Source organism: Diadema antillarum, unplaced genomic scaffold (assembly GCF_040938485.1).
Source record: "Diadema antillarum isolate AM-2024a unplaced genomic scaffold, OU_Dant_1.0 seq00001090_RagTag, whole genome shotgun sequence".
Lineage (NCBI taxonomy): Eukaryota > Metazoa > Echinodermata > Echinoidea > Diadematoida > Diadematidae > Diadema > Diadema antillarum.
In genome coordinates this window covers 1-111,940 of record NW_027271909.1, presented here as the reverse complement: position 1 = coordinate 111,940, position 111,940 = coordinate 1, and the positions used below count along the sequence as shown (strand labels likewise).

Genomic DNA, 111,940 nt, shown 5'->3' with positions numbered 1-111,940 from the left:
TTGGGCAGCGATGCACTGATAGCATGCCTTTTTCAGGGCACTCATATGCTCATTTGCTTCTTCATTGTCAATTTGCACATGTAGATGCATAGCAACTTTAAAATCTCAGTGATAAAAATTACGCATAAACATGAGGATGGATGAGTTTAGTGAAATAAAAAAAAAAATGCAAGTAAGTTGTTCCCTGTTTTGCTATTTGACGCATGTGACGATGGGTCCATGGGCAGTGATGGGTTTTTCCTATTGAATATCTGGTGACTATAATGTGGGATAAGCAATAAGTATAGGTGGATATTCATTGAGATGATTATGCGTTCAAAGTGCACGATGCGTGATAAGGGAACATTGACTTGTTACTGCCAATGAAGTGTGATATTCAACACATGAATTCACGGAGAATGATGCACAACTCACCTGTGCTCTATAACGACAATTTATGAGTCACGAGATGTTAAGATATGACGATAGGAAGACTGACGGACAGATAGACAGACAGACAAACAGACAGACAGAGAAGGCAGACAGACGGAGATAAACTATCCTTGCCTATAAAGGATAGCTGGTCAAAAAGTTACAGTCCAGCAGTATCGGCAGGGAGGCGAAATAAAGTACTAGTAATATTATTTGCCTGCGGTACACCGTATAGCCGGCAAAAATTGTCTGGAATCATTAATGAGAATTCTGATGTATGCATTATGCGAATATGAGGCGATGTGGGAATTTCCATGTAATAATTATTCAGAAATGATGCGTCTTGAGTATAGTGGGTTTGGTAGCGATATTCGAGGGCGTGGGGCTTGTCAGCTATTCTAGCTTGCGCCTTCAACACGTTCAGACTTAAATGTTAATGATTTTAATTTAACATGGGTTGGTTTCGGAATAGTGTTGAATGTCCTACAACCATTTCAACGTTATCACTTTAAAACAAATATATATCTACAGAAGCTTTTCGGAGTTAGAGTATTGCGAGGTCAAACGTTTTCCAGAGAATTTTTTGTCTCGAGTTTTTTACCTCTGGTTTTTAACCCTGAGCCGAAGGACATGCAAACCCGTCTGTGTACGTAGATGGAAGAAAGTAACTTGAATAAAATTCACCGCTGGCTTTAGTCTTTGGGCAAGCTGTCCCCGAAGTGAATATACTTTGTAATATGGTATAATGCTTTGTGTGGTTGGCACTATAGGAAGAAAATAAGAGAGCAGATCAGCCTTAGCGCGCGATTGTGTGGGTGTGTGTGTGTGTATGTTTGCAGTTGCCTCTAATGTATGCCACCTGTAGATGGCGCACCAAACGAATCTATCCATAATTTCCGAATGCATGTTAGACACAAAATTAATGTTAGTACAAAGGTTATAATGATAATATAGATACTACTACTACTACTACTACTACTACTACTACTACAAGTAATAATAATAGTAATAATAAGAATAATAATAATAATGATTATAATAACAATAATAATAATAGAATAAACAATGCAATAATTGAGCCATTCTACATGGAAATCTTTGGTAGCTGATTATAACTCATCCAATAGCAATGACAGTAACAAAAAAAAAAACAGGCACGACATTGCGATAACATGAGAGGAAAAGTGTTTTGTGTGTATGTATACGTGTGTGCGTATGCTGTGTGTGTGCATGTATATATATATATATATATATATATATATATATATATACTCTCTTAAAAAAATCGAGTGAAAATATTCACTCTTAAAAGAGTGAATACAAAAAAGAGTGAATTCAGAGTGAAATTGGAGTGAATTTTGAGTGAAAATGTTCATTTTCACTCATTTCGGAGTGACCTCAGGGATCACTCGAAGACTTTGGAGTGATCCTTGACGTCACTCTAAAACGAGTGAAAATGAACATTTTCACTCTAAATTCACTCTTTTTTTGTATTCACTCCTTTAAGAGTGAATATTTTCACTCGATTTTTAGAGAGTATATTTGTGTATGTGTGTGTGTGTGTGTGTGTGTGTGTGTGTGTGTGTGTGTGTGTCTTGCTGTGACTGTTTGTGTTGTGGTTTCTTCATCGGTAACGTTTTTTTTTTTTTTTTTCAGGTGCGCTTATAATTTTCTTATTTTTCTAACCTGGATATAGACCACATCTGAGTGGTCTATTCATAGCAATAAATTCATTAATTTTGTTGGTATTGTTTCCCGTTCATAAATCACTTCATGTCTACTTGCAGGAGATGTGGTCTCAGATTAGAGCAAAAAGTCATGAACTGCACGAAAGTCATGTTTAAAAAAAAGCAACAACAACAAAACATGCAACTCTGCAACAAATGCAAGTGTCACGGCACAACATTGGGGTGACACCCACTGGACAGACGAACAGGAGCCCTGGTGATCATTTGCAGAACTTTGAAAATCCATACGTTAGCACTGAACATCTATATCGTGCACATTAATTACTTCATTTACATTTTTGCTCTAATTCCACTAGTTGAGAGACAATTGGGAACAAAATTTCATCGGAAAGTGGGCCGAAAGACAGGGCAAACAAAACAAATACAATCCGCCATGTAGTTGTCACTGATACACTTCAATATACAGAGTAAGGACTCTGATTGACTCTGAGACCACATCTCCTGCAAGTAGACATGAAGGGATTTATGAATGGGGAAACAATAGCAACAAATATATTTATTGCTGGATATTAACATTCGTGCTCTTAGAACAGCATTGCATTACGATGAGGTTGAGGTTCCTAATACATACCATTCCCATGCCCCCCTCCCCCCCCCCCCCCCCCATAAAAAATCCTTGTTACAGGATTATTAACATGGACATTGTCGACAGCAACATAGATGGTCTTTGGATGTGCGTGCCAGGAACGATCAGGGAGGTCACCTCCCTGGAAAGATACTGTGCAAGAATACTGCAGGGGAGGTTTCATCACGTTCACAGCGTCTTATGTGTTGAGGAAATTGGAAGAACGCTGTATTTTGTTGTGTCCTATTTAAACCTTTATCAATCATCAGGTTTGCCTGCCACCTTCTTCACCACCATGAGAATGACGCGTTGTTATCCCTGACATTTTTTGATACAACATAGGTACGTGTATAGAAATTCGTTTTATCCAATTTGCTATTTTTTATAAAAGCAGCATCTATATGTATATAGATAGGTAGATAGATAGATAGATAGATAGATAGATAGATACACAGGCCTTATTGGTTTATTTCGTCAAAACAAGAGTGGTGTCGAGTGGTTCCTAGAGGCTGAACTCCGTGCCATTAATGTAAATCCTACAAGGAAAGCCATACAATAATTCTTCACATTCAACATTAAATGCAATTAAATCCAGTAGTTTATTTCCATCAAAAATACATGATACAAAGCGGTACATGACTGATTTCGTCAATTGACTTTCATCCAGCTTGAAAGGACAGTTCACTGAACACAGTATGAAAATATGCACGAATGACATTATAGCAAAAAAGGAATAATGCACACTTTGTCGTGGTAACAAAAAAATAAGAAGTAATCATAACGATGGAATAGAGTGTTCCACTATGAAGCCATGCTCGAAGGACCTGCATGGAACACTGGATTGAAAACAACAGCTACACCAATAAATAAAAATATATTCACCGTTGCATAGTAATCACTATGAATCTGATAATAAAAGCATAATCAACAATACTTGTTTTAGAATGCAAATACAAATAATTTTGTATCACAACACAGGTACGTGTATAGAAATTCGTTTGATCCAATTTGGGGTTTTTTTTTATAAAAGCAGCATCTATGGATAGAGAGATAGATAGATAGATAGATAGATAGATAGATAGATAGATAGATAGATAGATAGACAGTCCCTATTGGTTTATTTCGTCAAAACAAGAATGGTGCGAGCAGCATAGAGGTTGAACTACGTGCCATTAATGTAAATCCTACAAAGAAAGCCATGCAATAATTCTTCACATTAAGCATTAAACTCAATTAAATCCTATACTTTATTTCCATTAAAAATGCATGATACAAAGCGGTACATGACAGATTGTGTCAATTGACTTTCATTCAGCTGGAAAGGACAGTTCATAGAACACAATATAGATATATGCACGAATTGCATCATAGCAAATGAAAAGGAACGATGCACACTTTGTCATGGTAACAAAAAAGAAGAAGTAATCATAACGATGTAAAAGAGTGTTCCACTATAAAGCCAATGTCGAAGGACGTGGAATACTGGCGCGAAAATAACAGCAACACCAATATACCACTAAAATGGTAAATGTATCTATGTGCCGTTGCACATTAATCGTTATAAAAATGATGCTGATAATTCAAGCATGATATCAACAATACTTTTTTTTTTAGAATGCATATACAAAAAGTTTTGTAACACAGCAATATCATGCCACAGACACTATTTGGCCGTGTATACCAGGAAAGTGTGACCAAAAGAGAAGACATGCCCGTGGTCATGCAAAACAACAATAACAACAAAAACAAAACACAGAAATAACACAAATGAAGAAAAGTGCACCTGGGCAGTTACTGGAAAACGAAGAACGAGGAAAGATGAGCAAGGTAGAATGGAGAGAAGAAAAGAAGAGGAAAGGAATGGAAGAGGTCTGGTAGTATGTGTACACCCTACACAATCTCAAGGACAGGTGAAAATATGGAGGATTTTTCATAAACAGAACGATTAATTGGTATATGTAGAAAGCAAATATTTTTCAAAATCAAATTTGATAGAAATTAACTTAACAAATTCTTTCAAAGTATCATCTAAGCTATTCCAAAATCTGGGTCCGGAATATACAAATGTACCGTATGTCAAAAAAAAAGTACAACGGAGCCCTCCGCAATGATATCTTTAAAGAGTGAATCAATCTAATGGGGTTTTCTGCAAAATAGAGCTAAGATTTTACATTTCAAGACCTTGAAGTAGCACTTAGACAGGTCGATCATATTGGGTGTTATCAATTCGAAAATCTAATTGTAATTTTTGGGGCGACTTACTGCAGTATGTCCCCAAAAAATTGCAATCAGATTTTCGCATTGATAACACCCAATATGATTAATTTTTTTAAATGCTACTTCTGGGTCTTAAAAAAAATAACATTCTAGCTCTATTTTGCAGAAATTCCAATTCAATTTGGTTAAGCGGTCACAGAGAAATATGTATTGTTGTAAAGCATATCATGAGTCTGATTCTTCCAATTTTAGCAATTCAATGCTCTTGTGTGTGAATAATAGACAGAATTTGGACGGAAGAGATTTCCGATATCCTCCACAAAATTCCTCATTTCTCTTTGACCACTGAAGCAAATCGAATGGGGTTTTCTGTAAGATGTGGGCTATATATGAGTTATAGTTTCATACCCTGAATTTGTATTTAGACTGATTCATTATTTTTAAAGATATCATTGCGGAGGGCCCCCGTTGTAATTTTTTTTTTTTTTTTGGGGGGGGACATGTATTTAGAGTATGTTCAGTTGACATTACTGAAGGATGGAATTTATTGGATTGTCTCATGGGATATATAGGTACGTGGCTATTTACGATAGAATAGAGAGTGAAACGTTTTGGGTAGATGGTCGCAGTTGTAAGTAACCATAAATTGACCAAGTTGAAATAAATCAAATCCTTTATTTTCAGGATTTTATTTTCAAAGAACAAATTATCATTATGTGCTGGAATGTGAAGGCTAGAAACATCTCTGAGCGTCATGTTTTGCAAAAGAAGGAGTTTGTCCAGTAACGTCATAATGTGTATTTCCCCAAGCAAGAATTCAATAATTTGAATACGGTAATACAAAACTTGACCAAAACGTCATCAAAGCAGATAAAGGGAGATATTTCAATCCATTCATTATACATATGTTACATGCAATACTACAAATATCATTAATATTCAATTTCATTCAACCATTCAGTATAAGAACATGCATGCAAACAAGAGTATGGATGTAATCATATAACAAACTGTATACATAATATAGAAAAGACATTTAAAGGTCATGGAACATTGTGAGGCAGGGCTTGTAATGTATCGATAGGGTCCAATAACAAAGTCATATTCTTACACAAATCAAGCGTTATAATTATGCAAACATTTAAACAGTTTTGCACAGACATACCCCACTCACAGATAAGCACAGTTTACAACTAAGCGAAAATCATGAATAAACAGGTCATATTTAAAAACAAATTAAAAAATTATTGTATGAACATCAGTGGCATGGCTACAAAAGCAATCAAAATTTCACTTCTCAAATTCCCATTTTGTTGAATATTTCACCTTTGCATTACTTTGAAACTTGACAAAGTTGAACATACTTTTACATTCTCATTTAAATCAGTTCATACGTCACTTCATTTCAATGCTTGGGTCGTATGTATATTGGTTTATGTAACAATATTTTCCGTCTTGTATTATAAGTATGAAGAGATGAGATGCACTAAAACATATTCTCAAATATACTAGTAACATTACCAATATGAAAATCATACTTATATATCGAAGTATGAAATATAAACAATTCCTGGTAGGGGAGAATTTTATTTTCTTTCAATAAAGGGACTGTGGGAGCATATCGCACAGTGTGCGTTATCATCCGAATGGCTCTTTTTTGAAGCTTTACAAGTTCAGATAGATGAGACGAATGTGAATTACCCCATATGGCATCAAAATATGACAAGTGCAGTGATATTACAGAATTATAAAATAATCTTATAATATTTTGAGAAAGTGTGTATTTCATTCTGGACAATGTCCTGATACTTCTTGAAACCTTCAAAGATACATGTTTGATATTGGCCTTCCATCAAATGAATTCATCTATTGTAACACCAAGAATTTATAGTTGTATTCACACACTGTGTGGAGAATTAAGTTATCTTAAAAATAGGGTCATTTTTCATAGGAGCTTTTCAGTTCCTTGTATAAAATGTTGTATACTTTGGGAGCTTTTTTCTTGATTGAAAAGTAGTTTATTGCTTTGAAACCACAAAACTTAATTTCTTCATCTCTTCTGTTGCTAAAGAAATCAATACTGACAGCTTTTGATCTGAAAAACTGATAACTGTGTCAACAGCAAATAAAGAAAATCGACATACATTAGAACTATACATGAAATCATTACTGTAAACCAAGAACAGGAGAGGCCCCAGTACTGAACCTTGTGGGACACCACATGACAGTTTAATGAATTGGATTCGACACCATCGAACACCGGAAGTTGCTTCCTGCCTAATAAGATGACACGCTTATATGAACACAAACGCCTACAAATTTGATAGACTAGACTTCTTCTAGGGAAGTATAAGAGAACCAATATGTGCCTTACTATATGACCTACAAATATAATTCTATTTCAACATACTATTTACATCAAAAACTAATCACACATACATAATTACAACTGAAAATAAATCAACTGATTTGGGATGTAATGTGCGTGCATGTCAAGTAGACGTGTAATACAATAGTCATTAATATAAAGAAGGGATAAACTTCACATTCATTAACAATTTGGCCTGAACGTAGTTATCAAACTTTATCAATGAATTAGATAATCGTGAATAAAAACTGGAAAGTTGTTGGGAGAACCATACAATACTATGTGTACAGAGCTTTTCTGATGAAATTCATAAACCTTTTACGTTATGAATATAGCGCTCATAAAAACAAATTCAATAACCTTTGAGATCTTCCTACATCAATAAACATACGTTAGTGTTATGCAGATGACATGGTTTTGTTTTATGTAGTGAAAATGATGCCCAGGAAATTGAACCGTGCCGGAATATTGAATTGCATGATGTAAACCGGTGGTTGGGACAAAACCGTCTGATGTTAAACGTTAAAAAACTCAGTTCATGGTAATTGGAACACCAAGAAAACTGTTATCGGAAGATCGGTTGAAATGGAAATTGATATTAATGAATGGATAACGTAACGGAAAACAAGTATTTAGGAGTTTGGATGGATGAACAAATAAGATGGCAAAAACAAGTTGAAGAATGTTGTTTTAAAACAATGCCACACGACAAGCATTGTTGAGACGCCTGCAGAAGTATCTAACAGAAAGCAGTGTTAGAATTTTGGCAAACTCATTAATCCTATACCGTATTCTGATTATTGTTCTTGTGCATGGTCAAATTGCTCACAAAGCCTCAACAATTATGCTACGATCAAACAACACAAGAAAATGACCAGATTGGTAAGGAGAGTGTATCACTTAGTGCCAACCAGCCAGGTGTTTGGAAGGCTGACTATATGCGAGAACTCATTACAGCCCTTGATAACGCACAGTCCTATAGTACACGTAACGCAAGTAATAATGGTCTCATAATTAAAACTCAAGTAGGTAAAAAAAATCGTTTTCACACTATTCTTCATGTCTTTGGAATCGGCTCCCTGCATGCAGAAGTCTGAGGCGCCACCTGAATTCGAACGTTCATGAGAGCATACATCTATTATATCTCACTTGGGGTAGAATTGGGTCATTTTGATATCCCTATTAAGGGTATTCTGTTTCAAATTATATACATTTGTGTATTACAATCATCAACAAAGATTTATTTTGCAGCTTATTTACAACGTTGATATTGTTTTGATATTGCGATGTACAACGGGATGTACTTGATTTGTTATACGTTGTATACCTACGTTGAATTAACTGTTGTACTTTGTTATTCTGTTACGGGGCCCCCAAGCATAACAGTGTATAAACCATTGATGGGGCTACCCTGGGTAAAGAGTACTGAAAAAAAAAAATAAGTGAATAGATAAATAAACCTTTAAACTTTGTAAAACATGTATTGTACCATATTTACTCTAAGCGTAAATGCATTTACAACGTTTGTTTTTTTTTCTGAAAATAAAATGACACTAATATACCAGCAAAGACATCCTCAAAGATATCATCACGGCCCAGTACAAAACATTTATTATACCTATGGAAATACAGCTGTTTATATGGAGACCTCCAGATGATTTTCAGACTTTTACATTAAAACAACTATAAATTTGTTATACTGGGTGTAGAGTTTCAGAATTTGTAGTGATTGAGATGAGGTTATAAGAATGTTTTTCAAATTTCTATAACAAATCACAATGAACGAGGATGAGGACATAATGATTTGGGGCTCAAGGAAGCAGCATAAAAGGGGAAGGTATGCATAAATTCTACACAGAAGAGCCTGTTAAGCAAATATAAATCACACTGCTATACTATTTCTGAAATAATTATTTGTGCTTCCTATGTCGTCATCATCATTGTTCAGTTTGATTTGTTTTGTTGGTGGTTTTTTTTTTTTCAGAGTAAGCCTATTGGTTTCTCTGCTCAAGGACCACAATGAATCCCAGAGATCTCATCATGGAGCTGTCGATTTATGGACTACATCAGGGCCGGCGCAGCGTTTTCAAAAGTGTGGGGGCCCACTTCCGGGTTTTATGAGCTAACAACCAAAAAAAAAAACCAAAACAAAACAAAACAAAAAAAAAAACGTCGGCTCATCTCTTCTCCCCGTCCACTTCCGGGTTTCTTCAGCTGACAAGCAAAAAAGAAAAAAAAAAAGGAAAAGGTCCTCAGCTCATCTCAAAAGGTCCTCAGCTCATTCTCTCTCCTCCCATTTCCGGGTGTTATTAAAAAAAACGGTCTTCAGAGAAAAAAAAAAACAGAACTTTGCCGCCGCCATACTTCAAGATCTCTACCTATTTCTATTTTATTACCACTTACGTACTTCCGGGTAGAAAAAAGTGTGGGGGCCCAAAGTGATGACACCTTATGTATTCCTTTGTATGGGGTGCAAAAAGTGTGGGGGCCCGAGCCCCCACGGCCCCCACGGCTGCACCGGCCATGTACATAATGTGAAATCATGAAAATCGTCTGGACTTCCCCTTTGATAAGTCGCTGCTACCATGCACAATATATTCTTATTACAATGGAATGCCATGGAATGTTTAAAGAGGCAATGCCGTACAATGTTTCGATGTTTGAAAAAAAAAGGAGCACGTTCGAATTATAGGCAACTCGGTGAAAAGTGACCAAAGTTACTCCCACTCCCACGGCAATAAAGAAAACACGCAGTATTGATACCAACGAGTATGCGTGTGTTCGTCAGTGACTTTTGTTCCAGTCGAATGGCAATGATGGCTTTAAAGACACTTTTATTTTGAAGTAATGCTAGGGAATTGAGACAGGAGATATGCCATGGCTCAACAATAGCCGTACGGTGAAAAGGTGTAGGCTTACATGTAGAGGCAGCTTCTACTGGGGATGTGCTCGAAGTTACCCCTGACCCCCTCGGCCCCTTATACAAAACATGTATTATACCATAGTGCATTCTCGTCATTGTATGATTTCTATGTTTTGTTATCATTTCACGGCCTTGCTGAAAAACAGCTTATAGCTGATAGCAGGCTTTTTACCGTGGTTGAATAAATAAATTCAATTCAATTCAATTCAATTCATAGAGCGAATTCAATCATTCCACGCGATGTGCATGCCTTTTGATAGTCGTTCAGGTCTAATTACGGCAAACATACTTTATTTTTCAAGAAATGTAATGGAATCTGTAGATATCTATAGATTTGCCACAATATCTTTGGTGAACAGGGCGACCATTCATAGGTAACCCCTGGGGCTCGAGGTGTCCAAAGTACCGCCTCGTGCAAAATGTGCATTAGGCCTATAATATGCAACGTATGCCAACATAACTGGGTTACGGTTCTTAAAGCGCTGTTATGCTTTTATAAAGCCGTTCCGGCTGTAAAACAAAATAAATACACTTTTGTGCACATCAAAGTTAATATACCATGGAAATGATACAGGAGACATTGCCCTACAATATCATTTCATAAATTTATTATCAGAAATTGTGTACATTTGAAGGCAACCCTGTGGGGGTTGGCCAAATTCATAGCGTTGCCACAGTAATATTTTAAACATGCATCGAACCGACGCATATTTAATTCAATGGTATACATGTCTTTAAAGGGATCGTATAGTTTTGGTTGAGACCTAATTTCAAGTTTCTATAACATTTTCAGTGAGATAATGAGAAACCTGTTATGAAATATGAAAGAGCACGTAATTTCATGAGGAATTCAACGTTTATTTTTTGATGAAAATTGGTTTTGACATGGATGAGATATCCAAAACAGAGCAATTCTAATAAAATGTGGGACCCACATTTTATTACGAACACTTTGTTTTACTTTGCTTTTCGATGTTTCAGTCATTCAAAACCCAAGTTTCATCAAATAACCTTCAAATTCCTCTTAAAATGGTATGCTCTGTACTATTTCATAAGTTGGTATCAAGCAAAAAGTTAAAGGCCCGATTCTCCTCTCCACCAATACTGCACCAGTCCTTTAAAAAATCGTTCCAAGCCCTGTTTTATGAAGAATTTATTAATGATATAGTTGATTTCTATGGTAAGTCTATGGCATGCAGCCTGTGTGGTAAGGAAACTCATAACCATTCCTTCATTTTATTTATTTCCAAATTCTCATAAAAAACCAAAGAACAAAGTGAGAATAATAACATTACATTAGGTAACAGTATACATGTACAAGAAGAAAAAAAAGACGTACATTGGAGAGAAAGAGAGAAAAAAGGAAAAAAGGACATTCTAAGAGAGAAAATGAAGGAGCCCGCAGAGGCCATTGGCCTTTCTACTGCTATTAGAGCAACTGCTATAGTGTGCAGCATGTGGTTACTTGTTCTCATTTCATCACACACATAAATACATGTGAGAAGAATCTTCTGTGCCCCGAGTAATAGTCATTCTCTTTTGTTTATCCTTACTTTTGGTCTTAATTGTACCCGTGCTCCTCATCCTGTTCCCCTCACTAGGCTTTTGTTGGGACCTACACTCAACAAGCTTTCCTTTTTAGTAGGTTCCATCGTATTTCTCTTCGCATCCTTTACTTTGATTGAAAATGACACATCGACCGTTATGTATTACTTTTGTATTCCTATTTCTTCATGTATATATCCAAGCTGGACATTCTGTATTATATTTTGTTATATACCATGTATTTTCCATCGAGAAATACGAAAATAAATTGAAATTGAAATTGAAAATTGAAGTTATATGTTGTGTGCCTACGTTGAATTAATTGTTGTACTTTGTTATTCTGTTACAGGGCCCCCAAGCATAACAGTGTATAAGCCATTGATGGGGCTACCCTGGGTAAAGAGTACTGAAACAAAAAAATAAGTGAATAGATAAATAAACCATTAAACTTTGTAAAACATGTATTGTACCATATTTACTCTAAGCGTACATGCATTTACAAAGTTTTTGTTCTGAAAATAAAATGACACTGAAATATACCAGCACAGACATCCTCAAAGATATCCTCACGGCCCAGTACAAAACATTAAATATACCTATGGAAATACAGCTGTTTATATGGAGACCTCCAGATGATTTTCAGACTTTTACATTGAAACAACTATAAATTTGTTATACTGGGTGTAGAGTTTCAGAATTTGTAGTGAGTGAGATGAGGTTATAAGAATTTTTTCAAATTTCTCTAACAAATCACAATGAACGAGGATGAGGACATAATGATTTGGGGCTCAAGGAAGCAGCATAAAAGGGGAAGGTATGCATAAATTCTACACAGAAGAGCCTGTTAAGCAAATATAAATCACACTGCTATACTATTTCTGAAATAATTATTTGTGCTTCGTATGTCGTTATCATCATTGTTCAGTTTAATTTGTTTTGTTGGTGTTTTTTTTTCAGAGTAAGCCTATTGGTTTCTCTGCTCAAGGACCACAATGAATCAAAGAGATCTCATCATGGAGCTGTCGATTTATGGACTACATCAGGGCCGGCGCAGCGTTTTCAAAAGTGTGGGGCCCACTTCCGGGTTTTATGAGCTAACAAGCAAAAAAAAAAAAAAAAAAAAAAAAGTCGGCTCATCTCTTCTCCCCGTCCACTTCCGGGTTTCTTCAGCTGACAAGCAAAAAAAAAAGAAAAAGAAAAAGGTCCTCAGCTCATCTCTCCCCGTCCACTTCCGGGTTTCTTCAGCTGACAAGCAAGAAAAGAAAAAAAAGGGGGTCCTCAGCTCATCTCAAAAGGTCCTAAGCTCATTTTCTCTGCTCCCATTTCCGGGTGTTATTAAAAAAAAAACGGTCTTCAGAGAAAAAAACATAACCTTGCCGCCGCAATACTTCAAGATCTCTACCTTTTTCTATTTTAGTACCACTTACGTACTTCCGGGTAGAAAAAAGTGTGGGGGCCCAAAGTGATAACACCTTATGTATTCCTTTGTATGGGGCGCAAAAAGTGTGGGGGCCCGAGCCCCCACGGCCCCCACGGCTGCACCGGCCATGTACATGATGTGAAATCATGAAAATCGTCTGGACTTCCCCTTTGATAAGTCGCTGCTACCATGCACAATACATTCTTATTACAATGGAATGCCATGGAATGTTTAAAGAGGCATTGCCGTACAATGTTTCGATGTTTGAAAAAAAAAGGAGCACGTTCGAATTATAGGCAACTCGGTGAAAAGTGACCAAAGTTACTCCCACTCCCACGGCAATAAAGAAAACACGCAGTATTGATACCAACGAGTATGCGTGTGTTCGTCAGTGACTTTTGTTCCAGTCGAATGGCAATGATGGCTTTACAGACACTTTTAATTTCAAGAAATGCTAGGGAATTGAGACAGGAGATATGTCATGGCTCAACAATAGCCGTACGGTGAAAAGGTGTAGGCCTACATGTAGAGGCAGCCTCTACTGGGGATGTGCTCGAAGTTACCCCTGACCCCCTCGGCCCCTTATACAAAACATGCATTATACCATATAGAGCGAATTCAATCATTCCAAGCGATATGCCTACCTTTTGATAGTCGTTCAGGTCCAACTACGGCAAACACGATTTATTTTTCAAGAAATGTAATGGAATCTATAGATATCTATATATGATGATGCTACCCTGGGTAAAGAATACTGAATAGATATATAGATAAATAAACCTTGTTAACTGTTTAAAACATGGGTTATACCACACTTATTCAAAACGCACCGTAGGTAAACATCCCTTTATAAAGGTGGTTTTTTTTCGAACGATAGAATGGCATTGGTATACAAGCGAAGACATGTTCTGCTTTATCTTACATATTAAAAGGGTGCGCATTCAAAGGTAAGCCATGAGACGTGCTCAAAGTTACCTTCACGGCCCGGTACAAAACATTCATTATACCTATGGAAATACAGCTGTTTATGTGCCTTGAAAGAGACCTCCAAATGATTTTCAGATTTTTACGATTAAATAACTAATTGTTTGGTAGATACTTTATTTTCTGCAAATCAATATATACATAGATTGAATAATCGTGAACATGGGAAACATGCAAAGTATATTTGAAACAGAGTCGTTTGACTTGCATAAACAACGATATAAAAGGAAATTAATGATACTACAGTATGCATGTCTATGCAGCTGGGATTACAATAACAATATTATTTAAGAAGTGATAATGCAGAGGGCCGCCATTGTAAGCATTGCTTGAAAAGATGGCCGGCCCGAGGAAAAGGTAGGTATAGGTAAATTGGTATAAACAATACAAATTCTGCTGCGAAGATAGCAGGGGAAAATAAACTCTGATGTGTGATGGTGGTGAATGTGCGTGCGAGTGCTTGAGAGTGCACAGGGGCAGATAGGCTGGGATTTGGAATGATAAAATTGGTTTGCTGGAAGAGGGAATGACTTACGATGTTGCTACTATCGGGAGACCAACATAAGTCATATAAATTATTCGTGCTTAATTCGTATTTGAAGTATACTATGATAAAATATGCTTCTTTAAGTTTGCTTTGAATGAAAACAAGGAGGCACGCTGTTTCAGCTCCTCAGGAAGAGTGTTCCATGTATCCGGACCGTGATGTCTAATCGACTTTTGAGCAAGTAAAAGCTTTGGATTACTTAAATGAAAATCATGGGAACGACGGGTAGGGTATAAGTGAATGTGATCATTAGTTACTAGGGCATTATGGAAAAATGGTGACAAATTTCGAATGTGTTTATACATAGATATAGCAGTTAGGTATGAATGTATATCATGGGCCTTTAGAGTTTTTAGGCGATAAAATATGGGATCAGTGTGAGCCAAAAAATTTGAAAGTGTGCATATTCATACCGAGCACAGAATTTATCAGAATTTATAATAATTTGGTTGAGAATAAGAATGTTTTTCAAAATTTATAACAAATCGCAGTGAACAAGGATGATGACATAGCAGCCTCACCATGAAAATGTATGATTTGGCTCTCAAGGAAGCAGAACCAAAAAAGAAGGATTGCATGCATAAATTCTACACAGAAGAAACTATTAAGCAAGTAGGAATTACACTGCTACATTTCTGAGATAATTATGTGAGCTTCCTCTAATCATCATTGATCAATGTAATTTGTTTTGGATTCTTTTTTCAAAGTAATTCTAGTGGTTTCTCTGCTCAAAGACCACAATGAATTCCAGAAATCTATTCATGGGATGTCGATTTATGGATTACATGATGTAAAAGTATGAGAATCGTCTGGACTTTCCCTTTGATAAGTCGTTGCTACCGTACAGCAAGACATTTTTATTACCATGAAATGCCATGGAAATGATTAAAGAATTAATAAGCATTGCCGTACAATGTTTCGATATTCTAAAAAAGGGAGCACGTTCGAATTATAGGCAACTCGGTGAAAAGTGACCAAAGTTACTCCCACTCCCACGGCAATAAAGAAAACACGCAGTATTGATGCCAACGAGTATGCGTGTGTTCGTCAGTGGCTTTCGTTACAGTCGATTGGCAATGATGGCTTTAAAGACACTTTTATTTTCAAGAAATGCTAGGGGATTGAGACAGGAGATATGCCATGGCTCAACAATAGCCGTAGGGTGAAAAGGTGTAGGCCTACACTGTAAAAACATCGGTGTTAGATTTAACACCACGGGTGTTAAATCTAACACCGATCAAACTTCAATAAAGGACCACACCCACAGGTGTTAAAAATGCGCTGTGATGGTGTTGAAAAGTGTTCACCTGACACTTCGTGGTGTTAATTTGACACTGTACCTGGTGTTATTCTGACACTGTACTGGTGTTAATTAAAAAATGACACCACATGGTGTTGATTTGATATTTGTTGGTGTTAATATCAATGGTTTAACACCCGTCCAGCTTCAATAAGGGACCACACCAGCTGGTGTTACTTTGCTGTAAATCCATTTTCACATTTTTTCAAAAATCTAGTATTTTAATGTAAAATTCTTGATCGTCTTGTTTAAATTAAAAATCAACAAGAAGTGCAGTTACTAAGAAACTCTTCAAAAAACAGTTTCAAATTTGGAAATGACACCCGGAGGTGTTAATTTAACACCATAAATGAGCACCGAAAATTTAACACTAGCTCGGTGTTCACTATTTAACACCGGACTTTTTGCAGTGTACATGTAGAGGCAGCCTCTACTGGGGATGTGCTCGAAGTTACCCCTTACCCCCTCGGCCCCTTATACAAAACATGCATTATACCATAGAGCGAATTCAATCATTCCAAGCGATACGCATACCTTTTGATAGTCGTTCAGGTCCAACTACGGCAAACACGGTTTATTTTTCAAGAAATGTAATGGAATCTATAGATATGTATGATGATGCTACCCTGGGTAAAGAATACTGAATAGATATATAGATTAATAAACCTTTGAACTCAAAGTTTTTAAAACATGGGTTATACCACACTTATTCAAAGCGCACCGTAGGTGGACATGCCTTTATAAAGGTGGGGGGGGGGGGGGTTCGAACGATAATGGCATTGCTATACAAGCGAAGACAATCATGTTCTGCTATATCTTACACATAATATTTAAAAGGGTGCGCATTCAAAGGTAAGCCATAGTAGGAGACGTGCTCAAAGATACCTTCACGGCCGGTATACGAAACATTCATTATACCTATGGAAATACAGCTGTTTATGTGCCTTGAAAGAGACCTCCAAATGATTTTCAGATTTCTGCGATTAAATATCTATGAATTAATCATACCGAGTACAGAATTTATCAGAATTTATAGTGATTTGGTTGAGAATAAGAATGTTTTTCAAAATTTATAACAAATCGCAGTGAACAAGGATGATGACATAGCAGCCTCACCATGAAAATGTATGATTTTGGGCTCAAGGAAGCAGAACCAAAGAAGAAGGATTGCATGCATAAATTCTACACAGAAGAAACTGTTAAGCAAGTAGGAATTACACTGCTACATTTCTGAGATAATTATGTGAGCTTCCTATCTCATCATCATTGTTCAATGTAATTTGTTTTGGATTCTTTTTTCAAAGTAATTCTAGTGGTTTTTCTGCTCAAAGACCACAATGAATTCCAGAAATCTATTCATGCCATGAGGATGTCGATTTACGGATTACATGATGTGAAAGTATGAGAATCGTCTGGACTTTAATTCCCTTTGATAAGTCGTTGCTACCGTACAGCAAGACATTCTTATTACCATGAAATGCCATGGAAATGATTAAAGAAGCATTGCCGTACAATGTTTCGATATTTTTAAAAAAGGGAGCACGTTCGAATTATAGGCAACTCGGTGAAAAGTGACCAAAGTTACTCCCACTCCCACGGCAATAAAGAAAACACGCAGTATTGATACCAACGAGTATGCGTGTGTTCGTCAGTGGCTTTCGTTCCAGTCGAATGGCAATGATGGCTTTATCATAAAGACACTTTTATTTTCAAGAAATGCTAGGGGATTGAGACAGGAGATATGCCATGGTTCAACAATAGCCGTACGGTGAAAAGGTGTAGGCCTACATGTAGAGGCAGCTTCTACTGGGGATGTGCTCGAAGTTACCCCTGACCCCCTCGGCCCCTTATACAAAACATGTATTATACCATAGTGCATTCTCGTCATTGTATGATTTCTATGTTTTGTTATCATTTCACGGCCTTGCTGAAAAACAGCTTATAGCTGATAGCAGGCTTTTTACCGTGGTTGAATAAATAAATTCAATTCAATTCAATTCAATTCATAGAGCGAATTCAATCATTCCACGCGATGTGCATGCCTTTTGATAGTCGTTCAGGTCTAATTACGGCAAACATACTTTATTTTTCAAGAAATGTAATGGAATCTGTAGATATCTATAGATTTGCCACAATATCTTTGGTGAACAGGGCGACCATTCATAGGTAACCCCTGGGGCTCGAGGTGTCCAAAGTACCGCCTCGTGCAAAATGTGCATTAGGCCTATAATATGCAACGTATGCCAACATAACTGGGTTACGGTTCTTAAAGCGCTGTTATGCTTTTATAAAGCCGTTCCGGCTGTAAAACAAAATAAATACACTTTTGTGCACATCAAAGTTAATATACCATGGAAATGATACAGGAGACATTGCCCTACAATATCATTTCATAAATTTATTATCAGAAATTGTGTACATTTGAAGGCAACCCTGTGGGGGTTGGCCAAATTCATAGCGTTGCCACAGTAATATTTTAAACATGCATCGAACCGACGCATATTTAATTCAATGGTATACATGTCTTTAAAGGGATCGTATAGTTTTGGTTGAGACCTAATTTCAAGTTTCTATAACATTTTCAGTGAGATAATGAGAAACCTGTTATGAAATATGAAAGAGCACGTAATTTCATGAGGAATTCAACGTTTATTTTTTGATGAAAATTGGTTTTGACATGGATGAGATATCCAAAACAGAGCAATTCTAATAAAATGTGGGACCCACATTTTATTACGAACACTTTGTTTTACTTTGCTTTTCGATGTTTCAGTCATTCAAAACCCAAGTTTCATCAAATAACCTTCAAATTCCTCTTAAAATGGTATGCTCTGTACTATTTCATAAGTTGGTATCAAGCAAAAAGTTAAAGGCCCGATTCTCCTCTCCACCAATACTGCACCAGTCCTTTAAAAAATCGTTCCAAGCCCTGTTTTATGAAGAATTTATTAATGATATAGTTGATTTCTATGGTAAGTCTATGGCATGCAGCCTGTGTGGTAAGGAAACTCATAACCATTCCTTCATTTTATTTATTTCCAAATTCTCATAAAAAACCAAAGAACAAAGTGAGAATAATAACATTACATTAGGTAACAGTATACATGTACAAGAAGAAAAAAAAGACGTACATTGGAGAGAAAGAGAGAAAAAAGGAAAAAAGGACATTCTAAGAGAGAAAATGAAGGAGCCCGCAGAGGCCATTGGCCTTTCTACTGCTATTAGAGCAACTGCTATAGTGTGCAGCATGTGGTTACTTGTTCTCATTTCATCACACACATAAATACATGTGAGAAGAATCTTCTGTGCCCCGAGTAATAGTCATTCTCTTTTGTTTATCCTTACTTTTGGTCTTAATTGTACCCGTGCTCCTCATCCTGTTCCCCTCACTAGGCTTTTGTTGGGACCTACACTCAACAAGCTTTCCTTTTTAGTAGGTTCCATCGTATTTCTCTTCGCATCCTTTACTTTGATTGAAAATGACACATCGACCGTTATGTATTACTTTTGTATTCCTATTTCTTCATGTATATATCCAAGCTGGACATTCTGTATTATATTTTGTTATATACCATGTATTTTCCATCGAGAAATACGAAAATAAATTGAAATTGAAATTGAAAATTGAAGTTATATGTTGTGTGCCTACGTTGAATTAATTGTTGTACTTTGTTATTCTGTTACAGGGCCCCCAAGCATAACAGTGTATAAGCCATTGATGGGGCTACCCTGGGTAAAGAGTACTGAAACAAAAAAATAAGTGAATAGATAAATAAACCATTAAACTTTGTAAAACATGTATTGTACCATATTTACTCTAAGCGTACATGCATTTACAAAGTTTTTGTTCTGAAAATAAAATGACACTGAAATATACCAGCACAGACATCCTCAAAGATATCCTCACGGCCCAGTACAAAACATTAAATATACCTATGGAAATACAGCTGTTTATATGGAGACCTCCAGATGATTTTCAGACTTTTACATTGAAACAACTATAAATTTGTTATACTGGGTGTAGAGTTTCAGAATTTGTAGTGAGTGAGATGAGGTTATAAGAATTTTTTCAAATTTCTCTAACAAATCACAATGAACGAGGATGAGGACATAATGATTTGGGGCTCAAGGAAGCAGCATAAAAGGGGAAGGTATGCATAAATTCTACACAGAAGAGCCTGTTAAGCAAATATAAATCACACTGCTATACTATTTCTGAAATAATTATTTGTGCTTCGTATGTCGTTATCATCATTGTTCAGTTTAATTTGTTTTGTTGGTGTTTTTTTTTTCAGAGTAAGCCTATTGGTTTCTCTGCTCAAGGACCACAATGAATCAAAGAGATCTCATCATGGAGCTGTCGATTTATGGACTACATCAGGGCCGGCGCAGCGTTTTCAAAAGTGTGGGGCCCACTTCCGGGTTTTATGAGCTAACAAGCAAAAAAAAAAAAAAAAAAAAAAGTCGGCTCATCTCTTCTCCCCGTCCACTTCCGGGTTTCTTCAGCTGACAAGCAAAAAAAAAAGAAAAAGAAAAAGGTCCTCAGCTCATCTCTCCCCGTCCACTTCCGGGTTTCTTCAGCTGACAAGCAAGAAAAGAAAAAAAAGGGGGTCCTCAGCTCATCTCAAAAGGTCCTAAGCTCATTTTCTCTGCTCCCATTTCCGGGTGTTATTAAAAAAAAAAACGGTCTTCAGAGAAAAAAACATAACCTTGCCGCCGCAATACTTCAAGATCTCTACCTTTTTCTATTTTAGTACCACTTACGTACTTCCGGGTAGAAAAAAGTGTGGGGGCCCAAAGTGATAACACCTTATGTATTCCTTTGTATGGGGCGCAAAAAGTGTGGGGGCCCGAGCCCCCACGGCCCCCACGGCTGCACCGGCCATGTACATGATGTGAAATCATGAAAATCGTCTGGACTTCCCCTTTGATAAGTCGCTGCTACCATGCACAATACATTCTTATTACAATGGAATGCCATGGAATGTTTAAAGAGGCATTGCCGTACAATGTTTCGATGTTTGAAAAAAAAAGGAGCACGTTCGAATTATAGGCAACTCGGTGAAAAGTGACCAAAGTTACTCCCACTCCCACGGCAATAAAGAAAACACGCAGTATTGATACCAACGAGTATGCGTGTGTTCGTCAGTGACTTTTGTTCCAGTCGAATGGCAATGATGGCTTTACAGACACTTTTAATTTCAAGAAATGCTAGGGAATTGAGACAGGAGATATGTCATGGCTCAACAATAGCCGTACGGTGAAAAGGTGTAGGCCTACATGTAGAGGCAGCCTCTACTGGGGATGTGCTCGAAGTTACCCCTGACCCCCTCGGCCCCTTATACAAAACATGCATTATACCATATAGAGCGAATTCAATCATTCCAAGCGATATGCCTACCTTTTGATAGTCGTTCAGGTCCAACTACGGCAAACACGATTTATTTTTCAAGAAATGTAATGGAATCTATAGATATCTATATATGATGATGCTACCCTGGGTAAAGAATACTGAATAGATATATAGATAAATAAACCTTGTTAACTGTTTAAAACATGGGTTATACCACACTTATTCAAAACGCACCGTAGGTAAACATCCCTTTATAAAGGTGGTTTTTTTTCGAACGATAGAATGGCATTGGTATACAAGCGAAGACATGTTCTGCTTTATCTTACATATTAAAAGGGTGCGCATTCAAAGGTAAGCCATGAGACGTGCTCAAAGTTACCTTCACGGCCCGGTACAAAACATTCATTATACCTATGGAAATACAGCTGTTTATGTGCCTTGAAAGAGACCTCCAAATGATTTTCAGATTTTTACGATTAAATAACTAATTGTTTGGTAGATACTTTATTTTCTGCAAATCAATATATACATAGATTGAATAATCGTGAACATGGGAAACATGCAAAGTATATTTGAAACAGAGTCGTTTGACTTGCATAAACAACGATATAAAAGGAAATTAATGATACTACAGTATGCATGTCTATGCAGCTGGGATTACAATAACAATATTATTTAAGAAGTGATAATGCAGAGGGCCGCCATTGTAAGCATTGCTTGAAAAGATGGCCGGCCCGAGGAAAAGGTAGGTATAGGTAAATTGGTATAAACAATACAAATTCTGCTGCGAAGATAGCAGGGGAAAATAAACTCTGATGTGTGATGGTGGTGAATGTGCGTGCGAGTGCTTGAGAGTGCACAGGGGCAGATAGGCTGGGATTTGGAATGATAAAATTGGTTTGCTGGAAGAGGGAATGACTTACGATGTTGCTACTATCGGGAGACCAACATAAGTCATATAAATTATTCGTGCTTAATTCGTATTTGAAGTATACTATGATAAAATATGCTTCTTTAAGTTTGCTTTGAATGAAAACAAGGAGGCACGCTGTTTCAGCTCCTCAGGAAGAGTGTTCCATGTATCCGGACCGTGATGTCTAATCGACTTTTGAGCAAGTAAAAGCTTTGGATTACTTAAATGAAAATCATGGGAACGACGGGTAGGGTATAAGTGAATGTGATCATTAGTTACTAGGGCATTATGGAAAAATGGTGACAAATTTCGAATGTGTTTATACATAGATATAGCAGTTAGGTATGAATGTATATCATGGGCCTTTAGAGTTTTTAGGCGATAAAATATGGGATCAGTGTGAGCCAAAAAATTTGAAAGTGTGCATATTCATACCGAGCACAGAATTTATCAGAATTTATAATAATTTGGTTGAGAATAAGAATGTTTTTCAAAATTTATAACAAATCGCAGTGAACAAGGATGATGACATAGCAGCCTCACCATGAAAATGTATGATTTGGCTCTCAAGGAAGCAGAACCAAAAAAGAAGGATTGCATGCATAAATTCTACACAGAAGAAACTATTAAGCAAGTAGGAATTACACTGCTACATTTCTGAGATAATTATGTGAGCTTCCTCTAATCATCATTGATCAATGTAATTTGTTTTGGATTCTTTTTTCAAAGTAATTCTAGTGGTTTCTCTGCTCAAAGACCACAATGAATTCCAGAAATCTATTCATGGGATGTCGATTTATGGATTACATGATGTAAAAGTATGAGAATCGTCTGGACTTTCCCTTTGATAAGTCGTTGCTACCGTACAGCAAGACATTTTTATTACCATGAAATGCCATGGAAATGATTAAAGAATTAATAAGCATTGCCGTACAATGTTTCGATATTCTAAAAAAGGGAGCACGTTCGAATTATAGGCAACTCGGTGAAAAGTGACCAAAGTTACTCCCACTCCCACGGCAATAAAGAAAACACGCAGTATTGATGCCAACGAGTATGCGTGTGTTCGTCAGTGGCTTTCGTTACAGTCGATTGGCAATGATGGCTTTAAAGACACTTTTATTTTCAAGAAATGCTAGGGGATTGAGACAGGAGATATGCCATGGCTCAACAATAGCCGTAGGGTGAAAAGGTGTAGGCCTACACTGTAAAAACATCGGTGTTAGATTTAACACCACGGGTGTTAAATCTAACACCGATCAAACTTCAATAAAGGACCACACCCACAGGTGTTAAAAATGCACTGTGATGGTGTTGAAAAGTGTTCACCTGACACTTCGTGGTGTTAATTTGACACTGTACCTGGTGTTATTCTGACACTGTACTGGTGTTAATTAAAAAATGACACCACATGGTGTTGATTTGATATTTGTTGGTGTTAATATCAATGGTTTAACACCCGTCCAGCTTCAATAAGGGACCACACCAGCTGGTGTTACTTTGCTGTAAATCCATTTTCACATTTTTTCAAAAATCTAATATTTTAATGTAAAATTCTTGATCGTCTTGTTTAAATTAAAAATCAACAAGAAGTGCAGTTACTAAGAAACTCTTCAAAAAACAGTTTCAAATTTGGAAATGACACCCGGAGGTGTTAATTTAACACCATAAATGAGCACCGAAAATTTAACACTAGCTCGGTGTTCACTATTTAACACCGGACTTTTTGCAGTGTACATGTAGAGGCAGCCTCTACTGGGGATGTGCTCGAAGTTACCCCTTACCCCCTCGGCCCCTTATACAAAACATGCATTATACCATAGAGCGAATTCAATCATTCCAAGCGATACGCATACCTTTTGATAGTCGTTCAGGTCCAACTACGGCAAACACGGTTTATTTTTCAAGAAATGTAATGGAATCTATAGATATGTATGATGATGCTACCCTGGGTAAAGAATACTGAATAGATATATAGATTAATAAACCTTTGAACTCAAAGTTTTTAAAACATGGGTTATACCACACTTATTCAAAGCGCACCGTAGGTGGACATGCCTTTATAAAGGTGGGGGGGGGGGGGGTTCGAACGATAATGGCATTGCTATACAAGCGAAGACAATCATGTTCTGCTATATCTTACACATAATATTTAAAAGGGTGCGCATTCAAAGGTAAGCCATAGTAGGAGACGTGCTCAAAGATACCTTCACGGCCGGTATACGAAACATTCATTATACCTATGGAAATACAGCTGTTTATGTGCCTTGAAAGAGACCTCCAAATGATTTTCAGATTTCTGCGATTAAATATCTATGAATTAATCATACCGAGTACAGAATTTATCAGAATTTATAGTGATTTGGTTGAGAATAAGAATGTTTTTCAAAATTTATAACAAATCGCAGTGAACAAGGATGATGACATAGCAGCCTCACCATGAAAATGTATGATTTTGGGCTCAAGGAAGCAGAACCAAAGAAGAAGGATTGCATGCATAAATTCTACACAGAAGAAACTGTTAAGCAAGTAGGAATTACACTGCTACATTTCTGAGATAATTATGTGAGCTTCCTATCTCATCATCATTGTTCAATGTAATTTGTTTTGGATTCTTTTTTCAAAGTAATTCTAGTGGTTTTTCTGCTCAAAGACCACAATGAATTCCAGAAATCTATTCATGCCATGAGGATGTCGATTTACGGATTACATGATGTGAAAGTATGAGAATCGTCTGGACTTTAATTCCCTTTGATAAGTCGTTGCTACCGTACAGCAAGACATTCTTATTACCATGAAATGCCATGGAAATGATTAAAGAAGCATTGCCGTACAATGTTTCGATATTTTTAAAAAAGGGAGCACGTTCGAATTATAGGCAACTCGGTGAAAAGTGACCAAAGTTACTCCCACTCCCACGGCAATAAAGAAAACACGCAGTATTGATACCAACGAGTATGCGTGTGTTCGTCAGTGGCTTTCGTTCCAGTCGAATGGCAATGATGGCTTTATCATAAAGACACTTTTATTTTCAAGATATGCTAGGGGATTGAGACAGGAGATATGCCATGGTTCAACAATAGCCGTACGGTGAAAAGGTGTAGGCCTACATGTAGAGGCAGCTTCTACTGGGGATGTGCTCGAAGTTACCCCTGACCCCCTCGGCCCCTTATACAAAACATGTATTATACCATAGTGCATTCTCGTCATTGTATGATTTCTATGTTTTGTTATCATTTCACGGCCTTGCTGAAAAACAGCTTATAGCTGATAGCAGGCTTTTTACCGTGGTTGAATAAATAAATTCAATTCAATTCAATTCAATTCATAGAGCGAATTCAATCATTCCACGCGATGTGCATGCCTTTTGATAGTCGTTCAGGTCTAATTACGGCAAACATACTTTATTTTTCAAGAAATGTAATGGAATCTGTAGATATCTATAGATTTGCCACAATATCTTTGGTGAACAGGGCGACCATTCATAGGTAACCCCTGGGGCTCGAGGTGTCCAAAGTACCGCCTCGTGCAAAATGTGCATTAGGCCTATAATATGCAACGTATGCCAACATAACTGGGTTACGGTTCTTAAAGCGCTGTTATGCTTTTATAAAGCCGTTCCGGCTGTAAAACAAAATAAATACACTTTTGTGCACATCAAAGTTAATATACCATGGAAATGATACAGGAGACATTGCCCTACAATATCATTTCATAAATTTATTATCAGAAATTGTGTACATTTGAAGGCAACCCTGTGGGGGTTGGCCAAATTCATAGCGTTGCCACAGTAATATTTTAAACATGCATCGAACCGACGCATATTTAATTCAATGGTATACATGTCTTTAAAGGGATCGTATAGTTTTGGTTGAGACCTAATTTCAAGTTTCTATAACATTTTCAGTGAGATAATGAGAAACCTGTTATGAAATATGAAAGAGCACGTAATTTCATGAGGAATTCAACGTTTATTTTTTGATGAAAATTGGTTTTGACATGGATGAGATATCCAAAACAGAGCAATTCTAATAAAATGTGGGACCCACATTTTATTACGAACACTTTGTTTTACTTTGCTTTTCGATGTTTCAGTCATTCAAAACCCAAGTTTCATCAAATAACCTTCAAATTCCTCTTAAAATGGTATGCTCTGTACTATTTCATAAGTTGGTATCAAGCAAAAAGTTAAAGGCCCGATTCTCCTCTCCACCAATACTGCACCAGTCCTTTAAAAAATCGTTCCAAGCCCTGTTTTATGAAGAATTTATTAATGATATAGTTGATTTCTATGGTAAGTCTATGGCATGCAGCCTGTGTGGTAAGGAAACTCATAACCATTCCTTCATTTTATTTATTTCCAAATTCTCATAAAAAACCAAAGAACAAAGTGAGAATAATAACATTACATTAGGTAACAGTATACATGTACAAGAAGAAAAAAAAGACGTACATTGGAGAGAAAGAGAGAAAAAAGGAAAAAAGGACATTCTAAGAGAGAAAATGAAGGAGCCCGCAGAGGCCATTGGCCTTTCTACTGCTATTAGAGCAACTGCTATAGTGTGCAGCATGTGGTTACTTGTTCTCATTTCATCACACACATAAATACATGTGAGAAGAATCTTCTGTGCCCCGAGTAATAGTCATTCTCTTTTGTTTATCCTTACTTTTGGTCTTAATTGTACCCGTGCTCCTCATCCTGTTCCCCTCACTAGGCTTTTGTTGGGACCTACACTCAACAAGCTTTCCTTTTTAGTAGGTTCCATCGTATTTCTCTTCGCATCCTTTACTTTGATTGAAAATGACACATCGACCGTTATGTATTACTTTTGTATTCCTATTTCTTCATGTATATATCCAAGCTGGACATTCTGTATTATATTTTGTTATATACCATGTATTTTCCATCGAGAAATACGAAAATAAATTGAAATTGAAATTGAAAATTGAAGTTATATGTTGTGTGCCTACGTTGAATTAATTGTTGTACTTTGTTATTCTGTTACAGGGCCCCCAAGCATAACAGTGTATAAGCCATTGATGGGGCTACCCTGGGTAAAGAGTACTGAAACAAAAAAATAAGTGAATAGATAAATAAACCATTAAACTTTGTAAAACATGTATTGTACCATATTTACTCTAAGCGTACATGCATTTACAAAGTTTTTGTTCTGAAAATAAAATGACACTGAAATATACCAGCACAGACATCCTCAAAGATATCCTCACGGCCCAGTACAAAACATTAAATATACCTATGGAAATACAGCTGTTTATATGGAGACCTCCAGATGATTTTCAGACTTTTACATTGAAACAACTATAAATTTGTTATACTGGGTGTAGAGTTTCAGAATTTGTAGTGATTGAGATGAGGTTATAAGAATTTTTTCAAATTTCTCTAACAAATCACAATGAACGAGGATGAGGACATAATGATTTGGGGCTCAAGGAAGCAGCATAAAAGGGGAAGGTATGCATAAATTCTACACAGAAGAGCCTGTTAAGCAAATATAAATCACACTGCTATACTATTTCTGAAATAATTATTTGTGCTTCGTATGTCGTTATCATCATTGTTCAGTTTAATTTGTTTTGTTGGTGTTTTTTTTTTCAGAGTAAGCCTATTGGTTTCTCTGCTCAAGGACCACAATGAATCAAAGAGATCTCATCATGGAGCTGTCGATTTATGGACTACATCAGGGCCGGCGCAGCGTTTTCAAAAGTGTGGGGCCCACTTCCGGGTTTTATGAGCTAACAAGCAAAAAAAAAAAAAAAAAAAAAAAAGTCGGCTCATCTCTTCTCCCCGTCCACTTCCGGGTTTCTTCAGCTGACAAGCAAAAAAAAAAGAAAAAGAAAAAGGTCCTCAGCTCATCTCTCCCCGTCCACTTCCGGGTTTCTTCAGCTGACAAGCAAGAAAAGAAAAAAAAGGGGGTCCTCAGCTCATCTCAAAAGGTCCTAAGCTCATTTTCTCTGCTCCCATTTCCGGGTGTTATTAAAAAAAAAAACGGTCTTCAGAGAAAAAAACATAACCTTGCCGCCGCAATACTTCAAGATCTCTACCTTTTTCTATTTTAGTACCACTTACGTACTTCCGGGTAGAAAAAAGTGTGGGGGCCCAAAGTGATAACACCTTATGTATTCCTTTGTATGGGGCGCAAAAAGTGTGGGGGCCCGAGCCCCCACGGCCCCCACGGCTGCACCGGCCATGTACATGATGTGAAATCATGAAAATCGTCTGGACTTCCCCTTTGATAAGTCGCTGCTACCATGCACAATACATTCTTATTACAATGGAATGCCATGGAATGTTTAAAGAGGCATTGCCGTACAATGTTTCGATGTTTGAAAAAAAAAGGAGCACGTTCGAATTATAGGCAACTCGGTGAAAAGTGACCAAAGTTACTCCCACTCCCACGGCAATAAAGAAAACACGCAGTATTGATACCAACGAGTATGCGTGTGTTCGTCAGTGACTTTTGTTCCAGTCGAATGGCAATGATGGCTTTACAGACACTTTTAATTTCAAGAAATGCTAGGGAATTGAGACAGGAGATATGTCATGGCTCAACAATAGCCGTACGGTGAAAAGGTGTAGGCCTACATGTAGAGGCAGCCTCTACTGGGGATGTGCTCGAAGTTACCCCTGACCCCCTCGGCCCCTTATACAAAACATGCATTATACCATATAGAGCGAATTCAATCATTCCAAGCGATATGCCTACCTTTTGATAGTCGTTCAGGTCCAACTACGGCAAACACGATTTATTTTTCAAGAAATGTAATGGAATCTATAGATATCTATATATGATGATGCTACCCTGGGTAAAGAATACTGAATAGATATATAGATAAATAAACCTTGTTAACTGTTTAAAACATGGGTTATACCACACTTATTCAAAACGCACCGTAGGTAAACATCCCTTTATAAAGGTGGTTTTTTTTCGAACGATAGAATGGCATTGGTATACAAGCGAAGACATGTTCTGCTTTATCTTACATATTAAAAGGGTGCGCATTCAAAGGTAAGCCATGAGACGTGCTCAAAGTTACCTTCACGGCCCGGTACAAAACATTCATTATACCTATGGAAATACAGCTGTTTATGTGCCTTGAAAGAGACCTCCAAATGATTTTCAGATTTTTACGATTAAATAACTAATTGTTTGGTAGATACTTTATTTTCTGCAAATCAATATATACATAGATTGAATAATCGTGAACATGGGAAACATGCAAAGTATATTTGAAACAGAGTCGTTTGACTTGCATAAACAACGATATAAAAGGAAATTAATGATACTACAGTATGCATGTCTATGCAGCTGGGATTACAATAACAATATTATTTAAGAAGTGATAATGCAGAGGGCCGCCATTGTAAGCATTGCTTGAAAAGATGGCCGGCCCGAGGAAAAGGTAGGTATAGGTAAATTGGTATAAACAATACAAATTCTGCTGCGAAGATAGCAGGGGAAAATAAACTCTGATGTGTGATGGTGGTGAATGTGCGTGCGAGTGCTTGAGAGTGCACAGGGGCAGATAGGCTGGGATTTGGAATGATAAAATTGGTTTGCTGGAAGAGGGAATGACTTACGATGTTGCTACTATCGGGAGACCAACATAAGTCATATAAATTATTCGTGCTTAATTCGTATTTGAAGTATACTATGATAAAATATGCTTCTTTAAGTTTGCTTTGAATGAAAACAAGGAGGCACGCTGTTTCAGCTCCTCAGGAAGAGTGTTCCATGTATCCGGACCGTGATGTCTAATCGACTTTTGAGCAAGTAAAAGCTTTGGATTACTTAAATGAAAATCATGGGAACGACGGGTAGGGTATAAGTGAATGTGATCATTAGTTACTAGGGCATTATGGAAAAATGGTGACAAATTTCGAATGTGTTTATACATAGATATAGCAGTTAGGTATGAATGTATATCATGGGCCTTTAGAGTTTTTAGGCGATAAAATATGGGATCAGTGTGAGCCAAAAAATTTGAAAGTGTGCATATTCATACCGAGCACAGAATTTATCAGAATTTATAATAATTTGGTTGAGAATAAGAATGTTTTTCAAAATTTATAACAAATCGCAGTGAACAAGGATGATGACATAGCAGCCTCACCATGAAAATGTATGATTTGGCTCTCAAGGAAGCAGAACCAAAAAAGAAGGATTGCATGCATAAATTCTACACAGAAGAAACTATTAAGCAAGTAGGAATTACACTGCTACATTTCTGAGATAATTATGTGAGCTTCCTCTAATCATCATTGATCAATGTAATTTGTTTTGGATTCTTTTTTCAAAGTAATTCTAGTGGTTTCTCTGCTCAAAGACCACAATGAATTCCAGAAATCTATTCATGGGATGTCGATTTATGGATTACATGATGTAAAAGTATGAGAATCGTCTGGACTTTCCCTTTGATAAGTCGTTGCTACCGTACAGCAAGACATTTTTATTACCATGAAATGCCATGGAAATGATTAAAGAATTAATAAGCATTGCCGTACAATGTTTCGATATTCTAAAAAAGGGAGCACGTTCGAATTATAGGCAACTCGGTGAAAAGTGACCAAAGTTACTCCCACTCCCACGGCAATAAAGAAAACACGCAGTATTGATGCCAACGAGTATGCGTGTGTTCGTCAGTGGCTTTCGTTACAGTCGATTGGCAATGATGGCTTTAAAGACACTTTTATTTTCAAGAAATGCTAGGGGATTGAGACAGGAGATATGCCATGGCTCAACAATAGCCGTAGGGTGAAAAGGTGTAGGCCTACACTGTAAAAACATCGGTGTTAGATTTAACACCACGGGTGTTAAATCTAACACCGATCAAACTTCAATAAAGGACCACACCCACAGGTGTTAAAAATGCGCTGTGATGGTGTTGAAAAGTGTTCACCTGACACTTCGTGGTGTTAATTTGACACTGTACCTGGTGTTATTCTGACACTGTACTGGTGTTAATTAAAAAATGACACCACATGGTGTTGATTTGATATTTGTTGGTGTTAATATCAATGGTTTAACACCCGTCCAGCTTCAATAAGGGACCACACCAGCTGGTGTTACTTTGCTGTAAATCCATTTTCACATTTTTTCAAAAATCTAGTATTTTAATGTAAAATTCTTGATCGTCTTGTTTAAATTAAAAATCAACAAGAAGTGCAGTTACTAAGAAACTCTTCAAAAAACAGTTTCAAATTTGGAAATGACACCCGGAGGTGTTAATTTAACACCATAAATGAGCACCGAAAATTTAACACTAGCTCGGTGTTCACTATTTAACACCGGACTTTTTGCAGTGTACATGTAGAGGCAGCCTCTACTGGGGATGTGCTCGAAGTTACCCCTTACCCCCTCGGCCCCTTATACAAAACATGCATTATACCATAGAGCGAATTCAATCATTCCAAGCGATACGCATACCTTTTGATAGTCGTTCAGGTCCAACTACGGCAAACACGGTTTATTTTTCAAGAAATGTAATGGAATCTATAGATATGTACACTGTAAAAAATTTGTTTAGTTTCTAAACACCTAACTAAACACTTTTCTGTGACAGTTTAAAAACACTGCGACGCGTTTATTTATTAAACATGTTTAGGAACTAAACACATGCTGTGTTTATTTTCAGCACACCCGAGGTGTTTATCACACACACATGTTTATGTTTTCAACGGTTCTGATGTTTAAAAACTAAACACCTGCTCTGTTTATAGCCTAAACACCAAACGTTTACACCATAATCACTCACAGTGTTTAAATACTAAACACCGCACAGTCACATAATCACTCACTATGTTTATGATCTAAACACTGAACCAAAAAATAAACATGACGCAGTGTTTACAATGTAAACACTGCGACATGTTTATTCGCTGTGACAGATTAAAAACACTGCGACATGTTTATTTGCCATTTTAGTGTTTATTCTCAGAACACATGTCTGATTTTTAGATCGATCACAAAATTGCATACACTAAACATGTGACATGTTTACATATTAAACATCGCAATTTCTCAGTGTTTATATGATACATGTTTACACCTTATACATGCTGAGTGTTTATATGAGACATGTTTACACATCGTACATCACATGGTAATTTCCACGTGTTTATATGAGACATGTTTACACATCATACATTCATACATGCTAATTTCTACGTGTTTAAATGAGACATATCATCATGCATGTTAATTCCCATGTATTTATTAATGTAAAGTGGATTGTTTTCACTTTTTTTTTGCATGGAATGAGATAAACGCATAACATTATATAGAATTAAATTTACCCAGTATGTACCAAATCATCAGCACACTTACATCGCATAATACCAGGGAAGACCTGGGCTGGCTTTCACAAACATTTTGGCTACAAGAGTCAAAGGCAATTCTCTGAATGCAAGTTATCAAAACATCAGTCAAAGCTTGGGCAATATCTGATGAATAATAAGTTAAAATCCTTTAAGGGGGAAATCGAGTCCAATAAATAAGATAGTCTGATAAAAAAGAGTAAAATCTTACAAGTTTAACAATAAAAATGTTAATGAAATCGGATGAAAAATAAGGAAGTTATAAAATTTTGAAGTTTTGCTAATTTCTGCAAAGCAGTTAAAAGTGGATATGAATATGCAAATGAGTGAGTTGACCATACCATAACCTCACAATTTTCCGTTGATCGTGTACAAAAAAATGATGAAATTCAATGTTTATGTTAATGAAATGTGACACATTATGGTATTGCTGGTTGAATATTATAACTTCAGAAAAGTGATCAGTTAGATATATCAGGACTTGAGCCTCAGGAATAATTGCGTTTGAATGAAAAACTTGAAATTAAGTAAGTTGTGAGAGAATGACATGCCCACGTTGCCATTTGCATATTCATATCAACCATTCAAGAACTGTTTCCTCAAAAATTAGCGAAACTTCAAAATGTCATAACTTCCTTATTTTACATCCGATTTCGATCAAATTTTACCAATGAACTCTTAATATTTTATTCTTTCTTATCAGACTAACTTGTATTTGGACTGGATTTACCCTTTAAATATTGCCATGTTTTGCTATACGACACAATACTGAGTTAAATGCAAGATACCTGGGAGTCACTGGCCTGTACACGAAAACGTAAATGAAATTCTCTCCCAAACACACAGTAAAGTTTGTATATGCAGGAAATGGCACACAACTCATTTTGGAGAAAAAAAAATATTGCATTTGACAATTACTTTTCAGTCACATGTAATTCTTGGCCTACTTTCAAGAATTGCCGTCTTTCTACTATATTCAGAAATAATTCTTAGTATTGTAAAACAAACTAATAAACTTGTTGATTGTGAATTGCAACTCAACGCTTCGGAAGCTTGACATGTATGTAACACCTCCAGGAACATAACTGCAGTCTGTGAACAAATCCATGCCGACCTTGAAGATTGCATCAATTATTGGCAAAGTGCTTTGGGGTGTACCCGAACCAGATTAGCTCACGGCAAATTATACCAACACTATGGTCGTATTGGTACTGATCAGGGAGTGTAGATGATAGATGATGCACTCCATCATAAGGAGACCCCCCCCCCCCCCCCCCCCCCCCCAAAAAAAAAAAAAAAAAAAAATGTTTTCACTGTATTTAGCCTGTGGTGAACATCTGCACTCCCTGAGCAGTACCAATAATGGAACTTGAATATATACATGATATTGTTCTTTTCACTGCGACGATCACTGAAAGTACATGTAGGCTAACAGTACTGTATGGATTTTTCACTTTTGCTATTTTGAGAGAAATATTAGAATGTTAGTGGATTTCAAGGGGTGAGTGAGAAAAAACTTCTACCTTGCTAGAACCTTGGAGAAAGAAGTCAAACTCAATGGGTATACATGAATAGTCTATTAGAGTCTAATCAGTCTCATCATACTCCACATAATCATGGTATGGAGGGCTACTTTCAATCTCGACACAGCAGAGTTTTTGGTAAAGACAAGAGGATATGAACAAAGAAAAAATAATGCATTGCAACTGGAGGCGGGAGGGTATGCAAGGCTGTCATGAACACGCGATGTGATCAGCAAGACTCCTCCCTTGTCAATTTGTCAGTCAGTTGCAAGACTCCTCCCTATTCTCCATACATGTTGTACTACATTTCTAATACCTCTCTCCATGTGACCGATTTCAAGAATATCTCAGAAATAAAATATTAACTACCGAATACTGCATTTCCTATCAGGTCTACAAGAAAATTGCAAAGAATTCCAAACAAATGCAACTACTGGCCTCTTATTTACGTCCAATATCTGCTGATTGTATTGGAAGCACCTGAAGGAAAAAATGAAATGGCTGATATTTTGATTTGATTTGTTTTGATTTCTATATTCCTTTTTGCACAATATAACAGAAAGCCAATCGAACAAAGTTCTTGAGTAATACCTTAACAGTGAATTACAAGGACATTGGTTGATGAATAAAATGAAGTGAATAAAATTGTTTTTCTTAATAGTGTAAAACGATTTCGAGCAAGTGTCTTAACATGTTAGATAAAATTACAATTTTACGTACCAGCTGTTAAAAAAGACAATTACACATATCTATGAGCAATGAGAATGCAGGTGACCATTATCGTAAGCACAGAGGACAATAGAATTGCTTTGTTTTGGATATCCCTGCCATTTCAAAACCAATTTTCATCAAATAAGCATTGAATTCCTCTTCGAATTATATCCAGGCCCCCTACCTTCATATTTCTTTAGAGGTTCGTCATTATGTAATACACACACGCATACACACACACGGAGAACTGAAGCCCCATCGCATACAAAACCCTATCATCCCCCATATGATTTACTTTATTCTAGTATACAGGTTTAGATGCACACTGTCAGTGAAGACAAAAAAAAAAAACAATAGAAAGGTTGCTCTAACAGGTGGGATGCCTCCTAATAGGTCTGTGGTGCATCATGACGATGTGGGACATCACATGGCTAGCGGGAAGAAGATTAGTAACATTCAAAATTATTATCCATGGTTCATTTCCTTCATATGGCATGTAGGCCTATAGATATACTGTATATCAGTATATCTTGTGATGTCCTTGTAATCCTCAGATGTTTGCACTTTTAGACGGGTTGTATAGAAGTAAGCGCATGCATCTTTCAGTCTAATCCAGACAGGTTTGGTGTGATCCCTGATCAATTCTTCCATGACACACTGGTGCTGGTAAAAAGAAATGATTATACAAGGAAAACAAATCAGTTGGCTTTCCAATACAATGGACTTAACTGCTCCCATAGATTCTGAAAATGAATGGATAGCAAAGAAGTTGACTGAATCCATAAGCAAGTTCAAATTAAAAGGAATGACAGAATCCCTTCATCACATTAGCACTTAGTGTCTTGCGTCAGTTTTTCCTTACTTTGATGAATTTTCTGGAAATAATTCAAGTCTTTGTTGTTGTTGTTGTTGTAGCTTCTTTCTTATTCATCATCATTATCAAGCAGAGTTACGACCATTACTATATCCTTTGTCTCTTGGGTGAAGATTTTCACATCTGTAATTTACACTTTCAACAATATTTGCAATAAATCAATTTTTCATATTTATTTTAGCTAATGGATTGGATTCGGGAGTCGAGAGTTGGTAACCCCCCCCCCCCCCCCAAAAAAAAAAAGAAAGAAAAAAAAACAACAAACAAACAAACAAATAAACAGAAGAACTTAAAGCATCTAAAATCTGCATTTTATAGAAACTCATTTACATGCCCTTTTACATAATATTCATTGATTTGGCTCTGCAATTTTGAGTACATGTACTTACTTGATTTCCACTTTCCACATGGGTAGTATACAGTGATGTACTATCCCCAGTTGATTTGCTCTGCTGACTGCACCATTCCTCGTTCTCTGCCAGCAGAGGTAATGTCTTGCAGAATTTAAACAGTCGTCAGGACATCATCGTCACCCACTTTGGTGCCATCGGCATCCCTTTCCAAGACATCCTAATGGGCTTTACATTCAATTTTCACCACCTGTTGAGTTATGAAGAATTTACAGGGAATAAAACTGAATTTCACTCAAAATATAGTCACTAACCCATCGTCATTCACATGAAAGATACTTCATAACTTCGTAAAATTAAAGATACAGTGAGTTTACCCGCTAGGCCGAGTTTACCCATAACTACGGTACCGGTAATCTGTAGAGTGTAGGAATATTGTAACGTTAACAACACTAACACGTTACAGTCTAGAGGAGAGCGTTCCCCGTTCTAACGTTAGATTTAGAAATAGAAAACTAAAACAAACGAGCAAAATCTTTCAGGGCGTAGCCTATTTCTACGCCTACTACAGTTTTAACTTGTTACATTAAACGAGGGCAATTTTGCAATAAATCTTGTTATTCACCGACTTAGCAGACTTAGCAGACTTACCGCTTTCATGCAGGCCGGCCAGGCTAGAACTTTATCGCTTCGACGCCATCTTAGCTAGATCCGCTCCTTTAGCTGTATACATTATACAGCTAGTACGACAATACAGTCAGTGCAGTCGATCGAGTCGTAAGGACAGTGTAGTGGGCGATAACAAGCCTCGAACGAATGCGCACGTACTGTAGGCCTACGCACATCACGCTGCTAGGGCAGCGCCAGCCAGGCAATCAGACAGATCCATCCGCACAGGACGTACGCGCACATCTCCTTTCCCGCCAATTGTGCATTGATTATGGTCATATTATGCATAGCACGAGTGTGCGCTAGAAGCGCACGCACAGGGCACCACTGCGTGCGTTGTGGCCGCGGCCGTCATGTCACAATTCCATGCGCTGCTGACTTGTAGAGTACGAGTAGCACAGTGTTTATGTTAAACATGTGCGACTGCGGTGTTTAGAACGTGTTTACGAGGCGTTCTAAATGTAAACGCGTCTGTTTACCCTGACAGTAGAAGTGTTTAGGCCTAACCAACAAACATTTGGGTAATGCCCTAAACCATGAACGAAATTATTAACAAAGGCAACTCCCATTTTTTTCTAGCAGTTAAAATATAGAACTGTACATGCGAAACCAAAATATAAATTTATTACAGTTGTATTACATAATTTTAGGTTATCCTATTTCCTTATTGATTAGGCATTGCCATGAAAGGCCTAAAACATGAATTATTTCATAGTGTATCTTGATGTCGTCACAGTTTCCACTTTCTCGTGATAAAAGGAAACTAGAAATTGCAATTTACACACCATTTCCAACACTCCTTCATATGTATGGACATAGCCAGAATAAACACTCCAACTAAACACTCCAAGCTAAACACTTTAACTCTCAATACTTTACACGTGCTATACACACCGGGTGTTTAGATGTTAAACAAAGTGTTTAGATTTTCAACACTGTGTTTAGTTCATAAACATGTCGCATGTCGCATTTTTTACAGTGTATGATGATGCTACCCTGGGTAAAGAATACTGAATAGATATATAGATTAATAAACCTTTGAACTCAAAGTTTTTAAAACATGGGTTATACCACACTTATTCAAAGCGCACCGTAGGTGGACATGCCTTTATAAAGGTGGGGGGGGGGTTCGAACGATAATGGCATTGCTATACAAGCGAAGACAATCATGTTCTGCTATATCTTACACATAATATTTAAAAGGGTGCGCATTCAAAGGTAAGCCATAGTAGGAGACGTGCTCAAAGATACCTTCACGGCCGGTATACGAAACATTCATTATACCTATGGAAATACAGCTGTTTATGTGCCTTGAAAGAGACCTCCAAATGATTTTCAGATTTCTGCGATTAAATATCTATGAATTAATCATACCGAGTACAGAATTTATCAGAATTTATAGTGATTTGGTTGAGAATAAGAATGTTTTTCAAAATTTATAACAAATCGCAGTGAACAAGGATGATGACATAGCAGCCTCACCATGAAAATGTATGATTTTGGGCTCAAGGAAGCAGAACCAAAGAAGAAGGATTGCATGCATAAATTCTACACAGAAGAAACTGTTAAGCAAGTAGGAATTACACTGCTACATTTCTGAGATAATTATGTGAGCTTCCTATCTCATCATCATTGTTCAATGTAATTTGTTTTGGATTCTTTTTTCAAAGTAATTCTAGTGGTTTTTCTGCTCAAAGACCACAATGAATTCCAGAAATCTATTCATGCCATGAGGATGTCGATTTACGGATTACATGATGTGAAAGTATGAGAATCGTCTGGACTTTAATTCCCTTTGATAAGTCGTTGCTACCGTACAGCAAGACATTCTTATTACCATGAAATGCCATGGAAATGATTAAAGAAGCATTGCCGTACAATGTTTCGATATTTTTAAAAAAGGGAGCACGTTCGAATTATAGGCAACTCGGTGAAAAGTGACCAAAGTTACTCCCACTCCCACGGCAATAAAGAAAACACGCAGTATTGATACCAACGAGTATGCGTGTGTTCGTCAGTGGCTTTCGTTCCAGTCGAATGGCAATGATGGCTTTATCATAAAGACACTTTTATTTTCAAGAAATGCTAGGGGATTGAGACAGGAGATATGCCATGGTTCAACAATAGCCGTACGGTGAAAAGGTGTAGGCCTACATGTAGAGGCAGCTTCTACTGGGGATGTGCTCGAAGTTACCCCTGACCCCCTCGGCCCCTTATACAAAACATGTATTATACCATAGTGCATTCTCGTCATTGTATGATTTCTATGTTTTGTTATCATTTCACGGCCTTGCTGAAAAACAGCTTATAGCTGATAGCAGGCTTTTTACCGTGGTTGAATAAATAAATTCAATTCAATTCAATTCAATTCATAGAGCGAATTCAATCATTCCACGCGATGTGCATGCCTTTTGATAGTCGTTCAGGTCTAATTACGGCAAACATACTTTATTTTTCAAGAAATGTAATGGAATCTGTAGATATCTATAGATTTGCCACAATATCTTTGGTGAACAGGGCGACCATTCATAGGTAACCCCTGGGGCTCGAGGTGTCCAAAGTACCGCCTCGTGCAAAATGTGCATTAGGCCTATAATATGCAACGTATGCCAACATAACTGGGTTACGGTTCTTAAAGCGCTGTTATGCTTTTATAAAGCCGTTCCGGCTGTAAAACAAAATAAATACACTTTTGTGCACATCAAAGTTAATATACCATGGAAATGATACAGGAGACATTGCCCTACAATATCATTTCATAAATTTATTATCAGAAATTGTGTACATTTGAAGGCAACCCTGTGGGGGTTGGCCAAATTCATAGCGTTGCCACAGTAATATTTTAAACATGCATCGAACCGACGCATATTTAATTCAATGGTATACATGTCTTTAAAGGGATCGTATAGTTTTGGTTGAGACCTAATTTCAAGTTTCTATAACATTTTCAGTGAGATAATGAGAAACCTGTTATGAAATATGAAAGAGCACGTAATTTCATGAGGAATTCAACGTTTATTTTTTGATGAAAATTGGTTTTGACATGGATGAGATATCCAAAACAGAGCAATTCTAATAAAATGTGGGACCCACATTTTATTACGAACACTTTGTTTTACTTTGCTTTTCGATGTTTCAGTCATTCAAAACCCAAGTTTCATCAAATAACCTTCAAATTCCTCTTAAAATGGTATGCTCTGTACTATTTCATAAGTTGGTATCAAGCAAAAAGTTAAAGGCCCGATTCTCCTCTCCACCAATACTGCACCAGTCCTTTAAAAAATCGTTCCAAGCCCTGTTTTATGAAGAATTTATTAATGATATAGTTGATTTCTATGGTAAGTCTATGGCATGCAGCCTGTGTGGTAAGGAAACTCATAACCATTCCTTCATTTTATTTATTTCCAAATTCTCATAAAAAACCAAAGAACAAAGTGAGAATAATAACATTACATTAGGTAACAGTATACATGTACAAGAAGAAAAAAAGACGTACATTGGAGAGAAAGAGAGAAAAAAGGAAAAAAGGACATTCTAAGAGAGAAAATGAAGGAGCCCGCAGAGGCCATTGGCCTTTCTACGGCTGGACTCTCTCTTGAGATTTTATGTATATACATTATAAGATACGCTTAAGAAGAGGGAAAGAAAGACAAATAAAACAGGTAAACTATGTGTGAAAAATATATTTTTTTAAATACATATGGCAGACATCACATGAACATTTGATTACACTTTCTGAAAAAAAACTTTAAGTATAATTATTCAACAAATATATTTTATATCTACGTTTAGAAGAGAAAAGGAGACAAAGATTTTTGCGACGTTACCTGAGAAGAGGTTAATATAGGTCACCAGTTTGTCTAAATGAATATCTCTCGCATATCTAAACATACAGAGGTTAATGAATTGTGAGTATACATAATTATACATAAATGAGGTGGTTTGTAATTTACATACATGTATGTCTAATACAGAATAAGAAGTAAGAAGTTGTGCACATTCGAAGGCAACCCTTTTGGATAGTGCCCAAAGTCATCCCCACCCCACAGCCCCACGTAAACATGCATTAACCAGAGCGATATCAGTTGTTCTAGACATAAAATAAATAGTGGCCTCTTATAATGCGCTGAAGTCCATCAAGAATGATGCTCATGGCGTCCTTACATAACCGGTATGAACAGTACATAATACAACAACACACTATTCAAATACGATAACTTATCAGAGCAAATAAAATACAAACAAAAAGAAAATGCTTTACTATACATAACAAAATCAATCTCAGAACATAAGAAAAACCCATCATGTACGAAATATGCAGTAACGTATACAAAACGACTCAAGATCATGCTTCATGCACAATTGAGAATTAAATAGATGTGTTTTAAGGAGTTGCTTAAAGGAATTGGTTGAGGAAGCCTGACGTAGAAAAGGGGAAGATTGTTCCAGAGAGAAGGACCAGAGTGGGAAAAGCTGTGGCCCTCAATAGTGAGAGGATCGAGGAACCTGGAGAAGTGAAATACCAGCTGAACGGAGTATACGAGGGGGTTGATATAAATGTATGGAGTTCTGGAGGTATAGAGTGGCGAGGATCCATGGACTGTGTGGTAGACCAGAACTTTGAAGATGATGCCCTTTTCAATTTGTAACCAGTGAAGGGACTGAAGAACGGGAGTTATGTGAGAGGATATTTTAGTGAGGGTGACACGTCGAGCTGCAGAGTTTTGGAGGCGTTGAAGTTTGGAGAGCTGTCGTTGGGAAAGGCCAAGGAGGAGAGAGTTACAAAAGTCAAGGCGAGAAGAGATGAGGGCGTGGACACGCTGTTCTGCTGCTCTCCTGGTCAGATAGCTACGAATGAAGCTAAGATTGTGGAGTTGGTATCTTATGGATCTTGATATGTGAGAAACATGGGCATTGAAAGACATATTGTAATCGCAGATATCGCCTAAATTGTGAGTCTGGGGGATGGGTAGACGACGTTATCGCCATTATCATGTCAACTTTGCCGAGCATTTGCTTTGAGCCCAGAACAATCACCTCTAGCTGTCTTCTGCTGATTTCCTTTTTTCGACCAGATGCACTCATCCATTCGTAGATGTCTTCAAGGCGTCTTACAGCTAATGACATTGAGGTGAAGGTTGGAGGAAATGACACATATCTGTATGTCATCAGCGTAGCAGTGGTAGCTGATGCCATGACTCTTGATGATGGGACCAATAGGCTGCAGATACAGGGAGAATAGGAGGGGGCCTCCTACCGAACCTTGGGGAACGCCATAAATCAGATTACTTTCTTGGGACAAGGCATCACCAATGCTCACACTTTGACAACAATTTATCAGATATATTATATGAGGTAAACCAATGCATATATAACGCGTACATGCTTTTAAAAAGTTGTTCGGCCGTTTAGCAAAAAAATAAAAATAAAATAATGCATTGATAGCGAATACATTTTCTGAAATCTCTCTCTCTCTCTCTCTCCCTTTTCCCTCTCCCTTTATCTCTTTCTCTCTTTCTTTCTCTCTCTCTCTCTCTCTCTCACATATATAATATATATATAAAATGGGACACATTTATATCACCCCTAAATGTAATATCAACCCTGAATGTAATACACCTTAACCCTAAATGCAATGACATCCCTAAATGTAATACATCTTAATGCTAAATGTAATAATCGAGTCAACCCTAAATGTAATACATTTTAAGCCTAAATGTAATAACCGGAGACAACCCTAAATGTCATAACAACCCTAAATCTGAATGTACTTATAATACATGTCAACCCTAAATATGATATCGACCCTAAATGTAATACTTTTTAACCGTAAATGTATATCGAACCTAAATGTAATAAATCTTAACCCTAAATGTAATAACGACCCTAAATGTAATACATTTTAACGCTAAATGTAAAACACCTTAATCATAAATGCAATAACAACGCTCATTCATTTTCACGCTAAATGTAATAATCTGAAACAACCCTAAATGTAATATATTTTAACCCTAAATGTAATAACAACCCGTACTTTTAACCCTTAATGTATCTTAACGCTAAATGTGATAACAACCGTAAATGTAATACATATTTACGCTGAATATAATAACCGGAGACAACCCTAAATGTAATACGTACAGTGTCAACCCTAATCAATGAAAGAAAAAAAAACAACTCTAGATATAATATCGATCTTTAAATGTAATACTTTTTAATCGTAAATGTGATATCGACCCTAAATGTAATAAATCTTAACCCTAAATGTAATAATGACCCTAAATGTGATACATGTCAACCCTAAATATAATAACAGCGCTCAATGTAATTCATTTTCACGCTAAATGTAATAGCCTGAAACAACCCTAAATGTAATACATTTAAACCCTAAATGTAATAACCGGAGACAACCCTAAATGTGATATCGACCTTAAATGTAATACTTTTTTAACCCTAAGTGTAATACTTTTTTTAACCCTAAATGTAATACATCTTAACGCTAAATGTAATAACAACCCTAAACGTAATACAATTTAAAGCGAAATGTAATAACCATCCTAAATGTAATACAAGCCAACCCTATTGAATGTCATACATTTTAACGCTAAATGTAAAACACTTATAACATAGTACAGACACTTATGACACCTATGATATAATACAGAGCATACCATTTTAAGAGGAATTCAAAGTTTATTTAATGAAAATCGGGTTTGGAATAACAGAAACATCCAAAAACAAAGTAAAACAAAGCGCGCGCTCGCATTTAATTGTTATGCAATTCCCCTGATTTTGTTGCCAGTAATTTGTCGTTTCACACCGTCATTCCATAATCCATATAAGTAAAACTTACAATGTTGCTCAATGACCCAATGACTGCACTGTGGAATGTATCACATTCCGTTATGTATTGCAGTCCCCATAAGTTCGCAGACTGACAGCACACGCACATACGGGCACACACATACACACTCACGCACGAGCATACACACACCCTTAAAAATTACTTTTCCACGAGGTGCCCCCCCCCCCCCCCAATGTCTTGCCCACGGTACGCCACTGGCTGTACCCGTCCGGTTATGGGCTCGCAATCGTGGTGATGGTGACTATCGCCGATCATCCCCCCCCCCCCCCCCCCCCCACCCACTCCTCAGTACGGATTTACGCCCTTGCTCCCAGTCCGTGTTGTACTACGTGGTTTGACGATAACTTGACACTGGACAATATTGAATAAACCACAGTACACATATTTTGTGATAATAACGTGGGAACACAAAAGTTGAAGTCTTTATTCTTTGACCGCCGGAACCAGTGTGTCGAATCAAGTCAAATCACACAGTGATGACAATTGGTATACATGCGCGTTGAATAAAGTTCGTGCCCTTTGGGCCAATACCACAACATCTCCCTTGTCTTAGAAAAAAAAAATAACAACTATATATACATACTGGTGTATACATTGTAATGTGATATAGGAGATTATAGCTTCATGTTATGTCGCATACAGTGCTATGCTTCATTCAGGTTTGTATATTAATTGACGGTACATAATAGTAAATGAATTCATAAAATCCTTGCGCATCTAGAATTCAAATCAAACAAACTTGTGGAATTAAATTTTGAAACTATACAACTCTTGTAAATTGTTCAAAATGAAAGTGTTATTGTTTCATTCACAGCTAGTGCCTGCTATAATATTGATAACGTACAGGTTTTTTACTGATGCGCCCAGAACGGGTGATGTAGGAACCATTATAGGGCTATGAGGCTGGCGGGGTGGGACCTCCTCTCCTACCTTCTTTTTGAGAGGCAGCACCTTGACTTTGTTCAGGGTCGTCAAGTGAGGTAAGCAGAGGCATCTGCGGTATGTCTCTCAAGTGCACTCTGTTCCTCCTGAGCTTGTTGCCATTGTAAGTAGTGACTACGTATGATCTGGCATCGCATACGTCTGTCACCTCGGCAGGGATCCAGATGTGGGACCCTTGATCCAGTACTCTGACCTTCTGTCCAATCCGAAAGGGGTGCAGATCTTGCGTCCTGCGTCCAGACGAGCAGAAGTCCTCCTTCATACGACTCCTGCACTGCTCTAAACGCTCCTGGTTCTTCTGACCTTTGTAGGTTTATGGTGTTAGAATGTAGGTTGGCGGGAAGCGAACTTCTGACCTTACGACCGAACATCAACTCCGCAGGCGAAGGAAGTGTGCTATCGATTGGTGTACACCGATAGCTTAGCAGAGCAGCAGCAGTGCTCTGTTTGGTTGCTGTTTATAGTCTTCTTGATGATGCTCTTGACAGTGCGTACAGTTCTTTCCACCAATCCATTCGGTTGTGGATACCTTGGCGAAAACGTGTTGTGTTGGATACCCCATTCTCTGCACATCTGCTGGAAGGCGGCTCCTACAAACTGTGGACCATTGTCGGAGAATATCTCTGTTGGGGCTCCAAGAAGTCCAAAGACACTGGCTGCTGTGTTTGCTACATAAGCACTTGAAGTAGTTGTCAGGCGCTGAAAGATGCATGTGGCCATAACTTATCTGGCCGTTGAATGCTTTATTCCAAGTGTGTCGGCCAGTTTCAGTAAGTCAAGGTTATGATCATCAAATGTTCCTAGAATTCTTTGCCTGTCTACTTGAGATATACCACTGTATCTAACATGTGCTGTCATGACTGTAAGAGCTGAAGTTAATCTGTAGTAGTACATGTAGGCCTACATGTCTTAAAGAAAATAGCTTCACAGAACAACAAACTCGAGTTATAACTGCTTAACAGTGTGTTGATGAAATAAAAAGTCACATAGAAATGCACAAATTTAAATTTTCTCACCTTTTCAAGAAAGAACTAACATGACGTTAATTTGAATGAAAATGCTTTGAATTTGACTGTTCATTCGCGAAATCGAATGACTCAAATACGCTTTTCGGCGAGCGATGGCGAATTTGAATGAACGTAGAATACCAGCCAATTTGAAAACCCTTTTTGCGAATTCGAAAGCCACATGTGCAAATTTCATTGATCGAAACGCTAAATTGAAGGCACAAGTTGCAATTTTGAAAGACAAACTGTGCGATAACGAGGGGTTTGCTAAATTGAATGAACCTTCTGTCAAATGGACTGACAAAAGTGCGAAATTGACCGGGGAAACCACTATACTGTAATAACTGGCTCCTGTTTATATTCAACCCCATGTTTCCTCGTAACCTGACATTATAGATATCCACCTAGACAGCCAAATGAGTTTTTCCACTTTCACTCTTTTTTTTTAAGCTCTTCAACTCCTTTTTCCTCTTCCCTTAAGTGAGGTACCCACATACAAGTACAGTCTTTTTAGTTAGTACCTCCATTTTTTCATAGAATGAATGAATATGCTTGTATAATTTATACTCATACTGTCATGACAATAGACATGAACATGTTATTCTTTCCTATATAGGGCCTACCTGTGCGTATCATTCCCTGAAGTGCATGTCAAATTTTCGTGTTTTTTTTTTGCGCGAGTGTGTGCAGTCTGTTGAAAGAAGTGAAAATAAAGTTTGATTTGCATTGAACTGAATTGAATTTTCCAGAATCCGAGTATTTTTGTAACTTTAAATTACATAGTATTTGATAGGTGATGTTTGCTGGCGATGAAGACAGTGTATGATACAATTTAAGGTTTTTTTATGTTTGGAGGGCATCTTTCATTGAACTTGTATAATATTATAAGCTCTATCTTTACCCTCCATTCCATGCATTAATCTATACTGTTTTATACACAACTTTTAGATTTTTATCTCATCGACCAAAATGGTGTCACATTGAATGTATCTTTATTGAAAGTGTAGTTGTATGGAACTGACATTTGTAGTTAGGTAGGCATGCAGGATTCGATGATTTTTTAATGATCCTCTACCTGAACCTCTCGTTTAACCCTTATAAATGTGGCATAAAAGTTGGTGAGGAAACATTAGAGAAATGTCATAAAATAGGAAGACGAAATCGGTAGCCCCTGTTAGTGTGATGTAAATGGAAAGACATTCCGGAAGAGGAGGAGACCAAGGAGTCCCCCTCTTCCGTTCTCTTACAACCAACTCTCATATGGAGGGGTGCAAATATGCACCATCTTTATGGTGTTGGATAGGTACTAAATAAGCACCCCTTTTGGGCTGAAGAATAGATCCCTATATGGAGCCGCTATTGTTACAACGATATGAACCCTTTAGGGTATAAAATAGAACCGTAATTTCTCTGTGTGTAGGGTAAAAGATAGACCCAGCTATTTTTGCTGGGAGACACTTATACTTTGCACAATGATGATTGAACTAGATATTTTGGATGAAACAATTAACGAACAAAGCTGTCCACGGGAGCATGAGAGTTTGTACTACAGCTTTGTCACACCCTTTTTTGTTTTGTTTTATCTTGTTTTGTTTCGTTTCATTTCGTTTCGTTTTGATTTGTTTTGCTTGGTTTTGTTTTTGCTCCTTATGATTTTATTGATTCGTTGTAATTGCTGAATCTGAAAAAATCTGTGATAATTTGGAAATAAAGTTTGATTTCAATTAATTTGAATTGAATTGAATTGATCAAGTTTTTCCGTTGGACTAGCTTCTTGATTATGTTTTTTTTTTCCCCTTTTTTATATTATTTGTTGATTGTCAACTAAACTGAATGTCCTTCTGAAGCAATACAATTTTGGATGTACGCACTATAATGTGTTCTGGAGTAACTAAATGTTAACTAAATGATGATACGAATGTTTTTATTTTATTTATTAATTCAAGATTCCATGCGTGTTCACAAAATAGGAGTGCTTACAAAATGTATGCAAGTACATCTCATATAGCCAAGACAGAATATATACGATAAGTATACATTGATAAGAAGCAGTTACAGAAATAGTATACAACTCTAAGAGAGCTACATTATTCAAGGTAACGAACACGCAAAGGAATTGCAACTTAAGCTTAAAGCTTGAAAATCGTTGCAACCCACGTGCACACAATCTATATGCTTGCAAATAGTTTAAATGATGAGTTGGGGGTATTTACAAAGAGAGGAACATGAGGGGGGGAAGAAGAAATGCATGTGTGGTGCCTATTTGTCCTGTCGGACATTGACAAGAGAGAACAAAAAAAAAAGTTTAAAGTGTCAAGTCATTATAAGCAACTTATACTGATTAAATTTCTCATAAATCCCATTCAAATGTTGATTTCAGGGGAAATATAATAGTAGTTATGTTCACAGCAAGATTAATAGTTAAGAGTACCCAGGAGTCCAGCGTGAAGCTGATATAGAATATGTTTGATCGACCTTTTGAAAGTAACTATTTTTTTGTAAATTACGAACATGCTGAGGTAGCGCATTCCAGACTTCAGGACAGCTATGTCTGATTGATTTATAGGCTAGTGCAGTACCAGGGTTCACTAAATGTATATCTGATGCTTGTCTCGTGGGATACGAGTGAACTGCACTGTTAAGTTGAAACATTGTCGAAAAAGAGACAGGTAATAGGTCTTGCTTAGAACGAAACATGAAGAGGGCAGTCTGTAGGAAATGTATATCATCTACTTTTAAACATTTTAATTTCAAGAACAATGGGTCTGCATGTAGGAAACCAGACCCTGTACATATACGAACAGCTTCATCATTTCAAATTTTTACAATTGAATAACTGAAATAAACTCTTATCATAGTTTTCTTTTTTGTGTTCTTTGTCGTCTTTTTTTTAATAAAGCACACCCCATTGGCATGATTTACCAAAAGCAAATATGATAGGCCTATCATTTCATCAAACATACACCATTGCTAGATTAAGAGTGTTTGACATAAAAATACTTCTTTTTTTAATTTTAGGATGGAACGAACTACTCCAATGAGCTTCAGAGAAGCATGACGTGGGTATTTGTTATGCATGCCCCAAGGTGAATGAGAAGGGTCAGAAAATATAATTTGAATAATTCGGAATTGGAATCATTTAGGCCCTACTGATTGGCAGGTCCTTTGTGAAGTCGAAACAGGGAAAGAAAAAATTATTATTATGCCCCTGAAAGACACAAAACGTAAACTTACGCGTTATGTCTTTAGGGTCATCAGTGTCTGCCATCGTCAACAACAGCAAATCATCAGTTTGGTCGTGAGTCGCCGTCAACGTTGCTGGCGTAGAATCACCTGACTGTTTTTTAAAGTGCCGTGAACCTTTTGGCGACGTCATCGCACCTGACAGCTAACTAGCTGTTAGCTCGACAGGCAGCTGACCCATCTGTTTTGTGTCGGCTCACACAGGGCATTTCCTTGTTTTTTCGTCGTCATTGGTGTGTGCTTTGTGCTATTGTGGTGAAAGATAGGGAGGACGAAATCTTAGGTCACGAGATGGGATGAGCAATAATTCTCAGTATTTCATCCTGACAATTAGGCAACGACTGAGTACACTGACCAAAGCAAAACAAAGGTCGTTTCAGTGAAACGGCAGAAAGAACTCTCTAGCCAATAGGTGGGACTACGTAGACCTCGGGAACACACTGACTAGCACAGGCGTTCGTGATAGAGGCCAGAGGCACATCCCCTGCTTGATATCAATCATGGCTGAGCCATTAACAGAGGCAGGGACATCTTTCTCGCCATGGGTGAGTCACTTTACATACTTCATATTCCTACTTTGGGGTAGAATATTCACTGTGAAGGTATTACCATGTAATTTAAAACACTTTCCAAGTTACTTTACAGCACAGCTTCAAGCAGAAGTCCAGTGGCAGTGTCACCAACGTGATGTCAGACTTCAGCTCGACTCGGCCTCCATATGTGACCAGCTTCTGCATGTCAAACTAGCTGACAATGCACTGTAGTGTTAAATACTGTAAACATTCTGAATTTGTTCATATATGTAAGAGTAGACTGGTATGCTTTGAAGAAAGACAAGCATACAAACAGCAGGCAGACTTGGCAGCATCCAGCAGAACGATCATTACAAACTTGAAACCCATCTCCTCTACCGATCAATATGGCAAACTCCTTTTTTTCTCAGGCATATTTCCCAGTGGAATAACTTGCCACATGAGATAGTAGAGTCTGCAAGTAGACATTTCTAGGCAAAGAATACTGAATGCTTTAAAACTGTCTTTAAAGTGTATCTTTGGCCAAAAAATTATTTTGGATATAATGAAAGAGACACATTTCAGTAATCCATTGCACCATCTTTGAAAGTTTGAGAGAAAATGGGTCATTAATTAGTGAAATAATGCATCTCAAAGTTTCCAAACACACTGTGTCTGGGAGATTCAGGAGCTGCTGTTTCAGTTTCAGTTTCAGTTTCAGTTTATTTCCACAGTTCAGGTAAAAACATATAAATACACAATCAATCAGTTCTAACACATACATATACAAACCAAAAATTATTTTGGATAAATACATAATCACAGTTAAAAGTTAAAAAGTGTGTGTTCCAGATTGACATAACAATTAAAATAAATGGTGGAGGAAATCAGCAGTAGGCCATTGGCCTTTCGAGGCTGATCCCCTGAGCAAATATACAATATTAAAACTGTATGTCGTTATACACTGTTACATAAATCATGCGTCGCATAAAAAAGAACTGGATTTGCAATAAATAGGGACAAGAAGAAGAAGAAAAAAAAAAGAGCACATCCAGAAGGAAGGAACCATGACATACCAAAAACAACCATAAAAAGGGTGGGACAAAAAAATGGGCAAGAATTATCATTGAATGCAATTTAAGAAATATATATATGGTTTGAGCATATAATATTCTATAAAAATCGACAAAGACAAAAAAAAAAAATTACATATCATCATAATACCGAGTATCATTGAATATACTAGTAGTGTGCAGCTGTATAATCGTGATTCTTCAGTGTGTACATATGCCAAGCAATATCGTGAGCCGCGCCCCGCCACTGAGGGCGCACCACTTCCAACATGATCAGAGCTCTCCATTACGATACATGCTGTGGTTCCGTAACCCACTGCAAACAATAGGATTTGCTGTAGTCTTGCATCCCAGACCCATCGTGTTTAGAAACTTTCAGATGCATTATTTCACGACACTAATTGATGACCCATTTTTTTCTGAAAGTTGGTGCAATGGACTACTGAAATGTGTCTCTTTCACATATCAAAAATAATTTTTTGGGCAAAGATACACTTTAAAAGACAAGTTCACCTTCATATACATGTTAATTGTGAGAATGCAGCAATATCAACAGAACACATCTGTGAAATTTTGAGGAAAATTGGACAATCCATTCAAAAGTTATGAATTTTTGAAGTTTCAGTGCCATCATTGTGGGATGAGAAGACTACTACAACTTGTGATGTCATACATGTAGAATGATATAAAGAAAATATAAGGAAACTTCAACATATTTTCACTTTTCTCGCACAATAAAAGAGCACTTGACTTAAATTTTGTACCTCTTTCAGAAGGCAAGTGGAATAATGTTTGATACCCTTAACATATGTTGGTGACAAGTCAAGGGAATGTGTACTTTTCTTCAAAAAAAATAAAATTTGTGAATTCTCTTTATATTTTCCTAATATCATTCTACGCATATGACATCATAAGCTGTAGTCTTCTCACCCAGCAGTGACTGCAGAACTTTAGAAACATAACTTTTGAACGGATTGTCTGGTTTTCCTCAAATTTTCACTGATGTTTTCTACTAATATTGCTGCATTCACTTAATCCACATTATATGAAAGTGAACTTGTCCTTTAAGTACATACTGTACGAGCTGAAATTTTCGCGGTGGTTTTATTTTTGTGAATTTCGCGAATCGCCTTTGAACCACGAAAATAACCACACGCGAAAATAACAACACGCGAATAGCTAAGTTCAGTTAGACCCTTGCAACCGCAAAATGAACAACACGCGAAAATGTCCTCCATGTAGCAATTCGCAAAAATATCTGTACACGAAAATTTCAGCTCGTACAGTATAAAGAGTACTGAAATTAATAAACCTGTCATGGCATGTCATGTGCTGATGTGCATGTACTTGATACATGTATTACATTATATCTCACAAGAAGAAAATTACAGTAGTAAACTAATTTTTTCCAAATCTTAATAGTATCTAGATACACGTTTGATTATTGCAACAGACGTGGTTGTAGAACTTGTTTCTCATCTATGAGTGCAGTATTGATGGGTTAAAAATGCAAAGTTTTGGAATTATTATTTTTATATCAAATGAACAGTTCTGACTTCAAAGAGAATTCTCTCTTACCTGTACTTGATAACTCATATCCCATCTCTAGTACTCTGAATTTGACTTCTATCCTGCAGGTCGGCTTGATCTTCATCTTCAATCTGATTGTCGGCACGGGGGCACTGGCGATGCCAAAGGCCTTTGGCGCTGCAGGCTGGCTCCTCAGCGTGATCATCATTACAATACTTGCCCTTGTCAGGTTTGTTACAACTAGACATTTCCTTGGCAGAATGTTACTGCTAAATGTGCAAGTACTGTCATGTATGAACTATGATATTATTTCTTGATAACATGGTGGATTTGATTGATAGGGTCAAATAATGGTTGAGAACACAACGACAGGACTGAAACATCAACAAGAAATAAAATATTCACAGACCCCCAAAAGTGACTGTGATGCTGTTACTTTCAAAAAGTGACCATTTTGTCTTTTATGCTCACTCATGTACGCATGACGGAACAGATTTTTTTCATTTTCTCACAGAAAATAGTCTATAAGTGTAGGAACAGCTAACAGCCCTGTCAGATTATATTTCTCATAACCTTTTCATTAAAACGTTGTGTCATTTTCATAAGAGCAGGGGTTACTTTTTTGTTGTTGTGGGTATTTTGATCGGAAGCCTAGTGATGAGTATTGATGATATCTTCTTTTGTGATGTTTAGAAATGCAATTGTAGATATTCCCAAGGTTCCTCAAAGAGACCTAAAGATCAAGCATCACAGTCAGTGGTTAAGATCAATGAACTCTATCTCAGTGTAAACAGAAAGCCATACTAGAATACAGTGCTTGTGGCTCATCTGAGAGGTGGAGTGGTCCCAGTCAGCTATTTGGTGCATGTGAAACGCGCTCCTCTTTGTATCAAAATAAACCAAAATAATGTTTTCATTCTTAAAGTTGCTCCACTACATTTTGTTATTTGCATAGGATGGTTTACTTTTTACGTCTTTAAAATAATGATGCTACACTGGTGCCTTTGTCACAAGTAATTCACTTCACTTGTTCTTTACTTTACAAGATATTATATCAGTCTTTGCAGTCTTGTTTTTAATACATGAGTTCTTTTGTTCAAAGGCAACCCTCAATCAAGCTTTTGTATCGTGACAATCAGCCTATGAGAAGTAAGCTTGAAACAGGGATTATAAGCCAGCCTGTTTGGAGGTAGAGTTCACAAGCATATGAAGTGGTGGGATATTTTTTATTTAGTTCACACAGTTGGTGGTCTGGGGGCTTGTGTGTCTCTGTGATCCGGAGAGCTATGCTGGCAGGAGTTTCTAACTCCTGGTAGGGCCACACAAGCCAGACAGGTCAAAGGGGAGAGACCAGACAAAGAGCGTTCCTGGGTCCTCCAGGTTGGGGGTTGGACACAGGGCTAACAACCCTGTTCCATTAAAAAAAAAAAAAACATTTGTTACGGAAACAGCAACGGAGGATAACAACACATCTGGGTGTGAGGGGCTTCCAAAGCCATCAAAAGAGGCATGTATGAATGGCAGTAGTGAAAAACCCAAAATAGGGGAACGATGACAAGGATGGCCCAGGACAGGCAGAGGTGGAGAACCTTCGTTGCTGCCCTACATGCTGATCGGCATAACGGGCAGTACTTAAGTAAGTCACACGATTGACTAAGTAATCATTACCAAAGATAGTAGAGTTAACAAATAACAAGATAGGAAGGTGCGTGATAAAAATGGAAACAAAACAAAATGGCTACCCTACATGACGATACAAAAGAGAGCTAAATACAAACTCAGTACCCCTAGAAACATCATTCATTTCCAAAGGTAGTGGTTTTTTTATTATCTTAAGAAGATTAAAAAATTGTAGTCGTAGCTTTTTTTTTCGATTAAGGGGATTATTTTTAAGAACGAGATTTTAAAGTAACAAGGATTATTTCATGGAGGTAAAAATTTGGCAACAACATGATCTAAAAACAATCAAGGAAACTTGATAAACGACAACAACAACTTCAGAGACAGCGCGTCTCAGACGATGTGCGAAATATGCTTGAGGATCGCGCGCTGTCCATTTGTTTTGTACAGATTAGCGCGCACTTTCCTGTCTTTTCAGTTAAGCGTCTTTGATCATTACCCTTGACATTGTCTTTCCCTTTCCTGCTCATATTCAGCTACATAACAGCTACCTTTGTCATAGAGGCTATGGCAGCAGCCAATGGCATCATAAAGTACAGGCGGAAGGACAAAAAAAGAGAGGTAAGTTACCATGGTGACGCTAATCTCCAAACTAAAAACAATGTCTACAGATGGGCTTTATAAATGCATATTTGTGACACTGTTTCACAACCAGGTCTACCCATTATCTTAGTAGCTCTTTTGCAAGATGGCCCAGGGAAGTCATTCAAATCTCCCATGGGGGGAGGGAAGTAAAATCAGGATTGGCTTGAAATGGGCATGTAAACCATTGACATAAAAATGTGTTTCACATCAAAGAAGAAGGACAGTTTCTGCTATATAGCATATTGTTGGCTGAGAACCAACAGAAGGGCTTTATCGCAGTTTTGGGGGGTATTGAGTTTAAGTTGGTATCTTGTTGACGAGCTCGATCTTCTCTACGTTATGGTGTCATATTTTAAATTAATTTAATTTTCAGTAAAATGTTAGAAATCAAACCACTAGGGCCCTATTTTACCCTATATTTGGATCACTGCTTACTTTATCTACCCACTTTTGATTAAATCAGCCTTCTATTTTTTTATGAAAATTGATTGTTTTGCTTATATTTATGCTCAAATCTTTGAATGTGATAGCGCCCTACTGGTTCTCGGCTGAGGATCCATAGCATTACGATCCTATTGATTCCACAGAATCCACCACTTAACCCCCCCCCCCCCCCCCCCATCCTGAACTTTGACATGATTTTCACTCATCTGTGTTTTTAAAAAGCCATTCAAACACTTGATAATTCTTTGAGCACATCTCTCAAAAAGGTTAAGCAGATAAATTATTCATTGGAACAAAATTTGCACAAGTTCAAAGATTTCCTGTATACAAGTGTAATTTATGTTGCAATTATCCCTCCATCACTGTATCTTTATTCATGTTGATATGGTCTAATATTGAGAAAGGGAATTTTTTCCTGAAATATATCTCGATTCAGTGAATACAAGATTAATAATTGAACACAGTGACGGAGGATAATTAGACAACCCACTCAAATGTACTGAATTCTAAAGATTTGGTTATGGGTCATCATTATATGGTAGCAAGGCTGTGACAGTTTGTGATTTTACAGTAATGAAGCAATATAAAGAATGTAAAGAGAATTCCAGATGTTTTTATTTTTTCTGAATCTATTAAACCCTAATCATATAATGTCATTAACAAGACAAGGAATTTTGTACTTTCTATTACAAAAAGAGAAGTACATTCTGTTGAATTACCTTACAGTTTTCTTTACCAGATTCATCACAAAGTGTACAAATAATGATATTTTCTGTACCGCAAATTGCAAAAGCTTCTAAGTGGTTGAGAAAGGAGATCATAGAAGAGAGACACAGAAAATTACAAATCTGTTTAGTTATAAAAGAAAAGCATGCACATAAGTCATTCTTTCACTTCATTTGTTAATGCTTTACAATGACTGACTTAACTTACATGTACACAGTGCACGCAAGACTTTTTCATGCTGACTTTGCCTCTTTTTTTTACTTCATTTTGTGTGTTCATTTTGTTAGCACTAATATGTTGTCATATTTAGCTCTGTTCATGTGTTAGTGCAGGTATATGTACCTCCAACAAAATTGACTCACCCCAAATGTTTCAAAATACATCAGCACAGATAGTTACTCTCAGAGAGAAATACACCCACATTTAAATCCTACAGAATGGTACTTTGAAGTCCTTACTTTGGTTACCAATAGAACATTGCATAAGATTGAAAATCTTTCTTTCTGTTTGCCATTGTGTACAAGGTTCCGCCCCTCAATGAAATGCACCATTAGTAAACAAATACAACCCTGTTCAACCACTGTATGTGGTCAGCAGACTCTGTTTCACTAATGCCAAACAGTTGGTGTCGTAGGTGCAGCGCAGCTCACTGGGGCGAAATTAGCCCCAAAAAGCTGTGTGGTATTTTCAAGGGGACACATTGAAAAAGAATCCATATCACAGGATGAAAACCGATCAAAATATACAAAGAGAAATAAAAGAGAGTAAGTATTCTTTTATGGAGCTGGTAGGAATTGTTTAAATGAAGAAAGGCATAAAATGTGTCTATGAGTGGTGTACCATGTACACCTTGTCTGTGTCATACAGCATTAAAAAACTCCTTGCCAGACCCTGCCGAGGCAATACCCTTTAATTCATCTTCTACACAATAATTAATAAGACTTTTTGCACTTACAAAATACAGGAATGCACACACTACCATCATCACACATGTGCACTGGCTCGCATGAACATTTCAATAATTTTTAAAATTTGGTCTAAATGTAGTCAGAAGCCCATCATTCCTGTTAATCAGCAAATTTTGTGATTCAAAGGAGAAGTTTTGTTACACGATAAGCCATGATGCCTCATTAGACACATGTCATCTGACTCTTTCTCTACATCAAACGTGACAATACGTTTCCTGTTGTCCTAGAAGGTTATCTAAAGTTGTTTAGTGGAAAGATAAAGATTAATGCACAGGTTAACCTTCACCCTAACACACACACACACACACACACACACACACACATGTATCAACTTAACAAAGAGTTGCCTTGTCATTTTTATTGCAAAATATACTCCATTGAAGCTAGAGAAGCCGGCTGTGGAGAGCGAATTCAAAAATCTGAAAGCACATACAAATGGAACCAGATCTCTGCACATACCGGTAATCATGACTGAAAGGTATGCCTATTTCACGCTTACAATGTATTGCAGTGGCAGTGCATGGACTAAATTTAAACCTCGGTTTTTATTCAAACCACCTTTGTGAATACAGGCCAATGTCTCATGCCATTTGCTTAGAAAGTATAGGCCATGACTTTTAAATCTTCCTGGAATATGAGATGACGAATTTACGGCACAAAGTTTCCATATCGAGGGGGTGAAGAGGAGAAAGTAAAAGTATGCCATTTATACGACGGCATCGATATATGATGTGATTGGATGGACTTTGATGAAATGGGTTTGAGCAAAGTTATAGCACAACTTCGCACATTACATGAGAGGTTATGAGAGCTTAATTAAGTAGGAGCATTTTGATGGGAAAGTTTGGCATGCTTAGTGTGTATATTAACTTGCTCAGTTTACCTCTGAGAGGACTTGTAAATAATATTCTGAGAGTTCAGTTAGTGACGAAATTAATTGAAAACTTAGTGAAACCAATGGTTGTCATTTAGTGCCCCTGTATTAAGCATGGCTGCATTTTTCTCATCCATCACGGGTGCAGAAAGGAGCACTTAAAGCCTTGGGTGTCTTGGATCCTGCAGAACCCAGAAAAAAAAAGTTGGATATAGACTGAACTTGTAGGAATTTAATGAATTTATGTTCACTGCTTGAAGAGGATGAGAACTTCACAAACTTTTGATAAATGAGGGTTGTAATAACAGGGGTGGGGAGGAGCACGCACATGGGGCATATTACACGTTGAATCATCATCTAGGTGTAATACCTGATTGACTGGAGTGACAGCTAAATGCACAGGGAACTTGGTGCGATAGAAAGGACAAGTTCACCTTCATAGACGTGTGGGTTTTTTGAATGCAGCAATATTTAATAGTAGAACACATCAATGAAAGTTTGAGGAAAATCGGACAATCCGTTCAAAAGTTATGAATTTTTGAAGTTTCTTCTTTGTCACGACTGGATGAGAAGACTACTATAGTTTTTGACGTCACATGTGTACACAACGACATAAAGAAAATATGAAGAAAATTCAACATATTTTTACATTTCTCGCGTAACAAAAGAAAACTTGACTTCTCTCTTTCAGAAGGCAAGGGGAATAATATAACCCTTAACATACAATGTACGTCAGTAACAAGTCGAGGAAATGTGCACTTTATTCAAAAAGTAAAGGTTTGTGAAATTCTCTTTTTATTTCCCTTAGGTCGTTGTATGCATGTGACATCATACACTGTGGTAGTCTTCTCATCCAGCACTGACTGCACAGATATTTTAAAAATTCATAACTTTTGAACGGATTGTCTGATTTCCCCCAAACTCTCACTGATGTGTTCTAGTAATATTGTTGCCTTCACTCAACCCTCATGTCTATGAAGGTGGACTTGTCCCTTAATGACATGCTAATTGAGTCCTCAGAGTGCACTGGAGATTGGGTATAAGTTCAGTAAGATGTGGTCTTGCAAGTTTTGTTCACATGGCATCCAGCACGTAAATCTGAAAACAAAAGGAATCCTGAGCCATTTTGACTTGTCATACTCAAGAATTCCCGCTTGCTGCAAATTTACAAAGCCAGCTGCAATTTGGCAGCAAGAATTATCGGAGCATGCACGCATCATGATGGCAGTATCGGGAGATGTAGAGGTAAAGGACGGATTCCGTAATTTGACTCAATAGACATTGCATCACAAATGACTTTATTGACAGAGGAGTTGAGAATAGGGAAGAGATCGGAAATATTGTGGAAGGTGAAGTAACATATGGAAAGAGACAAGAATTTTAATAGTCAACCTCTGCGGATGGTGATAATATACAAATAGTGAATGGTCACGAGTGCAGTGGTACGAGATTTCGCACGAGGTGAAAGATAGAGGCGCTCTATTCAACGAGGCGAAGCCGAGTTGAATAGAGCACCTCATCTTTCACCGAGTGCGAAATCTCGTTCCATTGTACGAGTAAAGACCATACACTATTTGATTTATACAACGTCCAAGTAGATCTTTTTGGTCAAAGTAGGCCTAGAAGTCTATATATGTATGAAAAATATAGCCATACTTACATGTGGATCCACTGATATTCTCTTTCTGGCTTGTGCAATCAGGGCGTTTAGATACAGGTCACAGCTTAGCGCTCATACACGTACACTACCACTACGAAGGCCTACGTACGCGCATGCATGTACCGCACACGTACACTGCGCTAGCTGCATGCGATCCTCAATATGCAACACACAGTAGTACACGCAGTACCGTACAATTTCTCGAACCGTGGAATAGAACGAAAAAATCGAACCAAGTTGCACGCAAAAATAGAACCAAAATTGCACGGCACGCTGAATGGAGTACTTATTGAATATCACGTGACCAACAATCCTCCAATCAAATTACAAGGATCTACTTGGACGTTGTATAAAAGGCGTTTTCACATCAACCCGATGTTTTGAAATAGGGCGCTATTTTCTGCCTTGAGAAATTATCCCGATAGCGAAATGGCGCGCTATTTGATAATGTGAACACATATTAGCGCGCTAATTTTATCACTCTGATCGAGAAAATTTCTCGAGTCCAACTCAGGAAATTTCTGAAATAGCGGGTTAGTAGCGCGCTATTTGATAATGTGAAAACGACTCGAGAAATTAGCGCAATGCATCCCATCATGCCTAGCGTGTGTGACTCGATCGATCGAGGCAAACTGCACACAAATCATGAGGAATTTTGAGAGGGCACACACATTACTGATGCTGTTTGCACGTACTCAGCTGTTGAATTAGCTCAAAAAAATTCGGGCTAATTCTCTTCAGGCTGATGTGAATAAGAAATGAAATAGCGCGCTAATTCGCCATCGCGAAAAATATCTCGAGCTTGGATTTTTATCGGGCTGATGTGAAAACGCCTAAAGAGTCTTTGTGTTTTGCATCCACTCGGATGCTTCAATGAAGTTGACTGACGGGTTTGTTCTCCCAATGTGTTTTTTTTTTTAATTGAATTATTCACGCAAGTGCTCTGGAGATAGGTCGTCGGCCTCATGCCAATAATAAAAGGGCCTTAACACCATAGACTTTGTACACCATTAGTGCCCTTTTGTCATGAGGCCGACGTTATGTGAATTCAGTGGGATCAAGGAGGTTCAAGACAGAGTGTAATTATTCAGGCAGCTGTCAGTTTTTGTATTGATGCACAAGAGAATTCTACAGCCACACTTGTGCCTTTGATGATCAGGGTTCATTACCGCCATCTTTCTGAGCAATCTGAAGATTTATTTTTTGCTCTAACATTATGTCTGTTGTATTTTGCGTGTTTATTTATTATAATTAAATGAAATAGAATTTCACTTTCTGAGAAAGAATATGAAACATAAGTCAATTCCATCCCAAAATATGTGCAAATGTGTAAATGTACACTGTATATTGTTAAAGTGTTCAAAATTTTACCCTCCAAAAAGACAGTTTCATTACTTTTCCAAATATTTCTGTCAAATGAAACTAAAATGGTATCATCTTCAAGTATATTTCTTTGTAAATTGATATGTCAGATTCATGTACAGACATTTACAGTCGAGTAATTTTTATTTTATTTAATCTTTGTGTGTGTGTGTGTGTGTGTGTGTGCAATTTTTATTTGTACATCCCTGTGTCTATTCCTGTATGTACTGCTCATGTTACCTAGGAAGGGATTGAGAAAAGTAAAAATGTACCATCATAAAGACATATCTTCCTTAGAGAATATTAAACTACATTTGAAGTCATGATGCAAAGACTTATGAATCAATGGTCTTCCTATCTGTGGGGCAGCTCCAGTGTAGCACATACTTCAAATATTTTTGAGTGGTGGCATTAAAGGGCCCCTGAAATGCATTATGCATGTTGATTTGTATTGATTTATGATACCCTCACACATCACTTTTGCGGTGAAACGAATATCTTGAAACATTCCGTATATTTTTTATGATTTTTCTTCTATTTTTCTTCAGATTGCTTTGGAACGCCCACAAAAAATCCTTCCAAACCAATATTCCTCAGATGACCTCATCTGTCAATCATTGTTAAAGTACTGAAATGTTTAACAAAAGACATTGGAATACACCTTCCCCTCGACTTGACATAACTTGCATGTTCCCTTGCCACGTCTTTTGTTAGTAAGCAAATAATCAACGTTGGTGAAGGAGGTGGGACAAATCCGAGGCGATCTGGACGTAGCTATCTTTCCGAAGCGCAGCTGAGGAAAGATAGCGTACACATTCAGATCGCCGAGGAAGTGATAGTTTGTCTCATTGCCTGAAACTGAAAGTTGATAATTTGCTTTATATTCCTTATCTAGGGTCCTAGAAATTCCCATTTTATTCCACATCTGAAACCGTATAGCTGTCTTTAGGTATCCTTAGGGCTTAGGCTATGTGTGCGCGTAGATGACAAAACAATGAATTTGCTGCGCGCACCGCGCGGCACTGAAGTGAAAGTGCGTTGCACTGTGTACTATCAAGTGACCTAGTTAAATGATAGTCCACAGTGCAATGCACTTTTATTTCGCGCGTACTCATCTCGCATTAAGACTGTATGGACTGCCAGAGATCAGCAAAACAAACAGCTGTCTTTATAAATGACACAACAATGAATTTGCTGCGCGCACCGCGCGACACTGAAGGGAAAGTGCGTTGCACTATGTACTATCAAGTGACCTAGTTCTTCTCAGGTGATGTGATGGGCAAAACTACGCTTTATCACATGATCAGCTCTTGACCAATCCTATAGCAAGATTCTTAGTATGTGGAATATAATCACATTTATATCACAGAAACATGCAAGTTATGCTGAGTCGAGGGGAAGGTGCTTTCCAACGTCTTTTGTTAAACATTTCAGTACTTTAGCAATGATTTGTGATGTTGAGGGTATCATAAATCAACACAAATAACATGCATTTGGATTTCCTTGCCCCATTAAGCATGTGATCAAGGGAATAGGACTGCTGTTACTCCATCTCTTACACCTCCTTGGTGGGATGAAGTATCATAAGTTTCATTCACATGACATCCAGTCCGTAAATCTGAAAACAAAAGGGAATCCTGCAAATGTGCAAAGCAAGCTGCAATTTGGCAGCAAGAATTATCAGAGCACGCACACATGATGATGGAAGTATCGGGAGATTTGAATAGAGGTAAACATCCGTAATTTGACTCAATAGATAATGTCACTAATTCGACAGAGGAGTTAAAAATAGGGAAAAGACCCAAAATATTGTGAAAGGGAGGTGAGATGACATCTGGAAAGAGACAGAAGAATTTAGTCAGCCTCTGTAGAATGTGATAATGAGTCTTTATGCTTGGCATCCACTCATCACAAAGAGATGGATTCCAAAATTACATGAAGTTGACTGATTGGGTTTGCACTCCCAATGTGGTTTCACATTCAGTCATTTCTTTCTTGTTATCAAGAGAATTTGATAGTGGATATTGAATTCAGTGGGATGTAGAAAACTCTTATGAGTTTCATTCACATGGCATCCAGCACATACGTCTGAAAACAAAAGGGACTCCTGGGCCATTTTGACTTGTCAAAGCCAGGAATTCCAGCGGGCTGAAAATTTCAACAAAGCAAGCTGCAATTTGGCAGCAAGAATTACTCAGAGCATGCACACATCATGATGGGGAGATCTATAATGGGGGATTTAGAGGTGACCATCCATAATTTGTATCAATGGGCAATATCATTAATGACTTTATTGACAAAGGAGTGGAAAACGGAGAAAAGACCGCAAATATTGGGGGGATAAAGTAACATCCAGATAGAGACAGATGAATGTTGTAGTCACCTTTTCTGGAAGGGGACCAAAGAGTCTTTGTGCTATGTATCCACTCGTCACAAAGAGACGGGATCCAAACATTAAGTTGACCAATCAAGAAGCACCAAAGCCTGCCAATGAGCTTTCAGTGTTCAGTCTGGTTTTTCCCTATTTTGTATGTCAAAAAAAAACAACAACAACGGTATCCTCCACAATGATAGCTTTAGAAATAGTGAATCAATCCAAATGCAATTTCAGGGTGTGAAACTAGGACTCATTCCCCTCATCTTACAGAAAACCCCATTCAATTTGCTTCAGTGGTCAAAGAGAAATGAGGATTTTTTAGAGCATGTCAGGAGTCCCATCCCTCCAAGTTCTGTTTACACTTGAATGTGCAGTTCCAAGATCAGCATCCAAGCGCTTAACTTGGAAGAATCAGACACATGACATGCTTTACAACAATCCACATTTCTCTGTGACCGCTCAACCAAATTGAATGGGGTTTTCTACAAAATAGAGCTAAGATGTTATATTTCAAGACCCTGAAGTAGCATTTAGATGGTTAAATCATATTGCGTGTTATCAATACTAAAATCCGATTTGTAATTTTTTGGGGACATACCGTATAGTACATACCCAGTCTTCCTTTGCTGCCTGTCATTGAACTGTGGCAGTTGGACATGTGGCTGTATTTGGTTCTATGCACTCATGGATGAAATGTGACATGTACACTGTGTGTGTGTTGACCTGTAATGAAGCATATTTTAACCGGAACATACAGCATCGTGAGTTCATATCTTGTAATCTGCTTTAAAGGGGAATTTTCTCCAAACCAAGTGTTGGTACAAACTGTAGAGGGACAATTAAATGAAAGTTTTAAGATCATCTCCATTCATCGTCATACTGTTCACTGTTTGAATCTATTTATTCAATGATTCATTTAGTCTTTCATTTATTATTTGAAACTTTCATCAATTTACACATTGGTAGTGTTTTAGATTGTCATATATATGGAAGTTCATTTATGTTATCGATCTATGACTTCATATTCAATATGTATTCAGATACATCACCCATTCACTAGAATGAAGGAGATCGTGAATGGAGCCCTTTAAACATCAACATGTGTATTATCATGAAGGGTTGAATTTAGCTGCATGATTACATGCTTGGTTTTTATTTTATAATCATTTGGAGCATAAGATTCTTATCACATTGCAACTCACACACCAGGCAGGGGTTTTTGTGGTATTTTGCTCACTACACTTCACTCGTATTTCAACTGTTAATTTCAGGGCTGCCAACAGTCAACACTGGAAACTATTTGAGAGTGAGACTCCCATAGGCCAATGCTATAATTTAGGAGTCAAAATGAGTGAGATCAATAGAAATGCATGCAAATGAAATAAAGTTTTAGAGTGAGAAAGGACCAAAATGAGTGAGTCTCACTCTCAATGAGTGAGAGTTGGCAGCCCTGTGATTTATGAGGTATAAGCTTCTTTTACATCACTATTAACAGAAGGAGTCCTGCAAACATTCTGTCGCTAGAGACACTGGGCTCGGCATACATCAGCATTCTAACAGCGTAATAGCAGCAAATACATTTGATAATATATCATCATTTCAATGTTCTTAATGAGAGTACTTCCCTTTTATAATCAGAATGAGATGAATGTTTCATATCTGTACAAGTCATCTTTTAATACTGGAAGCAGTTCTACACCTGCTCATAAACTGCACTTGCATAATAGATCACTGTTTTCAATGTTCTTTATTAGAGTGCTTCTCTTTTGTAATTTGAATGAGATGAATGTTTCATATCTGTTTGAGTCATCTTTTAGTACTGGAAGCAGTTCTACACCTGCTCGTAGGGGTCTCCTGTCAAAACTTGGTTGTGCTGTATCGAGATTTTTCATAATTACCTTGATTGTGAATATATCGGCGAAACGATCACACAGAATTACTGAGAATGCAAGCTTGTTTGGTGTGTAGGGACAAACATATGGCTGTACATGAGACATGTATTTCGCTATTTTTCTCCACTCTCCTGCTAAAATTTCTTTTCTCCTATATATATATATATATATATATATGCAGATCATTCTGACCTGGCATCCTCTCTTGGAATTATTAGCTCCTGTGCACCTCTTTTTTTCTCACGTATTCCTTTCTCTTTTTTTCTCCTCGTTCTTATCTTGAAACACAATCATATTAAACATTTCTATCACAAGCAGGATAACAATCAAGATGGGTCCACACAAGTAGAATCTACACCGCACCACAATTCTGACACACAAACTCCCCCCACGACTGGTGGAGTGACCGCAGCTTTTCAGAAGGTACCAACATTGTATTGTCATGTCTTTTTACACTCACATATTAAAGTCCATAGCCTTGTTTCTATGGAGACTTCGTCATCTGTGCTAACTTGATGTCATCCTGGTTCGGAGTCTGAATGGTATACACAAGTATTGGTGTAGGTATAATGCTTGATTGAGCAAGTGGCTGTTTCTGGCACATTCCACCATCCGTCCTGGTAGTGCAATGTATTTTGTTTATTTAATCGAGGAATCATTAATCAATGTTTGTCAGCTCTATCTGCCAAATACAGGAAATGCATTTTTGTGGTTACAAACCATCTGAATGTCAATATTGTCGCCACATTGTCTGCCAGTTAGGTTCACAGACGCCAAAGTACTGTAAAAGTGGAAATTTTGCCATGTTGAAATTTTCACGCATTTCGCGCCACCAGAAGCTAGCATGAAAAGAAAAGCATGCAAATATTTTTGCATGCCATATTTTTCAATACTTAGCAGTGGTTGATGTCTTTATTACGCGGAATTAGAAACCCGCGAAACTCATCATACTCGGCCGAGCACAAAAAATCACTTGCGTGAAAATATCCACTTTTACAGTATCAAAGAAGCTTTTATAGGACTCCCTTTCACCACCCGTACTACACATGAAGATTGTCAGAGAGACAGGAGTAAAGCTCATACATTTAAGTGCATAACAAACTGAAATGTGGCTTGCATTTATTCTTTTTTTCTTCTGAATGCATAAGGCATCTCCCACTTTATCTTGCTTATTAGAAAAAAAAAAGTTTATCTCCTATGATACGTGGTTCTCAAGCTGTAAAATGTAATGATTGTGGTACATTAAACCTCATCAACTGCCAAATATGCATCATCTATACCACAGTGTCTTATTGTTAGCCCAAGCTACTACCTTCTGATAACAGTCTTTAACGTGGATACCATTGGTTAAAGTAGTCACGTACTTCGGTAATTCCGTGAAGTTGGGGCACAAAGTGTTACATTTTAGCATAACTCAATACTAATTATGCTATACATACATTGTTTATAGGCTTTACATTTGTATTGAGACCATACATTTTCCTGGAAATTTTGTGCCATTCAGACTCAATTTTGATGAAGTTATTAAAACAATATGTAACGGTGTCCTGTAGCATCGTGACGTGTTCATGTAGCATTAATGCAATTTACACAAATTAATGCAATTAGCTTGACCAAAATTTGATATAATATGCATAATTACTAGATTAGTCAGATAGCTAAATATCTTAATTCTCCTTTCCACAGTTTTACTTTTACAAGAAAATTACACAATGTGTCTCTATGCTACGCGGTGTCCACCAAATGTAACAAAAAAGGACACCGCATAGCATCATGGTACATTTTGTAATTTTCTTTTAGAATTAAAACTGTGTACAGGAAATTTGAGATATTTAGCTATCTCATTCATATCTTGTAAATGCATATTGCATCAAATTTTGGTCAAGCTAATTGCCATAATTTGTCTCTTAGGACCAAATTTTAAAATATCGTGATGCTACATGGACACGTCACGATGCTACCGGACGCTGTTACATATTGTTTAATAACTTCATCAAAATTGAGTCTGAATGGCACAAAATTTCCAGGAAAATGTGTGGCCTCAATGCAAATGTAAAGCCTACAAACAATAAATGTATAGCATAATTAATATTGAGTTATGCTGAAATGTATTTTTTAAATATCACGATACTACCAGGACACTGCCCCAACTTCATGGAATTACCCACTTATATTCTTCTCCCTCTGTCATGATTGGCACAGTTGAAATCATGGTTGTAATCGTTTAGTAATCCTGGTAATCTTATCAGATCATCTCACATACTGAGGCCAGTTGTGGCAATTGCGTTGATGGTAGAAATGTTTTGGACGGTACAAAAAGTTTCTGCAGTCAACACAATTGATCGTGTCTACTGTGATCATCGCATCAAATTGTCTTGGATTGAAACAAAGTGTGTCAGATCCCATCTAATCTTTCTTCTTTGAAATCATGGTGATTTGGATGGTCCTTTTCACTTATCTTCCTCTTATTTTATGCTCATTTTTTCCATAATCACTCAAAGACTATACATTTTGTTTTCCTGATTCTGTTGACGGCCATCTCTTTTATGTTTAAATCATAATTTTCAAAAGAGTTACTGGCATGATTGCATGAACATGTATGCATAGGTGGCATTCTGTGGTCCTGTTTACCTTTGGGAGCAGTGATTTTAAAAATTTTCAAGATATCACTTTTGATGCATATGTCTACACGTTGTAGGTCAGTTGTATCACAAAACATTATTTTGTAGCATATAAAATTTTCGCAATAAAGCCTAAAATATAAGGAGATATCACTATTTTCCTCGTCAAACCATAACTGTAGATGGTTTAGTCTGGAAACAGTTTTATCATAACTATTGTTCACATTTTGTATATAATATTCAACAATACTTAACATTGATTATACTGGTTCAACTTTTTACGTCGGTTGTTTCTATCCCTAACTCACATTTTAGAACTATTTTGAAGCAATAGTGCTGGGTTTTTGTTCCATCTGCAAATGGTAAATTATGTTTATTGCACAAAATGGGCATTCTGAGGATTCAACTTAAATAGCACATCGTGAAGTCCCCTAAAGTTGTCTTAAGTTTCTACTATTTAATTTTTATTCCATCCAATCAGATGCATTGTTAAATGCCCAGAATCAGAGGATGACTGTATGCCCCCACTGCGCACTCCTCCCCACCATTACAACCCTCCAACCACGCATGCAAAGTTCTAATTCTCTTGAAGCTCACACAAATGATTAAATTCTTTAAAGTTGAGCCTGTAATTTTTTTTTTCTTTGCTCCTACACAATCCATGACAACGAGATTAACTATTCCTTTGTATACTGAAGGTGGTAAGCATCATTGTGGGTGAGGGGGAAAAAATGCAGTTGGATTGATATGGAGTAATTTTTGGCGCCAGTCGGTATCACTAGGTTTTCTATTAATTTTCACCGCTACCGGTAACTGAATCCTGAAAGTACCAGTTTGTGATTAGATTTGCAATTAAGTCCTCTCAGAGGTAAAGCTTGCACATTAAATACGCACAATCGTGCAATACTCTCCTGCCAAAATGCTTGTTGTCATGGTTATTAATGGACTTCCTACCGGGTACTTAATTGAGCTCTCAGAATAGCAATTCACTCATGAAGTGCTAATTGAGCCCCCAGAATATGGCCCATGGGGTCATTAATATAATTTGTAACTTAGACAGTATAATTAAATTGGTTTATGACTTTCGCCAAGGAAGGAGGTTATGTTTTCATCGGCATTGGTTTGTTTGTTCATTTGGTTGTTTGTCTGTCTTTGTCTGAAATAACCCCAAAAGTTGTGGACAGATTTGGATTAAACTTGCAGGAAAAGTTGGTAATGACACAAGGAGCAGATGATTAAATTTTGGAAGTGATCAGGGAATTAATATGGATTTTGGAGGATTTTTTTTATGTGTTTGGGGTCAACTTAGGAGCAATGAACTTGGGAGTTCAATCTGCGCGTATTTGAGGTTTACATAATTATGTGCACTTAAAATCACATGCGCAGCTGGAAGCTGATGACGCAAACAAAAGGCTTCTATATCAATGGGAAATTGGGTGATTTTCAGCATTGTCTACGTTGTGTGTATGGATGGAAATGAGCTGCTTGGAGGTGGTCTGGAGGGCTTTTCTTTTCATGATATATTATTGCCAAATCCAATTGTTATATCAGTCACGTATCCAATGTATACCATGTTATTCAAGTGTCAGGCTAGGTGTCACTTTTATATCTTGTCTGTGTGAAAAACACAAAATAAACCACAGATCAAACAAACTCAACTCAAACTCCTTATACCCCAAATAAAGAGAGATAGACATATTTAGAATTTGAAGGAGACATATACATGTATGATACACTTATGCAAATATGGAACATAAAGAATCCCAGGAGTAATTTCATATGACCATTATCTTTATATCAAGGCACAATAAGTCTTTTAAGGAAGGATTGTGAGCATGTACAAACTATGTACAGGTTGGGGAAATGTCAATTTCTTTGGGTTAGAGGAGGGACTATCTTGAGGTTGTAGCTGGTCTGGTTGCTGCTTGCCTTCTCTCTTTCTAGTGATGATATAAGCATAAAGCAAGCCCTAATACTGCAAATTTCATGTCATCATCCCCAGTTCCTGCCATCGTCAATGGTGGTGGGCTGTAATACATGTTCACTGTGTTGAAGTTCAAGGAACATTAAAGTCCATGGTCAATCAAGCAATATATATATGCATCAGGGTCTAATTCTAGCTCAACTGCTTATCACTCTCAATCTCGATCATGCACAATATCATATCCATTCCCAGCAGAGCATATTGAGTGATGATGGCCTTTATACATGTATTGGAAAGTATCCAAACGTATCTACACATACCAAATAATTCAAAATTGTGGATCCCGATTCTAATTGACTGTGTCAGTTCGGGACCCAATGATAGACTCGATCGTGACAATCCTGTTGGATCATATCTGAATGGGAGACCAGGCCGTGACAGATTGTGTCATTTAAAATTGATTTATCATGGCCATATTGCATCCAAAGGCACCAAATCATGTAATAATAATCAATAATATTGACACGCATCATCGTGCATCCAAATGCAACACACAAGAGAAGTAAACAAAACTTTCAGGTACAAATTCCCAATGGTGGCGTTCTTAATAAATCGATGACAGGGAAAATTACAGTATCATTTGAAAATTTACATAATGTGTGTATACCTTACGGCAGATTGGTTAATCTAGGTACATTGGACTGCTGTTTGTATTGATCATTGTGTTATACGTGCATATAAGATTATTTATATATTTCAAGGCAATACAATACATGGGCAATTGGTTGTTGATGTAGACAGTAGTCAACTTGTGATAAGATATCAACTGCCCATTATCTGTTTATACTCTCATTAAGTGTATCTGTCCTTACCCTCACTTTCAGCTTGATGAGACGAGTTCTACCAGCTCATCGAACACTGACCCCTACATCCCAGACGTAGAGAATGATGAGAAAGAGAGACTGCTGAGTGGGAATCCAATCAATTATTCTTCAGGTATTTACCAAGAAAAAAAAAGCACAGCACTGACAACAAACAAACAAACAAACAAAAGCAGGGTGGCTGTTGGGCCTGGAACTTTTAAGAGCATGTGCTCCATTATATGATCTGTTTAAAGGAAACCAAAACCCACAGAGAAATGTGGATTGAGTAAAAGCAGGAACATTAGAAGAACCCATTTCAGTGAAATTTTGAGGAAAATCAGGCATTCTTTAACTTTTCTAGCATAAATTAAAGAGCACTTGACTATTTAAACCGCTTTCAGAATCAGAAAGCAGGGCGATAATTACTACCCTTTCAGTATCAAGCTGATGGAATGTGTACATTTCATGAAAATTTGTGTGTGTGTGTGTGTGTGTGTGTGTGTGTGTGTGTGTGTGTGTGTGTGTGTGTGTGTGTGGAATTCTCTTTATATTTTCTTTATATTGTTGTCCACACTGACGTCATAACCTCTAGTAGTCTCCTAATCCAGCGATTCCAACACCAAAACTTTAAAACTTCATAACGTTTGCATTGGTTGTCCGATTTTCTTCAAACTTTCACTGATGTCTTCTACTAATGTTGCTGCTTTCACTCAATCCACATTTCCCTTTGGGTTTCGGTTTCCTTTAATGAAGGAAATGTCATTAACCTCCAGTCACCATACACTCATCTAGATCCACACTTCCCAACCTTTTTTAACCCAAAGCCCACTTTGGCCCCTTTACGAAGTTTCTTGAGGCCCAGTTGAATATTAAGCCTACATGTGTAGATGGAATTCATTGTTTTTTTCTTTTTAATTTTCATTTTGGGAAGACATCTAAGCCCACCTAAAAGAGCTTCTCAGCCCACTGGTTGAGAAGCACTGGTCTAGATATCTCATCAAACGAGTGTTGATAGAGCACTCTCCGGCTGGCTCTGCACAGAAGTCAATATTGCACACTCTCGATACATTTGTCTCCCCTGTGTCCGCCATAATGACACGAGATGTACAACGTCAGTGATGACAAAAGATTTAGCTTGACAGTTTCTCCAAGCAACATGATATATTCGCTTGTTTCTGTGTATGTGGGGCAGGGATAATACACAGGCGTAGAATATGGGCATTAAAAATTCAGGTTTGTTGTGGAAGAGATATCGATAATGCAGATTTTTAAATCATTGAAAAATGTAAGTGTTTATTTGTGGATTTTGTCCCTGTCTTTGTTTATTTTGTTCCCTTCTTTGTTTTTTAAATGATCATTTCCCTCTTCTCATTTCATTAGTGTAGTGGCAAGGACAGCAAAATGTTCTGGCAACAAAAAGTAGTAAAAAAAAATCAACAACAAACAATGACTTTGGCCTCTTTGGTCAAAAATGCATCAGGGCAGGCAAGTGATGAGAAATGCAATTAGTTGGCTGACAGCTGCTTTGGGTAAGAGCAAGTTGTGTTTCTGCTGTAATATTAATGTAATTAATCAATTTTAATAATTTCAAGCCAGTGGCAAACAGCAGCATGTGATGTAGTCAGTCAAGCATAAGAGCTTCATTTTCTTCCATAGTAACCCACATGGTAAGGTAAGCAGATGATTAATAACAATTATAATAATAGCTAGTTTTTACATTTCAGACTGGGTAAGAATTTCAATGCACTTTACAGACTAAATGGTGACAGATGACATTTATTATGACAATTACAATAATGATCATGGTGATAGTACCTGTAAATTTTGTTTTCCAACATGTATTACAATTTTGAAAAGTGATTTAGAATGAGATTATGAATCATTTTAATCCATGAACTCATCACATGATTACTTATTTTATGTCTTCCTTAGAGTACTAATCCATTGTGGGGTGCTGCTGTCTGTGTGTGACACTGAGATCTCTGGTGTAGTGTGTGTAATGTGATGAATGATGCTGCTACACTGCTGAGCTCACTGTTACAACAGAATTTTCTTCACTAGAGCACTGAAAATTGCTTTCACCCATATTTCAAAAACCCGGGTTATCACGCGGAAAAGATTATTGAATCATTCAACAAGATGGTGGATTTCTATTTGTTACCCTAGGGTACCAAAACCGCATCAAATGAGAACAGCTTTTCTTGATTTATATTTGCAAGCTATACCATTGTCAATTGAAAATGTATGTGAAACACTACATCCTTATCTTCTGTCTGATTTTAACAACAGTTTTATTGCTATGTCCATCTGATTACTGCATTTAGTGAAGTCAACTTCAAAATGGTATCCATTCACTTTCAAGAGCCAGATGTGGATTGGTCAGATCATGACCTAGTTGTAGGTCCATAGTCAGATATCTGCCTCTTATCTGTCTTTATGATAATTGCCATGGCCAGAGTAATTAGATTTGAGTGGGTATCACTTAGGCATCTTTTCAAGGACCCTAACTTTTTTATTGTTTGAAGTAGTCATGTGTTCTAGCTGTGGTTTTCCGTCCAACAGAGGCCAGGGATAGATATCTGAGCGCTCTGTGAAATCGAAAAAAAAAAGAAAAATGCCCTTACACAGAGACAGCATTAGCCCAGCAGATCAGTTGAACTCTTGATTGTGTAGACTGAGAGGTCATTGATTAGATTTGGCCACTGACAACTCATCATCAGTGTAATATCTTTTTATACTTTTTATGTATTGGGTTCTTTCACTTTCACTCGCATGCACGCAAATGGCTGTCATTGAAATGCTGGCCCTGGTGTCACTAATAGTATGGAAGTGATTAGACTCCTGGTATTGTGAATACTGGTAAATGTTTGATCTGGACTTCCTGATGCCCCTCCTAATCTCACCATTGTGCCACTCTGCAATCTTTTTTTTTAAGTGTGTTTACAAATAAAGCTAATATTATAGGTTTTCCCATTCATTTTCAAACTTTTTTCATTCAATTTCACAAATTTTTACTTCAATTTCGTCGCGGGATGTCAGGAATAGGCCAATCTTACTTTCAAATTCGTCTCTCGTCGTTCATTTTCAAATAGAGTCCATTAAATTTAGTCATTTGGCATACATTTTCGTTATTTACAGTTCAAATTTGTCAGTTTCACTCGCAGCACTCAAAACAGCAGGATCGATTTCGTCTTTTGTCAATCATTTTCGTTAAATTTTCATTCATATTCATATCATATCTCTATCCGGTGTGATTTCCCAGTCATTCATGTATTTTTTTTCTGTAACCGTCAAATTTTACATTTAGTGGAGCGGCATAGCCGAACAATTGTGCATTTTGTGATAAAAGCATCAAATTTCGTACACAGGTTGACATTCACGTTCAGATTAAATTTAGATATTGGGCCATCGTAAATAGCGCCCTCAACGTCCATGGCAGCCATTTTTCAAAATGGCTGCCATAAATGCCATGTTTTTGTAAAATTTGCTAAGTTTAGGAGAGAATTATCAATAAGATTTTGGTTACAAATGGGAAATTACATTCAAAATAAATCTAGATATCGGGCCATCGGAAATAGCGCCCTCAACGGCCATGGCAGCCATTTTTCAAAATGGCCGCCATATATCAAAATATTTGTTAACTTCAGAAGGGAAAGCCAGTAAGATTTTGCAAACAAGTGGGAAATTACATTAAAAATGAATTCAAATAGTTGGCCACTGATGGCGCCCTCAACGTCCATGACAGACATTTTTTCAAAATGGCTCACTTATGAGCCACTTTTTCGATGATTTTGCAAATTTCAGATGAGAAAAGTTAATAAGATTTTGCTCATAAATGCTAATTACATTCAAAATAAATATAGGTATTGGGCCATCGGAAAGTGCGCCCTCAACGGCCATGGTAGCCATTTTTTTCAAAATGGCCGCCATAAATGCCTTTTTATGTTAAAGAATGCAAATTTCAGAAGGGAAAAGACATTTTTTTTTTTCTGTTTTGCAAACAAGCGGGAAATTACATCCAATTTAAATCCAGATATTGGGCAATTAAAAATTGCACTCTCTGTGGCTATGGCAGCCATTTTTTTTTTTTAAAATGGGCACCATAAGTGCCACTTTTTCATTTAAAAGAATGCTAATTTCAAAAGGAAAAGTCAATGAAATTTTGGTTATAAATGGGAAATGACATTTTAAATAAATCTCGATATTCAGCCATCGGAAATTGCGCCCTCAACGGTCATGACAGCCATTTTATCAAAATGGCCGCCATAAATGCTATATTTTCGAAAATATTTACTAAAATCAGAAGGAAAAGCCAACGAGTTTTTGCAAAAAGGTGGGAATTACATTCAAAAGTAAACTTATTGGGCCATTCCAAATTTCCCCCTCAATGGCCATTCCAGCCATTTTTCAAAATGGCCACCCTGAATGTCTTTTTTCGTAAAGTGTTGCAGACGTCAATCAGAATTTCCACAAAGGTGAAAAATTACATTCAAACTTAATTTGATAATAGGCCATCCAAAGGTGCACCCTCAACAGCCATAGCAGCCAAGTTTCAAAACAGCTGCCATGGATGCCCCCCCCCCCCCCTTTTTGGCAAAAATTTGCTGATGTCAGAAGGAAAAGTAAATAAGACTTTGCAAACAAGTTGAAAATTATGCTCACAAATAAATCTAAGTATAAGGCCTTCCTAGAAGGCGCCCTCAAGGGTCATGCTGACCGCCATGGATGTCTGCTTCTCTTTTTTTTTTTGAAAGATTTGCTAGTTTCAGAGAGAAAATCAATGAAATTTGTACATGTGTTAAAAATCATATTCAAAAGAAAATAATTTATGACGTCATTACAAATGGCTCCATCAACGGCCATGGCAGCCATTTTCCAAATAGCCATTATAGATGCTATTTATTTCTTGAAATATGATAATGCCAGAAGAAGACAATACAATTTCTTGTGCAAATTGACAAACGATATTCAAATAAATTCAAGTTTGAATTTGAATTTGAAATGAAGATATTGAGCCACCATTTAAACATCGTCCCCAACGGCTATGGCAGCTCTTTGTCAAAATGGCTTCCACACACTCCTTGCTTTTTCCAGAAGGAGAAAGCAATAGCGTGCTGATAAACAGCCATTTTATCTAATGCAATCTGGTATGGAAAGAAATCAAAATTTTTAAAAGGGTCTCATTGGTGGGTTAGTTCTAAATTCATGTTTTCAGTTTAGTTCTAATTGCAGTATTTCGCGTGTGACGGCTAACAATGTGGATATCAAAGGTATGTCTTTTTATGGAAGCACAGCAAGTAAATTAATTTTTTCGTAAAATGAAAGGCCATTTTTTCATATCTGTCTTAAGAATATTTAGGAAGTTACATTTCAGAATAGATACACGTCATATTTCAGATTCTTTAATGTCTCTGTGAGTATTCTTCTGTCTTCTCCTTCTGAAGTTAAGCAAATTTTCAAGACAAAAAAAGAAGAGTGTATTGTAGCCAATTTGACAAATAGCTGAAATAACCATTGAGAACACAGCTTATGATGGCTCAATGTCTAAACTTCTTTTTATGTAATTGTCAACTTGTGCAAAAAAAAAAAAAAAAAAATATTTTCTTCTTCCGGCATTAGGACATTTTCATAAAAGAAAAATGGCATCTATGACAGCCATTTTGGAAAATGGCTGATATTAGCAATATTTTTCTTCTTGAAAATTTGCGAAGGAACAATTTGTAGAGTTAATGCAATCTAGATACATTGTTTGATTTCAAACATGATTTTCCAATTTATGTACACATTTGTTGACTTTTCTTTCTGAAATTACCATTTTTTCAAAAACAAAATGATTATGACAATGGCAGCCATTTTGGAATATGGCTGCCATGGCCGTTGAGGGCAGTATTATAATAATCTAATACAATTATTTATTTCAAACATAATTTTTAAATTGTGTGCAAAATCTTATTGACTTTGCCTTTTGTGAAATCAGGAAATAAAAAATAATGGAATCCATGGTGGCCATTTTGAAAAATGGCTGCAATGATCATTGAGGGCGCTATTTACAATAATGTAATAATAGGCGCAAGATATATTTCTAACGACATTTTTTAATTGAGTGCAAGATCTTATTGACTTTTCCTTCTGGAATAAGTAAATTCAGAGAAAAAGGTGGTATTTATGGCAGCCAATTTTAAACATGGCCGCCATTGGCGTTGAGGGCGCAATTTACTATGGCTAAACATCTAAATTTATTTTAAATGTTATATCCCATTCGTTTGCAAAATCTTATTAATTTTCCCTTCCGAAATTTGTAAAATTTTACGAAAACTGACATTTATGGCGGCCATTTTGAAAAAAAAATGGCTGCCATGGCCGTTGAGGGCGCAATTTGCGATGGCCCAATATCTTGATTTATTTTGAATGTTATTTCCCACTCGTTTGCAAAATCTTATTGATTTTCCCTACTGAAATTTGTAAAATTTTACGAAAACTGGCATTTATGGCGGCCATTTTGAGAAATCCCTGCCATGGCCGTTGAGAGCGCAATTTGCGGTGGCCCAATATCTGAATTTATTTTGAATACTATTTCCGACACGTTTGCAAAATCTTATTGATTTTCCCCCTATGAAATTTGTCAATTTTTACAAAAAATGACATTTATGGCGGCCATTTTGAAAAAATGGCTGCTATGGCCGTTGAGGGCGCTATTCACGATGGCCCAATATCTGAATTCATTTTGAATATTTTTTCGGACTTGTTTGCAAAATCTTACTGATTTTCCCTTCTGAAATTTTTAATTTTTTGTGAAAAATGGCATTTATGGTGGCCATTTTGAAAAATGGCTGCCATGGCCGTTGAGGGCACAATTTGCGGTGGCCCAATATCTAATTTTATTTTGAATGTTATTTCCCATTCGTTTGCAAAATCTTATTGATTTTCCCTTCTGAAATTTGTAAATTTTTACGAAAAATGGCATTTATGGCGGCCATTTTGAAAAATGGCTGCAATGGCCGCTGAGGGCGCTATTTACGATGGCCCAATATCTGAATTTATTTCAAATGTCATAGTCAACATGTGTGCGAAATTTGGTGCTTTTATCATAAAATGCACAATTCCTCTAATTTTTCAAGCTATGCCGCTCCACTAATTGAGGAGTTAACATAAACACAAGTGTCCCCCCCCCCCACACACACACAGAACCACAGATACAGACACACACACAAGCAATCCGAGTACACACTGATACAAACAGACGTGTACCATCTCGCATACGACAACATCTGGCTAATTTGAATGAAAAATTCGTGAAATTGTGTGAACAAAAACGAATTTGATCTTCACATTCTGCGATCCGTCAGCGGGAGGGATGAATTTGAATGACAATTGATGATTTTGAAGGCTATGTCTTCGAAAATGTTTGTCGAAAACGAATTACAATGACAATTGACGAAATTGAAGTTAGGATTTGCGTTCCACATGCTTCTCGGGACGAAATTGAATGATAAATCTTTGAAATTGAATGACAAAAGTGCGAAAATGGATGGGAAAACCTATAATTACAAAAATACAGAAATCATACAGATTGACCAGGAAGGAAAATGTCACGACAGCCTGCAACTATCAAAGTCCATTATATGAGAATGCAAACAAAATGATGGATTTTCTTTTTTATTCATCAGCCACAATAGTAGGAAAGCTGTAGGGATTTTAAAGTGTTTTTGTGGGACAGTGATGTCAGGCACCATCATAATGCATGTTAGATACATTGTTGTCATTACCTCACAAATCTCCCATATGTTTGTAAATCAATTGATTTCAGTAATTTACGTTTAGAAGCTATAGTGACTGTCCCCCTTTTTTAAAGTGATCAGTACTAAAGAATAATTTTATCTATGGTAAAAAAAGTGAAGTATTTGATATGTTTGGCTGACTTTTGGTTTGGCTTTTTATGGTATTAACAAGAAAGTCTTTGCATTAATTCACAAGCTCTACCCTCAGCAACAGCTCAAAGCTGTGCACAGAGAAAGCTGTGGTATTTGTGACCACCTAGCTCAAAACCCACAAAAAGGTACAGATTCAGATTCTCTGTAGTGGACCAAGGTATGTCCTTTGGATTGACCAACTCAAATTTGCAAAGTTTGATGTATCTTGGAGAGTGGTCTTTTCTCTCGATCTACTATCATAATTTGGCAGCCTAAAACAAAACCAAAGTTCATATATCAGCAGTCTTTCTGCACCATATTTTTCTTGAACGGGTGCTGCTTTCCCTTGAATTCTTCTGCACATCATGCCCAAGTAGCCCTATTCATTATTTATCCTCTTTTCTCCCTTTTCTATGGAATTAGACTTCCTAACTCTCCCTCTTATTACCTCTGCCAAGAGGTTATGTTTTCATTACCGTTGGTTTGTTGGTTTGTTTGTCCGTGTGCAAAATAACTCAAAAAGTTGAGCACGGATTTGGATGAAACTTGCAGAAAAGGTTGAGAATGACACAAGGAACTGATGATTATATTTTGGTAGTGGTTCGGGAAATTTTTATTATGATTTTTGAAGGATTTTTGATATTTTGGCAGGTAAGGTCAACGAACGTAGGAGTTCAAGTTGCTCATTTTTTAGGTTTTCATACGTACACTAAAGTGTGCAGTATGTATATCTGCTAGGGCAAGGCGCGCTGCGCAGCTGAGGGTTTATGACGTAACAAATACTTCTATATTGGGAAATATACGTATGGGTGGCAATCACTGATATCTATGGAAGAGCAAGATCATCGATGGAAAGCAGACTCAGCTTGGCGGAGGTCTGTGCTGTCAGAGTGCTTTTCTAGTTTCAATTGCTTTTTGAATTGGTTAGGATGGTTCAATTTTAACAATATTATATCATTTTAAAGTTTAGAGCTTACTGAATTACAAACTGTGTAGAAAACAGGAAATTCATTTCAGCCTTCTCCTCGTGGGTTTTGTTTCGGGGGGTCACATTCTATCTATGAAAACATGGGCGGACTGTGAGTCTTCCTTCTTGTATGGCTTCAATAATTTGCACTAGCAAGGAAGCCACATCTTACTTTGCTTTCATTTTGCAGTAAAAGCAGCCAAGAAGCATGCAGATTACTTTGAAATCACAGAGCTGGTAGACATGGGACAAATGGCTTCACTCTTCTTCAATAGAGGTCAGTTCCCTTGTTTAATGCACTAGTGGTAACTTTCCTAGTGGGTGTTTCACAAGAAAAAGCTAAGTTGATCTTTAAAAAAATCTTAGATCGACTTAAAACTATGGTATGCCACTTGTTTTTCCATTCACTTTAGTATTAAATGTATAATAAAAGCTGTTATTCCCGTGCACAGATATTTTCGCAAATAAGGAGGTCACAGACATTTTCGTGAGATGCTGTTTTTGCGAATTGACCATCAGGTCACCATCAATTTCAGAATGTTAATACTAATACAGAAAAATTCCACCGTCACTTATTTTATTTTGTATAAATCTATTAAAAGCTGCATGAAAAATGTCTCAAAAATTTGCATTTTCATGAGGAAGTTGGAACAGCTTTGAAGATGCTCACAGCATACCATAATCTGAAGTAGATTTTAAACTTTTAAGACTGACTTCATTTCTTCGTGCAACACCCTCTAGGTTTCCATATTTACAGTCATCTTAATTCTTTATTCAATATGTACCAGTGCTCCAAAGGGAACCACATAGGGCCTACAGTTGATATATCCATTTTTTTTTTTTTTTTAGAGTGTAGGAATTCAACCCAAAACTATGCTGGTATTGGTATATTTTTCTTTTAGTACAGTGCACTCCTTTGGTGTATAAAGTCCTTGAGACTGGTGGTTTCTTTCCTTATTCAAAATTTTATTTACAGCCAAACAGTAGAATATGTGAAAATACATTATGTAGATGGCAATTTGGGGACCTGAATTTTTACTTTATTGTGATGGGAATTTTGTTATGATCCTGTACATTTTAACGGGAGTGCACTTACATGTAACTAGTGTAATGCACCAATCAAGAGAAGATGTTTCTTACTTAGCCTAGTTATCTGGCATGGTGCAGTTTTGATAACAGTAGAAAATAGAAATAATAACATCATATCATAGGTACAATTTTGTTGGAATTAAGCAACCAGTTTGACACCTGAACTTTGGTGTGACTTACACAGACATCTTTTTGAATGTTATTGTTAGAGGTGGCTGTGCATTCATCCCTTCACATTAAATATTGTTTGAATTCTTGTAGTTTGATAGTACAATAAATGTCACATTTTATGATTTAACCTGTTGAGGAGGAGTCCCAAGTATGTTCGGGTAGGTGTCTATGGGATATGCGCGTTGTAGCAAAATCAGTCCGTCCTCAACAGATTCAAGAAATACTGTACAAGAGATTTGTGTGTATTGTGATTTTGCTGAGTAATTTTACACTATAGATGTAAAAATGCTTCATTTTAATAAAAAGATACCTTTTTGTTTTGATGTAGCTTTTCTTTAGGTGTAATGACCAATAAAGTGATATCCATAAAGAAAATTGTAAAACTGTCACAGTATAATTTGCATTAAGCATCATGTTAGCAATACTAACATTTTGTCATCATCATCTTCATCATTTGGGAAGGTTTAATTGCTACTATGATTGACTGTGCTTGCTTTCCCTACCTCCCTGTCAGGCGGCCAGGTTCTCTTCTATGTGTGTATAATAATCTACCTGTACGGAGACCTTGCCATCTACGCAGTTGCTGTACCCTTGTCGCTCAGGAACATCACCTGGTGAGTGGGACAGTGTTGGGCGAGGGCCACCAGTCCTTTTCTATAACACAGTCTAAGCAATGCTGCACACTGGCACTGGTCCGACGGTTCAGGGCCCCGTTTCATAAAATTTGTTATCAGTGACAAGTTTTCATAGTTGTTATAAGCTACTGAAATCCTTACATCTGATTGGCTAAGAGCAAATTTGTCATAGAAATGTGGCAGTTGTGACTGGTGACAAGTTTTATGAAATGGGACCCCAGACCAGCAAAACAATCACTGTCGGACCAGTAACTTTTTCAGGAATGGACCAGTAAAAAAAAATGGAAAGATTGGGTCCCTGCTGGTCCGACAGACAGGTCATACCAGTAGAAAAAATGGGTAAGTGTGCAGCCCTGGTCTAAGTACTGTGTTGCGCCAAAATGTCAGGGTTTGACTGCAGTGTGTTTTCATCTTAGTCCCACCTGCGTTTGTGCAGTGGGCACTCGTGATCTCCCAAGAAGCATTCTTCTCTCTCTTGGTGAGAGGTAACATCATGACTCAACAGTGTGTGTGTATTATGTCTTGATTTTTGACGTACCATTAGCTCATTTTGAATTGAGACCCAGGCTGGCTCCGCCAAATCCCAGGCATTGTTTGTTTTTGTTTTTCAGGTTTTCTGTGCTACCACTGCAATGGATCAATGTGCCAAGTCATGATGTCTAGGAGGACTTCAGTGAAATTTATTGAGATGACACTGAAGTCAAAACATACAGTAGTTCTCAATAATATTTGCCTGCAAACACTGTAGTTTAATTTTACTCTAAAATGGAGACATAGGCTTTAGAAATGTATGAAATAAATCTGCAATAACACAATTTCAGCTGAGTGACAACAAAAATGCAAAATATTACCCCAAAAAGTAACCTGAAGTATTGTAATCTCAGAGCATAACTGATTACGCTTGCTACGTGATATTAGATATTTGATTACATTAAGTACCAGTATGATATATCAGGCCACAGCCAGCAGTATCCATTACGCCCAAGTGTGTTACATGCAGCTTGTTGTAGCTACTGGGTATATGCGATCCAATACTACTGCTAGGGCACAATTCGCTCATTACTTTAATACATGTACTGATATTCTTCTACACACACCCTAACTGAATGGGAAGGGCTCTTCATAAATTAAAAGTCAGCTCCCAAATTTCATCATTTCACAAGTTTTATCGCAAAAAGGACTCACAACAACTCATTATTCCGGCAAATTGCGTCCGCCAGACAATCCTCTTGGTAGCATAGCCTTGCAATGTATTGCAAGCAAATTTCATATGATGGAAGATGAATTTTGAGTTCTTTGGAGAACTAGTAGCTTTAACCTTGTCTCCTCACCTTTAATAATAACTTGCTCTCTTTCAGCACATCCTCTGCAGGAAATCTGAGTGACAACGACGAATGCTGGAGTGGCGTGTCCATCTCACGAATGAACGCTTACAGGATATATCTGGTAAGATAACTGCCAGATAGATTGCGGGTTTTCATGCCTCCACCACGTATCTTTTCGGTTTTTTCATTTATTTGTCCATCCTTCTGTCCATTCTTCTGTCAGTATTTTTGTCTGTAATTGATTTTGTGAACAATGTAACTTAAGAACAGCTTGAGGTAACCTAATGAAGCTTGGCATATATGTATTTTTGAGTGGAAGAAGTGAACTGTTAACTCGTTGGTGCATGCACTCAGGATCATAGGTCATAGGTCAAGGTCAAATTCTGTAATTATACTGTTTTCCCCATGTCTCTATGGTATTTTCACAAAATGCATGTATTCCGAGATGAAGATTCCCCGGGAAATGTTGTGGGCCAAGGAGTCAAAGGTCAAAGTTCATCAAATAAAAATGCTTGAATTTCACTTCTTAGCTTACCTGACCCTAAGGCTCAAGTGAGCTGTTGCGATCATTTATCACACAGTGTCCAATATGTTTCGCACATAAACTTTTTAATACATTTTCAGCTTCTTCTTGAAAACCCTCAATGGCTTTGGCCCATACTTGGCAGGTAGCATCCTTTAGGTGATACATGTTCAACTTGTAGGATGCAGTGCATCTCAATTTGTTCAAATGGGTAGCAGGGGACCCCATATCCCACTCACACATCCCCCCCCCCCCCCCCCCTGAAAAAAAAAAAAAAAATCTTAAAAAGTGTTCTTCTCTAGAACCAAAAGTGATAGAGCTCAATATTATGAGTAAGTACATAGATCGGTGACTGTAGTTTCAAGATTATTTATAGCAGAGCCAGGGCTTACCACCTGGGGGCCCTTTAGGGGACCAAATTAGGGCCCAAGTTTTATGATTCAATCCTCATCTTGAAAATATGTGGTCAAATTTTCACTTATCACGGCAGGTATTGTTGCTAGGTTTGATAGTACACAAATGTTTACTTTGCCTTTAGAGTTTCTGGTTAATATGGGCAGAGGTGACTCCAAAAATAGTACCGTTCACTGAAGGGCACAGCCCCGAAGTGAATAGTTCTTTGGGAGGCACCAAGGTGACAAAAATGGGACCAGTTTTTACAAATTTATATTCTTCTTGAAAATAAAGAAAAAATCGGATTTGTCATCAAACTCTGCAGGCAGTAATCCCTAGGACCCCAAGGGGACCTCAGAATCCCAAAAGCACAGAATCTTTGAAGAATCTTCTTTTGAAAAAAAAAAAGGGGGGAAGAAATGGAAATGCTTTGAGTATATACCTTGGTGAGTATACTTTCAAGTTTGTATCTGGCACTTGGGGCCGGGAGTAAATTCAGGACCAGACTCCACATTTTGATCTTGCCTCTTGGGTAATTGCCCGCAAAATGGTGTGCGGAAGTTGAACTTGCCATGCACAGGTCAGCGTGAGACCTCGTTCCTGGTTTCTTGTTGATATACAAAAGGTGTACTTCTGGGATTCATTCACCCAGTCAGATGTATTCAGCGGGTACAAAGCAAATTCATTGTTAAGGGGCACTGATCCCAAACTCTTATGACAATTTGAACTGGAGATGATACAATGCTCTTTCTCAGTTGGTAGGCATACCTGTAAAAGCTCATAAATGCAAACCTGTCTTGAGGGAGAGAAAGAAAAAAAGAACAAGCAAACGTGAATGTGCTAGCCCTGGAGTAGAAGGCATTCATTTTACCATCAACAAATCTGTGGAGAGCAGAAGGAAATGGGGAAGACAGACCTGTCTGGGGGAGAAAAGAAAAGCATGCATTGTGCTATTCAAGTTCATCTTAGGGTACGATCCGCTAGCAAATTCATCTTTAGGGTGCAAGTTCATTCTGTCGCATTGACAGCTCTTGTCACTTTGAATGGGAGTAGATAATTTAAAAAACAAAACAAAAACGTGAATGTACTAGCCCCAGGGTGCAAAGCATGTCAGGAATTTTGTGGGGAAGCAGGAGGGAATGGGAGAAGAAATAGCTGAATGAATGGATATTGTTATTCTTGCCTGTATTTCAGACAACTTTACCGTTGATGAGTTCAAGAGACCTTTAGAAGTAGGTGGGGTTATTTAGGTAGATGATAGAGCGGAGAGGGCCTCCCATGCCCCCTGTAGAGTTGTGTGATTTGTGTTAGAGGTTAACAAATCTACTGGCTACCAGCTTGGACGACTCAATAAAGAGAAATATCACGGCGAATCTGACGTTTCACTTCTGGCTGTTTATTCTGCCATTTTCTGGTGTTCACAATACCTTTCAACAACAGGGGGCGCTAGACCACATTAGTGGTCTACAACACTACACCCCCCCCCCCCCTCCAGATCGTGGCTGTTTACCGCACAATCAGGATGAAAATAGGCACACACATTGCCTGTGACTTAATCTGCAAAACTGCAAGGCTGTTTTCAACAAGTTACATTTTTGCTAGTTTATGTTGATTTGTGCACAATGTATGAGTAGAATCAGACTATTTGCCATCAATTACTATATAAAGCTCTAAAAGGCATAATTTTGGTGTAAGTATTCTTTCCTGCGTCTTTCGCAAATGCTAAAAAAATGTGCTATTAAAATAATCTATAGTATTTTATTTTTTTTTCTCAATGTATTCCTTTGCTTTTCAACTTATGTTTAATTGTTTTTCAAATGAAATTTATCGGCGATACTGTTGCAAGCATGAAAATATGTTGATAATTGATTTGAATCAATAAAAGCAAAATAGAAATATTTTTTTTTAATGAAATTTGACTAAAAGCACAATTTGCATTGAAATTATACATGAATTCATTTTTTTGAGCAATTTTTTGTCCAATATGCATGTACATGTACATGCGTACCTTTGGCATCGCGCACCCAGGTGTCGCAAATTTGGTGTCAAAACAGGCTCAGCAATGCAGTGCAATTAACTCACCAATTTAAAGCATTTGACCTCGATGCCGGATTTGCGTAAAGTAAGCAACGTGTTTAAATACGCAATATCTCGCCTCAGATCAGAAACCATCAAATGATAAAATCTTTACAGCAAATTGAAGGTGAAACTATTCTCTAACTTGCAATATTAGTTATTTTGAGTTTGATTGAGGATAATTCTGTGAAATTAACGTCGAAACTTAGCTTCCAAAAAAGAAAATTTAGTCTTTAAAGGACAAGTTCACCTTCGTAAACATAAGGATTGAGAGAATGTAGCAATATTAGTAGAACACATCAGTGAAAGTTTGAGGAAAATTGGACAATCGATGCAAAAGTTATGAATTTTTAAAATTTTTGTGTTGGAACCGCTGGATGAGGAGACTACTACAGCTTGTGAGTCATATGCGTACAACAGTATAAAGAAAATGTAAAGAAAATTCAACATATTTTCACTTTTTTCGCATAATAAAAGAGCACTTGACTTGACTCTTTCTAAAGGCAGGGGGAATAATATTACCCATATCATTTGTCGGTAACGAGTCGAGGGAATGTGTACTTTTTGCAAAAAATGAAATTTTGTGAAATTCTCTTTATATTTTCCTTATATTGTTGTACGCATGTGACATCTAAGTTATTCACACACTGCAGCAGTCTTCTCATCCAGCGGTTACTGAACAAAAACTTCAAAAATTCATAACTTTTGAACGGATTGTCCAATTTTCCTCAAACTTTCAATGATGTGTTCTAATAATATTGCTACATTCTCTCAATCCTTATGTTTATGAAGGTGAACTTGTCCTTTAAAAAAGTGTTATTTTCTCACATTATTATATTCATTGCCCAAAAATCAGACTTCAGTATGACTTGTGATAGTATGTCCATACTGTGTTCCAAATATCTTTTCTGTAATATTTGTCACACGGTTATGTCGGGAAAAAAATCAAGATCACCGTCATTAATTGTGACCCACGTAAAATCCATAGCGTAAGCGTTACGCAGTCCCATGTATTGGTTTTCGTGCTGCATGAAACAGTTGATGCACAGTGCAGGGTTCGTTTCTCACCCACTCACCACCTTGTGGACCGAAACCAAACCCTGTTACCATGCGCCGAATCTGACACCGCTGATTGGCTAAGATTGTGCTGACCAGTAGAGGGTTCATGCGTAGGATAATGATCTAGTTGTACATTTCCAGTATTTTCTCTTAAATTTGGTTGTCTAGTTGCTCTGATTTTCACCTAACTTCTAATTGCACAAACACAAAACTTTGCAGGAAGTGAGTCTGAGGTGTACAGACTAGCAATATATTAAAGGTTCTGTTCACCTTTGGGAACAGTGATTTTTAAAAAAAAGTCCAAGATATCACATTTGATGCATATGTGTAGGTCTGCGGTATCACAAAGCATCCTACCATATAAAATTTTTGCAATAAAGCCTAAAATATAGGAGATATCAGTATTTTTCTCATTTAACCATAACTGTGGACAGTTTAGTCTGCCAACATTTTTATTATTGTTCACATTTTGTGTATTTAACAATACTTAACATTGATTACTGTAAAACATGATATATTCGTGGCACGAAATTTTCGCGAATTAGAGCCGACGGCCTTTTCCGTGGCAAGAAATTTTCGCGAATTGCCTCTTGCGTTCAATGCATATAATGTAGATAAGAAATTTCGCGTGCATTTTAATTTCGCGAATCTTGGCGCTCGCGAAATTTGCGAAATTAAAATGCACATGAACATTTCTCGTTTTACAGTATACGGATTCAAATTTTTACAGTGGCTCTTTCTATCCCAAACTCTCATTTTGGAACTATTTTATAGCACTAATGCTTAGATTTTGTTTCATTTGCAAATGATATACTATGCCTTTAATCAAATGCATATTCATGCAGTAGCACACTTGTGTCAGGAAATAATCCTAACCCTTGACCATGATCAACTCAAACAGAAAAATACAAATATCTCGAAAGATACATCAGCATTTTTGCCCAAAATTCAAATGAAGGATGAAATGTTCATATTAGATATATATGTGAAGTTTCAAGGGATTGGTGGTACAATGCTACAATGACCATTACGAATTCAAAAGTTTATGCCCCTTTTCGCAGAGTTTTAATTGCACCGAATCAGCGGGCCTGAAAAGATATGGGAGACTTGAAAGACAAAAGTTGTGAAACATCACGGTGATAGCTTTTTGCGAGGGAGACATATCACACGGAAAGTCAAGCAACCTTGACCGCTCCACTTTTGTGTTCTGTGACCCACATGTTGTCACCATCTTTATCTCTATCATTCTGTGTTACCGGTACATAGTACATACAGTACAATGTACCATTTCAGTTTTCTTTTTGTCTCATGTTTGTAATGTTTATGAGATGCATGTTTGTTTTTTTTTGTGTGGTATAGTAATAATGATAATAATGAAAATAATAATAATAATAATAATGATAATAATAATAATAATAATAATAATAATAATAATAATAATAATAATAATAACAATAATAATGATAATAATAATAATGATAATAATAATGATAATAATAATAATAATAATAATAATAATAATAATAATAACAATAATAATGATAATAATAATAATAATAATAACAATAATAATAATGATAATAATAATAATAATAATGATAGTGATAATGAAGATTATTATAATGATAATGGTAATCATCATCATCATCATCATCATCAGGCTATTTTTTTAAAAAAGAATGAAAATGGAGACTGTTTTGCACATTCTACGAAGAGCTTCAAACACAGAGTCTTGTATCCACTTTTTCTCTGACTCTTTCCCTCTCTCTCTCTTCTCTTTCTTACTAACAGGCAGTTTTTGGAGTCTTGCTGGGAATTTTTGTCTTCTTCAATGTCCAAAAGACAAAGTACCTTCAGATTTTTACCAGCCTCACAAGGTGGTTAGGTAAGAAGTGTCAGTCATTCCTCTCGCCCCATTTTCACTCCAAGATACCGCAGACACTGAGTGTAGATTTTTAGTTTACCGAATTCTTATATAGCATACCCCTCCCCCCCCCCCCCCCATGTCTTTCATTTTCTTCTCCTGAATGATGTACAATGTGCTGAGGGATTTTCATGTTCCGGTAGTCAACATGTTTATGTGAACTAGAGGACCTGAATTTTAAAAAGGAGGTCAATTTTGGAAACATGTACATTGTATTTCTGACCTCTTGATGTTCTCGCCAATTGTGACATTACCTTTTTATGTGTCCTGTTTGCATGCCCGTCTCAGTCAACAACGTGCCAAGATCGCATATGTCAGGACACTAAAATGCACAATCCCACCTAAACAGATCGATTAATCATCAAATGCCACAGTACAATGAGTCTATAGAGCTTTAGTCTTGATTACCATCCTTGCACATTGCATTGCCTGGTCATGAAGTAGCTGTGTTTCATAGGGTTTTTTTTAGTAAATTCTAATTTTCTGTCATGGTTGTGTCTTCATAGTCATGCCTCCCAGACTTGGACAATAACGTCGCTACTGGCAGATTTGCTGGAAAAACAATCATAGCTTTGTCACTGTATCAGGGAAATTACCCCTCGAGGACAATAACCTCCCCCCCCCCCCCCCCATTCAACCCCTGCACATGGGATGAAATTTGCTGTTGGTCATCAATCTATCGATGGCCTCCCACTTTGAAATAGTAGTGAACGTTTTCACATGATTGAAGATAATAGCATTGGCACCTTAATGCTCGGTCAACATATCTAGTTTCAATAACAACAACAACAACAACAACAACAACAACAACAACAACAACAACAACAACAACAACAACAACAACAACAACAACAACAAATGTTTACCAGGAGGAATCACTACAAAAATGCCTCTAATACCACCTGTCATTTTCACTGCCTTCCCAAACTCCAATTTCACCCACTCTATCTCAGCATTTAGTGTGATGATCATCTCAGCACTCATCTACATCAGCTCCGGTAAGTCAGAGGGGAGGCCTGCAATTGTGGGCACCTTTGAGAGCATCCCAAACTTCTTCGGCATCTGTGTCTACGCCTTCATGTGCCACCACTCCCTACCCACCCTGGTGACGCCCGTCCAGCCCAAGAGGCGGCTGAAGTCCTTCCTCCTCGGTGACTACATCCTCATCTTGGCGTTCTACCTTCTCCTCTCCATCACGGCAGTGTTCTCGTTCAAGCAGGAGAGCATCCAGGATATCTACACGCTGAACTTCTTCGGCTACGAGGGCAGGCAGGTGCTGCCGTGGGTCCCGCTCCAGTACTTTGTTGCCCTCTTCCCCGTCTTCACGCTCAGCACCAACTTCCCCATCATCGGCATCACGCTGCGCAACAACCTGATGGCGCTATGCCTGCGCCAGAGCCGCACCTACCATTGGACGATTCGACGCCTCGTCTTCCCCGTCCTGGTGCTGGTGCCGCCGCTCGCGATCGCCTTTGCCACCACCAACGTCTCACTGCTGGTCGGCATCACCGGCTCCTATGCCGGGGCTGGCATCCAGTACTTCATACCCGTCTTCCTCGTCTACTACGCCCGGAGGAAAACAGAGCGGACAATGGGCAAGAGATGGGTGCAACACCAGCACATGTCTCCATTCCGCCGCAAGGTCTGGCTAGTGTTGATCCTGGCCTGGGCAGTGATCTGTGTCATCTTTGTAACAGTGGACCACATCCTGACTGGGAAATAGAGAAAATATCTGGGTTGTTACATTTCCTTGTCATGACCTTCCAACATCCAATTTTGTTTTCTGTCCCAAGTTTTTCTTCCCCGTTCTCTAAGCGTTTTCCAATTGCCTTCTCCATCATGAGAGGAAAGAGAAGGTGAGAAAGGGCCTGAAAATCTCACCAGTCATAGAAACTCCATCTTTCGCAACATGATATCAGTAGTGTACATAGTCCTCGCATTGCATAATTTGGGGTCTTAGTGAGGGCCGTAGGCTTGCCACTACTAGATGTATTTGTCTGACAAGTCTTGCATTAGGCAGCGCATAGTGTGTACCATAGATAAGAGGGACAAAGAGTTAAATGTAACACTTGTTCTCAACTCAGAGGCCCATTGATATGGATGATTATAGACTGTAATGTAGGAAAGCGGAGGCTGACATTGTAGGTAGGCTGTCTGGTAGTCTTAATGTCTGTAGAGGCACCACAAAAATTAAACAAAATGCTCTTTTTATTTTGAGAGGATTCTAGAACTGGATTTCCATTCATTTCAGGCATAACTTAACAAGAAAACAGTTATCAGCAACACCACTGTAACAAACTGTATTCTAAATCGTGGCCATCAAAAACCATCAATAATTGAATGTTTTAGAATATTGTTGGTTCTACCATTATGTTTTGTTGATGTACAAATCATATAAACTGGCAGTGGTAAAGATCATGAATGGCATAATTCAACCACATGTCTGATATGATTTGCTCATTACAATGATCAGATTTGTCCCAAGAAATTGATGGAGTTCTTGGTCTCCAGGCAACGTTGATCCGCTGACGCATGTTTGCATGCAGACATTTGTAGTATCCATGTGAGATCTGTCTACATCTTGTTTGGGGCAGACATACAGTGTAATCATTTTGTGAACTGTACTGAAGATTGCTAGAGTTATGTTACCAGGTAGCATGGTGCAGAAAATGATTGGCCTTATCAGGTAAGTCTTGCTTTACTACACCTGTTCCAGGGCCGGCGAGTGTTTTCAAAAGTGGGGGGGGGGGGGGGGGGGGGCCACTTCCAGGTTTTATGAGCTAACAAGCAAAAAAAAAAAAAAAAAAAAGGCCTTCAGTGCAACTTCTGGTGCCACTTCCGGGTTTCTTCAGCTGGCAAGCAAAAAAAAAAAGGTCTTCAGCACACTTCAAGGTCTCTATCTTTCATCAAGAATGCCTCTGTGATGGCTCTTACAATAAGCAGTGTTTAGTATTTCATGTGCAAACCAACCCATACCAGTTTGTTAACCTCATTAAAAGTGCAAATACTCAGTAATATATTGACAATGTATGCTGTAACGTTAGCATCACTAATCTGTTCATGTACATTAAAGGGATCGTATAGTTTTGGTTGAGACTTAACTTACAGGTTTTTATCATTTTTTGGTGAGATAGTAAGAAACCTCTTATGAAATATGGAAGAGCATGTAATTTCAAGAGGGATTCAATGTTTATTTGATGAAAATTGGTTTTGAAATGGCTGAGATATCCAAAACAGAGTGATCCTAATAAAGTGTGGGACCCACATTTTATTACGATCGTTTGTTTTACTCTGTTTTTTGTATGTTTCAGCTATTCCAAACCCGATTTTTCTCAAATAAACTTTGAATTCCTCTTAAAATGATATGCTCTGTACTATTTCTTAAGTGTTTTCTTGGTATCTCGCAAAAAAAGTTAAAGCCCAATTTTCATCTCCACCATTACTGTACCATCCCTTTAAGTGTATGAACTGAGTCAGACTAAAAAGGGGTATGGACATTAGAGAACTTGTCACAGTGGAGGATGGGCAAAGAAAAAAAAAAGTTTTCTGAGTTTTGACTGCTATAGACAGACTTTGATGCTAAGTTTTATCTGCCAGAGGCAACGTAATTTTACTCTCATGAAAAAAAGATTAAAAAAGACCTTGTGTTACCTATTCTGTAGTATTCACTTTCAATAGTTCACAGACTGTTCAAAACCTTTTTATGTCCATTTAACTGCCACATTCATGCTGCTGTCGGATGTACTTGATGTGACTTTTTTTGGTTGGTAAATCTGTTCTCAAATGTAGCATGCCCCTCTTCTGAAAAAGTTGATTGTGATTGATATACGCCTTGTCGGTTTATAAATATCAAATATATCAGTGTAACTACTTCAACTATTCTGTGCTGATTTATTCAAAGGTCGTAGTGGGCTCTTTTTAGGTGTTTACTGACTTGTTAATACTAATTGTAAATGCAGATCTCAAGAGGCTCCTGTCCTGAAAAGCTCTAATTCGGCTCTGTGTGTTGAAAGTCTATCAGTGCAAATGTGAGCGCCTTCGAAAGAGACTAGGATATTGTTAGATAAGAATGCACTTCGCTTCCTTGTTTGAGTGATTTAGGCATGATTAAGGTTAATAAAATGGTGATATGGATCCTAATCAAGTGATAGGCTGATAGCAATCACATAAACAGTCTTTCATTTTGCCTATTAAACATGCCCCGAAGGCATAAGTTTTTACCATGACTGCGTACTAGATGAGTGAGTGGAACTAATGTATGCTCAGAGATATGCCCATGACTGTGGCTTGCTGTAATCAAGCTCACTGCCGTCACAATTGTTTACCTTAGCAGTGTGCGCTCAAGTCAGTTACTGTGCCCCCAATCACTTTTACTTGCTGTAAACAACAAGTTTATGTTCAGTGTGTTTGGAACATTTGCTTCAGGCTATTGAGCAAGTTCTACATGTACATTGTAGCTGACTGGTGTTCACCCAAAGTGAAAGATAGTTCATAGAAATATTTTATAAAACAGAGAATGCTCAGGTTTAATTAAGTTTGTGACGTTAGTGGAGATACATCTCACGCTCGGGTATTTACAGTGTTGTGCATGTTACCATTGTAAATACCCTGAAGTGCACTGCATCCTTACTAACGCCCTCTCACCTGTATATTATGAAATATGGTTTAACATGTATGTGGATCCTAGTCAAATGACTGGCTGAGAGGAATCATGTGACAAGTCTTTAATTTTACCCATTATGCCCAGTGGGCATTCATTTTTACCATTGACCACCTACTAATGACCGGTACTAACGACCGCTCAGAGATACTCGTATGACTGCGGCTTGCAAAAATCACGTTCATTGGCATCACAATTATGTACTTAAGCAATGTGCATTCAGTCAGTTAAGCATGCACTCAGTAAAGCATGCATCTTTACTAATACCCTCTCAGCTGTGCATTATTTGTATAGTATTAACAGTGATTTTAGGCATGTTATCATCATGTGCTCTACATTATTGGCTTGAAGCAGGAGATACACACATAGATGCAAGTAAAGTTTGCAAGAGGTAATGTAAAGGGCAAATGCTATGGAGTAGGCTGCTACTGATGCTGTTATCATATCAGTGGAGGGAGGTTTGAGGAAGTTTGGTGGAAAGTTTTAGGTTTGTGTTTTAAAAGACAGTTGCAACAGAGTGAATGCCAGTTAAATTCATCCAGTATGGCACTCAAAAATTGCCAATAACATTCTTTATTTGGTGCAAATATCATATCAGTGGAAGCTCATGCAAAGTAAGATTTGTAAGTGTAATTTACCTAGTAAGAATTGAACAAACAGTTTGATTGCCAGTTAAAGTCATCAAGCATGTCGCTTTTATAGACAGTGACATCCTTTTTTGGCAACGTGTGTTGAGCATGCAAATGCGAAACCATTCATGCCTTGGACTGTTCCATGGTATCTGCCTATAGTTCATAAGGACATCCAGTCATACCATGTTCGTGATCATGCACATAATTTTTATGCGCATACATACCCCAGGTATGTATCTGATCAGGTATTTGTTTCACACAGAATGTAGCATGGGTTTCTGTCATATGATTTTAGACACTTTTTTTTTTTTTGGTTACATGCTCTATCACTCAAATTGATGCCATTTTTGCATTGAGATGTTCTATTGCAACTGGGCCCCGTTGCTAGAAACTTTGCGTTTAAACGCAACTTGCATCTGATTGTCACTGGCCAATCAAAATCATTGTTGCATGCATGTCTTCGTAATAGGGCAGACCCTGAGCCAATCAGAATGGTTGTTTCAAAATTAGCAATTATTTGCAATTGATTGCAACTTTCTTGCAACGGGCCCTGATTGACAAATTGCCCCACATTGACATTATAAATAAGCATTGAATTAATCAGTGTTTAGAAGTAGCCGTGATAGCATTTGTGTTTCCTTGTACACTTTGAAGTGGTATGCTGCCAATGACTAGCCATTGGTATTTTTTGCCTCTTACACAACTAGATGCTGTGTTGTAATGGACTTTTGGCCAATAATTTGGTTTAGGCCACTGTTTTAAGTGTATCAGTGACTTTCCATGTGTAACTGTAAACCACATCACAGAAGTGTGCTGTAATCATTAAGATGCGCAATGTAGATGTTAGTTACAATGAAAATATTGTTACAGAGAAATCATCTCACTTTGAAATTATGCTTGCCAGACAGAGTATTTATGCACAGAATGATTTACCGTAAACCTCACGCAAGACAGCATAGCTAAGACCATAGAAAGTCTGGTGACTTAGGCAAATGTCGACTACAGTGCACTGCCGTTATAACGAACATGGTTATTACAAAATTCTAGTGACAATAAAGTAAAAATTCAGGTGGCAATACTATCCACTCTATGTATTTTGTTAATTTGTTTGGTTATGACAAATTTTCAATACAATGAAAAAGTACAGCCTGTCCAGAGGACATTGTTATAACAGGAGTCCACTGTGCCATGTATCTGGTCAACGAAATGCCAAGTTATTTTTTTTTATACAGCAGTTTATAACAGTATCTCCAATCACTGTTAGATATGATGAATGCATGTACTGTTGTAGGATGTTATGATCTTTGGAATGGATAGGGAAGGCAAGTTCAGCCATGAGTCTCATGAGTAGTAAAGTCAATGTTTTCTCAGGCTCAAACAAATGATCAGGTGTTGATATCCTTTCGTGCTATACTTTTGTCCAACCAGTTTGTTGAATTGTTTCCATTTCAATGTGAGAACCAGAGAAAAAGGAAGAAATTGATCTCAGATCGTTTAGTTTGAATATGTTGGAAATACTATTCATAAACAACTATATTTCTCATGCATTGAAAAGAAATGGATCAACAATGCAGTGGCCCAAGAAATTTTTTAGACATATTCAAAATATCAAAATTTCAGACTGCATTTCAACTTTGTTTTGAAAAACCACACCAACATCAGTCTCAGAGTGACACTGAAATAAACAAAGTTTTACCAAAGGAAATTCAATTTGGCAACAGATGTATCTAGATGGCATTGATATTATATTAGATGCACCGTTTGTTTGTGAGACATAATACATTCTGCATACCAAAAATGCATTATAGGGTAGAAATGCATGCATGGCAGATCGAAACAAAGGGACATAAAAATGGAGACCTTTTGGCGTGGCCCAAGTATAACATCCCAATCTTAGCTCATAATGGAATCGCATTGAGTAAACTCCTTAGCAACATTTGCAACAATTATTGTAAATCATCGTTATTACTGTCGCTGGTATTAATATGTGAATTTTGCATACTTTCCAGTTTTCCTGCAGAATGTGGTCAGAAACAGCTGACCTTTATGCAGCATATGTCAAGAAATATGAGACACAGACACACACACACACACACACACACACACATCAGACATATGCATTTGACATGATCAGACTTGCATCAAGAGTATCTGCATACGACATGTTGAGTTTTTGATGTGTTGATACCTTAGAGAACTGAAACACATTGCCGATGATGGCGCATTCTTGTCTTTTGTTGTTAGCTAAAGAAGCCCCAATACTGTAAAACATGAAATATTCGCAGCATGAAATTTTCGCGAATTGGAGCCGACAGCCTTTTTCGTGGCATGAAATTTTCGCGAATTGCCACTGGCGTTCAATGCATGTAGTGTAGACAAAAACTTTCGCGTGCATTTTAATTTCGCGAATTTCGGCGCTCGCGAAATTCGCGAAATTAAAATGCACGCGAAAATTCCTCGTTTTACAGTATATGCACCTCTGGACTTATGCAAGCAATGAAGAAGTGATATGCTCAGTGGGGACCAAGAACTAAGTCAATATTGGTGATATTTTGACTATTAAACATCCATTTAACAAGGAATTTCATGAAAATATTGACCATAAGCAGAAAATCAGGACTTTGGTGGGTTTGTGCGATTTGTTGACTTACATGGTGCCGACTTATGTGAGGTTTACTGTATTTGCCTTTTGACGGGATGTTCTTCACAGAATGCCATAAGTGGCTAATTACGTGTGCAGTTTATATAAAAATTCATTCATTGTTCATGTTTGTTAATGCAACTGTATACAAGACTCATGTTGTATAGAATATGAAATACTGTCAGTAAGAAATACACTTTTATAATGCAGAATATGTTTTGACTGAGAGTGATTGGGTGTATATATGTAATTTGTGACAGCAAATAAACAGTAGTGCAAATTTATCAAAGTTTGAAACAAAGTGCAAAAATTACGGTATGTTCAATTTTTACCAAGATAGAGTACCAGTTATGTTGATCACACCAATATGTCAGACAAGGTGACAAGAAAAGTCATCCACAACTGTATTGGTTTGTGCATTGAAGTAGATAGAAATACAGTGTAAGTCTATGATTTTGCAATCGTTCACGTTGTTCATTGCCATTCTCCTGAAGAATAATTGATGCTAAAGTTTCTACAGCTCTGAAATCTTTTAATGTGACATTTTCTCTCTCATTGTGATTGAAAGACAATGGGAATTTTAACAGTAAAAACCTTTTATGCAGATCAGTGGAGGATCTGTGAGATGTTGGCATTGTCACCTCACTAAATTTCCATGTGAATTATGAGCAGCTCTCCATTTGGTTTGTAAGCAGAAATTCACCACTTATTGTTCTACGAAGAATATTCTACAAACCCATTTTTGGTACATAGTAAGAGTGATATGTTTTTGTATTTCTTTCTCAGCGGATAGGTACTGTTCCTGCTCAAATAGATGACAAAAATCAAAATTTTAATCCCATTTTCTTTGCTCATTTTTCCACTGAGAAAATCAAAATTAGTGATTTTTTGTTGTTGTCTCAAAACAAAGGGAGAGTCAAGCCGTTCAAAGTTTGCTCAAGATGTATTTGGTAGGATCTGGAACCAACAAGCAGCATATTGCCGAATGAGTTATCGATTATTGTAGAAATCTGTGTTCTATGCAATGTGAATCCCTGCCAATCAAACCCACTTGGCTCGCAAGGGTAGAAGAAAGCATCATGCCAATCACTCTGCTCATATTATGCAGAGAGAGAGAGAGAGAGAGATCGATCCCCACATACATGGTAGATACTTGTATTTAGTAGAAATCATAATTTCATGTATACCTATATTTTGTAGCTATCTTTTTTCAAAGCATTCTGTCATGACGTCAGGGGACCCCGTAAATCTACGCCACCATGATGTTAATTACTATTAATATTAAACAACTCCTGCCAACATATGTATACACTGTACATATTTTCATTTTCTGGACTGGCGACTTGTCACTCATCAATCTAAACCTTGCATAAATTTCCTCAGCATGTAATCTCAATGTGCAGCATTGTAGGTATTCAGAGAAAGACAGGGAGACAGACTCACTTCACTGTAATACTCTTTTTATTTACATGTGCAGCTCGGTAGCTATGTACACAATTTGATGTGCACTCCTTCACGTATGCTGTACAAATACTATTTACATGACAAGTGGGATCAAATGAATTATGTGATATTTCTGTGCAGTAATATTTCTGTACAGTATTCTTGAAAAGGGCCATTCTAGACAATTTATATAGTGTCACATCATGTAGTACTTAAATCGATAGTTCCGTGACTCGTGAAGTCTATTGTGGGTCTTCAGCCGATACTGTAAACCAATACACTGTACTCTGAAAAACCCAAAACATAATACTCTGAACAAGGATGATGACTTAGGAGGCTCACAAATATAGCAATTTCATTCCAATAAGTTCGCCCGTATTAAATTTATTCATGCTTTCTTCTTTTGTTTTGCTTCATTGATTACCCAGTCATGCATTCTTATGTAAAGCTATGTCATCATCCTTGTTCATTGTGATATACATGTATTATGAATTTTTAGAATTTTCTTATTCTTCATCCTAAGCACTATGTAAATTCTGAAACTCTGTAGGCCTACCTGGGATAATCAATTTATAGATGTTGAAAGCAAAAGTCTAAAAAATCATGTGGAGGTGTCCTTTAAACCTCCGAGAATACAGTACTCATGCGTGTGTGATTGCATTCATTCTTATGTCACTGTGGAGGAAATGGAGGAAAATGTATCTTGCCATTGTGCACTTAGAAATAAAGGTCAACCACATAGTAAGCACAAAGAATTATGCTCCACCGAGAGAATGATTTGCAGTATGGTACAATATGTACATAAATGTGCCTCTGCCTGTACAATGAATGTACATGAAAGGAATACAGGTAGAATTGATTTTGGTAGTTAGTGTGTATTTGTACCACTGCTTTGAACTCTTAGTAGATAAGCTGTTATGAGACGGAGAGAACTAGAAATTATCACGAGATAAATACACTCTTGTAATTGATTATACAGTGTACTCACAGTATCCGGAACAGTTTGCACACAATCAATGCTTGTGAAGTACTATCAGAGGTATTGGAAGACATGGAGATTGATTGGATGGCCAGTAGGATTAGGAGGCAATATATCCACAAGAATGAGAGAAATTAGACCTTTAACAGCTCTCTAGCATAATAGAAATTCATAGATATTGGTGTTGTCTTTGTAGTGCAATAAGTTTAATCTTTATGTTTTGTTTGCATTTTCTTTTTCCACTTTGTCTCTCAATACAAGAAAACAAGACGCATTTCCCATGCACATGTTAGTCTTCTTTGATGTTATCCGTGCTCCGCCTGTCACACTTGAAATTGGGTTTTCCTACAGATTGAATGATACTAGTACAGAAGAGAATTTGATCTTCCAGCAGTGTGGGTCTGGGAGAGGGCACTTTCTGTGAAGCATCAGGTGCAATGTTTGCTACTGCAGTGTCTGAGCAATGCTCCTGCATGTGTCAATTTATTTCCTTTTTTTTTGGTCCTTTTTTTTTTTGCCAGGGCTACGGATCGAGTAACATTCATGTCTTTCACTCAGTGATGTGGTTGCTATCATATTATGCAGAGTGAAATTCTGGAATAATAGGCGTTTTCACATCAGCCCGATGTTTCGAAATAGCGTGCTATTTTCTGACTTGGGAAATTAAGAAATATCTCGAGCTTGGACTTTTATCGGGCTGGTGTGAAAACGCCTAATGAAACTGATGCTAAGCATCATGCTAATGCTGTCATTACTATCAGCAACCTATTTGTACCGATTGTCATCATCATTTTGGGTTCATGGCTGTGAGCATGTCTTGATACTAGATTATTGGGAGCATCTGCAAGTACCCATGTATGAATAGAGTGACTGTGTCTTGCATCATAGTGAGCATTTGTTGCATCCAAATAATTGAGTGCCTCTCTGTCTCTTCTTGAAACCATCAGATCATGTTTTACTGGAATAAGAGCATCCTTTAGTGAAAGATCATTGATTTATCATGTAAAGTGGGATTATTTTCATGTCATATTTCTTCATTCCTCTCTTCTGCTGCAATTTTCATAGGTATTAATACTTCATGACAACATTCTTATTTTCCTGCTTATAGCAGATAGCAGTAGAGAGGTTACTATATATTAACCTTGAATATAATATTCTCTTTTTCCATGTCTCACATTGTTAGGCCTATTTGGTTGAAACTCATCTGTATTTTAAGCTGTTTCTTCACCTGAAAAAAACACAAAAGGGACAATTTGGTCATTTGATGATCAGACATTATCTACCCAAGTTTTTAGACGATGCAATGTAACTATGTCATTCAAAATTTTGCTTTCTCCAAGTGTTGTGCTAACAACTGCTGAAAATGGCCAAAATCGGCATGAAATGAGAGATGTAGCCTAGTCACATTTTTTCTAGCAATGACGTGATTATTTGATGATCTTGGGAAATAAAAATATATATGTTTTTATTAAGCTACGATGCCATGCTTTGATTTGTGTATCATTTCTACCTGTGTATCGCATTGTTCTCATACTCTTGATGTTTGCATTTACTTTGTGAGTGTCCTAGCTCATGTGGATCACATTCTACGATTGTAATATGGTAACATGGGTAGGCCTCAATTTCAACATTATCTGAGTACGTTTAAAAGCCATTCAGATGCAGCAAAGAACAGAGAACGCAGTGTATCATAACAACCTAACACATGCAGAAGAGGTGACCCTCATGTGTTCGTGTCAGAACTCTTACCACAACGTTACTACTGGTCATCATTCACTTGGATAAAGACATACTGTAATAACATTCAATACACAGAAAGAAATGAAAAAAATGTGATATAGACAGAAGCAAATTTTTATGAATTGCTCTATCAAGGAATATATAATCAGATGGAGGTGGGTGGAGGGTGGGGAGAAAGCAAAAGGCGCTCCCACAGTCAAGTGCTCTGATGTGGTATGTCCAGATGTGAAAAATAGCTCAGAACAAGCTGAAAACCGAGCTCATTCATAGTGAATAAAGCTCAATGTGGTTGATCGTCTCAAGGATTGCAGTGACATGTAGACACAAAATCATGCGCGTGCCTCAATTCTGCTGCTGCGAAGATCGAACAGTCCTTTTACTCGACACGGCGGTGGACGGCAGGGTGGAGATACCCGAGGGGGCTTCTGTGACGGTTGTCCGCTCCGTGGCTGCCGTTCGTGGTACTGCCAGCTCTGTACCGACCTCCGTGCCTTGGTCCAGCTCGGAAGGGTCCACCGTCGTCGGTGGGGGAATGGGTTCGGGACTTGGGCTCCATGTGCGGAGGCGGAAGCATGCCGGGTAGCCCTGGCTCCGGTTGTGCTTGGCACTCCTCCGCAGCTCCTCCTGGGCTGGTCCAGGCTCATGCTCCATCCAGAAGTGCTCCACTTTACTCTTGATATCAGCATTCTCCTCCCTCCATTCACGTTGCCACTGGCGCAGCTCTTGAATGTGCTCCATCTTGCGCACCTGTAGAGAAGATAAGTGTAGTATGCCAGGCTCACATTTGACTATTTGCAATGCCAGCCATCAGATGTCATTTGCCTTTGCAATACCCGTGTTGTTTTTGTTTGTTTGGTTTTTTTTTTTAGCATTCCTAGTTAAAAGGAGGATAGCACTGATGTGAAATTATGATACTCTGAGGGTGTATGGGGAAAAAATTATACAACTTGCCACGCCCTTTGGAAAAAAAAAAAAAAACTAATTCAGGAATATTCACAGGCACAAGTTCTGACTGACATGTCCTAAATGAGACATCAGATAGTACTATATCCATTATTGAGCAAATCCAGTCCAAATATAAGTTAGTTGGATAAAAAAGAGTAAAATCTTACGAGTTCAATGGTGAAAATTAGCCTGAAATTGGATGAAAAATAAGGAAATTATGACATTTTGAAGTTTTGCTAATTTCTGCAAAACAGTTCTTGTACAGTGGATATGACTGCAAATGAGTGAGCTAATCATGTCATACCCTCACAATTTTCTATTGATCGTGTACAAACAAATGACGAAAATTCAATGTTTCTGTCATTGAAGTCTGAAACATGACGTTATTCCTGGTTGAATAACAGAATAGTGATCAATAGATAGGTGAGGATTTGAGCCTAGGGTATAATTGCGTTTGAATAAAAAACTGGAAATTTCAAAATTTTATGTATAAACTGTATGGCAAGTTGTGAGGGAATGACATGCTCACTTTGCCATTTGCATATTCATATGGACTGTTCAAGAACTGTTTCCCAAAAAAAATAGCGTAACTTCAAAATGTCGTAACTTCCTTATTTTTCATCCGATTTCGATCAAATTTATACCATTAAACTGTAAATATTTTACTCTTTCTTATCACTCTAACTTATATTTGGACTGGATTTCCCCTTTAACCCTACCTTACCTGGGGGGGGGGGCCATAATGCCCCCCCCCCCCCCCCCCTCGACGAATTCCACGACCATTCCGCCGCGCAAAATTTTTTGACCGCGCCGCTCGCTGACTTTTTACTTTCAAGTCTCGCGCAACTTTTGAGCCCAAATTTGTCGCACCCGGGCATACCGTTCTGAAGCCACGCCCCTTCAAAAAATTTTCGTCAACCCCAAAATTGCTCAAAAACGTGATTTTGTGTACAAAGTCAATACAAATTGTGTTTTTTCAATTAATTCATATAAAGATCCATATTTTTAATTTTAATGGCTGAAATAAATTTATTTTAGTATAATTACGCTTTTAAAGATGTGTATGACAAATTCTACTGAAAAAACAACAAAAACAAAAGTTCGAAAAAACAGGGAAATACATTAAAAAATTGATAAAACAATAAAAAATATAAGAAATGAATTTTGATACCGAACTTTTTTTTACGCACAAATGTTCGGAATGTCACTAGGAATATTTACACCAAATATCAGCATTCCATAAGCTTTTATAAGCCAATTACAGACGAAAATGAGGTTTTTTGCATATTTTTGCATAATTGATTAATTCAAAATAGAAAATGCAAATTTGTTGAAAATTTAACTTAACAGTCTCGTAGATTATATCCGGCTTTATGTTCATGCAAAATTTTGCGGCGATCGCGCGATCAACGACCGAGATCTGAGAGGGGGGCCATAATGCCCCCCCCCCCCCCCCCCCAGGAATTCAAGCTTGCTAAATAGCCCAGGTAAGTTAGGGTTAAATGAGTTAAAATGGCTGATATGGAGCTTGAATTGCATTTCCATGTCATTGGTAGGGACAGGCCATTTCTTTGCCCTTGCTATTGCAAGTCCTGGCTTACAGCTAACCTAGCTACATTTCACATGAGGTGTACTTAATTATATTGCTTCTAAATTTTTCCGTATTTTAAAAACAAATGACCTTGTCACAGATATGATCTGCACATGACCCAAACAATCACCTTGTAACCCCTGAAGAATGCTTGAATGACAGTGGCAGCCTCTACTTCATTCCATACGAGAGACAATGGCAGCGGAGGCCGAGGACTGGAGGGGAAAATACAAGTAAAGAAACTTTGCAGGTCAGAGTCATGAATAAGCCAATTAATACTATGAATATCAACAGCACACAGCACTTGTCTATTTTGCTTAACTGACTTTAGGTGGCTAGTGACTTGCCCATTGTTTTATGTCAGTTCCAACATTGACCTTTGCACATCTGACAAAAGAAACAGCAAAAAAATGACTCTTTTTCTTACATGACCATATTCAAGTAGGTAAGTTTTAAATGCAACACAGGTCTTGTGGCCAAACCACAGGAACAAAGTCAAAGTTGTATTTTTGCCATACATTTTGCTCAGCTTCATCAACTGTCATAAATGGATTGAATTTTCAAAACAATCCTGGAAATATGTTTTATACAAGAAATATGATTGCACAACTGCATTTTTGACTTCAAATGCATATCAAATTGTAATCTATGAATTTCAAAATACAGTTCGACCTCGATTATCCGGCCATGTCGGGACCGGCGCTCATCCGGATAAGCGAATTGGCCGGATATGGGAGACACAACGTTAATGTATATAGCTGCTGTCCAAGCTGCCGTCCCAGTGCACTGGCAGCTAGGCAGGTAGCGTACCCCGCAACGGTAGTGTAATCTATGCTAGCCTGCGCAAAATTGTAGTCCCTTCTTCACAAAAATAAAGTATATCTTTATGTGAAAATCATACATGTTTTACCTCATTAGATATTGAGAAACCTATCATGCACATCTTATGAAATTAGTGAAATAGATCCATGAAAAGATGTTAAAGTCACTGTTTTTTCTCAATTTTTGGATGAAAAAAAAAGTTCTTCACTGCGTGAACACGTCCGGATAATAGAGATTTCCGGATAAAAGGAGGCCGGATAATCGAGGTCGAACTGTAGCATTTTTCTTTCCTTTTTCTTTTTTTTTCATTTTGTCCATGATCTTTCTTGTTTAATTTACATTCAGTCAATTTCCAGGAATTGCCTGAAGGGTTGTTGATCTGGAATGGACGGACAGACACACTGTCTATATACATGTATCATGACTTGAATATTGTTAACAAAGGCACTCTCTGGGGCAGAGACACATGCGATGTAAAATGTTGGCTTACTCATGCAAATTTTTTCTTACTTTTCTGCCAAGATGGCCTTCACAAAGGGTATCTCATCCAGATTGTCCCGCTCTCTGTCCACCGTGTTGGGATTATGCCTGTAACATGGGTGTGAATGATCCAAGATGGACATAGCTGACAAGTGCTTACGGCAAACAATATTCCACACCAGACTGCAACTCCCATCTGCAATGATGCAAATGTCTTTCTATTTTAAACTCCACAAGTCTTCCATAGCATATTCTATGCTGATTTCAAGTAATTCTAGAGTGGGTCGTTACGTAGGGCCTTCAAAAATAAGTATACACTTGTAATTTGAAGTGAGGAAAAGAAGAGGAACTGACTAAACAACAAACAAGAAAGATTCCACATTTATGGTCTTTGGCTGTCAGGCACTCATTGCTACATGTTAATGTACAATAAACAGTGGGATTGATTTTCTAAAATTTTCAAGTACCATGACTTGAAGATGAAAATACAGTCCACCTGAACACAATGGATCACCCCAGACATGGGCAAGGTTTAGTCTGTTGATGATGATGTTGCTGGCGTCAATATTGTACAACCTACAGGCATGAGGCTGGTTAGGCCAATGACAACAATAATGTTTCTGGTATTTTTTTTTTCTTTCTGCTTCTCTCAATAAAATCAATACATATGTCGTAGAAATGGAAATAGCATTAAGTTTTCTCATTGACTCACTGTGCACGCACTTCAACCTTCATGTAGTTTAATCATAACTACACTGTTCCTTCTTTACCATTAATTTCAGTACTATAATCAAAATGAAACAAATGTCCAATAACATCCTACCTCCAAAGGTATTCAGTCAAGAAGTCACAGCCGTTGAACCTAAATCGTTTTCTCTGTACCAGGAAACAGGGATACAAAAGGGACATGGCCATGGTATCTCAATTAAGAAAGAAAATGGATCTGGGTTTGAATGCAACGAATACCTTGACAATGCCTATCAATCTCGCTTTTACTCTTGCATTACAAGAAAAAAAAATCAGAAAATTTTTCACACTTCATGTCAAATGCAATTGGTTCTCCTTATAAGTGCTTTACTTAATTCTGCATTGATAGCTCCTAAAACAAGGACTTCAACCTGTGAACTTTAATGGAATACACCATACGTCATGAAATCATAGACATTCTTTATACAAGCCCTATCTGATGCACATTATACTATCAACAGTAAACTATCAAAGACATAAAACTGATCAACCTACAAAATTTTGTCTAGAATATCTAGACAGAGGTGAAGTTTATACAATTCATAGATATATTTTGGGGTTTTTTTTTTCTTATATGATAAACACATTAGATATTACTACTCATTCACAGGCTGTAAATAGTTATTCTTCAATGGAAATCATTGCAATAGCAACTCTGGTTAGCAGTACCTCTGTGGAAGGCGGAGGTGAGTAAACCTACCTCAAAGCATCTCTCCTTTTTAGCTTGTTTCAGCATTGCCAACAGAGCAGGAAGAAGAACTGGAAATATGTAGTGTTCCAGGTATTCTCTTGGTGGACCTTTGGGAAAGATGGGAATGTACTGAAGTGAGAAAATCAGATGCACTGGATTGCAAAGTATCTGTGTTTTCTAAATTTGCTAATTCTTCCCAGCAGGCAGTTGTTTCAAATGCAACTTGCTGCGAGCCTTGATGAATACAGATGACATACATCAATTCCCTGCATGATTCAACATGGAATTATGTACACAACTGAATTATAAAAATGGTGATGATAATGATGGGGAAAAAAGGAAGATGATGAAGGAGAGAGGGGAAGTAGGAAGAAGAAGGAGAAGAAATTTCTGTAAGGGCAGCCAAATAATGAAATCAGACACATTGACATATTGATAGATTTAGTGGGTATTGTGCAGTAAGACAAACTCTGTTTAATATTCTGGTTGGCTCTACGAGGAAACAATCTTGGTGCTTTAGTTTTGTGGTTCAGCAAGCCTACGCTGTACCTGTCCTTTCGTATCCATGCAATAAACCTTTGTTCCTTGAACATGAAGTCAAAACAAGACAAATAATTCTTGCAGGCAAAGTAGTTTAGTGATACAAAAACAGGCACATTACAAGGATTTTTGTTACTTAATTCTTACAGCTCCTGTAGCCTTAAAGCCTTTATCAAGTTAACAGAATATTCTTTTTATCACCTATAAGAAAAAAACAAGGAAATTATAGACTCTTGCTAATTTCTTTTCAGAACTCACCCACTACTATCTCAACAAGAGACCCGCGGGTCACGCGCTCACCTGAGTATCGCAATTTCACCTTCCATGCATTCTTGCACACTCTTACCTGAGAACATTGGAAACTGTGGTCTACATATGGATCCCCCCTCAACTCCGGAGGGGGGGGGGGGGAGTGGGGGAAGGGGCAGGCAGCCCTGAATTTGCAATGAACAAACTTGGAACTAAAGTCATCAATGTACAAACTCATGGTATTAACTTTGCTTTATCATTTCTGGTTCTAGAGCAGAAGATTTTAAATATTCCTTAATGTGGGGGGGGGGGGGGTGGGACCCCTAGGGGCCCCTCAAGAGGGTCATGGTGCCCATTTGAAGGAATTGAGATTCTATCCCCATAGGGATGCTACCTGCTAAGTTTGGTCAAAATTCATCATGAGGTTTTCAAGAAGAAGATGAACATGTACAATTCAGGTTCCATTACAACTGTAGGACTTCTCCCCATCCCTCTCCTGGGTCCCAAGGGGGGGGGGGGGGGGGGCACCCCTGATTCCGCCAACCCCATGAACAAACTTGAAACTACAGTCATCAATGTACTAACTCATAGTATCATCTAAGCCCTATCACTTCTGGTTCTAGAGAAGATTTTTAAAGGTTCCTTAATTTTAGGGGGTTTGGGCCCCCTGGGGACCCCCAGGTGGGCCATGGTGCCCATTTGAACAAATTGACATACTTTCCCCCTAGGGATGCTACCTACCAAGTTTGGTGAAAATCAGACATGGCGATCTCAAAGTGAAGATAAAAAGGTACAATTTAGGCCCCATTAGGACCCCTCCCCACTCCCTCCCCTGGGTCCCAAGGGGGGCACCCCTGATTCCCCCATGAACAAACTTGAAACTACAGTCATCAATGTACTTACTCATAGTATCAATTAAGCCCTATCACTTCTGGTTCTAGAGAAGAAGACTTTTAAAGATTCCTTAATTTTAGTGTGTTTAGGCCCCCCTGGGGCCCCCCCAGGTGGGCCATGGTGCCCATTTGAACAAATTGAGATCCTATCCCCCTAGGGATGCTACCTGCCAAGTTTGGTGAAAATCGGTCATGGGCTTCTCAAGAAGACGATGAAAATGTGAAAAGTTTACGCACGACGGACGACGCACGACGCACGACGGACGACGGACGAAGAGCGATCGCAATAGCTCACTTGAGCCTTCGGCTCAGGTGAGCTAATAATATATCAGTAACTATTCCTTACATGTGTCTTTTGGGGGCTTTGGTACCGGAGGAGGGGTGGGTTGTCTGGTCGGTTTCTCCACCATTGTGTAGCCTGCTGCAGCAGGGTGTGAGACAGCCGGGTCAAACTCGCTCAAGATGTCTGCATCTGCCTGCTCTGTCTTCTCAAACATGTGGCCAAACATGACCGGCGAGTGTGCCGCCGGGTTGTAGTCGATGACCTCCGTGGCCACTGATTCCCGGTCATCGTCGAGGTGGAATGGAGGGCGCATGAGAGCAAACTCTGCGAAGTGGAGAGAAATAAAACAGGATCACTGTTTGTTTCTTTGCTTATTCAATAACATACTTAATGCGATAGACCTTATTGTCATCAATGATGGCTATAGGGCCTATCTCAGGTTTCATGGAGGTTTTGTTTATTTCTATGTTTCACATGTGTTTGGAAAATGGTCAGCAACATAAACCAGGGATGCCATTAAGAATGTATGGGAGGGACTGAAAATCATCTACAGAGAGCTAATGGAAAGACTTTCTTATGTCCATCCCCCTCCCCACTAATTTTGCTATACCACTCTACACGACCCTACTTTTAGCTTTAAATTACAGTATCTTTATGCTGCTTCACTGACACAGCAACAATTAGCACAAGAAATCATACTCATACTCTCGTCTAGAAACTTCACATACATTAAACCCGTGGTAGAGAGGTAATTAAGAATAGAGTTCTACTTCAAGTTGTAAAATTAGTCTTATCGTGGTAAACACACTGACTGTATTGGCAACAATTGTCCATTTTCACAGTAACTGCTAACCATTAGATGCCTAGTCTAGACTAGCTCAGCTAAGGCTCAGCTCAGCAGTGCTCACTTCAGCTCAGTCTCCTCAGCAGAGCCAGCGACCAAGATCCCAGCATCTATTCTAGACCACTTGAGTAAAATACCCCATTTGCGGCAGTTTTTAAGGGTTTTTCCCACAGTAAACAAATCAGGCAAATTATTTTCAACCATTTCATATAACATGGACAAGATTATTTTTGCACGCTATTGTTATCATGAAAATATGACCAATGACAAACGCAGTTTTCAAGATTGACCGGGGCCAAACCCGGCACCAATTTTCGCCGATATGCACCATAGTAGCTCGGCTTGCGGCACTATGTACAATTCCTAAAACCTACGCAATATGCATGTGCTTGGCGATCTTCAGCTGAACGCCTTCACATGGCTCGTGAACATTGCGTAAGCGCCAATTCACATTGCGAAAGCACGTGAAAATAGCTGGCACACATGCACCGACTGCAAACAGGGATGGTAATTCTGGCGGAATTGTTGATGTCTTTTTTGTGTTTTTCTAATTTTTTTTTTATGGTAACATCCACTTCCAGAAAAAAATGGTGGAAAAAAAATGCGAAAATATCTACTTTTACAGTAAATCTATAACTCGGCTACACAGACAGTCGCAAACAGTCTAACTAAACTAGCGTTAGTCTAGTCTGACCATCTAAACTTTCTCTAAGACTCTTAGTTAGACTTCATGCAAAATAAAACACTCCAAATATGTAACTAGATCTAAACAAGGCTAGGATTCTAAATTATCAACTAAAAACAGATGTAGGACCTAGATATCTACCGTCTTTTCATGCACGCTGCGCGCTGCATAGCCATCAAAGTCGTGTCAAATACGATAAAGACTCGTAGTTCTCTAACGTACGTTCTCTAACTTTACAGCCATACATACAGCTACAGGATCGATCGTAGAAACATCAGCAGTCTTTCATGTCTACATCATTTTCAGTACATGGGACTAAATACAACTCTGCCGTCATGATATCTCTCATACGAGAAACATACTATGTAATCCATCCAAAAATCGATTTTAAAAACACACACACGCACAAAATATTGCCGAACCCAGTACATTACCTCGGCATATTTCATCCCAGATGCTTTTTTCTTTCTTGTGAGAAATATATGACATTTTGTTGATACAACACCACCGGTCTGCTAGTGCTAGTACACAGTATTGTGTGGATGGGTATGTGACCGAATGTGTCATATTCTGACGCTATATTCTGCCGCTATTACAATACAGTTCTAACTATTAGGCTTATATTCTTCATCGTAAAGCCTTGATTTTGAGAAAAACATACAATAGGTTTCTATAATAACAATGATACATAAGAAACTTTGGTTTTAAGAAAAAATACGAACGATACAACTTGAAGCGTATGGATATTTGGCAAGTTGCTGACAGTGTGATCGTCATGGTGAGGCAGTCTTTCCCTCCCCCCCCCCCCCCCCCCTTTGGCCCTATCCCTTTGCTCACCCCACCCCGGTGCTAATCTTGGTGCCATAGCTGGCGCTCTTTATCTTTTGCTGGCGAGATGCACCTGTACAGCAACGTCATCTGTCAACTTTAGTGGCGACGTTATGGAGGTTGTGGGTGATTGAGTTTAAATTAACAGATTCAAAGTCACAAAGCTGGTATCCAAGGCAAGAAAAGCTTTGTAAGTTTGTATATTTTATTAGCAAAAGCAAAAAGATTACAACTGCTCATAGATATACTGTGTGAACTATTTTATAGATTTTTTTTCTTTTTTTTTAACCAATACTGGGCCCTGTTGCATAAAACCCTTACCGCTGGACTTACCGCTCCTTTCTAGCGGTAAGTCGTCAAATCAGCGGTAAATGTTGTAATCCTTGATGCTGATTGGCTGTGACGCCTAATTTTGACGATAGTTACCATTGAAATTCAACGGTAAGTTTTATGCAACGGGCCCCTGTACTGACTTTAGGTGTGATCTGGATAGAGGGGTTCCTATGGGGCTGTGAAGATCACATTGCTCAAATTGAAGTTTTTCACAGAAAGTTTTTGAGAACAATTGATTACGGGTAAATTAGTTTACTCTATAGATGCCATGGCGTATGTAGAAACTGGGTGCTCCACTTTATTAACCCTAAAAGGGCCGGGGGAGTTGAATCAACCCCCTCCCCCCGACATTTTCCGCGACCATTCTGCCGCGCGATTTTTTTTTTTTGACCGCGCCGCTCTCTGACTTTTTACTGTCAAGTCTCGCACATCTTATGACACCTTTTTCGCGAAAATCGGATATACCGTTACGACGCTGCACAACCTTTTATACTTGCTTGTCAGACCGAAAATGGCTCAAAAACGTGATTTTGTGTGCAGTCTATGCAAATAGAGTTTTCTCACCTTATTCAAAAAGATATTATTATTTTCACTTTCAATGGCTGAAATCAATTAATTTTAGCATGATTGTGCTTAAAATAGGTTCTGTAAAAAATTTTGTGGAAAAAAACGAATAAAAGAAGGTCGAAAAACACGGAAATACATAAGAAATTCAGAAAACAATAGAATACATAAAAAATTAACTTCGATACCAGATTTTTTCAGGTACATTTGTTAGGAATGTTACAAGGAATAATGTCACCCCAAATTAGGATGCCATTAGCTTTATTTTCTGAATTAGAGCAAAATTTATGATTTCACACATATTGATTAATATGAAATATAAAAAATTAAAAATCAATTTTATTCTCTTATATTTTGGTAGATTACGCGACAAGTAATGTATGTGCCGATTTTCAGTGCGATTGTGCGATCGACGGTCGAGATCACTCGAGATCACGGGGGGGGGGGGGGGGGGGGTGATTTGAATCAATCCTCCCCCGGCCACAGAACAGGCCAAAATGCCCGGCCTGGTTAGGGCTAAGTCATTCTAGATGTAGAATGATTTGATTTTGGCTCAGAATTGCCAAAGGTAAGGAGGACAACTTCACAGAACATTTTTTGTTATAATTTATAGCTTGGTTTTTCATAAAGATCCAAATGTACAGTTCACGAAAAAAAAATGGATGAGTTTGTTCAAATCATAAGATCATTAAAAAGACTTGGAGTTTGAGTCGTATTTCCTAATTTTAAGTGACATTGATGTCACTACTAGTATATACTTTGCATAAATTCATTCTGCGGGTCTCACAGGTTACCTGTTGACAATAATAATAGATTTTCTCGTGATTCAGTGAATAATAGAAAGTTCACCGAAAGAAAAGGAGATGAGTTCCATTATTTATTTGTGTGTTCTTTCTTTAGTAATGAAAGACAGATGAAGGCCCCTACATACCAAAAGAACATTTGACGAGTTTGTTCGCAAAAACCGATAAGTCCATTTTTGAAGATTTTGAAGTACGGTCTCTGTCATAAAGTACAAAATAATACCTTTTAAATTATATATTGGTCGCTACATATAAAGGTACATTTTGAAGTTATGATCAAAAGAAGCAAAATTGTCTTATTATTCTCCTTATTTTTCTTGACCTTTAATCGCAAATATCTCCATTTGGCAAATATGGACTTACCGGTTTTTGCGAACAAACTCTTCATTTATAAAACCAGTGCTTACCAAGTGGGTAGAATTAGTGTAGATAAGATGTGCCATTCAAAAAAGAAACACTTGTAAAATTTATTAGAACAGTAATAATGTTGTACGTTTTCAAACCATTTATTGACGATTTTTTTTATTATAATAATAATAATATTAACAGAGTGAATGTAGGTCTCACTAT

At 37.6% G+C, this 111,940-nt stretch overlaps 2 protein-coding genes across 2 annotated transcripts; one reads left to right on the top strand and one right to left on the bottom strand.

Moving 5' to 3' along the window:
* The first annotated feature begins 48,991 nt into the window (after positions 1-48,991).
* LOC139743516 (transmembrane protein 104-like) lies at positions 48,992-90,714 on the top strand. The gene is made up of 9 exons (XM_071653995.1): positions 48,992-49,359; positions 52,037-52,158; positions 54,086-54,170; positions 69,927-70,038; positions 78,973-79,059; positions 80,557-80,656; positions 82,036-82,123; positions 87,845-87,938; positions 88,931-90,714. Exons 1-9 carry the CDS (start codon positions 49,315-49,317, stop codon positions 89,698-89,700), a joined length of 1,503 nt encoding a protein of 500 aa, XP_071510096.1. The 5' UTR covers positions 48,992-49,314; the 3' UTR covers positions 89,701-90,714.
* A 9,700-nt stretch (positions 90,715-100,414) lies between these two features.
* On the bottom strand, positions 100,415-109,331 carry LOC139743513 (IQ domain-containing protein K-like). Its single transcript, XM_071653992.1, has 7 exons — positions 109,277-109,331; positions 107,377-107,637; positions 105,358-105,455; positions 104,734-104,786; positions 103,941-104,018; positions 102,739-102,823; positions 100,415-100,819 (listed from the first exon to the last, which is right to left on the bottom strand). Exons 1-7 carry the CDS (start codon positions 109,329-109,331, stop codon positions 100,415-100,417), a joined length of 1,035 nt encoding a protein of 344 aa, XP_071510093.1.
* Between the last annotated feature and the right edge of the window lie 2,609 nt (positions 109,332-111,940).

What these genes read in the sequence shown, in the direction of transcription:
- LOC139743516 (XM_071653995.1), top strand. Translation starts at nt 49,315, where the DNA reads ATGGCTGAGCCATTAACAGAGGCAGGGACATCTTTCTCGCCATGG. An exon ending in GGACATCTTTCTCGCCATGG is followed by an intron (nt 49,360 to 52,036) that starts GTGAGTCACTTT and finishes TCTATCCTGCAG; the next exon opens with GTCGGCTTGATCTTCATCTT. An exon ending in ACAATACTTGCCCTTGTCAG is followed by an intron (nt 52,159 to 54,085) that starts GTTTGTTACAAC and finishes GCTCATATTCAG; the next exon opens with CTACATAACAGCTACCTTTG.
- LOC139743513 (XM_071653992.1), bottom strand. Translation starts at nt 109,331, where the DNA reads ATGTCATATATTTCTCACAAGAAAGAAAAAAGCATCTGGGATGAAATA. An exon ending in CTGGGATGAAATATGCCGAG is followed by an intron (nt 107,638 to 109,276) that starts GTAATGTACTGG and finishes TCCACTTCGCAG; the next exon opens with AGTTTGCTCTCATGCGCCCT. An exon ending in TTGACTGAATACCTTTGGAG is followed by an intron (nt 104,019 to 104,733) that starts GTAGGATGTTAT and finishes CCCATGTTACAG; the next exon opens with GCATAATCCCAACACGGTGG.